General features: G+C 40.9%; 1 protein-coding gene across 9 annotated transcripts; it reads left to right on the top strand.

Moving 5' to 3' along the window:
* The first annotated feature begins 27,453 nt into the window (after positions 1 to 27,453).
* Positions 27,454 to 142,017, top strand: DRC8 (dynein regulatory complex subunit 8). 9 transcript variants are annotated; one of them, XM_078077897.1, is made up of 8 exons: positions 27,454 to 27,679; positions 83,882 to 83,961; positions 119,738 to 119,810; positions 137,267 to 137,346; positions 137,945 to 137,987; positions 138,095 to 138,161; positions 138,559 to 138,758; positions 141,201 to 142,017. In XM_078077897.1, exons 2-7 carry the CDS (start codon positions 83,939 to 83,941, stop codon positions 138,753 to 138,755), a joined length of 483 nt encoding a protein of 160 aa, XP_077934023.1. In that variant the 5' UTR covers positions 27,454 to 27,679; positions 83,882 to 83,938; the 3' UTR covers positions 138,756 to 138,758; positions 141,201 to 142,017. The 9 variants fall into 9 exon arrangements, with proteins under 9 accessions (XP_077934023.1, XP_077934018.1, XP_077934022.1 ...); XM_078077892.1 differs by having other exon boundaries at positions 83,882 to 83,966; XM_078077891.1 differs by lacking the exons at positions 27,454 to 27,679; positions 141,201 to 142,017 and adding exons at positions 27,925 to 28,497; positions 138,856 to 141,194 and having other exon boundaries at positions 83,882 to 83,966.
* The last annotated feature ends 2,162 nt before the right edge of the window (positions 142,018 to 144,179 follow it).

Here is a 144,179-nt window from a genome sequence, read left to right as displayed (position 1 = left end):
GTGTGTCTGGCAACATTCTAAGGGTTTTAAATAATTTATTTAGTCCTCAAAACAAGCCTGGGAGATAAGATACTACTATTATCTCATTTTTAAAAATGAGGAATCAGGGTCACCTGGGTGGCTCAGTCGGTTGAGCATTGACTCTTGGTTTTGGCTCAGGTCATGATCTCAGGGTCTTGAGATCGAGTCCTGTGTTGGGCTCCATGCTCATTGCAGATTCTGCTTGTCCCTCTCCCTCTGCTCCCCGCTGACCCCACTCTTGCGTGAGCTCTTTCTCAAATAAATAAATAAAATATTTTAAAAAAGTAAAAATGAGGAAGCTGTAGTTAAGTAAATGGCCAGGATTACACAGCAAAGAAGTGGTGAATTAAAACCCAGGAGTCTGGCTACAGCTCTCCATCACTGACATGAAGCTCTCAAAGGAGTGTTTGCCAGAATGTTACACAAATGTTAGTCATTATTTAATGCAAGAAAGAGGGCTTTTCAGGTTAAGGGGACAATAGGAGCAAAAGCCACAAGATTTTAAAACATTTAGGAATTCCTTTTGGCTGAAGGTTTTGTGGGGAGGAAGAGTTGAGGCAGGCAGGCTGGGGGCTGGACTATCACTAGACAGGAAGCTAGAAAGTTCTACTGGTGTCAGATTATAGCATGCTTCACGGGGCACTTTGGCTTTGGGACTTAATCTATAGACTACAGAGCACTGTTACACATATTTTTTAAAGATTTTCTCTTTTAAAGATTTTATTTATTTGAGAAACAGAGATGAGAGAGAGAGATAGAACATAAGCAGGGGGAGCATCAGAGGGAGAGGGAGAAGCAGGCTCCCTGCTGAGCAGGGAGCCCAATGTGGGGCTCGATCCCAGGACCCCGAGATCATGACCTGAGCCGAAGGCAGACGTTTAACCAACTGAGCCACCCAGAGACCCCATCACTGTTAAATATTTTTGAGCTGGGAGTGACTCAATCATATCTGTGATTTAGAAAACACAGGCAGCCCTGGGGAAGATGGGCTCACACGGAACAGGACGAAGAGCAGTGCCATGTTAGGAGGCTGAGCGTTGGGTGCAGGCCAGTCCACAGACAATGGCACGCGGGCTGCAGTCGTGGGCAGGCCGAGCAGGGGCTGGCTGAGACACAGTTCACATGGAGGTCTGAGCCAACTCTGACAAAGATGCAAGTAGCTATCCGCAACCAGCTCATGGGAGGCAGGCCAACCAGCCAACATCGGGGCGCAGGGGAAGGGTTTGGAATCCGCGTCCTGGTGGGTAAACCTGGCTCCTTCATCATGATGTCCCACAGAGATTGTTTAAAGTTTGGCTTTGCTTTGATTTGGTTCTTAATCTGAGACACAGAGCAATGCTTTCATCATGACCATTCGTTGCCTTGTGTCTTTCTCAAGCCAGCTGGTGTGCTCATGGGGAGTTCATGGCTATCGGGGACCTGGAAGTGATGGAGGGGACTGGCCTGTGTTGGTGGCAAAGACCTCGATTTCCAGAGGAGTCTGATGAGAAGAGATCCTGCTGATAGTCAATGGTAATTGAACATCCGCCGTGCCCAGGACACTAGGGAACAGACTGAAGTCCTGAGGAATAAGGTAAGCTTCTTGATCAGCAGGGAGGTCGGAAAGGGAACACGTGGAAAAGCACTTTAAGTAGCGGATCAAATAATAGGAGGAAAAAATGATCAGTGTAGTGCAAGCCAAGTGTGTCGTGCGAGACCACAGAATATACTCTGGCCAGGTTAAGCAGTGTGGAGGCTGAGTTACCACAGGAGTGGGTTGGGGCCAAAGCCCATTCCTGACAGCTGCCTCAAGGTTTGGCTCAATTCTCATACTCCAAAAAGAAAGAAAAAGACAATGTCACTCAAAAGCTCTGAATTTGGGAGTGTCTATCTCCAGCCCTGTGATTCTATTCATTAAGTTCTATTCCACCTGCCAGGAGCCACGGCTCTTCTCCCATAGAGAGCCCTTCCTCCACCCTATGACCTCATGGGGCAGTGAGGTGATGTGATTCTGTGTCAACATGAACATGCTCATGCCCTGGGATTGCCCCCATAAGCCTAACAGAAGCTCTAGAGATGCCCCATCAGTGATGAGTCATGAGCCACCAGGGGAAGGGTACCAGTCAGTCAGAGCGGGACCGGGACTCCAGGTAGTGCTGGGCAACCTCCCAGGAAGGGGACTGACCTGCCAATGCCTCAGGGAGCTGGGGCAGGCAGGTTCCCTCCCCCTACCCCACACCTCAATTTTCCAAGTAGTTCTTTTTATTAATTTTTTTTAAGATTTTTATTTACTTTAGAGAGAGAACATGAGTGGGGAGAGGGGCAGAGGGGGAGAGAGAGAGAGAGAGAGAGGGTGAGAGAATCTGAAGCAGACTCCCTGCTGAGCGTGGAGCCCGATGCGGGGCTTGATCCCAGGACCCTGAGATCATGACCTGAGCTGAAATCAAGAGTCTGACACTCAACCGACTGAACCACCCAGGTGCCCCAATTTTCCAAGTAGTTCTAGGAGCTTCCTGAAGCTATCAGAGCAGAGGGCAGGGAGGGCATGGCATTTTCCAGGGATGTTGGTTTGCCTCAACCAGAGCGATCTCATGGAAATATCATATCAGACGCAGAGGTCATTAAACAAAAGTTAGCAGCCACATTATAAAAAGTTAGAAGAAACAGGTGAAAGTATTATCATTTCAACATGTAATCACTGCAAAATCTTATTAATGAGGTATTTTACTGAGTTCTTTTGTACGAGTCCTCCAATTCCAGCGTGTATTTCACTCTTCTATCTCAGCTTGGAATAGCTACGTTTGAAATGTTCAACAGCCACGTGTGGACACACACAGGTCTACACACCTCCACTCCGGCCAGCCCAACTAAAGCACCAGAACGTTTTGTCTGGTTCCCCAGGGCAGGGGCTGGAATCTTCCTTCCCCATGTCTCCCTCAGCTTAGGGGGGCTCCTGTACTGAGGATGGCACTGCACCTCCCTCCTGGGGTTTCCCTCCGCTCGACGTTTACCAAATTCTGAAAACATTCTTGGAAGACTGAGTGGGATTTTATTTTATATTATTATTATTATTATTATTTTCATTTTCCCAGCTTTGGGATAGCCAGGCCCTTCACTGCAGGGTACAGGGCAGGGGTCCCTCTGGCTCTGGTCTAAGGCCGGCACTGGAGCTTGGTAACATTATTTCAACTCCTGGATCAAGCCAAGCCAAAATCCAGTTCTACCTATAGACACTTGAGTTTTGTGTGTCCTCTCTTCTCGTTGAGGCAGTTTAAGAAGTGTTCTCTGTCAAGTATGATGGAAAGAGTCCTAACTGATACAAGGTCCAGTGTTTCCCTTCAAAGGCCTGGGGTGAGATAATCATAAAGGGCCGTCAAAACCCCTCTGCCGTTGGGGCTGTGCAAACAAGTTACTTTCCAAATGTCAATGAGCCTATGGGTTTCTCTAATTGTAGGTAAATAGACAAATCGGACCACATCCAATTGGAACTCCCAAGTTTGCTCAGCTTTTTAGGCAAATGCATATGTTACTAACATTCTGATTTTCACAGCATTCTTCACTTATTCCAGATGCACGTCAAGCCCATAAAACAATTCTTCTGAAGCATTGGTAAAAAACCAAAATCTCAGGAATATGAAATCCTGAACAGAAAGAGTACATTACTGTTTTTTTTAAAATGGAATGTTTCTATACACTAACAGTGAACAATTAAAAAAGGAAATTAAGGGGCGCCTGGGTGGCTCAGTCGGTTAAGCGTCTGCCTTCGGCTCAGGTCATGGTCCTGGGGTCCTGGGATCGAGGCCCACGTCGGGCTCCCTGCTCAGCGGAGAGCCTGCTTTTCCCTCTCCCTCTGCCTGCCACTCTGCCTACTTGTGCTCTCTCTATCTCTCGGTCAAATAAGTAAATAAAATCTAAAAAATTAAAAAATTAAATAAAATTAAAAAGGAAATTAAAAAATTTCTATTTATAGTAGCATCAAAAAGATTAAAACATTTAGGAGTAAACCTAACCAAGGAGGTGAAAGACTTATACAATGGAAACGATAAAACATTGCTGAAAGAATTTAAAGAAGACACAAATAAATGGAAAGAAACCCTGTGTTCATGGATTAAAGACTTAATCATGTTAAGATGTCCATATTACCCAAAGCAATCTAGAGATTCAATGAAATGCCAATCAAAATCTCAATGACATTTTTTCCAGAAATAGGAAAAATCCTAAAATTCATATGGAATTGCAAGGGACTCTGAATAGCCAAAACAATTTTGAAAAAGAATAAAGTTGGAGGATTCGACTTCCTTATATCAAAACATATTACAGAGCTACATATTACACATCAAAACAGTGTGGTACTGGCATAAGGACAAATATAGACCAATGGAATGGAACAGAGAGCCCAGAAATAAACGCTCACATATATGGTCAAATGATCTGCAACAGGGTGTCCAGTCCACTCAATGGGAAAAGAACAGTCTTCAACACTTGGTGTTGGGAAAACTGGCCATCCATCCAGGAAAGAATGAACTTGGAATCTTATCTCATTCCACATGCAATAATTAAACCAAAATGGATTAAAGACTTCAAGCTAAACTCCTCAAAGAAAACATTTGGGGAAACTTGATGACACTAGCTTTTGCAATGATCTCTTGGATGACAAACACATAGGTGACAATAGTGCAAATTGACAAGTTGGACGACAGCAGACTTAAAATTTTCTGTGCATCAAAAGACACAATCAGTGGAGTGAAAAGGCAACCTACGGAATGGGAGAAACAATTTGCAAGTCAGATAAGAGGTTAATATTCAGAATATATATGGGTGCCTGGGTGATGCACTCAGTTAAGCGTCTGACTCTTGGTTTTGGCTCAGGTCATGATTTCAGGGTTGTGAGATCGATCCCTGCATTGGGCTCTGCACTCAGCATGGAGTCTGCTTGAGACTCTCTCTCCCTCTGCCCCACCCCACCCCACACTCTCTCTCTCCAAAATAAATAAATAAATAAATAAATCCTTAAAAAATATTTAGAATATATAAAGAACTCCTACAACTCAACAACGAAAAATCAAATAACTCAATTTAAAAATGGGCAACGGGCTTGAATAGACATTTCTCCAAAGGTGATATACAATTTGCCAATAAGTGCATGAGAAGATGGTCAACATCAATAATCATTAGAGAAATGCAGATCAAAACCACAGTGAGATACCACCTACACCCACTATGATGGCTACTATCAAGAAATCAGAAAATTATAAGTGTTGGGTGATGTGGAGAAATTGGATTCCTGTACAGTGTTGGTGGGATTGTAAACCAGTGTAGCCACATGAAAAACAGTACAACAGTTCTTCGAAAAATCACAAATAAAACTACCGTATCCAGCCATCCCACTTCTGGGTACATACCCAAAAGATTTGAAAGCAGAGTCTCGAAGAAATGCTTCCACACTCCTGTTCATAGCCGCATTATTCGCAATAGCCAAAAGGTGGAAGCAACCCAAATGTCCATTAATAGATAGATGAATAAACAAAATGGAGCATATACATACAATGGGATATTATTTAGCCTTAAAAAGGAGGGAAATCCTGAACTTTGAGAACGTTCTGCTAAGTGAAATAAGCTATGCACAGAATGACACATGCTATATGACTCCACTTGTTTGAGATATCTACGGTAGTCAAATTCGTAGAAACAGAAAGTAGAACAGTGGTTACCAGGGGCTGGAGGGAGATGGGGTGAGGGGAGGGGGAGACGACAGTTGTTTAATGGATACAGAGTTTCACTTCTACAAGATGCAAAGTTCTGGAGATCTGTTGCACAACAATGGGAACATATTTAATACTACTGAAGTATATACTTAAAAATGGTTAAGATGGTAATTTTTTTTTTTTTTTAAAGAGATGTACTTCTGGCCCTCTTTCTTTCTTGATGCACCTATGGTTCATTCAGATACATATTCTTCCATGAACGTTACCTTCTATTCCAGCAGCAGAGATATACAGAATCATCAATTCATGGTCATGATCTGAGATTGTTTTTAGGTAAAATCTGTCCCTAGGTAGGAAGACAGGCTGATGCCCCCCTCCCCCTTCATTATGCATTTGTTGTCTTTTTTAATAACCGAAATCTCTGAAGGGACATCACACTGAAAGGGAGGGGGATTACCAGGATGTGACTAAGAGGCGGAGGAGATCATCGAGGACCATCTCAGAGGCTGTGTAAGGCACCCCTGGACCATTCCTCTAACGTCACAGCTCCATAGCACTCATGATCATCATGCTCTTTACCAGAGCTTTTATGAGGGACTTCAAATAGCCATTTCATAAGGTTCTTCCCATTTACAGCTCAGTGGTATTATGTAATTTGTTCAGGGTCACAGAACAATAACCATAATTAGATCTCACAAGCCTTAACCTCTAATGTGTTCTATCCCACTGGGTATTTTTTTATGATTACATGCAAATCATCTTCTTATTTCACATTTATGGAAAATCAACAATGTGCTTTATGGCACCATGTAGATAATGGGCTTGGGAGCAACTGTTTTCTTTTCATATTTTTACTGTAAGTGTACTCTTCTTCATATGTCACAATTGGTTTGTTGGAATCAAAATCCAAAGAAGATGTACATATTACATTTGGTAGTTGCATCTCTTTGGTTTCTTTGGGTGTAAGGTGATCTGTTCCCTCCTCCATACCTCTTTTCTCAATGCCATTGACTTAAGGAAGACACTGGTCTAGTTGTCTGGTACAATATCCCACAGTTTGGATTTTCCTTCTAGTGCCATTTAACTCACTGTTCCATTGTCTCTCCTGCTCCTTACTCCCATTTCCTATAAATGAAAGCTAGCTCTAGAAGCTTGATTAGAGTCAGGTTCAATTTCTTTGGTGAGAATATTTCATATCTGGGTGGTATAGCCACTGGTAATTTAATAAAATTTCCTATAAAATCAAGCAATGTTGGATTATTCCAGGAAACACTGGAGATCTCTACTGAAGACACAGTGTCATGGGGCATAAGAACCCCAAAGTCTAGCCACTGGCTTCAACCATTTTTTTCTGCTCCTTGCTAACGTTGGCCAGCAGTGATTACCTAGTTTTGTCATCGTCTAAAGCAGAGAAAACAGTCCAAGGGCCTCATGGAATATGGAATGGGCAGGGAATGAGCAGGTATATATCCTTCTTGTTCTTGGTTGGAAGCCACAGAAATGAACTCTGCCTAACTCATTAAAAGTACTGTATTCAAAGGATATAAGATGCACTATGGAATCCATACTAGAGAACCAGGTTCAGAAAAAGGACAGAAATCTCAGGAAGTGAGGCAAAAGCACTCGCAACCAAGGTCATCCCATAGGAACCTCTTGGATGGGCATCAGGCATTCCTGCCGCCTACTGTCCCTAGACCTTGCTCAATGAAGGTTCATAAGAGTCTCTTTACCTTTGTGTCACATGCTTAAGATCCAGAGTTCTGGGCAGGGGGGCAATTAATTTGTCGTCCTGGCTCACACGTCCACTCCCTACTTCCAGAGGGTTGGAAGAGGGAGCATCTGGACACTGGCATACATAGTGGAACACTTGGTCTCCCCCTACTACTCATAAAATGGAAGATCAATCCTCATTGGAAACTGTGTAGCCAAAAAACTGACAAATATCTATTACACAGAATGGATTGGATGAATGGCTGGATCTGTTCAAAGGATAGGTGAATAGGAATCACTGAGGAGAAAGAAGGTTTTCAAACCTAACAGCATTCTAGATTTTAGGCCAAACACCTACATCTGATGATCTGTAATGGTCGTCATGTTTGAGCACGCATCAGAATCACCTGGATGACTTATTGTACCACGGAATGCTGGGCCACACCTCCACAGTTTCTGATTCTGTAGATCTGGGAAGGGGTCCAAAGGCTTTATATTTCTGACAGGATCCCAGGTAATGTTGGTGCCAGTGGTCTTGAGTCCGCACCCTGAAAACCACGAGTTTGTGTTCCAGATCAATAACTCTGTGTTTTGTTCTCGTTCAGATATGTGTATAAGAGATCATATGTGATTCAAGCTGCAGAAGGACGGGTGGAGGTGGATTCTTCCAACTGTGACTCTCTGGTCCAGGAATAGGCTGCAAATATGATTTCTTTCCCATACACCATTCAAATTCTCGAAGCTAGCCATCATGCTTCCCCAAATTATTGGTCTCTGGACTAAAATCCCTGGTTCCATCACTATTCTTCATGTGTCACAGACTTAATTCTGCTCAGCACCCTTGTCGCTTTCCTATGGATTCTTTTTAGGTCCCTATTGTTCCTGTTAACATGAGGGACCCAGAGTTTGAAACATATTCCTGATAGAGTCTATTTTAGAGCAAACCCAAGAGATACCCTCCCTTATGTTGTTCCCTAATTGTCCATTAATTTCATTCAGTAGCTGAATCATATTATTAGCCTCATTTTGAGGGTTTTTAAAAAAGATTTTATTTGTTTATTTTACTTTAGAGAGAGAGAGCACACAAGCAGACAGGGGTAGGGGCAGAGGGAGAGGGAGAGAAAATCTCAAGCAGACTCCACGTGAGCCCGATGTGGGGCTCAATCTCACGACCCTGAGATCCTGAGCTGAGTCGGATGCTTAACCGACTGAGCCACCCAGGTGCCCTCATTTTGAGGTTTTTATCCATGAAAGTACAAACCAATCTTCCTTCCTTCCTTCCTTCCTTCCTTCCTTCCTTCCTTCCTTCCTTCCCTCCACATTTCAAGGCTCAATGTCCATGTCTTCTCATGCAAAATTCTTCTCATTGTGAAACTGATTATGGAAGTTTAAGTTTAGGATTTAACATTTATCCCTATTAAATTTTATTGTTTTAGCCTTGACCTATCACATTTGCCTATTACGATATTTTAATCTTAAATTACCTGTTTGATACGATTCTTGTGACTTGAAACTTCGTGACAGCTAAAGAGATGTTTAGCACAGTACAAATATTCATTCATTCGTTTATTCAATAGGTTTACGTATCCTACCATATTACAATCCCTGCTCTGGTCCCAACTGTTAGTGAAATGTTGATCAGAACAAGGCCAAGGATAGAACCCCATTGTACCTACTCCCAGGAATAATACATTGGCTGCTAATCCACTCTTTGAAGGTTTCGGCCATTTTATCCATTCGCACTTTACCTAAATCTATTTTCACTGAATCTTCCTGACCATAATTTGTTTACAAATGTGTCTCAGGTTTCTGGCACATACCTTGATGAAATGAGATCCACACTGCCAAGCAATGCGCCCTTTTCCAGACTAGGAGATTCTGTGTTTCAGACGACATTGTGGGCAGTGACTTGGGTCATAGAACAAGGTGCATGCCCCAGCTCTGCACTCAATACCATGAACTGGTGGCAAGTCTTAGAACCTTGGCTTCCCCATCTCCACAAAGGGCAACAAAGCCAGCCTCACAAAGTTGTTATGAGGATTAGGCATAACGTATTTATTTATTTATTTTTAAAAGATTTTATTTATTTGAGAGAGAGAAAGAGAGCACGCGCATTAGTGGGGGGAGGGGCAAAGGGAGAGAAAGAAGCAGACTCCCCGCTGAGCAGGGAGCCTGATGCAGGACTCAATCGCAGGATCCCAGGACCCCAGGATCACGATCTGAGCCAAAGGCAGATGCTTAGCTGACTGAGCCAGCCAGCTGCCCCAGACATAATGTATTTAAACATAATGTATTTTTTTGAATGTGGCATCTAAAAAAAAAAATCATAGGAAGAGAAGGATTTCCAGTGAGGGGAAATTGGATTTTTTTCAAATCCTATATAAATTCATGGAAAGCTTTGGTTCAGGGATTTGTAAATCAGAGAATGAAGCAGTATATACAAAACTTAAATTATCAAATAATTTAAAAATATTTTATTGTGATCTTTAGCTTGAATGAACTCATTTTCTACTTAGTTAAAATATACAATATAATCATTTGGTTCTTTCTCTCATCGTCTGTGGCAGGGTTTACTTCACTATCATTATATTCCTCTGCAGTAGAAGACTTTCCCCAGGCTCAGAGAGAATAAGCAAATTTTATTTTCTCTGGGCTTCACATGTAAAATAAAGACTTTGTGTAGAATTTTGGAAGGATTATATGCTATGACATTTTCCTGGTTTCCTGGTTATTCTAAAAGGAAGGTAACAAGACATTAATTAAATAATATAAATATTTGTGTGTAGTTTTTAAAAAGTAGACAAACACAAAAAACCTGGTAGCTATATCTAGAGAGAGATTTTAGGCGGGTGGAAGACAGGCAGGGAGACTTTCTTTTCACTATACAGCTTTTGTACCTTTTGAATTTTGTGCCCCATGCATATATTACTGATTCAAAAAATAGTTAATCCTTTCTAAGGAGTGGAAAAAGAATTTTAAATAACACTATCCTTTTCACTGAAAGCTTCTTTTTATAAAATCTCAAAGCTTCGATAACAAAGAAACCAAAGTCTCTGAAAAGTCCCATTAAAGTCTGATAATATATATGAGTTAAACCAGTTACATGAACCACATTAAAACAGATTTACTTTATAACAACTTCTAAACACTGCCTCCCAGCCATTCCAATTCACAATAAATTGTTTCTGAAAAGATGCCTGGCCCATTGCAAAAACTTTACTGAGAACATCGAATTTTAAAACATGGACACCTAAAAAATATAATGAACAGGATAGTAAACTCAATTTAGATGTTGAGGTATCAAAATCTAGTTTTTCAAGATATTTTGGGCAACCGTATAACTTTTATATAGAAGACATTTTTGTGGTTTTATATTTGATTTTTGTTGACAAGATTGTATTCTATGAACAATCAACAATTTACATGAATCCTGACTGCCTGTTTCAGGCAAATAAAACAAGAGTGTTCCAAAGAAAATTGTGCACAAGAAGGAGATGTTAAAAATATCAACCATCCTCAGGGCACTGGGCTGGCTCAGTTGGTGGAGGGAGCAACTCTCCATCTCAGGGTTGTGAGTTTGGGCCCCACGCTGGGTGTAGAGATTACTTAAAAATACAATCCTAAAAAAACCCCAAAATCCACCATCTCCAAGGATGACTCACAAAGTTTTATAACACAAAATGAAATCCCTTCAGTCTGTGAAATTTTATGCAAAAATACTTGCTTAGAAAATGTTTCTGTCTTGGGACGCCTGGGTGGCTCACTCGTTAAGCATCTGCCTTCGGCTCAGGTCATGATCTCTGGGTTCTGAGATTGAGCCCTGTATCGGGCTCCCTGCTCAGCGGGGAGCCTACTTCTCCCTCTGCCTGTGCCCCTCCCCCTGCTCGTGTTCTCACTCGCACTCTCTCTCTCTGAAAAATAAATAAAATCTTAAAAAAGAAAGAAAGAAAATGTTTCTGTCTTTAGGTATGAGCCAGCATCATGGAAATGTCCCTTGTCACAGCAACTGTTGTGAAGCAGACATTATGACAGAGCCCTGTATTAGGTGATTTGGCAAATGCCAGAAAAATGAAAACTGAAATCCTTGCGCTGGAGGAGTGGATAAGCACCTGAGGATAGAACTGCTTTAGAAAGTCCATTAAGACCTGCAAAGCACTAGAACCAGGCAATCAAAATTACATTCCACAAATATTTCTTTTAAGTATATTGCGCAGTAGAAGACGTTGATCATCAGTGGATATTTAGTGCGAGAGGACTCATAATTCTTTCCAGTTGGTTCAGATAGCCCGAAGAAAATGAATTGTCTCTTGAAATAGTCATATAAAAGAGTTTGTTTTTCCTTTTCTTTTCTTTTTTTAAGACTTCATTTTTAAGTAATCCCTACACCCAGCATGGGGCTTGAACTCACCACCCCGAGATCAAGAGTCACACAATCCACTGACTGAGCCTGCCGGGCGCCCCCAAAGAGTCTGCTTTCGAACCACAAGAGATTTCATGCTCAGCAAACACGGAGAGGGGGGGCGGATCTTCCCCTTAATTTACCTGGTGCAACGGTACTATCGCCCTTGCGAAATTCCTGGCAGAACGGTAGGGCCTACAAGCGCCTCCTTCCTCACCAAACTCAGCAGCCCGTGACTCCTAACGCCTACCCCAAACTGGGGGAGCTGTATCAGGGCCTCCCAACAGGACAGTCCACTCGCAGACAGTAGAGGAGGCTCTCATAAGGAGTTCCTGGAGCAGGACTAGGCAAAACAAGGCTGTTTCAAAGTCACGGGGTGTGACCTCAGACCACTTAGCAAAACTCCACTGGCCCTTGACCCCGAAAGCATCCAGTCGGTCTCCCAGAGGCCATGACGGGGATTCTGAAAACCGAGTGGTTTTAACCCAGACCCAGGGGGTTGTAGACACAGGAGGCCAGGATCTCCCCTGTCGGTGTATGTGTACGTTGCTGCTTCTTTCTGAGCTGTATTGAGACCAAGCAGGCCGAGACACACCCGCTCAAAGCTAATATTCTGTTAAACAATTACCAGGACCCACTTGTGAGGTTCCAGCAGCCGTGTGAGGACTCCCAGGGGCAAAAGGCCCCAACCGAAAGGTCTGGCGGTTGTTCCAAAGCTGAATGGGGTGATCGCAGCACATTCCAGCCCCTCAGATGGAGACTGCCTAGCCGAAGGGCTCCAGAGGCCGCGTAGTGAGCATTTAACTGATGTGTCTCCCCAGCTCTTTGACCTTTTCTCTTCTAGGACGAGAAGGAACTCAGAATAATAAAAAGTAACAATGCCCACCTTTCACGGGGTTGCTGTTTGGTGCCAGACGCTGTCGAAGTGGCTGATGTACTACACCAGCCCAGGGTTTCTTCACAACCACTGGGCTATTTTCCCGTTTGGCAAATGAAAAGGCTGAGACTCAGGCTGGGGAATTTGCTCAAGTTCACAGAGCTAACAAGCGACAGAGACAGGATTTGAACTCAGGACCGCCTAGCATCAGTGCCCGTGCTCATTCCACTCATGCACCGCTTCACAATTACCTGTCGAGTTACAACGTGCTTGGGAAGGCAAGAAGGCTTTAGCAACACAGGATTTTTTTTTTTTTTTCGAGCACCAAATAAGAAAACATTTGAAAGCAGGCAGCCTGTTGCCTCTCATTCAGCAGGAACTCAGTAAAAAAAAATTTTTTTTAATCATTATCTTACATCCTAGAACATGTATGGTGCAGTGGGGTAGGCATACAATGGTCTTCTCTGGGGCTTTAAATGGGTTGCAGGGACAACTATTATATATTTAAAAATAGCAACACTCACATGGCTCCATAGTAAATCAGTTGGCCAAGTTAAAAATAGATTCTAAACATAGCAGGAGTAGAAATTCAATCTACTACCAAGTCACCGAAAGCAGTGACACTGGTTGCAACAGAAAAAGAATAGCAGGCAAAAACTGATTATGCATTTGTATGCAATTATCCACCTCCATTTCAAATTCGGTCTAGCCCTTCTCTGCAGCAGAAAATACATACATGCGCACACATTCATGTATATATATACATATGCAAATAAATAAATGAAGAGGACCTATCCCTCCTTATTTATCTGCAATGGTATCATTTGCAAACCCGTTCATTTTGAGGCTTTGGTACTGATTAACACATCCCAGATACACTACAACCGTATGCCTTTCCTTAAGATCTTCAAGTGGAGGAGAGAGGATATTTCCTGTCTTGCATGGCGAGGCTGGTAGGTAACTAGAAAGGATGGGGCACAGAAGCCACGTTCAGAACTATTCCCTCTGCGTCCAGCAAATTCACAGTGGCAGACTTAGAAAGTTGGGTTCCTGCTCTGTCGCTATCATTTGAAACCCTGGGAGCTGGTAAATCAGATAAAAACTCCAATTTCTGTGCCAAGGACTCCTTCCCCAGAAGCACAGTGGCTTTCAGAAGGCCGGAGCTATGGTTCTGCTTCGGTCCCCTACTTTAAAGATGTTTCAAGTACACCATTTGCTTTCTTGCGGTTGCCAGGGTGTCCCAGCTGTGTGCGTGATTCTTTAGGGAGGAAGCCATGAAACGCGTGTCCCTAATTCACAAAACTCCATGAACAGCAAGAAGAGAATGACAGATGGGTGTGTATTATAACTTGAAATAGAACATCACATCAAGCAAACCTTCCCATAAAAATACAGATATAAAGATACATTTGAGAACTGAAATCTTGGGGTACCATATAAAGGATTAAAAAAAACTTACAGAAGAACTCACCATTGTATTGCTTTATCAATTAAGGAACAATAACCCTTTGCCTTAAAAAAAAGTTTGAGAGAGGTTTATTTGTAAAACATGAAACAAAATAGGATTACTAAGGAACAAAAATAGGAGAGGGGTGAATAGTGCGGGTTTTGGACTCAGACTAGCTGGGTTCATAACTCACTTTGGTCAATACAAACTCTCACTTTGGGTCTTTGGATAAGAAATCTCACTTCTCCAGGCCACTGTTTCTTAGAATGTCAAGAGGGAATAATCATAGCATATACCTTGTAGGGTTGGTGTGAGGGTTAAAAGTTCTATATGTAGTTTTGGACCTAGCACATAGGATTCTAAATATTAGTTATTATTTTATAAAAGTAACAGAGGGGCTAGATATCATTAAGTACCTGGGATAAGCTGATTACTACAATCAAGGACTGATTTTTCCCAAGAGCTAAAGGAAAAAAAAGATTTTGCTTTTTTGGCAAAGAAACAATAGGCATTCATCAAGGAAGGCAACCCAAACTTAAAGAGATTATTGTTATTTTTAAAAATTCTTTATTTGAGAGAGAGAGAGAGAGAGAGAGAACAGGGGGAGGGGCAGAGGGAGAGGGAGAATCTCAAGGAGGCTCCACAATGAGCAGGGAGCCCGACCAAGAGATCAGGACCTGAGCTGAAATTGAGAGGCGGATTCTCAATGGACTGAGCCACTCAGGCGCCCCTTAAAAAGCAGATCATTAACTGAAACTTGGAATACAGGACATTGCGTGGAATGGCAGATATCTTCAATGGCAAGTTTGCACATGACAGAAACAGTTGTTCGAGGGAGGTGCCTCCTGTCGCCTCTCTGAAAGAGCTGAGGTCTACAGCACTAGCCTGGGACTCCTAGCGGAGAAAGCAGACATGCTCTAAATTCTTCGCCTTGTGACACATAGGCATAGGACAGGGAAAATCTAAAAAAAAGGGAAACATGACAACATTTCAAATGACTGGTACCTTAAGTGTGCCTTTAGCAGAAGTGGATCACAGTTCATTCATAACTTACCCTACATTTTTGGTCCAGCAAGTATTTGTTTCAGGCATTGGGCAAAAAGGTATTCGGGTCATGAAGACGAATAAGATGCATTACTCTTTTTGGACTTAGATGCTCAGCATGTGGATTAAAGAAAGAGCCACGGGCTTTGGATACTTGAAAACTTCATGTAAAAATGAGTCAAATGTCTTCTCTCCTCCCAAAGAGAAGTCCAGTGGGGTTGGTGCCATGGGGATGGGGCTGCCTCCAGATAGAGCCATGACAGCATTTGATTTGGGAAAGTTATGAATGAACTAAAACCCTAGGATAGCTTCACAGTGAGTACATCAAGTTACATGCCCTATAAGACGAGGAAATGATTATGGCCTGAAAAACTTTAGGATAGGTTTAATCAGTCCTTTTCTCTATTCACAAGTTGGCCCTATAGACTTTGTCTAATTTCCAGAAATATTGAAGGTGTTTTGGATTTAGATTTAATTGCTCTGCTCTGTGCTCCCTCACCCTTGGGCATTTCTCTATTCTAGTACCTTTCTTATTGTACTGTTTTCCCCCCTGTCAGTTCTGAGGTACCTGTTCATTAATTGAGCCAGATTATATAGATAATGCAGATTAAAAAGAAGAGCTCAGGGACAAGGCCGAGTTCGACACAGTTTCTTGAATGGATTAGTTCATTGATTAATCCAGTGTTCCCAAACTTTATTCAGTTATTCTTCACTTCTGGTTTTTGTCATATCCATGTTACTTGTACAATTAGGTAATATTTTCTCTAATTTGACATCAGTTGAATAATTTTTATTGAAATCATGGGTTTGAGGTACTAGATTTTTAAGTACATTATTTAAAAAACCCAGCTATGTAAATTTAAAAAAATTATGAGCCACCTGACATAGTCTGCCACTCATTTGGGCAACAGGGGATTAATAAACTAATGAAATTTTGAACTTGAGAGGCCTCTTTTGGCTTTTCTAATCCAACCCAGAGTTCCGTGGAGGTTAGGAAATTTGGCCAAAGCCACTGGTCAAGGGGACAGTTAAGAGCAGAACCTTGGTCTATAGTTTAATATTGCAAGTTTAGTGCTTTCTTTGTCATGTTTGGTTGCAAACTGTGCCCCCAGCTAGCTGATTAGCTATTTAAATATGGGAATTTCCACCCAATAAAATAATCTTAGTCTGGGTATAAATGGTGCGAAAGTACTTCTTCTGACAGCTGATATGTCCAACTGCTTACGATCACGAATACTTTTTGCCAAAGCAATAACTGTCTCCAATTTTTAAAATATAATAAAATAAAAAGAATAGGATTACATTAATAGAAAATTTTAATGATGGGGAAATGGTGGGGGAACCGAAAAGAGGTCAATGGGAACTTTGCTTAATTTTTTTGCTTTTAAAAATAAAGTCTATTAATAAAAACAAACAAACAAAGAATGCTATTGAGGCTTAATCCTTTTTATTTATTTTTTTATTGTTATGTTAATCCCCATACAGTACATCATTAGTTTTAGATGTCGTGTTCCATGATTCATTGTTTGTGCATAACACCCAGTGCTCCATGCAGAACGTGCCCTCTTTAATACCCATCACCAGGCTAACCCATCCTCCCCTCCCCAGAACCCTCAGTTTGTTTTTCAGAGCCCATCGTCTCTCATGATTCGTCTACCCCTCTGATTTCCCCCGCTTCATTCTTCCCCTCCTGCTATCTTCTTTTTTTTTTCCTTAACATATATTGCATTATTTGTTTCATAGGTACAGATCTGAGATTCAACAGTCTTGCACAATTCACAGCGCTTACCAGAGCACATACCCTCCCCAGTGTCTATCACCCAGTCAGCCCATCCCTCCCACCCCACCCCCCACTCCAGCAACCCCCAGTTTGTTTCCTGAGATTAAGAATTCCTCATATCAGTGAGGTCATATGATACATGTCTTTCTCTGATTGACTTATTTCGCTCAGCATAATACCCTCCAGTTCCATCCATGTCGTTGCAAATGGCAAGATCTCATTCCTTTTGACGGCTGCATAATATTCCATTGTATATATATATACCACTTCTTCTTTATCCATTCATCTGTTGATGGACATCTTGGCTCTTTCCACAGTTTGGCTATTGTGGACATTGCTGCTATAAACATCGGGGCGCACGTACCCTTTCCAATCCCTACTTTTGTATCTTTGGGGTAAATACCCAGTAGTGCAATTGCTGGATCGTAGGGTAGCTCTATTTTCAACTTTTTGAGGAACCTCCATACTGTTTTCCAGATTGGCTGCACCAGCTTGCATTCCCACCAACAGTGTAGGAGGGTTCCCCTTTCTCCTCATCCCTGCCAACATCTGTCATTTCCTGACTTGTTAATTTTAGCCATTCTGACTGGTGTGAGGTGGTATCTCATTGAGGTTTTGATTTGGATTTCCCTGATGCCGAGCGATGTTGAGCACTTTTTCATGTGTCTGTTGGCCATCTGGATGTCTTCTTTGGGAAAATGTCTGTTCATGTCTTCTGCCCATTTCTTGATTGTTAATCCTCTTTTTTTAAAAAAGATTTTATTTAGGGGCAACTGGGTGGCTTAGTCAGTTAAGCGTCTGCCTTCGGGTCAGGTCATGATCTCAGGATCCTGGGGTTGAGCCCCACATTGGACTCCTTGCTCAGCGGGGAGTCTGCTTCTCCCTCTGCCTGCCGTTCCCCCTGCTTGTGCTTACTCTCTCTCTCTGACAAATAAAATCTTTAAAAAAATAAAAAATAAAAAAGATTTTATTTATTTATTTGAGAGACAGAGAGCACAAGCAGGGGGAGGAGCAGAGGGAGAGGGACAAGCAGATTCCCTGCTGAGTGGGGAGCCCATCATGACTTGGGGCTCCATCCCAGGACCCTGGGATCATGACCTGAGCCGAAGGCAGATACTTAACTGACTGAGCCACCCAGGTGTCCCAAGGCTTAGTCCTATTTAAAACTGGGATTATGGGATGCCTGGGTGGCTCAGTCGTTAAGTGTCTGCCTTCGGCTCAGGTCATGATCCCAGGGTCCTGGGATTGAGTCCCATATCGGGCTCCTTGCTCAGTGAGGAGCCTGCTTCTCCCTCTCCCTCTGCTGCTCCCCCTGCTTGTGCTCTCTCTCTCTCTCTCTGACAAATAAATAAATAAAAACCTTTAAAAATAAAATAAAATAAAACTGGGATTATATGGGACACCTGGGTGGCTCAGTCGGTTGCGACCGACTCTTGATTTCAGCTCATGTCATGATCTCAGGGTCGTGAGATCAAGCCCCACGTTGGGCTCACACTGGGTGTGGAGCCTGCTCAAGATTCTCTCTCTCCCTCTTCCTCTGCCCCTCCCACCCCCTCACTCTCTCTCTCTAAAAAAATAAAATAAAATAAATAATAATATAAATATAAAGATTCATTAAAAAATGAAACTGGAATTATATCTAACTGATATTATTCTTGTCCACTTCACTTTAATGTTGGGTATTGTTATGGACCATGAAGAAGCATTAATTGCCAGGATAGCTCAAGGCTGGACAGACAAGAGTGTAGCAGTGTGTAGACCCTGGATTGGATATGAAATTTGCTTTTAACATTATCAATATCCTGATCCCATTTAACATGTTTGGTCCTCAAACTCTATTTGCGTTGTTAGTACGTAAGTGATACTTCATGGAAAAGATAATAATTACCATCCTAAGATTTCAAAGCATACGTGGAATCAAGTGGTAAAGATGTAATACCCATTTTAAAGACACGGAGGCCCAGAGGTCTGATAAATATTCCACAGCAATTCCAGCAGTAGATATTCCTGAATAACATCAGAGAAAAAGAGAATGAAAATTCAGGGCCCTCTCATTATGCTGTTCATTGTTAAAGTGATCATTTTAAAAAATAATTAACATAAAGAAAGGGTCACAGTTTTTGAGCACTCACGAGAAGGGCATTAAAAAGAGATATACATAAGCCTTCATCCTGTGCAGACATAGTTATTTAAGATTCAGGGAGGGTTTTATGTTTGTGGGCATTAATTTTAAAAGTATTTATTATATTTTTGGTTTTGTTTTTTTTTGCACATTGTTGTATGATTAGAACAAATATAATACATAGCCCTCTCCTCTATGAGATAGCTATAATTAGTATTAAGTTTCTAGTTAATATTCTACTCAGCTAAAGGTCAATGAATTCAAAGGCCTTAAGACCCATTCGAGGCACTGAAATAAAACAATCTAGTGAATAGATTTTGTCAAATTAAATTCACAATCTCCTGTTCTTCACATGGAGGTTTAACTCACCTCTTACCTCCTGGAGAAGGACACCATTAGTCTAATCCAAAAAAATCCAAATTTTCCCCCTCCCCCCCAATGACATACTTCTTTGGTGTTCTGGGTAGCTGAGAATTGATCACACATTATAGATATAAACCACTATGGCCACGGCAAGGGTATAGTATGCACTATACATCATTTGAAGGAGAAAGTAGCTGTGGTGGGTGAATATTTCAGTTTTGGGGGTCAATAACTTAATAAATTTGGGACCAAAAAAAAAAAAAACCCACCCTAAACCATGGGGCACCTGGGTGGCTCAGTCGGTTAAGTGTCTGACTTTGGCTCAGGTCATGATCTCAGGGTCCTGGGATGGAGTCCTGCGTCGGGCTCCCCACTCAGTGGGGAGTCTGCTTTCCCTCTCCCTCTGCCCCTTCCCCCTGCTCATGTCTTTCAAATAAATAAATCTTAAAAAAAAAACCCAAACTCAAACAAAAAACCGCTAGCTTAAAACTACCAGCTCAAAAGGTATCTCAGCAAATAGAGAGCAGGTATCAGCTATCACGTTAGTGAAATCCATGTTGTACCTAACAGACTGTTCTGCACACACAGTAGGCACTTCATGTTTTCTCTAGTGAGTGAATCTTCCTCCTGAAGAATGGAGAGGGATGGTAACTTGAACAAGATGGCGCCCTCTGGCTATATCCCGCCGCCCCCCCAGGCATTTGAGCTGACTTCCTTTTATGGCTTGGTGGAGAAGGATTAGGAGTATGTGAGAAGAAGTAAGTGGAACTAGAGAAGTAGTCAACCCTTTCCCAGGTAGCCAGCCCTCCCCTGGTGCAGGCTGCACCTGCCCCCCTCTCTCGTGTGAGATAGACCTTCCCTTCCCACCCAAGCCTTCCTAAAAATAACTCCCTTTCTAACCTCTCTCCAGCTGCCACCATTCACTCTCAATCTCACACCTTCCCTTACCTTCTTGAAAATATAGCTGACCTGAAAAAAGAAAAGAGTATGAAGAAAAACCCAGCAAAACCCAAGAAGAGGGGCGCCTGGGTGGCTCAGTCGTTAAGTGTCTGCCTTTGGCTCAGGTCATGATCCCAGGGTCCTGGGATTGAGCCCCACATCGGGCTCCCTGGTCAGCGGGGAGTCTGCTTCTCCCTCTGCTGCTCCCACTGCTTGTGTTCTCTCTTCCGCTGTGTCTCTGTCAAATAAATACATAAAATCTTAAAAAAAAAGCGAGAAGCTTTTTAATCTTTGTAGGTTTGTATTGTTTGCTTAGTGATAATGTCTGTTGGGGGTGGGGTTGCAGATCCCTGTTCTGGGGGAGTTACTAGAGAAGGTGGAAACGTAGAAGCAGTTAGCTTTCAATTCACAAGAATGTTTAGTCTCAACTGAGTGTTATTTGCAGGCATTTTAGTAAGTGGTCCTAATCATAGGCCAGGCCTATGCAGGCAAGGTGAAGCATAGCATGGAGCCAATTTCTTCTCAATTCTAAGGCTACAAATGGCACTGGAATTGTCTATAATACAAAATAATAGTACTATATACAGCAATTAAGAAATCCATATAGGGGCGCCTGGGGGCTCAGTTGGTTAAGCGGCTGCCTTCGGCTCAGGTCATGATCCCAGGGTCCTGGGATCGAGCCCCGCATCGGGCTCCTTGCTCCGTGGGAAGCCTGCTTCTCCCTCTCCCACTCCCTCTGCTTGTGTTCCCTCTCTTGCTGTGTCTCTCTCTGTCAAATAAATAAAATCTTTAAAAAAAAAAAAGAAATCCATATATACCTACATCTAGAACTATTTATTTATCCCTTAGGCTATTTTTCTTTTGTCCTGTAAGAGCCACGTGGACTGGCATTAATCTGCGTAAACTCTGGGAAGGAAAATTAATCATGGTAGTGGTAGCATTGAAACAGTAGGGTGAAGGAAAAGAGCCACATGGGCCAGGCACACCCTTTTACCATCTTAGAGACTCAGAGTAGAGAGCTTTACGAATCAGGAACCATGTCTTTAAAAAATTGCTAGGATGGGCGCCTGGGTGGCTCAGTTGTTTAAGCGACTGCCTTCGGCTCAGGTCATGATCCTGGAGTCCCAGGATCGAGTCCCGCATCGGGCTCCTGCTCAGCGGGGAGTCTGCTTCTCCGACTCTCCCCCTCTCATGCTCTCTCTCTATTACTATCTCTCTCAATAAATAAATAAAAATCTTTAAAAAAAAAATTGCTAGGATTCCAGGATGCATATAATATCCCTCTCTTTCCTCATAGGTCAGCAGTGAAACCCTTAAAATTAAAAAAAAAAAAAAGTTTACACGATTGTATTTAAGGGTAGCAAGGATGGCAGTGCCAGAGAGATAGGAATGCTTCAGCCCCCTTCCCCTCGCCGCATTGGCAGACAACGCCTCCTTCAAGAGGGGGGAGAGCAGGCCAGTCCCTGGGACCTGACAGAGGGAGGAAATGAAAAATCCAGGAAAATCAGGAGAGACTTTGGGGCACAACAGTAGAAAAGTGACTTTTCCTCTTAGAGAAGCAATTTGGGGATCTGCACTCTGGGTTTCCTCATCTTTAATATGGGAATCATACTAGTCGCCTTCTTACAGGGGTATTGTGATGAGTAAGCAGGATAGTCCGTGTAAACTGTGCAGCGAAGTTTCTAGAACACTGTAAGTGCACCAAATAGTATCTCTATTGGCCCGGGAGCCATTGAAGACTCAGCCGGCCATAGTCCAAAGAAATAAAATCAGGCCAGAAGTCGAGGGAGCTGTAGAAATGGCTTCATGTCCCAACTGGTCAATCGTCTCTATATGTCCCTCTAACCTCCACATAACCACAGGTGGGGAAACAGTTTCCAGAGGAGAAATAACATGTCCAAAGTCAAATAGCTAATGGGTAGAGAGATTCAATCCTGGGTCTGTTTAATCTCCTATTAGCTTGATTCTTCTACACCGCATTATCTCCTTATGTAAATGTTGACATCAGTGAAACTTAATTTTCAAAGATTTATTTTTTGGAGCTGGAACTATAAAATCATTCCGAAGTCAATTACCAACATCATTCTACACTATTTCTCTATGTTTCACACTTTCGGCGGGGGAAGAGGTTATGTGAGCAGTCATAAACATTTACTGACTCTCTGGGTCAGCTCCACCACCCTTCACCTCTCCGGTCTTATTTTTCAATGAAGAAAAAAACAGAGACTCACCAAAATTTGCTTAGCGCTGAGGGTCCCTGAAAAGTGCCGCTTAGGACAGGAAATGTTTAAGTAATGAATTAAACAGTGACTTGCCGTGTCAATGTGTGTTTTGAAGTGAAACAGAAAGAAACATGTGCTTTTGGGAAACATAGGGCCAGGAGTGTGATTTTTCTAAATGCTTTAAGAGCTGTGGTTTCACATAACATTTATTTTCAAGATGCCCGCAAGTGCTGCAGTCCCGGCTTCCTGCTCTGGGTCTCCCTGAAAAGCCCAGAGGAACTCTGGCTCTGTAAATGCTCTTGTCCGGGGCCAAGAATGTAACACAATTCTCCCTCCTTCTCCAGAGGCCTGAAATCTCAGTGTGCAGGGAGGTGGGGAGGGACGAGAAGATGAACAAACCACTGGGTCATGGGGGTCACTTTCAGAAAGAGTGAGTTTTGCCTCCTCTTCTGCCATCAGAAAGCTAGGACCTCAAGTCTTTGTCCAGATGGGGACAATGTGTATGGCATTATCTGGTTCCCTCAAGTGTCCCTAAGAGTCTGTCCGTTGCTTTGGTTGATGTTTTGCAATGCTAAAAAAAAAAAAAAGTGGGGGAGGAAGGTGACTAATTCTGCCCAGGACTGTTGCCCTTCTCTAAACATTCAGGTTACTAAACAGGATATAACAATGATATATTAAGAAGCAGTATAGCACAGGGGCTCTGGAATCAGAACTAGATTCCTAGGCAGCTCTCTTGTTGACTGAGACCTTTCAGCAGGCCATTAATGGGAAGATGTAGCTTTTTCATCTGTAAAACAGGGATACCAGTATCAGCCTCATAAGGATTAAGAGATAATGTATACAAAGTAATTAGAAGAGTTATTTTTATTGCTATCACTGTAATGAAACCAAACCGTTATTCTGTTGTGTTCTGATGAGGTTTTCATTTTGAGATCCCAGGGTAAGGCTACTCACCTATAGGTAGGGATAGTATCTTGAAGGGCTGGTCTTTTTTTTTTTTCATGATTCTATTAAGTAATCTCTACAACCAATGCGGGGCTCAAACTCACCACCCCAAGATCAAGAGTCGCGTGCTCTACCAACTGAGCCAGCCAGGTGCCCCAGGGCTGGACCTTCTTGATGTTAATCATCTAGGGAAGTGTTGTAACTTTCTTTAGGAAACAGGAATTAGACAAACCAGGGAAGCAACTGCCTCTCTATCATTTCCTGGGTCTAGAGCTCAAGGAGTCGAGATATGCTGAAAGCCACTTCTGCTTGAGGTTTTTTTTTTTAATTTTTTTTTTTTAAAGATTTTATTTATTTATTTGAGAGAGAGAATAAGATAGAGAGAGAGAGCATGAGACAGGGGAGGGTCAGAGGGAGAAGCAGACTCCCTGCCGAGCAGGGAGCCCAATGCAGGACTCGATCTTGGGACTCCAGGATCATGACCTGAGCTGAAGGCAGTCGCTTAACCAACTGAGCCACCCAGGCGCCCTCTGCTTGAGGTTTAAAAATGGGAAGGTGGAAACCAGGAAGGGGCAGCACACTGAAGATGCCAAGCTCTATCACGTAAACCACGTATGTCACGCAGGGAGCAGATTCTCGTAGTGAAGGGTGTGAGGCCTGCAATCAGACCACCTCCTGTTGCGGCACTGGAAAAGCAAACTCTCCCAGGAGAAGCTGAATCTCAGGAAAGAAGTTGGAGTTTGACTTCTGAGGGCTCCTTCCTACATGGAAGTGGGGGTTTATCTCAAAGAATGTGGATTTCCTTACAAGTGCTTAAGCTTTGAAAGGCTTTCAGTTACATCTATTGGGTCTCATGGAAACTCCAAGACAGGGAGTTTGGACATTGCCATTTCTATTTTTCTGAGTTAACAGAGTTTTTGTTTTGTTTTGTTTTAAAGATTTTATTTACCTGACAGAAAGAGAGAGACCAGGAGTGAGGGGGGCGGGCAGAGGGAAAGGGAGACGCAGACTCCCTGCTAAGCAGGGCGCCCAGGACCCTGAGATCCTGACCTGGGCCAAAGGCAGACCACTTAACTGACTGAGCCACCCAGGCGCCCCATGAGTTAACAGAGTTTTATTTATTTATTTTACTTTTTATTTATTTGAGAGAGAGAGAGAGAGATCAGAGAGAGGGACAAGCAGACTTGTGCTGAGCACAGAGCCCCACTGGGGGCTCGATCCCAGGACACTAAGCTCATGACCTGAGCCAAAAGTAAGAGTCATCTGCTTAACTGACTGAGCCACCCAGGAGCCACGAGTTAACAGAGTTTTAAAGAGATGAAATAAATGACTTGCCTAGGATCATGTCAGTCCATGGCAATGCCCAAGGAAAATCCAGTTTTTGTTTTTTTAATTATTCCTAATCCAAGGAGGTTTCAATTATCCCCAGAATAGGAAAGTAGACGTGGTATAAAGATTTTTTTGACTTATTTTACCTTATACCACTTATCCTTCCCATTTCAGCCACATCTTAGGTAAGTGAGTCAATTGTATTCAGAAGAAACATCTGTGTCCCCTCACCGGCAAGGAACTGGCACCTGTGTGAAAAGATTTAACTCACTATAAATTCAAACACGCAAAAGGACATAACTTGTACATATCCATCTGGCCGCACTGAATAATTAATCAAGCATGTCATTGTCTAAAACTATGCCTTTGTTTTTTTTTTTTTTAATAGGCTAGTAGTTTGATTTAGCCCTAAGATTGTATAATGTCTGAGCGGGACCAAAAATAATTTTCCAGTTTGGAATTTCAGAAAAACTCATGAAAAATGACTCTGAGAATCGTAAGTGAAAGACCGCTTGAGTGGCATACAGTATTACATAATTACTCAAAGCCATAGTTAAAAAACAAAATATATCCTAAAGGGAAAAAATGGTTGTGGTTAGTCTGCTGTTGTCCAAAACAAGCTAATATTTTAAAAGAATTAAAATTGTAACATAATTAGAAGTCAGTTTTCCACAACCAAAGAAAAGTGGAAAGTTAAGTCAGGTAGCATAACGCAGATAATTACTCATTGGCATTGTGGGCCTCTATTTTGTCATTTGGATACCCACTTTTTTTTCACTTTGTGGAGTTTTCCAGAATAATGATACACTTTTATGTGTAATCAGCTTGTTAATTGAAAAATATGTATTCATCTCCTAATACGTGTCCCAAATTAGGCGAGGTACTGCGGGTACACATAAAAGATTTATATGATCAGGCTTCTGTCTTCAAACATAACTGGAGGGGAGGGGTTAATTAATATACACTGCTTTTTCACTCATCCCAATTTAGAGAAACAGTATTGTCTTAAATCTGCTGTAGGAGAAGTAGAGATTAATATGGTTTGGAATAATTTAAATAATCAATTCTTAAGTCATTGAAAAGACTAAATCCAGTTTAATTTTTCAAACATATATTATTTCAGACACAAGAACTGAAAAATTGTTGTAGGCACTGGGGATATGGGGACAAAGTGTTTTCTGTCCTCAAGAGCTTACAGTACAAATATACAAAGTCATTGCAAATCAATGGAAGAGGCTCTAGAATAGGAGTTCTGGACCACAGAGGAGGAGGTTGATCCGGAAAGCTTAAGCTTCAAGGAGTAGGTGACCTTCAAGGAGGTCACTGACAACTGGGAGGGAGCAGACGCGTGTCCGTGGGAGGGTGAATGTTGGGGCCGGGAGAGGGGTGGGGGAAGGCATTCCAGAAAAAGGAAACTGCAAACAGCCTCAAGGCACAGTGAGTGAGAAGTCAACCTGAGCCCACAGCTGAGGTTTTCCTACGTTTATTTCAAAGCCCTTCATTATCTGTATGCAAAGAGGGCGTCTTTAAAAACAAACTACTAGACTATAATGACTACGAAATTTAAATATTATGTGAATGCTAATGATTACTTTCCCGTATTCTGGGCAGTCCAGAATTTACTGTAAACAACCGTATTCATTTTATGTAAGTACCTATCTTCCAACAGAAGCCATTTTGCGATGATTCAATAGTTTCTCATCAATTTCAAAGAGAATGCGGGTTATAGCACCAAATGAGTATCTTCTATAGAAAAAATAGTTATTTTAATTAAGAACAGTTTGCTTTCGGGTTTACTGAGCGATTACAGGAACAGAATAAAAGGAGCATAACAAGTATGTTAAGAAAATCATCACATACTAGTACCTTGTACTCTGAAGGCTTCAACATTTACAGCTAACAGTTCATACATTTTCACATAACGTCCTTTAAGCTAGTACGCGAATGCACTTAAAAATCATCCAAGATTAGCTTTAAAATCTCATATTCGTTTGAACCACATAATTCAAAAAATCATTTCAGAAAGAAAACGTTCTAGTAGAACGAGCTTATCCTTAAGCCGAGACAAAAATCTAACATCCTGCGACAGCTGCCAAGTTGCAGAAACGCGGGGGGTACAACTTCTCCGTAGTAACCTTAGCTGGAGGTCACGTCAAACCTCACGAGCTAGGACATTTAACGTCGGTGTCGAGGCGGCCGGGCGGGCACGTCTCCGTTGCCATGAGAACCTTCCAGTTTGTGTCAGCAACTGCCGCCTTGACGACGCCGTGTTTGCTCGGCGGCCCCGGGCGCGCGCCGCCGCCGCCCGCCCCGGGGGTGCCGGCTGGGGTGCCCCCCGCGCCCGCCCGGCGTCCCGGCCTCCGGGGCAGCCGCGAGGTCCGACCCCGGCTCTCCGGCCGCGTTTTCAAGTCCGTAGTGAAAAACCCGCGCGGCGCCACGTCGTACCCACGGGCGGGGAGGGCGCCGGGCCTGCGAGTCCCCGCGGGTCAGGAGGGAAGGCAGGGCCCGGGGCTCTCCCACTCCCTCGTCCGCCAAGGCCGGAGTAGGCCGGGAGGGGGAGGGGACGGGGACGGGGACGCGTGCGGGGGGAGGGGCGGGCGCGCGCTCGGAGCCTCCCCCTCCCCAGCCCCCGCCGCGGGCGCTCCCGCCGTCGGGGTTCGGAGCCGCCGGTGCCCCAGGCCAGACTCGCGCGGGGGCTGGAGGGGGCAAGGACGCCGCGTCCTAGGGTGACGCCAGGCATCTCCCGGGCGACGGCTCCGCAACAAGATGGCGGACGATAAAGAAAGGGAAGGCACAGGTAAGAGCCGCCTGCCACGAACCGGGCCCGCACTCGGACGCTCCGGGCGGGGTGGGCCGCCCTCCAGCGGAGTCTGCCCCGCGGGGAGAGGGCCCACAGGGCAGGGGGCCACAGACGCGCCCTGCAGCGGAGGCCGCCCTCCCCGGCGCCCGCGGCCTCCCAGCCGACGCCTGAGCCCCGCCCCATCCTCCTCCCTCCTCTTGTCCCCACCCTCCTCCCCCTCCCCCATCGCCTCCCTCCCCGTGGCTCCGCCGGGCGAGGCCGATAATGGCGTCCTTGTTCGCGGCCGCCGGCACCCCACCTCCATGGCTTCGCCCCGGCCTCTGTGCCGCAGGCGCCACGCCGGCGGCTGCTGGGCTGCTGGCACCCGGGGCGGCTCGGGGGAGGGACCGGCTCTTCCCGCCCGTGTCCGGCGGACCTTGGGGCCGCGCCGAAGCCCCGCCCGGCGGGAACGCGCCCGCTGCCTCCATTTTGCCTGCTCGGTGGGGACGCGAGGGGACGTGCGGGGACGTGGGGGGACGGCCTCCGGCTCGCAGGCGCCCCCTCCACGCCAGCAGCCTCGGAAACGCGCGTCCGTGGGGGGCTGGTCGGAGCACCCGCGCTCGGCAGCGTGAGGAGGTCCGGAGAGCAGCCCGGAGGCGGCGGCTGGGTTGCGGGCGCGCCGGCGGAGCCCTGGCCGTCCACGTTGAGCGGCGACCCTGGACGTTGTGCCAGTGCCAACCCGAGCCTCGGGCCCCTTCCTCGGTCGCTCAAAAGTAACAGTCTGTGTATGTGTGCTCACTGGCACACTCGTGGCAAAAACCGGTCAAACCGTCGAGGTAAACATCTTAGAAATGAAAGTATATTCCGTCCCTGTTTCCTTTCTGGGGTGCTGCAACTCCGTCACGTGTCACTTTTCTCAGCCTGCAGCCAAGTGTACTCGACTTAACCATTTACGAGTGCAAAAACCAGCCCCGAGGTAGTCAGTCACTTGTTTGGCTAAAATCACAGAAAATCGGCGGAGAAACAGTGGAAACTGCGCCAAAGATCTACCTATGGATAAGAGTAATACTATTTATTTATAGGACTGTTAGTTCGAAGGGTCGGAAGTGTGTTCTAGATGTTACCTTTACTAAGATGGCCTAATTTTTTTATTGTGCTGCCTTAAAAGTAAAAAGTACACCCGAAGGAAGTGATTACTTTTTTTTTTAAAGACTAATTTTAAAGGGTTTTATTTTTAGTTTTTTGAGTTTATTTTTGTTTCTTTAGTAGTCTCTACACCCAGTGTGGGGCTGAACTCTGGGACGGGAGATCAAGAGTCACATGCTCTTCGGACTGAGCCAGCCAGGCGCCGCTTTAAGACAAATTTTAAAACTTCTCCAGAAAACCAGATGATTATTTACAAAAAAAAAAGGAAAAATCATTAGCAGATAAGTTAACATGTTAATTATGGATATATATATATATATATATATATTTTAAACATTTTATTTATTTGACAGAGAGAGAGAGAGAGAGAACAAGTAGGCAGAGAGGCAGGCAGAGGGAGAGGGAGAAGCAGGCTCAATCGAGCCCGATGTGGAGCTCGATCCCAGGACCCTGGGATCATGACCTGAGCCGAAGGCAGACGCTTAACCGACTGATTCACCCAGGCGCCTGGATATATATATTTTTAAGATTGATTAGGTCAGCATAAGAATGCACTGGATCATGTTGCAAATACAATTTTTCTTTACTTAAAAAATAGCTTTTCTGATTTTTCAGTTTTCAAAAATACTTTTCTACTTAGAATAAATTCAGAGGAAGAAACAGTTCTGTTCATAAGTATAGAAGTAATGACAAAAGCTGGATGTCATTCATTCCGTTGGCATGTATTTAATGCCTATGGAAGGTGTTCTGATTAGGTGAGAATTTTGAAGGATGCAAAGGTGAAAAGAACTATCTTCTTTCAAGAAAGGTGAGATCAGTAAAGGAGATGAGACATCCATGGAGGGGAGAGAACAGTTAGCTGGGCTGGGCAGCCTTTTTGCCAGACCTGTTTCCAGGTGTGTTATATCCCCTCCTGGTCTGTGGACAGCAGCCTGAGCATCCCTGGGAGCTTATCAGAAATGAAGAATCTCAGTCCCTGCCCCTGACCTGCTGAATCAGTCTGCATTTTAGCAGATCTGTAGGTGATCCAGATGCATATTAAAGTTTGAGAAGCAGTGTTATATGGTATATTTTATTTATTAACAGTTTTTTTTTTAAGATTTTATTAATCTATTTGACAGAGACGTAGTGAGAGAGGGAACACAAGCAGAGGGAACACAAGCAGGGGGAATGGGAGAGGGAGAAGCAGGCTTCCCACGGAGCAGGGAGCCGGATGCGGGGCTCAATCCCAGGACCCTGGAATCATGACCTGAGCTGAAGGCAGATGCTTAACGACTGAGCCACCCAGGCGCCCCTATTCTTAACAGTTTTATGAGTTGATTATATTGCAGTTGGTAGGACATGATGAAATGACACCATGTTGCCTGAGGGTAAACTAGCAACTCCTTTGGCAGTTATCATCTTCGTATGGACATAACTGCACTCCTGTATTTGATTCTCAGCTCTGAAGTTTGAGAAATTACACCTAACCAGTTAATCAGAATTGATCAAGGCTTTGGGGTTTCACGCAAGCTAACTAATTAATTACGAATTCCATAGGGGTTTGTTGATACTTTAACCAGAAAGCTGATCTCAGCAATGTAGTATTTTGTTTCATGAGTATTAAGCTTTTGGGGAGGGTGAATTTATATTTCAAAAAGGTCCTTGATGAGCATGGAATCACACAAAAGAAAGGATAGTTTTGGAGGATATATCCAGTACCCTGTTAGCTTTAAGAGGAAAGGGACCATTTTCTTTTTTCTTTTTTTAAATTTTTTATTTACATTTAATTTGGTTAACATACAGTGTATTATTAGTTTCAGGGGTAGAGTTTAGTAATTCATCAGTTTCATATAACACCCAGTACTCATTAGATATAATGAGCCCTCCTTAATGCCCATCATGCAGTTACCCCATCCTCCCACCCACCTCCCCTCCAGCAACCCTTAGTTTGTGCCCTACAGTTAAGAGTCTCTTATGGCTTGCCTCTGTTTTTTATTTTTTCTCCCCTTCCCCTATGTTCCTCTGTTTTATTTCTTAAATTCCACATGAGTGAAATCATAGGATATTTGTCTTTCTCTGACTTATTTTGCTTAGCATGATACCCTCTAGTTCCATCCATATTGTTGCAAATGGCAAGATTTCATTCTTTTTGATGGCTGAGTAATAATCGATTGTGTGTGTGTGTGTGTGTGCATACCACATCTTTATCCATTCATCTGTTTATGGACATCTGGGCTCTTCCCATATTTTGGCTATTGTGGACATTGCTGCTATAAGGAAAGGGGCCATTTTCTGATCTGTTACACTCAATGTCTTGAGGAGGTGCTCGGTACATGGTAGGAACTCAGTATTTATTGAATTCAGAATGTTTGAATTAATTAAAGATGTTTATGTTTTAGCTAAAACATTACTTGCTATTTCCTAAAAATCTATTCTATACCCAAAAGTACATACACTATTTTTAGTGTTGGTTTTTTTTTTTCTCATTCTTACAGGTAAGCAATACGCTTCTATTACTTCTGGCTCAACAAACATCTTTTTTAAAAGATTTGTTTATTTCAGAGAGAGAGAGAGAGAAAGAGAGAGGGGAGGGGCAGAGAGAATCTTAAGCAGACTACCTATGCTGGGCTCGATCTCACGACCCAGACCCATGCGATCATGACCTGAGCTGATACCAGGAGTCGATCACTCAACTGACTGAGCCATCCAGGTACCCCTCAACAAGCATTTTTTGAGAGCCAAAGTATTCACTGGCCTGTCTTTAAAAAACAACAATTACAAAAATCCCCTTTATAGAAATGTACATATATTTTATTTTATTTTTAAAGATTTTATTTATTTGAGACAGCACAAGTGGGCAGGAGAGTCAGAGGGAGAGGGAGAAGCAGACTCCCTGCTGAGCAGGGAGCCCAATGTGGGACTCGATCCCAGGACACTGAGATCATAACCTGAGCTGAAGGTAGATGCTTAAAGGACTGAGCCACCCAGGTGTCACACCCCCCCCCCACCTTTTTTAAAAAAGATTTTCATATATTTTGAATAGTTCATCTTTAATCTTGAGATTTTTTAAAGTTATAAAGGAAGATTAAGCTTCTGGATTTATATCTAGCTCTTCAACATTTAGGGATTAATCTTGGTAAAAGTACTGAGAACATTGGTAACAAAAATTAACTATGACAGGCTATTATGTTCTATTTATAATAGTTTCCTATAAGAGTATATACACTGAATTTGTTCTCTTCCTTTGTAGCATTTTTGTGCTTTAACATAATTTATTTTTTCTTAGGGATGTGTGGGTGTCTCAGTCCGTTAAACATCTTCCTTTGGCTCAGGATCCCAGGGTCCTGGGATTGAGTCTGCTTCAGGCTCCTTGCGCATCAGGCTCCTTGCTCAGCGGGGAGCCTGCTTTTCCCTCTGCCTTTGCCTGCCACTCCCCCTGTTTGTGCTTGCTCTGTGTCTCTGACAAATAAATAAATAAAATCTTAAAAAAAAATTTTTTTTCCTAGATTAAAAAATGCATATAGTTATGTTAGCTAACAAAGAAAGGAATTTAAATTTTATTTTTTATTTTTATTTTTAAAGATTTTATTTATTTATTTGACAGAGAGAGACACAGAGAGAGAGAGGGAACACAAGCAGGGGGAGTGGAAGAGGGAGAAGCAGGCTTCCCGTGGAGCAGGGAGCCAGATGTGGGGCTTGATCCCAGGACCCTGGGACCATGACCTGAGCCGAAGGCAGACGCTTAACGACTGAGCCACCCAGGTGCCCCAGGAATTTAAATTTTAGAATCAAGTTAATTTTAAAGAGTTAATTTTGTTTTACTGAAAGAATGTTTGAAATGGGATAGCAAAAATTGTTTTTGAAGTTATATTATTTCTCTCAAGTTTGCTCAGCCAGAACATTTTTTTCCTTTTCCTTCTGTTTAGTTTTGTTTAAATAGAGAATCAACGCAGTTGTTGATTCTTTGAATCTTTTAATCTTATTGTTTCTGTCTCCTCGAGAATTTTACATAGGACTGCAAGGAACTTCTGTTTGTAATTAGAATCATGTCTAGGAAACAAACTGCTTAGGAATAAAATCCTCTAACTTTTGGCAGGCCAAAGGAACTTTGTCAGTTTTTTTTAGTAAGCCTCAGATACTTAAAGCTTGCTTAGGATTTACTATTTTTGTATAAAAATATCGTTCGTTTCTTTGCATTGCTTGGTAAAGTGCCTCCAATTCAACTATCAACTCCTAAATGGTAGAGGTTTTACAAGTTTTTGTTTGTTTATTTCTTTGTATTGTGCTGCCAGTCCTCTGAAAACCCAACATTTGAAAATCTAAGGTAAAAAACAAACTACAGGTGGATATTACTTTTTAAAAAGGGAACTGTTGATAGTACAGGGTATACAATGGAGTAGTAGAAAAGTGGAGCAAGACCTCAATTTCCCCAAGCTCTGTCTGATCTTAGCCAAGATGCTAGACTGTAGGAGCCTCCAGTTCCTCAGATGTAAAGTGGGAAAGATTTTACCTACTTCATAATGTTGTTATAATGGAGATGGTGTCGTCTTACTCATCTTTATATCTCCCAGCACCCACCATGATGCCTGGCAGTAAAGAAATGCTGAATAAATAGAAAGGAAAGTGCTTGGCACATTCTAGGAAATAAGTAGCTCTTAGTATATGTGTGGCATGGAATCCAGGAGTTAAGAAAAACTTTGTCTTACCAATTGTCGATCACACATAATGCATTCATGCCTATTTTGGGGGCCATTTAATAGTTTTCTCCCTGTTTTAGATGGATAACAATCTAGGTAGAGACTAACTGAAGAAGAAAACTAACTTACCGACAATTTATTTCCTCGAATTCAGAATAAAACTTGGAGAAAAATTGGACTGAAATTTATCTTTGTACTTACCTATAAAAATTGGTCAAGAAAATTCATACTTTAAAAAGTCAAATGGACAATGAGATAGCACTTCACACCCATTAGGATGGCTATGATAAAAAATTAGTGTTGGCGAGGTGTGGAGAAATTGGAGCCCTTGTGTGCTGTTGATGGGCATGTAAAATGGTACAGCTGCTGTGGAAAATAGTGTGGCAGTTCCTCAAAAATTCAGATATTGAATTACCATATGATCCAGCAAATCTACATCTGGCTTTATACCCAAAATAATTGAAAGCAGGAACTTGAATAACTATTTGTACACCCATGTTCATAGCAGTATTAGCCACAGTAGTCAAAAGGTAGAAGCAACTCAAGTGTCCATCAATGGATGGTTAAACAAAATGCAGTATAATCATACACTGCAATATCATTCGTCTTTAAAAAGGAAAGAAATTCTGACTTAATGCTACCACAAGGCTGAATCTTGAAGATACTATTCTAAGTGAAATTAGCCAGTCACAGAAAGACAAGTACTGTATAATTCTACTTACATGAGATACCTAGTGTAGTCAAATTCATAGAACAGAGAGTAGAATCATGGCTGCCAGGGGGAAGGGGGGAAGGGAAGTTGTTATTTAAAGGGAATAGAGTCAGTTTTTGCAAGAAGAGTTCTAGAGATGGGTTGCACAACAATGTGAATGTACCTAACACTATTGAACTGTACAGTGGTTAGGACGGTTAATTTTTTAGTCTGTTTTACCACAATTTAAAACAGATCAAATGGAAATGTTGAGTACATCCAAAATGAAAAGAAAAAAAAATTGATACTTTTTTTTGGAAGGCAATTTGGAAATTCATGTTAAAGGAAAGATGATATCCACATGCTTTGATTTTAATATACTCCTGGGTATTTATCCTTAGAAATATATTCTGAAAAAAAAGTGAGAGGTAAAAAATAATTATTTTAAGGTTATTTATAAATTTGAAAATATGGATAAAATCTACTTGTCCAACAAATGGGGGATGCAAAATAAGTTGTTATGTATTGACTTATTGAACTGTAGCCTTTTAAAACAATATGTAAAAATTACACATGTAAATGGGTAAAGATTATAGGAGAACACAGGAGATGATATCAGGGTGGTTAGATTTTCAGGGGCATTCATTTTTAAGTCTCACTATTTTATTTATTTATATGTTTAAAAAGATTTTATTAATTTAATTTACTTATTTGAGAGAGAGAGAGCGAGAGAGCACGAGCAGGGGGGAGAGGGAGAAGCAGGCTCCCCACTGAGCAGGGTGCCCGATGTGGGGCTAGATCCCAGGACCCTGTGATCATGACCTGAGCCAAAGGCAGATGCTGAACCGACTGAGCCACCCAGGCACCCCGATTTATTTATTTTAGATAGAGCAATAGTGAGTTAGGCTTGGAAGGGGAAAGGGAAGGGACAGAGGGGGAGGAAGAGGGACAAGCAGACTCCGCAATGAGCGCAGAGCCGAGGCAGGGCTGGATTGGACTACCAGATAACAACGTGGGTCGAAATCAAGAGTCCAACACTCAACCAAAAAGTCTCACAATTTTAATGTCCTTTCTCCAAAAGCTTTAAAATCCTAAATATCCTAAATATAAAAACTATTTTTATATTTTAAAATCCGTACGCTAACTATAAATTATTCTTACCCATTTGTGAACACGTGTTTACTACATCCTGTACCTGACAGTGCTTTGTAAACCTCTAGTATGGGTTTTATAGATATTAAGAGTATAATAAAATAATTTATTTTTAAAATGTGGCAATAAATTTGGACTCTAAAACCTGGGCTTGAATTTGCATACTGCTTTTTTTCAGATTTTACTTGGGTGTGTCACTTAATTTCTCTGAACTTCAGTTCAAAGAGTTCCCAGTCTAATAAGCACTAAATTCTGAAGTGGGCACTGGACAAAATGTTTTTACATGAATTAGGTCATTTAATCCTTCCAACAAACCTATGTGATAGATGCCTCTGTTAATATCCTTTCTACAAATGAAGAAACAGGGGCTCAGTTTCAGCCACAACAGGTTAAGAGTTTGGGAAGTCATCACTTCTGTCACTATAAACTGGAAGAAACATTTGGTAATTTTGGCAAATTGCTGGAGGCTACGTGAAATACCGAGTGTGAGAAACTCCCTGGGAGCCTGTAGTCCTAGGAGATGCCTCACATATTCTTGGGTTTTGCTTCCAGGAAACCTACGGGGTCACCTGGTAAAGAGCCAAGAAAGACCCCATGTTGCTCTAGCAGGGGGAGGGGAAGGTAAACATTTTGAAATCTCCTCAGAGCATTCCGCATAAGGAAGACCTACTCTCCAGGTGGAAAAGACTTTACCAGAGCTTTGTCCTCCCTGCCTGCATTTAACCAACTCCAGTCCCCTGTAGCATTCCTATCTCATCTGAGGGGACCGGGAGAAGCTAAAAAACACTTGTGAAGGTCACAGCCCAGAGACAAGTCCAGTAAAAGACTAAAGTTTAAATATGAGGTAGAATGCTTCCCTTTACTTACACTTTACCACCACATCACAGAGTTGTAGTACAATAATAGTGGATTACAGATGAAATGTGTGTGGTACACACTATTTAAGGAGGAGTCCTTAGAGGAATCTGGCACCTACAGCTATAGCAAACATTAAACACAGCCCTATTCTTAGCCAAATTGTTATGAAGCCTCTTGACTGACTGTCTTAGTTTCTATTACTTGAGCGCTATGTCTGGCTTTCAACAAAAAATTAGAAGGCATGAAAAAAGCAAAAACGCCATCTGAGATCAAATAAGCATAAGAGCTAAACTCAGATCTGTGATACATATCTTGGAGTTATCAGATTGAGATTTAAAAGAACTATGATTAATATGTTTAGGGCTTTAATGGAAAAAGACAACATTCAAGAAAAAATGGGTAGTATAAGCAGAGACATGGAAACTCTGAAGGAATCAAAGGGAAATGTTAGAAATCCAATGCAGTGGAACAGAAGAACCTTTGATGGGTCCATCAGTAGACTCAACATTTCTGAGGAAAGAATGATAGAACTTGAAGATTTCAATAGAAACTTCGAAGCTGAAATGCAAAGAGAAAAAAGAATGAAAAAAAAAAAAAAAACAGCATCCGAGAGCTGTGGGACAATTTCAAAAGGTGTAAAACACACACAATTGGAATACCAGAAGGAAAAGAATAAAAGAATGGGGCAGAAGAAATGTTTGTAGTGGTAATGGACAGTTTTTTTCCCCAAATGTCCCGAGACACACCAAAGCAGATCCAGGAAGTTAAGAGAACACCAAACAGGGTAAATACCAAAATATCTATGCCTGGGCGTATCCTAGTCAAACTGCAGAAAACCAAAGACGACAAAATCTGGAAAGAAGCCAGAGGAAAACAATCACCTTGCCTGGACTTTGTCAGAAACCATGGAAGCCAGGTGAGAGTGGAGTGAAACAGTTGAAGTGTTGAAAGATGAGACCAAGTTATTTTTTAAATAATCAATATTGAGTAAGATACCGTCCAAGGTCACTAGCTACGTGGTGAAGCAAGGGCTCCATTCAAGTCTGACTCCAAAGCCAATGTCTTTAGCCTCTGTGCCTCACATAGAGAAGTCAAGTGGAAATTTATATAAGGTAGAAAATAAAAAAATAAAAATAAAAATAAAATTCACCCATCATCTCATTATCTAGAGCAGTACTCAAACTTAAGTGAGCATCAGAATCACCCAGAGGTTTGTTAAAACATAGATTGCTAAGCCCCCAGGCCAGAATTTCTAAACCAGAGGTCTGGGATGGGAGTGTGAGAATTTGTGTTTCTAACAAGTTACCATAGGATGGGGATGCTGTTAAAAACCATTGATCCACAATCTAGAATAAAGTTTGCCATTTTAACGTTTCTTTCCAGATTATTTTTCTTGGCAGATTTGTTTTTCATTTGTTTCATATAGTTGATATTGTATATAGTTTTATATCTAAGTTTTTCACTTACTATTATAAGTACTTTCCCATGTCATAAGTGTCTCTCAAACATATCATTTATAATAGCTGCATTCATCATTATTTATGGAACATATTTAGTTAAGCTTTCCCTGACTGTTGGCTGTTTAGATTGTTTCCAAATTTTCTGTGCTATAAATAATGCTGCAGTTAGTGTTGGTCTACAAAGATCTTTTGATCTTTGATCAGCTTTGATCCCCATCCTCTATCCCCTTTGGGAAAATAATTTCACTTAATCTCACCTCTGTTGGTTCTAACTAGGTACTAACAGAGGGTAATCTAATTTCTAAATTCTATGAGTACCTTGTGATCCTTTTATACTAATTAATTCTTTTTCAACTTTTTGTAATCAAAGGCACATAATTGCCAGAGTTTATGATCAGTGTAAGATACATATTTGTTTGTCTATCCTATTGTAGTAGAAACTCCATGAAGTCAAGAGACTATTTCATTTACTGCTGAATCCCTGGAATTTAGGACAGTGTGGAGGATGTAGTAGTCACTTTAAATATTGGTTGAATGAATGAATGAACCAGGAGTAACACATTGAGTAAAGAAATTTAATGTCACCCTTCATGGTCTCACTATGGGTAAATGTATTTTTCAGTTAACCTTTAAAAAATATTGAAAATAGCTCAGAGCTACCTCCATTACATTTGGAGAGCCACTCAGACTGAAACATATTTAATCTAACCTCATAAAAAGCTAGAATGACACTTCCACTTCACCATGGTGATTGAGCACACATGTTTATTTTTACCCTTCTTGAAACCCCACTAGAATGACGGTAAAGGAATTAAAAAAGGCATAGACCTACAAGGGTAGGAGAGTGGGAGAGGAGATAATAGCAGTTTGTAAAGACATTAGGAGAAGAGAATAAAAAGAGATTAGGAGAGGGCATAATAAATTTTTTTTAAAGATTTTATTTATTTATTCATAAGAGACAGAGAGAGAGAGAGAGGGGCAGAGGGAGAAGCGGGCTCCCCCCTGAGCAGGGAGCCTGATGTGGGACTCGATCCCAGGACCCTGGGATCATGATCTGACCGAAGGCAGACGCTTAACCATCTGAGCCACCCAGGCGCCCCAGGCATAATAAATTATTAAATGGATGGACGAGTGGCCACTAGCCTAGCAGAACCAAAGGAAAGAAAAGTAAGTCTGTAGAGGAAGGAGCCAAAGAGGAACAAACCAAGTGGAGCTTTAGGACCCTGGGGAGGCTCAGGATTGGCAGCAGCAACCATCACTGAAGGCATGTGTGAGGCTAATTATGGGAGGTTTGGATTGAAGCCCTAGGCAAGTGGTTGGATCTCCCATCCCTTGGAATAACCAGGTGATCACTTCCCTTCCACCCATGCAGGAGACACTCTGATTATTTTTTTTAGAGAGGTGGGGGTGGGGCAAAAGGAGAAGGAGAGAGAAAATCTTAAACAGGCTCTCTGCTCAGCACGGAGCTGGGCACGGGGCCCAGTCTCATGACCCTGAGATCATGACCTGAGCAGAAATCAAGATCAGATACTCAACCAACTGAGCCAGCCAGGTGCCCCTCTCTGATGACTTCAAATCAGAGAGACAGGATTTAGGGATGCCAGCACTGTGGATGGTAGGGGGTGATGTGCCATCATTATTATTATTACCATGTTTGATATAGTAGCTGAAATATTATTAAAGTTTGTATGAAACTCAATTATCGTCACATAGATTAAATCTGAATAGGACCCAAGATAATAAACCTGAAAAGTGGTAGTATGTCGAATAGGTTGTCAAAGAGATGGGGATTTGAAATTCTCAGATTTGCACTGATGATTACATTATAAAGTAGTTCAAATACTAAAAACTTCAAAAGAAAAGTGAAAGGGAATCCAGAGATTAAAAAACTTCAAGAGAAATCAGTAAATAAGATGAAATTTCATATGAAACTGGGATATAATCAAATGAGAGGGAAGGTGTCTCAAATATGGCCTCAGTTTCAGTGACTTTGATCTGTTATACTTTGGCTGCACACCTCCATAGCTAAACCGGAGACTGCCACAATCTAGAACTGTGACACCTCTGACATCTTAAATTCAGATAGTTCATTCTTGGATGGTATCTTATTCAATATTGATTATTTAAAAAATAACTTTCTAATTTTTTGAAATAATTCAAACTTTGTGAAAAATTGCAAAAATAGCACAGAGATTACCACATTCCCTTTACCCAAATTCACAAATTTCGACATTTTGCCACATTTTTATCAGTCTCTCTCTCATATATACTATAATAATGTATTTTGTAATATACATTGTAGTATTATCTATATGATGTTATATATATGTGTATTTTTTACTTGAAACTTTTGAGAATATGTTACATACCATTGTGAAACTTTATCCCTTAATACTTTGGTGTGTATTTTCTAGGCATAAAGGTAGTCTGTTCTGTAAAATCTCTACAAAGTTTAACATAGACACCATATTTTCATCGAATTCTACAGTCCACATCCCGATTTTGTCCGTTGCCCCAGCAGTCAAGAGTGCCTGCACTAACATTGCCCCTCCACTAGAGGTTTCGGTCCGGATCACATGCTGCACTGACTCCCAGGCCTCTAGTCTCTCATCTAGAGCAGTCCATCAGTCTCTCTCTGTCTATCCTGGCCCTGATTGCTTCAGAAAGGGTTTGGGCTATCTGCATGACTTCATGATCTCATCTCTGTAATCCCCTCAGCTCCCTCTATTCACTCTGCAAACCTTTTCACTTCATATATGGCAGAGAAGATAAAAGCCATAGGATAGAAATTCTCTCAATTTCCTGACACATACACATTTATCTGTATCTACCGGATTGTGAAAGCCTCCGAAATGGTTTACTTGTTTTCATTTCCCATACTGAAACCTGGTTATCTGGTTATGAATCCTCTACCTAAAACCCTGTAATGTTTTCCCATTGCCTAAGACAGACTAAACTCTAACAGAGCAGACTAGGATATTTTGTTTCTCCAGGTCCTTTTCTGATCACATGTCTGGCACCACCCTCCATGCGTTCTACACTTCTTCATAATGAACAGTTTGTTGTTCCCATCATGGCAGTGGTAGGCCTGTGCACATAATGTTTCCTCATTGTGGGCTTCATTTAATAAATTGTGTTGCTTCGTGGTTAAAAATATAAAGTCTAGGAGCATCTAGGTGGCTCAGTTGCTTGATTTTGGGTCATGGGATTGAGCCTCGAGTCGGGCTCTGTGGGGAGTCTGCTTGAGATTCTCTCTCTCTCTCCTCCTCTCCCTGCCCAGCTTGCTCTCTCTCTCTCTCTCAGAATGAATGGATAAATCTTTAAAAACAAACAAACGAAACCATGAAGTCTATAGTAAATCTGATTCAAATCCTAACTCTGTCACTTAAGAGCCGGGTAACTTCTGGGTAGGTACTGATGTATTCTAATTTCTTCACAAGTCAACTGAGTAAAGTGGAACCTACCTCATATGGTGGCAAAGCATGTAGCAGAGAGCTTCACGTGTAGTAAGAGCTCTATACATGTTTTATCAATCATTACTTTCCATGTCAGGCTCTGTGCTCTACATTGGGAGAAGAATTAGATGTGGGCCTTGCTCTCTTAGAGACGATATTATAATAACATAATTATTTAACTGCATTTGGGATAAGTACTTTGAAAAAGTTCAGGGTTCCAGAAGAGGGACACTTAATTTTTTCTTCAGGGGCTTTGAGTGTGGCTGTCCCTCTTACTAGTTTTCAGCAAAAGGAATGCAAATTCAAGAGACCGAAGCAATAAAGGAGCCTGGCTTATTAGAGGCATTGAATGAGGGCCAGGGTAGCTGGAATGGAGTCACGTGGTGAGGAGTGATGGGAACTGAGGTTTGCAGAGTAGGCAGAGGCCAGGCCTATTTGATGATCAGGTTGGAGGGGAGTGGGTGCTAACCTCTATTAAAGAGGAAAAGGAAGCCATCAAAGCATTTTAAACAGGGAGATTATACATTTGGTTTATGTTTTTAAAAGGCCACTTGCCAGGGCGCCTGGGTGGCTCAGCCCATTCAACGTCTGCCTTCGGCTCAGGTCATGATTTCAGAGTCCTGGGATCATACCCTGTGTCAGGGTCCCTGCTCAGCGGGGAGTCTGCTTCTCCCTCTCCCTCTGCCCCTCCCCCCTGCTCGTGCTCTCTCTCTCAAATAAATAAATAAAACTGTAATAAATAAATAAATAAAAGGTCCCTTGCCTGTACTCTGGTAGATGGGAGCAGAGGACAGTGGTGGTGCCTTGGACTAGGTGACAGCAGAGGCAATGACGAAGGTTTTAGAGTCTAGAGATTTTTAATTTCTTTGTATTGGTTGTTGAGATTTGGAGGACAGAGTTATGGGTGAATTAGCGCCTCCTCATTTCAACTTCTGACTCCTCCTGGTCTCTACCTTAGACTGGATGCCCCCTTGTGCTTACCTAGTACTGTGCTGAGCGCTTGCCCCCAGTGTTAGCACATCTACTACTACAGTTTGCTGTAGCTGGTTTGTTTTCCTTTTAAATTGGAACATATTTGTAGTAGACAGTCAATAAACATTTCCTAAGGGCTCCTGGGTGGCTCAGTCGTTTAAGCGTCTGCCTTCAGCTCAGGTCATGATCCCAGGGTCCTGGGATCGAGTCCCGCATGGGGCTCCCTGCTCAGCGGGGAGTCTGCTTCTCCCTCTGCCCCTCACCCTGCTCATGCTCTCTCTCTCTCAAATACATAAATAAAATCTTAAAAAAAAATAAGGTAAAAAAACATTTGCTAAGTGAAAGCTAGATGAGTAAATACAGTATGACAGTTTTAAGCCAGGTGTTTTAGTGGTATAGTGTCTTTGGATCAAGTTGATTATAAAATAAGAATTCAGTAAGAACTACTCCCTCCCCTCCTCAAAAAAAAAAAAAGACAAATTGGGTTCTTGGCTTTTTAAAAACAGAGTATCTCTGGAATAGGGTATGGCAGTACCTGAGACAAACAGAACAATAATGTTATTTGTGCTTCTCGTTAATTAACCTTAGGGGCATTTCTTTACCTACTTTGCTGTATGTTTTATACAGTTCTCATGGTAAGGATTCCTCTTGGGACTTATTATTTCATGTTAATTTCTGTAGGTGGGCTTTGAGCACCTGGTTAAATATTTAAATATGTATAAGACATCTTAGGTTTAGGAAAGAACTGAGCTGTACTATTTGTTTATAACTCCACTTTATAGAGACACCTGACTGGCTCAGTCATTCGAGTGTGTGACTCTTGATCTTGGAGTCATGAGTTTAAGTCCCACTTAACAAACAAAATACTCCGCTCTATAACCTTAAGTGATATGACTTTTATTTTGGTTATGACAGCTCCTTCTGTATTTATTATCATTAGTTTCTTTTTTTGAAATTAAATGTAACTTTTTTTGTTTTTTTCTTTCTATGGTTTGATTTTAATTTGGTATGATAGCTAATTTTTAGCCTTTGCATTCCCATTGCTGAAAAGCAAATACAGTGTCAAATCGTTGGCTTTGGTAGTGTCTAATATGGAATTTTTAAAATTAATTTTTTAATTTTAATTCCAGTATAGTTAATATACAGTGTTATCTTAGCTTCAGGTGTACAATATAGTGATTCAGCACTTCCATACATCACTCTGTGCTCATCATAAGTGCACTCCTTAATCCCCAAGACCTATTTCCCCCACCCCCCCACCCACCTCCTCTCTGGTAACCATCAGTGTGTTCTCTATAGTTAAGGTCTGTTTCTTGATTTCTCTCTCTGTCTCGTTTTTCCTTTGCTCATTTGTTTTGTTTCTTATATTCCACATATGAGTGAAATCATATGGTATTTGTCTTTCTCTGACTTATTTCGCTTAGCATCATACTCTCTATCTCCATCTATGTTGTTGCAAATAGCAAGATTTCATGCTTTTTAATGGCTGAATAATATTCCATTGTATATATTCCACATATATATACATATATACATATACATACATCTTTATTCATTTATTGATGGACACTTGAGCTACTTCTGTAATTTGGCTATTATAAATAATGCTGCAGTAAACATAGGGGTGCATGTCTCCCTTTGAATTAGTGTTTCTGTATTTTTTGGGTAAATACCCAGTAGCTTAATTACTGCGTTGTAGGGTAGTTCTATTTACTTACTTTTTTAAAGAACCTCCATACTGTTTTCCAGAGTGGCTGCACCAGTTTGCATTCCCATGAACTGAGTATGAGAGTTCCTTTTGCTCCACATCCTTGCCAACACCTGTTGTTTCTTGTGTTGTTGATTTTATTTTATTTATTTATTTTTAAAAGATTTTCTTTATTTATTCATTTGACACAGAGAGAGAGAGCACAAGCAGGGGGAGCAGTGGAGGGAGAGGGAGAAGCAGACTCCCCTCCGAGCAGGGAGCCCAATGCGGGACTCAATCCCAGGACCCTGAGATCAGGACCTGAGCCGAAGGCAGTCACTTAACCGACTGAGCCACCCAGGCGTCCCTGTGTTGTTGATTTTAGGCATTCTGACAGATGTGAGGTGATACCTCATTGTAGTTTTGATTTGCTTTTCTCTGATGGTGTGTGATGTAGAGCATCTTTTCATGTGTCTGTTGTCCATCTGGATGTCTTCTTTGGAGAGATGTTTGTTCATGTCTTCTGCCCATATTTAATTGGATTCTATTTTTTGGGTGTTGAGTGGTATCAGTTCTTTATATATTTTGGATACTAACCCTTTATCAGATATGTCATTTGCAAATATCTTCTCCCATTTACTAGGTTGTCTTTTAGTTTTGTTGATTGCTTCCTTCACAGTGCAGAAGCTTTTTATTTTGATGAAGTCCCAATAGTTTATTTTTGCCTTTATTTTCCTTGCCTCAGGAGGCATATCTAGAAAAATGTTGCTACAGCCAATGCCGGAGAGATTATTGCCTATGTTCTCTTCTAGGATTTTTATGGTTTCTAGGTTTTATGGTTTACATTTAGGTCCTTAATCCATTCTGAGTTTATTTTTGTGTACAGTGTAAGAAGGTGGTCCAGTTTCATTCTTTTGCAAGTTGCTGTCCAGTTTTCCCAACACCATTTATTGAAGAGACTGTCTTTTTCCCATTGAATATTCTTTCCTCCTTTGTTGAAGATTAATTGACCATATAATTGTGGGTTTATTTCTGGGCTCTCTATTCTGTTCCATTGATCTGTGTATCTGTTTTTGTGCCAGTTCCATACTATTTTGATAACTACAGCTTTGTAATATAACTTCAAACTTCAGATTGTGATACCTCCAGTTTTGTTTTTCTTTTTCAAGATTGCTTTTGCTATTTGGGGTCTTCTGTGGTTCCATACAAATTTTAGGACTGTTTGTTCTAGTTCTGTGAAAAATGCTGTTGGTATTTTGATAGGGATTGCATTAAATATGTAGATTGTTTTGGGTAGTATAGACATTTTAACAATATTTGTTCTTCCAATCCATGGGCATGGAATGTCTTTCCATTTTTTGTGTCCTCTTCAATTTCTTTCACCATTTTTTAAAAAATTTTATTTATGGGGTGCCTGGGTGGCTCAGTCATTAAGCGTCTGCCTTCGGCTCAGGTCATAATCTCAGGGTCCTGGGATCGAGCCCCACGTTGGGCTCCCTGCTCAGCAGGAAGCCTGCTTCCCCCACTCCCAGCTATTCCCCCTGCTTGTGTTTCCTCTCTCGCTGTGTCTCTCAAATTTGTTTATTTGTCAGAGAGAGAGAGAGAGCACACAAGCAGGAGGAATAGCAGGCAGAGAGAGAAGCAGCCTCCCCACTGAGCAAGGAGCCCAACACGGGACTCAATCCCAGGATGCTGGTATCATGACCTGAGCCGAAGGCAAATGCTTAACTGACTGAGCCACCCAAGTGTCCTTCTTTCGTCAATGTTTTATAGTTTTCTGAGTACAGGTCTTTCACCTCTTTGGTTAGGTTTATTCCTAGGTATCTTACTGGTTTGGGTGCATTGTAAATGGGATTGTTTTCTTAATTTCTCTTTCTACTGCTTCTTTGGTAGTGTATAGAAATGCAGCAGATTTCTGCACATTGATTTTGTAGCCCACAACTTAACTGAATTCATTTATCAGTTCTAGTAGTTTTTTGGTGGAATCTTTAGGGTTTTCTTTATATAGTATCATGTCATCTGCAAATAGTGAAAGTTTTACTTCTTCCTTACCAATTTGGATGCCTTTTATTTCTTTTTGTTGGTAACACCTAATATGGGATTAAATAGAAAAAGGAATTACTATCTAATGATGTAACTTGCCTCTAACTGAAATTTCACCAGATAAAATGCATTTTATATTATATTGATAATTTAGTTATATTTCTTTTATAATAAACAAGTCTTTTGTATGTTTATGTAACCTAATGGAGTAGAGACAACTAAAAAATATAAAGAATATATTTTTAAAGGAGTATAAAACATACACTTTTATTTAATATTTTAAGAAAGAGGATTTATTTAACCCAATACAAGAATTATAGTATTAAAATATATATAGTATTATATAGTAATCACTATAATATATAGTATTTAGTGAAATATCAACAGATTCTAATATGGTTTATGACTTCATGGAAACTAATGCTAATAATTCTGTGTGAAGTTACATTTTTGCCAATTTTCTCTTTCTATATATATTTCATGTGAATGAGTAATAGAAAACTTAGTTTCTCTCAGTTAAGGAATCAATCCCATTTAAATTGCACCAAAAACCATAAGATACCTAGGAATAAACCTAACCAAAGAGGTAAAGGATCTGTACTCTAAAAACTACAAAACACTTATGAAAGAAACTGAGGAAGACGCAGAGAGATGGAAGAACATTCCATGCTCATGGATTGAAAGAATAAACGTTTTTTTTTTAAGATTTTATTTATTTATTTGAGATAGAGAGTGAGAGTGAGCGAGCACGAGTGGGGTGGGGGCAAAGGGAGGGAGAAGCAGACTCTCCAATGATCAGGGAGCTCAATGTGGGGCTCCATTCCAGGACCCTAGGATCATGACCTGAGCTGAAGGCAGATGCTTAACCGACTAAGCCACCCAGACACCCCAAGAATAAACATTGTTAAAATGTGTATGCTACCCAGAGCAATCTACACATTCAGTGCACTCCCTATCAAAATACCATCGACATTTTTCACAGAGCTGGAACAAACAATCCTAAAATTTGTGTGGAAACAGAAAAGACCCTGAATAGCGAGGGGAATGTTGAAAAAGAAAACCAAAGCTGGGGGTACCACAATGCCTGACTTCAAGCTATATTACAAAACTGTAATCATCAAGACAGCATGGTACTGGCACAAAAACAGACACATAGATCAGTGGAACAGAATAGAGAGCCCAGAAATGGACCCTCAACTCTATGGTCAACTAATCTTCAACAAAGCAGGGAAGAATATTCAATGGAAAAAAGACAGTCCCTTCAATAAATGGTGCTGGGAAAATTGGACAGCCAAATGCAGAAGAATGAAACTGGTCCATTCTCTTACACCATACACAAAGATAAACTAAAAATGGATTAAAGACCTAAATGTCAGACAGTAATCCATCAAAATCCTGGAGGAGAACACAGGCAGTAACCTCTTCGACCTTGGCAGCAGCAGCTTCTTTCAAGACATGTCTCCAAAGACAAGGGAAACAAAAGAAAAAACAAACTAGTGGGACTTCATCAAGATAAAAAGCTTCTGCACAGCAAAGGAAATAGTCAACAAAACTAAAAGGCAACCTACGGAATGGGAGAAGATATTTGCAAATGACAGATAAAGGGCTGTTATCCAAGATCTATAAGGACCTTAACAAACTCAACACCCAAAAAACAAATAATCCAGTCAAGAAATGGTCAGAAGACACTAACAGACATTTCTCCAAAGAAGACACACAAATGGCCAGCAGACATATGAAAAAGTGCTCCACATCCCTTGGCATCAGGGAAATCCAAATCAAAACCACAATGAGATACCACTTTACACCAGTCAGAATGGCTAAAATTAACAAGACAGGAAACAACAAATGTTGGCAAGGATGTAGAGAAAGGGGAACCCTCTTACACTGTTTGTAGGAATGCAAGCTGGTGTAGCCACTCTGGAAAACAGTATGGAGGTTCCTCAAAAAGTTAAAAATAGAGCTACCCTATGACCCAACAATTGCACTACTGGGTATTTACTCCAAAGATACAGATGTATGAAAAGAAGGGGCACCTGCACTCCAATGTTCATAGCAGCAGTGTCCACAATAGCCAAACTGTGGAAGGAGCCGAGATGTCCTTCAACAGATGGATAGATAAAGAAGATGTAGTTCATATATACAATGGAATATTACTTAGCCATCAGAAAGGATGAATACCTACCATTTACATCGACGTGGATGGAACTGGAGGGTATTATGCTAAGTGAAATAAGTCAATCAGAGAAAGACAATTATATAGTTTCACTCATATGTGGAATATAAGAAATAGCACAGAGGATTATAGGGGAAGGGAGGGAAAACTGATTGGGACGAAATCAGGGAGACAAACCACAAGAGACTCTTGACTCTGGGAAACAAAATGAGGGTTGCAGAAGGGGAGGTGGTGAGGGGATGGGATAACTGGGTGATGGGCATTAAGGAGGGCACGTGATGTGATGACCACTGGATGTTATATGCAACTGATGAATTATTGAACACTACATCTGAACCTAATGATGTACTATATGTGGGCTAATTGAATTTAAATTAAAAAAACTTAGTTTCTCTCAATCAAATCTATAAACCTTACTTTCCTGAGATACTAAGCAACTTCCCCAAATTAGAAAAACTTAGAAATGATAATGGGTAACTTTGATTGAATATTACTAGAGTTCCGATAGTACATTTCAAAATAACCTTGTGAGATAAATATTCTTGATATTCTCCTTTTTACAGGTGAGAAAAACGGAATATCTGAGCAGTTAGGTAACTTTCAAAAGGTTACAGTGCTAATAAGTGGTGGATTTGTTCTTTAAACCCAGTCTGGCTCTAGAGTGTATGATCTTAACCACACTGTGCTGCAATTTAGAAGTGGTGGCAAAATTTGTTCAAAAGTAAGGTGTTAACAAGTTTTTTTTTTTTTTTTTTTAACTAACTAAAGCCTATTCTATAGGGCCCGTGGGTGGCTCAGTCAGTTAAGCGTCTGCCTTTGGCTCAGGTCATGATCCCAGGGTCCTGGGATCAAGTCCCACATCAGGCTCCTTGCTCAGTGAGGAGCCTGCTTCTCCCTCTGTTTGCCACTCCCCCTGCTTGTGCTCGCTCTCCTCTCTCTCTCTGACAAATAAATAAAATCTTAAAAAAAAAGCCTATACTTTATTCAAATTTCCTTAATTTTTACCTAATGTCCTTTTTCTGTTCCAGGATACCGTTTGGGATACTACATTACATTTAGTTGTCTCCTTAGGCTCCATTTGGCTGTGGCAGTTTCTCAGACTCTTCTTGTTTTTGACAGTTTTGAGGATTAGTGGTCCACTGTTTTGTAGAATGCCCCTCTATTGGAATTTGTATAATGTTTTTCTCATGATTAAATCAGGGTTACGGGATTTGGGGAGGAAGACCACAGAGGTAAAGTGCCATTTCCCTAACATTACATCAAGGGTACAGACTCTCAGTTTGTGTCACTGTTGATATTTACCTGGATCATTTGGCTGAGGTAAGTGTTTGTCAGGTTTTTCCACTGTAAAGATACTCTTTTTTCCTCCTTCCCATACTGTAGTCTTTGGAAGGAAGTCACTATGCAAAGCTCATACTTAAGGAGTGGGGAGTTATGCTCTGCCTCCTTGAGGGTAGAGAATTTACATAAATTATTTGGAATCGTTCTGCACAAGAGATTTTTCTCTTTTATTTATTTGTTTACTCAATCATTTATATATGTCAGTATAGACTCATGGATATTTATTTTATACTCTGGGTTATAATCCAGTACTACTTTATTTTGTTGCTCAAATTGTCCCAGTTTTGGCTATTGGGAGCTCTTTCAGTTGGCTTCTGTATCCCTTTGATATAGTACCATCAGTGTAATTTTTTTTTAAGATTTATTTATTTGAGAGAGAGAACCAGCAGAAGAAGGGGCAGAGGGAGAGGAAGAGAGAGTATCTCAAGTAGACTCCCCACTGAGCACAGAGCCCAACGTGGGGCTTGATCCCAGGACCCTGAGATCATGATCTGAGCTGAAATTAAGAGTCAGACGCTGAACCGACTGAGCCACCCAAGCACCCCTGTAATTTGTTTTTTTAAAGTATTTCCTTATTTTCTGGCAATAAGATACTTTGGGCTCACCCTTTAGATTTCTTGCCCTAGTCCTAGGACCAGCCATTTCTCAAAGAGCACTAGTTCCTTTTTTTGGAGAATGGTACTAGAAACCAAGATCTGGGGGCTAGGCTTGCTCATTGCTACTGGAATGTTATTGCTTCTAGGTGCTCCCTGCTGACAGATCAATAAAATATGTGTTTCTACTAACCTGTGTATATACACATATCTATAAAGATTTATCTTTGTAGCCATCAGTATCAACATTTAGCTGAACATGAATTCATAACGATATCTCCAGCTCCAATCCATGATTACATGGATCATTCCAGCCTACCATTGCTTATCAGTAAATTTTCACTCTGGCAGTGAGAAACCTAGCTCCCACCACACACCTAACATTTACTTTATTGTTCAGTTCCAGTATACATGTATAGCAGGGTCAGAATTGTTAACGCATGCCCCTGTGGGAAGCAGCATTATCAACTAGAGCACAGTGCTTATGTGCAGTTCCTTTTGCCTTTAGTCTTACATATCCCACTCATTTCCAAAGTTACTTAGGTCAGCATTTTCCTCCCCCCTTTCCTTCAGTGAGATTGTCTCATACATTTGTCATACAGGTAGTTTCTTGGGACTTGGGACTGCCTTGACCTCCTAAATGATTTTCATTTTAATTGGCATACCTTAAGGTTCACTCTTTGTTCTATGGGTTTTGACAAATGCAATGTCATGTATCTATTGGGGTAGTATTATACAGAATAGTTTCATCACTCTAAAAAATTCCATCTCATATTCCGTCTTCTTCTGCTTCACACCCTTGACAGCTACTCATCTTTTTCCTGCCTCTATAGTGTTGATTTTCCAGAATGTCATATTACTGGAATTATACAGTACATAGCCTTTTCAGACTGGTTGTTAGAAATATGTAGTGTTTCAACATGTCTTTTCTGGGCTTGATAGCTCTTTTTTATCCCTGAATAATATTATAATGCATGGATGGGTCACGGTTTATCCATTCACCTATTGAAGGACATCTTAGTTGCTTCCAGTTTTTGGCAATTATAAGTAAAGCTTCTATAAACATCCAAGAGGAGGTTTTTGTGAGGACAAAAGGTTTCAACTCATGTGGGTAAATATCAAGGAGTATGACTGATGGGTCATGTATGTTCAGACTGTGTTAACCATTGTAAGAAACTGCCAAACTGTCTTCCAAAGTGGCTACACCATTTTGCATTCTCACAGGCAATGATGAGATAGGATGTTGCTTCACACCTTTGCCAGCATTTGGTTTTACCAGTTTTTGTGGATTTTAGCTATTCTAGTAGGTGAGTAGTGGTATCGCATTGTTGTTTCAATTTTCAGTTCCTTAATGACATACGATGTTGAGCCTCTTTTCATATGTTTATTTACCATCTGTATATCTTCTTCAGTGAGGTATCTGTTCAGAACTTTTGCCCATTCCCCACCCCAGCTTTAGTGAGGTATAATTGACAAATAAAATGATAAGATATTTAAACTATGCATTGAGATGATTTGATATATATATACATTGTGAAAGGATATTTCTCATCTAGTCAGTGAACACCATCACCCCCTTACATAAGTGTGTGTGCATCTGTCTCATGTGTGTACGTGTAGTGAGAATGCCTATGTTTTTCCCCCAAAGATTTATTTATTCATTAGAGAGCAAGAGAGAGAGAGAGCAGGCTGAGGGACAGAGGGAGAGGGAGAGAAATCAAGTGGACCCCCAGCTGTACATGGAGCCCCACACGGGGCTCATCCCCAGGACTCCAAGATCATGACCTGAGCCAAAATCAAGAGTCAGATGCCTAGCTGACTGAGCCACCCAGGCACCCCGAGAATGCCTATTTTTAACCTTGGGTTGTTAGTTTTCTTCTTGTGGAGTTAATATAGTAATTTTTAATGAACAATTTCTTTTTAGTATTAGTCTTCCTGATTATCATTCTAGTTGCATCTATTGAGAGCTTAATTACTATGAACCAACTTTATGAGTGGTTCCTTTTTTTAAATGGTAATCCTTTTATATACGTTATTACATTTATCTTCATAACAACTCTATGAGGTATTATTCTCATTTACAGATGAAAAAATAGATTAGTAGGAGGCAGGGCCTGTTTGGTCAACATTATTCTATTACCTGCTATTTAAACTTAATGTTCCAAATTTCTGCAAAATTATGTAAACGTTTTAACATTTATTTAAAATCCGTAAACAAGAATCCATAAGGAAACTGTTTTTTTCTTCACATTCGGTGCTTTTCAAATCATTTTCATGTAGTTTATAGAAAAAAAGGGAGATTTTTTTTATGGTTTTCATGGTGCAGAATGTAAAGAAAGTTAGGAAAATTGACTTTCTGGGCTGATTAATTCAAGAAGAAAACCGGTTGGTTTTCGTAGAAGGCCTTTCACATTTTGTGACTGTGTGTTTCAAACCACAGAAAAAACAGAGATAGGAAAAGCTGGTGGGGAGCTGAAAACTGCAATAAGCTTTCTTCTAAACCATAAAATGTAGTTGACAGACATCTTTTTATAGACATGTCTGTGATTGCACACTTTTTTTAGGCTTGAAAATTTTTTCATCGAGGAAAACCTTTCTGTAAAATTTATAAAAGCTGTTTACAGTAAAATAGCAAACTATAACAAGACAGAAACCTACCCAGCTCACTTTGGAGCTCTATTGGACCACATTTCCATAAAAGTGTAGACAACAGCCACAGTAGAACACAATGAAGCCTTTGTTTAGTGAGGAGAAGTTTTTAAATACTACTTCCAAAATAATTTTTCAAACCTTGAATTCTTTATAAAATTGAGAAAGTGGCAAATGCAGATGAGAGAGGGAAGGAAAAGGAAAACTAACCTGATTTAGCAAAATTTGTTAAACAACTACGGATACAGAAATCAAGGAATGAGTTTGACACAGTCCTTGTATTAGTTAAAGGTTGCCATGCAACCAATTACCCCCAAACCTAGAAGCTTAAGCCACCAAACACTTACCATTTCACACAGTTTCCAGATGTAGCTTTAGTGGGTGATTCTGGTTCAGATTTTCTTATAAGTCTGGGGCTCACTGACATGGCTGTTGGCAGGAGGCCTCAGTTCCTTAATGGTTGTTGGCCAGAGGCTTCAATTTCTTGATACATGGGACTCTCCATAGGCCATTTGAGTGTCCTTACAACCTGGCATCTGGCAGAGAGAATCATCTGAGAGACAGGGAGACAGATAGAGGTCAAGACAGAAGCCACAATATCTTTTTTTTTTTTTTAAAGATTTTATTTATTTATTTGACAGAGAGATAGCGAGAGCAGGAACACAAGCAGGGGGAGTGGGAGAGGGAGAAGCAGGCTTCCCGCAGAACAGGGAGCCCGATGTGGGACTCGATCCCAGGACCCTGGGATCATGACCTGAGCCGAAGGCAGACGCTTAACGACTGAGCCACCCAGGCGCCCAGAAGCCACAATATCTTGTATAACCTAATTTCAGAAGTGACATATTATTTTTGCCATATTTTATTGGTGACATAAACTAACAGTGAGGTAATATTGGAGGTGACTGCACAATAGTGTGAATACCAAGAGGTTGGAGTCATTGGGAACCATCTCAGAGGCTAGCTAGCACAGACTTCCCTCAGACTCCCAATGATCCACATTCCTCCCACATGTAGAGTACACTCACGCACTTCCAAGGCCCACCAAAGTCTCATCCCATTATAGCATGAGATACAAGTCCAGAATGTCCTGTCGAAATCTAGTCTTGGGTGTGGATGAGGTTCCTTGGCTGCGGCTACTTAAGTGTAGCCTCTTGAGTGGATTCTCTCGAGCTGTAGACCTGTGAACTAGAGAGACAAGTTATTTGCCACTTACCACCCAGCATGCAGTGGCAGCCTAGGTAAGGATAACCTCCCTAGACACGTCTACAAAAAAGGGGGGGAAATGGGAGGCACACAGGAGTTACTGGTGGATAAAAGCCAGCTGGGCAAATGTTGGAAGGTTCTTGACCAGGACTTGTTTACTACTGTTCACAAATTATTCTTAGGTGGCTTTTAGCTCTACTGTCTGGGCTCTGTCTACCCTCTCTCTCTTTTATGAGAAATATTACATGTTTTCAGTTGAGTAGTTTTCTAAACCTGTTTCCTGCTGATAGAATTTTTGGGAGCCCAAAGGCTTTTTGCATTTTGTACCGTTTATCCTCTGTCAGTCCAAGCTGAAGGTGTTTCTGGAAATATAATAATCTTAGAATCTTCATGGGTCTCCTATGAATCTTGTTTTCCTTTAGACAAAAGCCCATACCCAACTTTATTTGAGACAAGCCATTCTCTCCCTTGGGCCTTTGCTGACACAGCCAAGAAACATGAAACCCTACTGTTTGATTGAAACCATCTGTGGGACACGCCCTCGAACTCTTGAAATGTTTTTTTGCCATTTTGAATGGCGCCCCGAGACACTATGTTTGATCTTTCTGAGGTCTTAACAAAGGATTTTATAGCCACATACTCTGTTTCATGTTTAGACTGTGTTTTCCTGGCAGTGCCCCAAATTTGATTTTTGCCCAGAAGCCATTTCTTATCTTAGCATCTATTGCCATCTGGAGAGGCAGGGAATTTTCACAACTAGCAATTCCTGGCTCCTTTTTATTTAACAGGATTTCCTTGGGTTATCTTCCTCCTCTTGCATTTTATTACATGCAGCCAGAAAGAACCAGGGAGCACCTTCAATACTTTTCCTCGAGATCCTTTTATCTAGACCACTGGTTCATTAGGCATGTTTTCTACTTTCCATATTAATAGGAATTTTTCTGCAGTTCATAAAAAGGGTCCTCCTTTGTAGTTGCCAATGTGATTTTCCTCACTTTCCTTTAAGCTCTAACAGCCTACTCAAAGGCCAGCACTACCTGACTCCAAAACCTCTCCTGAATTTTTAGGATTTGTTTTGGTAGCATCTCACTTGCAGGTACCAAAATTCTGTATTATCTATTACTGTTATCTATTAATTATTAGAGATAGAGTTAGAAGGGAACAGAAAGAGAGAGAGACAGTAAGACAAAAGCCTAACATTAAAAGTGATGTATCATTACTTCTGCCATATTCTATTGTCACATGATGAGCCCCAGTATAATGGGAAAGGTTGTTTGCCCTGTTCCTCCTGCCTTTAGGAATTCCATAGTCCAGTGAGTATTTATCAGTGCCTACAGGTTCCAAGCATCGTGTGAGACTATCACATGCTGTTCATCTTGTTATATTAACCCCTGAAAGGAGCTGCTACCTCCAATCGAAGCTTAAAGAGATCAAATAGCTTGTTCCAGAACTCACCAGAGAACATAGATTTGAACCTAAGTTTGGAAAAAAAAAAAAAGACTTGGGAGCCTGGGCCTCGGGTAAGAGAGTGGATAACTATTCCATAGGATTATTGTTTTTGTTTTAAGCATGAATTTTCTTCAGTGTACTTACGTTTAGCCATGTGACCACTGTTTCATATGTGGACATCTTTGGCCAATTATCTTTTCTTCTTTTTTTTTTTGAAAGATTTAATTTATTTATTTGAGAGAGAGAATGAGATAGAGAGCATGAGGGGGGGGAGGGTCAGAGGGAGAAGCAGACTCCCTGCTGAGCAGGGAGCCCGATGCGGGCCTTGATCCCGGGACTCCAGGATCATGACCTGAGCCAAAGGCAGTCGCTTAACCAACTGAGCCACCCAGGCTCAGTTCCTTCTCCACATAGCTCTGACCTTTACCTGTCCTTTCTCATCCTCCTACTGATTTTCTTGTCACTTTCCATGGAGTCCTTTGGAACTTCAGACTTAGTCTAGTGTGAACAAACTTCTTTACATATCCTCTCTTCTAGAACATTCCCCTCATCTCTTTTTCTTAATTAACCCTGGCTTTCCTTCTGGAACACCACTACTTTTGGTGCCATCTTGAGTAAGGGCTATTCATTCTCTCATGTCTTTTTGTCTTCATGTAATGAGTTGAATCAGCCCACTTTTACTTCCAAATTACTACTCTTTCATACTTTTATTTGTATGTATTTTATTTATTTATTTATTTATTTGAGAGAGAGAGAGAGAGCACAAGTGGAGAGAGGGGCAGAAGAAGAGGGAGAGAGAAAATCTCAAGCAGGCTCCACGCCCAGTGTGGAGCCCAATGCGGAGCGTGAGATCATGACCTGAGCAGAAACCAAGGGTCTGACGCTTAACCAGCTGAGTCACCCAGGCGCCCCTGTTCTTTCATTCTTATATAAAAATTCTTTTCATTTGAAATTTATCCCATCTTACTCACCTCTCTTTGTCACTGACATTTATCATCTCCCTCTAACTTGCTCTTTGTTGATCAAAGCCTTTGGTACTGAACAGTTTTCTCTTCATCCCAAATTTCCACCATCATTCTGGGTGAGTTTAGTGACCAGCTAGACCACTCATCCAACACACTAGTTTCATAATTCCTTGTTCTTTTCAACCTCAATGACCTTAATTCCCACTCCTTTTCAACATCCTGTTCTCCTGGCTAAATCTTACGAGCCACTTTGAAATCTTTGCTCTTTCTTTCCATTGACTGACTACAATCTCCTAGATTTCCAGTGGTGCTCTGCTTCCTTACATATAAAATACTTGCTATTGGGGCACCTGGTTATGTATTTGACTCTTGATTTCGGCTCAAGTCATGATCTCAGGCTTATGAGATCAAACCCCATGTTGGGCTCTGTGCTGGGCATGGAGCCTGCTGAAGATTCTCTCTCTCCCTCTCCCTTTGCCCTTCCCCCCTCTAAAAAAATAAATAAAATACGTGCTATTGAATCTTACCAAGAGCTCTAGTTTCCTTGATCCCTCTCCTCTCTTTACCACTCCCAGTTTATCAAGCAAAACTGATTCTAGCTATGTAAGAAGAAAAGGAATTTATTAGACAATAGCAGGGAGCTCACAAAACAGGCAAGAACCAAGAAGGTTCAGCATCCTGTACTAGAGCTAAAGTGTAAATGATATAAGGACGGTCTAGTTACTATACCACTGCTGGTACCACTGCCCCTGGACCACTGCTACTAAGTTCTTGCTGTTATCGCTTCCATCAGCCCCACAGGTAATTTAAAAATTGTCCCTCATTTTTGTATTACCTCCTTAAGATTCAAAATCCTGCACAAGAACATCTGATTGGCTGAGCCTGGTTCACATGCCTGTTGCACCAGAAGACTGAGAGAGGGAAGATCTAGCCTCTTCAGCTTACTTAGTGAGAGGACATTGTATTCTACTAACATACCCAACATAGATTCCATCCAAATAGGAAGAGTATTTGGATCCTGAGTACCAAAAAAGTGAAGAAGGAAAAGGAGAGGAAGGAGAAGAAGAGGAGAGAAAAAAAAAAGAGGGGGGGGGGGGAAGAGGAGGTGGAAGAGGAGGAGGAAAAAGAGGAAGGAGAGGCATCCATGGATGTCTCCTTTAGCCCCCTCATGGCTTGGGGATGGGGGGCTGTCTGCTTAAAGCTGTCTGTTCCAGCGTCAGTCCCCTTATTCTCAGTAGATGATCTTGCTTTGTATTTCAAACATGGTAGCCATAAGGCCCGAACCCCTCAACTTGTTGCTTCTATCTTTAGACATATCTTCAACACTCTCCTTTCATGCTGTTCTTTTTATTTTAGTAAAAGAGCTAGCTGTTCCTGCTCTTGTTCAAGGCTGATTTTCTCATTTGTATTCATGGTCTTACCCACTCTTGTCTTCTCCAGGACTTTTCTTCATCAATTAAGCCTTCCTTCTCTCTCTCTCTCTTTTTTTTTTTAATTTTCTTTAAAATAATCTCTGTGCCCCAAATGGGGCTCAAACCCATGACCCCAAGATCAAGAGTCACACGCTCCACTGACTGAACCATCCAGATGCCCCTCTTCTCTTTGTTAAGATTACTTATTAATATTTCTTTTATGCTAGACCTTGTTGAATGCTAGAGATATAAAGATGAATTTGATACAGTTTTGAAGGAGTTAGTATTTAATAGGGAAAAATAGACACAAAGAATTGGTTGCAGTGCAACTATTTAATCATAATCAGAATTATTTATGTAATTTGTTTACTTTCTGGTTATCCATTAGAATGTCAACATACCTTTGTTCTCTGCTGGGTCTTCAGCATCTGGTACATAGTTGGTGCTCAATAAATATTATTGCATGAATGACGAGAAGTAAGCACAGGGTGCTAGGAATCACAGAGGATGAGTGGTTGGCCCAGCCTAGAGAATGAAAGAAGGAAGATTGGGGCTGGGAGGGGGAGGACTGAAGCTTGGTGTGGAGGAAACTGCAGGAGCAACATCTTCAAGGTTTAAGGTCAGCAGGGAGAAAATGAAGTGAAAGTACCAGGCAGAGATGGGAGCAGGAACAAAGGAGGAAATGAGGAGGAGGTTGGGTGGCTTGAGCAGTTATGTGTTAAATAGTTATTAACAGTTAACATTTATGGCGTGTTTACATACGTATTCTAAGTATTCTGTAAGGTATTATTTCCATTGTAGAGAAGAAAAATAACTTTGATTCTTAGGGAAACTATATCACTTGCACAAGGCCACTTAGCCTGTAAAGGTTAGAGCAGGGATTTATTTTGGGTTCTTTCTGGCTGCAAAGCCTGGTGTTCCTTAAAACTACCCTGTTATACTAATGTGATGGTTCTCAAACTTGGCCACTCATTAAATCCCCCGAGGAGCTTTGTAAAAATACAGATTCCTGGCTCTACCCAGGATACTGAATCCGAATTTCCAGGGGCAAAGCTTATAGATACGTATTATTATCAAGCTCTTGGATGCTTGCCATACAACTGGCCTGGTCCTGGTTCTCTCATCCTTGAGGATCATGGCATCTGGTGTCAAGAGCCAGGTCATTGTTTAGACCATGGAGATCTAGTATTCCTAAGGGTGTTTGACTTTATCCTGCAGGTAATGGGGGAGTTTCTAAAGGATTTTAGCTGGAAAGTGATGTGATCAGATACACATTTTTGCATGCCACTTTGGCAACAATGTGAAAGATGAAGTTGAAGGTACAAGATTGCAAGCAATAAGAACATTTATTTTTAGATTTCTGCCTTAACTGATTCCTTCCTTTTTGCCCACAAACATTCTCAAATCTCTATACATTTTTTTCTCGTAGTCTTGCCAGTCTTTCAATTATGTGAGTTTCCTCCTTTTCTTTGCTAAATTCTTAAAAGAAACAGCTGTACTCAATGCCAGGTTTCAGTCAAGTCAAGAAATACTACTTTGTGTGTTCTTCATTGCTGCCTCAACCTTAACAATCCAGCTTCTACTCCATTGTCCTGTGCTTTCTCCAAGGTCATCTTTCATTCAACAAATACTTACTGAATGTTTTTTTCAAGCATGGTCCTTTCTCAGATTTTGGGTCAAAATGATAATACCTGTGATCTAAGAAAGGGATCTAAAGGAGTAGAGAGAGTGGGCCAGCGGCAGAGTAATCAGTCAACAGAGGGTCATGTGCCAGCCTGTTCCAGAGCCAGTGGCACGAGCGGATGGCCCACATGCAACTATAAGTCAGAGGAACCTCCATCTGAAGATGCATGAAGGGTCTGATGGAAAATTACTTTGGTTCTGGATAGGCTGAGTTTGAGGAGGTGAGATTTGTAGTAGAAATATAGGACTGTCACTTGGGTGAGAAAGGGCTTAAAGCTAGACAAATGGATGTGGTAGGTCACAACATGAAGTGATAAGACTCAGTGTGTTCTGCATTAAATTCATGAAATGTTTTTATAATAATTTGTATCTTTGTAGTTGTTTATGTCTTGAGACAAATTCTTCTGCTAAAGGATGGCAAATATATCATGAGGGGTTTAGTTTATCTTGATGTACTAGAGTTTAAAATGACACAAGGATTCAATTTGACTTTTAGATTTGGATCATAATCGTATGAGAACCTCCCAAATGGTTGCATTTTAATAGAATAAAAAAGTACTGATGAACCATGAGAGACTATGGACTCTGAGAAACAAACAGGGTTTTTTGGTGGGGGGGATTGGTTAGCCCGGTGATGGGTATTAAGGAGGGCACGTACTGCATGGAGCACTGGGTGTTATATGAAAACAATGGATCGTGGATCACCACATCAAAACCAATGATGTATTGTATGGTGACTAACATAACATAATAAAATTAAAAAAAAAAAGTACTATTTTTTTTGTATATTTTATGTACTCCTTCCCCTCATTTTCTGTTTTCAATTCAAGCTGTATGTCCCTCATTTTATTCTTTCTGTTCACGCTATTTTTCTTTTTATTGCTTTATTCCCCACTAAGTTGTCTCAATAAAGAATGAAAATCAGGGGCGCCTGGGTGGCTCAGTCGTTAAGCGTCTGCCTTCGGCTCGGGTCGTGATCCCAGGTCCTGGGATCGAGCCCCGCATTGGGCTCCCTGCTCCGCGGGAGGCCTGCTTCTCCCTCTCCCACTCCTCTGCTTGTGTTCCTGCTCTCGTTATCTCTCTCTCTGTTAAGTAAATAAATAAAATCTTAAAAAAAATAATAATAAATACAGTTAAAAAAAAAAAAAAGAATGAAAATCAACCTATTTTGTTTGTTAAAGTTTTGCATCAAATTTTTACTGCTTTTGGTTTGTTTGTTATCATTATTGTTATGAAATGTTTCCTGAAGCTGGGTAAGTGTAAATATAATCAGACTTATTTGCAAACCTTCATGTCTGGGTAGAACTCTTCAGTATCATTGCATGACCTATAATTTTTAAGACTCTATGAGGGGAACATATTGAAAATAGGCCATAAAACTGGCCATAGTTGGGGCAATTATCTTCAGTAGAAAACAAAAATTTAGGATACCCAAGTCCTATTTTATTATGTGCCGTTATTTAATGTAAAGTTAAACAATTCTTTGTGCCTTTTTTTTTTTTACAACTATATACAAGTATTAGGAAACTTATAAACATTTCAAAGATTCAAAGCTTTTTATGAAGAATTACATATATATCAATCTTAAATGTCAACTCTATTATATGATATTTATAATCCAAGCAATTTTTTCAAAGCATTGAGAAGCAGCATAATGTAGTTAAAAGAATAGAATCTTTGAAGCCATACAGACTTGTGCTTGAATCTTCAATTTCCCCCTTACTAGATATTTGTCAAGTCACTCATCTGACTTTCTAAGCCTCAGTAACCTCATCTGTGAGGTAAGGATATTAAAGGGTAGTCTAGATGATTTCTGTGAGAAATAATAACAGCAGCTCCCATCTAATGAGCATTTCTTTGTGCCAGGGTCACTGCACACATTGTTTCTCTTAATCCTCACAGCAGCCTTGCAAGGTAGCTGCTAGTATTACTATCATTGTTATTATTATCCCAACATTATAGATGAGGCAACTAAGACTTAGGGAGATTTGGTAATTTGCTAAAACTAATAAGAGTTTGAGTATTCAAGGTGCCTGGGTGGCCCAGTCAGTTATGCATCTGACTCTTGATCTCAGCTCAGGTCTTGATCTCAGGGTCGTGAGTTCAAGCCCCGAGTTGCGTTCCATGCTGGGTGTGGAGCCTACTTAAAAAAAAAAAAAAAGAGTTCGAGGATTCAATCAGTTTTGGGTTTTTTTTTGTTTTTTTTTTTGGTGGAGGGGGGATTCAATCAGTTTTGTCTGACTTCAGATCTTTAGCTTTTAAATGAAATCCTCCCAGATGTCACACTTAACCTTGTGTCTGGCATACAGTGCAAGTATTGAATTGGTTTGTTCAGACGTGTTCCCCACACCCATCCTGGAAACGAAACCGATATGCCCATCTTTCACATCTTAGGATACAAAATAAAGGCGATCTCCAAGTTACAAATTCCCAAATTAACATAATAAAAATAGCTTCTTTTTTTAAGTTATTGCCAAGCACTATGCGCCAAGCACTTTACATATAATATTTAATGCTTGCAACAAGGGCCCTATAGTATAGGTAACTATCATTAGCGTAATTTGACAGATTGGAGACTCAGGCACAGAGAGATTGAGTAACTTACACAGATCACACAGCACCTGGGAAAGCTGGGATCTGAGCAGTGAGTCCAGAGCATATGGGCCACATTTTTTCTATATATTTTGTAGAGCACAGTGCCTAGTGACTACTCAACAAATATTTGTTAATTGAGTAAAGGAACGAATGAACTAATGAATGAAGCAAGCATGACCTCTCCTTTAGCCTTCTCACACCAGGCCTTCCGTTAGTAACTAACTTACTGGTACCACCATCTGAAATGCTCCGAGCTACTGTTTCTTCCCCATGATCCTCTTCCTTCTTTCCACTCAAGAATTATGTAATTGCTGTATCCAAGTTCTCACATATGGCTAAATACAGTGGTGTGGGTCTGTTGTTGTGGGGCTTGGGAGAACGACGCTGGAAACTTGCCCTGGGCTGTTGTGGGCAGTGCTTCGTGGGTATTCACACTGTTGAGCGTCCCTGTGGGTTTTTCACTTATTTTCTTATCATTTGATCATACAACAAATTTTATTGAGCACTAAGTACTCGCTTTGTGTCTGCTTTGATGCTTAGGAAGCTATGTATCCTAGTGACCTAAGAATGTTGAGAACAGATGAGGCCTCTGACTTTATTGAATTTACTGTCTAATAAGGGGGTGGGGAAGGAAACAGTCAAGCAATTAAGACACTTTGGGAAGCAGAAGGTGCAGTGGGGAGGCATTCATCCTCTCCTCAGGATCACTACAGGAATCCCCTAATGATCTCTGCCTCCAGCTGAGTTACCTTCATAGCAGCAAGAATGATCTTCCTTGATTATAAATCTGGCTAGATACTCCCTGCTTTATAAATCTTCAGTTGATACCTATTGCCCTTAGGATAAAATCCAAATTCCTTTAATGTGTCTCACACAAAAAAAGACCCTGTCCCTACCTTGCATTCTGTCTTATAGCTGTCTCAATATAAGGATGTTTAGGAGCTCAAACTTGAACTTTTCCTCATGTTTTTTAGTTTCTTTTTTGAACCTGCATTGTAGTACAATTTTGCTTTTTATAATTTTGAATTATTTTTTAAGGAAGAGAAAAAATGATCAAGTTAATGTAAAGGACATAATTTTTTAAAAGATTTATTTGAGAGAGAGAGAGAGCACGTAAGCGGGGTGGGGGGCAGAGGGAGAGGAAGAGGAATCCTCAAGTAGATTCCCCACTAAGCACGGAGCCCCATGTGGGGCTCAATCCCAGGACCTTGAGATCACAGCCTGAGCCAGAATCAAGAGCTGGCTGCTTAACCGACTGAGCCACTCAGGCTCCTGTGAAAGATACAATTTTTAAAAGCACACTTAAGAAGAAGTAGTACCTTGAAAGCACCCCACCCCAAGAATGCAGAGGGAAAGGGGGTAAACTATAATCAAAAAGTGTTCCTGTTTATTAACACTCTCAAAAAATACTTTTAAGATTCTTATTTTATCAAAATAGAGAAACCTTCAATCAGTATGCATTATACTTAAAAATTTATAATATAGTCTGAAATGAGGCCTATATCGTGGTGGTTCTTTCATAAACATGTGCTTGTTAACTGGTATTTCTGGTAAAATTTCACCATCTGACCATCTTGTAAAAGTGCTTATTTCCACATATGGTCATTCCATTTTTTGCTAAATGGGCATTCTATAAAAGGTAACATTTTCTAGAACACCTGCTGAACATGACATTTCTGTGAAATTTAATATGTTATTGCTAATATTTTCCCCCAAGCTGGGCAAAATTGCATATACCTTACTGAAAACTTACATATTCATTTCAGCTGTATTTAATTTTTGAGATAACACTTCTGATACTGAATTAGATGTAACCATGAATTAAATAGAATTACTTCGGTTATCAACCAGTCATTTTCTCATATATGTGAAGGTTGTAGTTTAAACACGTTCTGTGGCAAGAAATTTATTATTTCCAGAGCACATTTATTAATTATGGCTTTATTTCTTCTTCTTCTTCTTTTTTTTTTTTTTAAATTTATTTATTTGACAGACATCTTTTTTTTTTTTTTTTAAAGATTTTATTTGTTTATTTGACAGAGAGAGACACAGCGAGAGAGGGAACACAAGCAGGGGGAGTGGGAGAGGGAGAAGCAGGCTTCCCGCAGAGCAGGGAGCCCGATGCGGGGCTCGATCCCAGGACCCTGGGATCATGACCTGAGCCGAAGGCAGACGCTTAACGACTGAGCCACCCAGGCGCCCCAATTATGGCTTTATTTCTATTAACATGTTATAACTTAACAAGAGTTAAGTATAAATAAGACTGTGCTTTGTGAAGAGGGACTGAGTGTGGAGTTTTAAAAATTTGTTAAGACTTCAGTAAACACATTTTTCATTAATGGTGGTTATGTCAATACAGTGCTTCCTAAGAACAAAAACAAGTGATCAGTCTTTAAAGTAGAGAACAATAAACCAAACCCCAATCCATGACCACATAAGCATGTTTCAGAGGGGATCCCTTCATTGGCTTGAAAGGGCTAACTGACTCTAAATTCTCTTTCAACTTAGATTCTATTGTTTTTAATCTTTTCTCTACTCACCTATGTCATCAGCCAAACACTTCATGGTAATTTCTCAAAATGTGTATAAAATCTTAATCTGTTGTGTGTTAATTAATAACTAATGAAGATATAATGGACCACAGTTAGTACCAATTTATATTAATTTACATATGTACAAATAGAGAAAAGCACTTTGATTACCAAAATATTTTTAAAAATTAGTGGTAACACATTTGATCACTCTAATAAACTTATAGATAAAAAATATATTTCTTAGAATTATTTCTTCAAGTACCTCATTTGTTATATTCCAATAATCCTCAAGATTTTTTCTAGATAAAAGCTATTTTTTCATGAAATATTTAAAAATCAGATGCATTTTTGATTGTTATTTTGAAATGTTGCTTTGAGCAGTATAAGTTGCCAAATACATTTTGCAAACATTCACATCCATTATTGGAAAGACATATTGTTATACTTTATTTGAATAGTTTATATTTTTACTGACAACAATGGAATTTTCTAAAGCTTTCATTAGGTTAACATGAAAATATTAATAGGTTAATATAGCTTTCTGACATGTTATCATGGTATTTTAGCCAAATATGAGGAGATAGGTCTTATATTTTGGCAAGAATGTACACAATCAGGGTGCCTGGGTGGCTCAGTCATTTAAACGTCTGTCTTCAGCTCAGGTCATGATCCATGGTCCTGGGATGGAGTCCTGCATCATGCTCCCTGCTCAGTGGGGAGTCTGCTTCTCTCTCTCCCTCTGCCCCTCCCCCTGCTTGGGCTCTCTCTCTCTCTGTCAAATAAAGAAATAAAATCTTAAAAAAAAAAAGAATATACACAATCAGGCTTTTTTCTTTTTATGATGAAAAATGTAGTTAAAGAAGTCAGGGATACTGAAAAAACAAAAACAAACACTAGCCAGAAAAGGGCAAAAAGGGGAAAGCAATGCTTTAGTTTGCTTTTGGCTTGCTGGTTGGCTTAACTACCTGGAACTTTCTCAGGTATTGAACCGATCTTGCGTTCCTGGGGTTAATCCCATTTGGTCATAGTGTACAGTCCCTTTTATATGTGGCTGGATTTAGTACACCAGTATTGTGTTGAAGATTTTTGTGTTTATACTTATAAGGGATATTGGTTTGTAGTTTTCTTCTGATGTCTGTGTTTGCTTGGATCAGGGTGATAATGACCTCATAATAAATGATTTGGAAGTGTTTCCTCATCTTCATTTTTGGAAGAGTTTGTAAAGGATTCAGGTTAATTCTTCCTTAATCTATGTACTTTAGATGTGGCACCATATATATGTTTGCAGCTTAAACTTACGATTTGCAGCATATGGCACAAAAATGTATTCTACATGATAAGTAGCACGATAGAGACAGGGCCTACAATATGGTATGTAACTTTCTCTTTCAGTGTTGGAAAGGTAGAGTAGAATGCATATAAAGAATTCTGATGAGATATTTCTCTCAATTTACTGGTTCATGGCAGGGTAGCTAAGAACCTCTTGTTAAGCTGTCGTACAGCAATTTTTATTCAGAGCTAATATCTTTTGGCTGCACGTATATTAACAGATGATGGAAGGGTGTGAAATAACGGCACCATATTTATCAGATAGTATTTTAGAAAATTCTTCTCTATCTCTCCTATACTAAGGCTTTTGAGAATATTTCTACCACTGAATTACTGCAATTCACACAGGTTTTCTGGTCAATAGTTAAGCAATCTGGTTTGGGAAAGTTAAGATTGGGAAAGGGAATTATCATAGACAGGGGTGAGAAACTTCGGGCTATTAACGCTTTAAAACAAGCTATCGCTACAATTTTTTTAAATATCACTACAAAATTTTAAGCAAACATTTTCATGTTGGGATTACTTGCCAGAGAAGTAAATGTCTGGAAATCTACCATTGAGCAGCTAAGATGCTGCCAAATAAAATGTTTATTTTACAGGGATGTGTTCGATTTAATGCCAGTGTATATATTGCCATAATAAAATGGATTGCTTGGCCACTCTGCCCTAACAATAGGTAAAAAGCTGAACACATTGAAAGATTAACAACTCTTCTTGCATCCATGAGAAAGGAGAAGACACTTGGCAAACTGCTGCCACCAAGATTGGAAAGACAGACAGATGAATACAGAGAGTCATGGCTTAAGACTCCAGGGCAGAGACTCCTAAGTAGAAACTGCTGTGGGAACAAGTCCCGGGGTAGGACAACCTGAACTGTAATTGATGAACTACTGGAGGTGCAATGTGGACAAGTCATAGGGAGACCTCACACTTTGTGAGTTTTACCTCCAGGAGCTTGACAGGTTCCTATAGTAAATATCAGGGAAAAATCCCCTTGTGCTTTCAGTAAGAGGAGGGAAAAAGGAACCATTTTGAAATACTCCAGAGCACTCCGTTCTTAACAAGAAGAAGCCAGTTAACTAGAACCTAACCTGCTGGGATGTTAACAGAGCTTAAACTGACCTGGGGGAAGGGAAATACCCAACTCCAGCTCACTCTAGCCATCTCGTCCCACTGTCCCACCCAATGGGAGAAGAAACAACAGGGAAGCACTTGTGAAGCTCATAGTCCAAAGGCATAGGCTCACTAAAAGACTGAGCCCTAATCTCAGGACTTCTAGAACACTCCCCCTACTCCCCCACCTTACCACTACATCACTAAAGGCCTACTTATTGTAGTTCCTTTTACATGGTACATCATGTCCTGCTATAAAGAAAAAACTGCAAGGCATCCTAAAAGGCAAAAAACACCACTGGAAGAGGCAGAGCAAACATCAGAATTAGACGTGGGCAGGGATGTTGGAATTATCATACAGGGAATTTTTTGAAAAACCGATTAATATATTAAGGGCTCTAATGGATGAACTAGACAGCATGCAAGAACAGACAGGCCACATAAGCAGAGAGAAGGAAATCCTAAGAAAGAATAAAAAAGAAGTGCTAGAGATCAAAAATACTATAGCAGAAATGAATGACTTCAGTGGGCTTATTAGTAGACACGAGGAAGGAAGAATCTCTAAGCTTGAGACTGTATCAAAAAAATTTAAAGAAGTAAAACGAGAAAAGAGAACAGTGACTAAAAAAAAACAGAACAGAATATCTAAGGACAGTGGGGCAACTACAAAAGGTGTAACAAACACATAATGGGAATATCGGAGAAAAAAGGAACAGAAAAAATATTTGAAACAATAATGACTGAGAATTTCCCCTAAATAATGTCAGACACCAAACCACAGATCCAGGAAAGTTAGGGAATACCAAGTGGGATAAGTGCCAAAAAGACTACACCTACGCATGTAATTTTCAAACTACAGAAAATCAAAAATAAGGAAAAAATCCTGGAAGAGACCAGAGGTTAAAAAAAAAACAACAAAACACCACCTCACCCATAGAGGAACAAATATAAGAATTACATACAACTTCTCAGAAACCATGCAAGTAAGAAGAGAGTTGAGGGAATATTTTGAGTGTTCAGAGAAAACCCCCACTAACCTAGAATTGATTATCCTAAGAAATTATGCTTCAAATAAATGAAAGAGAAATAAAGACTTTCTCAGACAAAAATTGAAGGAATTTGTTTTTAGTAGATCTGCATTGCAGGAAATGTTAAAACAAGCTCTTTAAAGAGAAGGAAAATGATATACGTCAGAAACTGGGAACTATATAAAAGGAAGAGCATTGAAGAAGAAATAATGAAGGTAAAGTAAAACTTTTATTTTTCTTATTCTTAATAAACAGATACAATTTGTTCAAAATTATCATAGCAACAATATATTTGATTATGTATGCTTATGTATATGTCTTATGTATATGTGTATGCTCATGTTTGCTTATATAAAGGTAAAATGAATGACAGCAATGATATAAGTAAGGAATAGGAGGGAGGAATTAGGATTATTTTGTTGTAAGGTACATTACCTGTGAAATGGTAGTATTATTTGAAAGTGGACTTGGATTAGTTGTAAATGCATGTTGCATACTGTGGGGCAACTACTAAGAAGAATTTAAAAAAAGTATAATATGCTATCAAAGGACAGACTATGGAATCGTATAAAATGCTCACTAAAAACCACAAAAGGCAGAAAAAGAGTGGAAGACAAAAATAGGAACAAAGAATAAAAACAACAAATAGAAAATAGCAAATATGGTAGCTATTAACACAACTATATCAATAATCACTTTGAATGTCAGTGGTCTAAATGTACCAATTAAAAGACAGAGATCGTCAAAGTGGATCAAAAAACAAGAACCAACTATATGTTGTCCTCAAGAAACCCACTTTAAATATAAAGACATACAGATTAGAAGTAAATAGATGGAAAAAATATATCATGCTAACATGAATCAAAAGAAATTGGGAGTGGCTATGTTAATTTCAGACAGAGGAGACTTGAAAACAAATTATCTGGGATAAAGAAGCACATTACATTAATGATAAAGGGGTCAATTCTCCAAGAAAACAATAATCCTTAACATGTATGTGCCTAAAAACAGAGTTTTTAATAGGAAAAATAGATGAATAATAGGAAAAATTTAATAGGAAAAATAGATGAATTGGGGCACCTGGGTGGCTCAGTCAGTTAAGCGTCTGCCTTCATCTCAGGTCATGATCTCAGGGTCCTAGGATCAATCCATGAGTCGGACTCCCTGCTTAGCGGGGACTTTGCTTCTCCCTCTCCTTCTGCCTCTCCCTCCCACTCATGCTCTCTCACTCTCTCTCTCTCTCACTCTCAAATAAATAAAGAAAATCTTAAAAAAAAAAGAAATAGGTGAATCTACTATTCATCACCCCTTAGCACCCTTCTGTCAGAAATGGACAGATCCAGCAGGTAGAAAATCAGTAAGGAGGTTAGTTGAACTCAAAAACATCATCCATCAACTGGATATAATTGACATCCATAGACTACTTCATCCAACAACAGCAGAATACACTTTCTTCATGAGTTCCCTTTGAACATACATTAAGATAGACCACTGGGGCACCTGGGTGGCACCTGGGTGGCTCAGTTGGTTGAGCAGCCAAGTCTTGGCTTCAACTCAAATCATGATCTCAGGGTCCTGGGATCGAGCCCTGCTCTGTGCTCAGCGGGGGTCTGTTTGGGGATTTTCTTTCTCTCTGGAATGAATGAAAAAAGAAAAACAGAGACCACATTCTGGGCCATAAAACATACCTTAACAAATTTAAAAGAATAGAAATCATACTATGTCTGCTCTCATACAACAATGGAATTAAGCTGGAAATTAATAACAATGATAACTGGAAGATCTCCCAAATATGTGGAGATTAAACATAACTTCTAAATAATGCATGGCTCAAAGAAGAAATATGAAGAGAAATTTTAAAGTATTTTGAACTACATGAAAATAAATCCACAGTTTATCAGAATACACACTTACCAGAGATGCAATGAAAGCAGTGCTGAGAGAGAAATATGTAGCATTGAATGTATATATTAGAAAAGAAGAAAGATCTAAAGTCAATCGTCTAAGTTTCTGAGGAAACTAGAAAAAGAACAGCATATTAAATCCAAAGTAAGAAGAAGAAAAGAAATAATAATTAAAGCAGAAATCAATGAAATAAAAAACAGGATATCGGTAGAGAAAATCAACAAAACCAAAACCTTGTTCTTTGAAAAGATCAATAAAATCAGTAAATCTTCAGCAGGGCTAATTAAAAAGGAGAGAAAAATACAAATTACTAAGATCGGAGGTGAAAGGGGGGACATTACAACAGATCCCATGGAAGTTAAAAAGATAATAAAAGGATAATATAAACAGTTCCATGCCCACAAATTTAATAATTTAGATGACATGGATCAGTTCCCTGAAAGACACAAGGTGCCAAAACTCACCCAAGAAGAAATAGATAATCTAAAAGGGCCTATATCTGAATCAATAACAACTTTCCAAAACAAAAAGTACCAGGCCTAGATTGTGTTCACTCGTTTGTTCTACCAAACATTTAAGGAAGAATTTATATCAATTCTTACAATCTCTTTCAGAGACTAGAAGCAGAGGAAATACTTCCTACCTCTTTCTATGAGGCCAGCATTACCTTAATATCAAAACCAGGCCAAGACATTATAAGAGAAAAAACTACAGACCTCTGATGAACATATATGCAAAAACCTCAACAAAATATTAGCAAATTAAATTCAACAGTGTGCAAAGAGAATTATACACCATTACCCAGGTATGCAAGGCCAGTTTAGTATTCGAAAATCAATTAATGTAATTCATCACATCAACAGGCCAAGAAAGAAAAATCACATGATCATGTTAATAGGTGTAGAAATAGTGTTTGAAAAAAATCTGACACCTATTTATGATAAAAAAAACTCTCGGGGCGCCTGGGTGACTCAGTCGGTTAAGCGTTCCACTCTTGGTTTTGGCTCAGGTCATGATCTCATGGGTCGTGGGATCAAGCCCCAAGTCGGACTCTGTGCTCAGCGGGGAGTCTGCTTGAAGAGCCTCTCCCTCTGCCCCTCCCCCCATTCGCTCTCTCTTGTGCTCTCTAAAATAAACAAATAAATCTTTAAAAAAAACCTCTCAGTATACTAGGAATAGAGGGAAATTTCTTCCACTTGATAAAGAATATCTACAAAAACATACAACTAACATACTTAATAGTGAGAAACTCAAGGCTTTCCCACGAAGATCAGGAACAGGGCGAGTGTCCCCTCTCACCACTTCTTTTCAACATGGCACTGTATGTGCTAGTGCTATGCTCTGAATGTTTGCCCCCCGCATTCATATGTTGAAATCCCACCCCCCAAAGGTGATGGTATTAGTAGGTGGGGGCCTTTGGGAATGACTAGGTCATGAGGGTGGAGCCCTCATGAATGGGATTAGTGCTCTTATACAAGATACCCTAGGAGCCCTCTAGCCCCTTCCACCACATGAGGATACAATGAGAAGTGTGTAACCTGGAGGAGAGCATTCGTCACCAGACTGTGTGGGCCAACTGATCTCAGACTTCCTGCTCCTGGAACTGTGAGAAATACATTTCTGTTGTTTATAAGCCACCCTGTCTGTGGTATTTTGTTCTGCAGCCCAGATTAAGACAACTAGAAAAGAAAAATAAAAGGTATACAGATTGGGAAGGAAAAAATAAAATAGATTGCCTTCATACATAAAATGTATTATTGGGATTCTTCTGAAGCAATTGACATATTTTTATTTTTCATTTTTCAATAACTTTTTGTTGTTTTTTTAAAGACATACACACTACTCATTAGAATAAGGGATATGTTTCCTTCCATAATTATCTTCTCTAAGAATTATAATATCCCTCTCTTCTTTTTTATAACAGCTTTATTGATATACAATTCACATGCATACAGTTCATTTTTTTTGAAGTGTGCATCCAGTGGTTTTTAGTCTTCATAGGTGTATGTAGCTATCCCGACTATTTTATTTTATTTTATTTTATTTTATTTTATTTTATTTTATTTTATTTTTTGAGAGAGAGAGAGAAAGCACACATATGCGCGAGCACACACACACACACACACACACACGCACAAGCAGGGGGAGGGGCAGAAGGAGAGGGAGAGAAAATCTTAAGCAGCCTCCACATCCAGTGTGGAGCCGACTTGGGGCTCAACCTCGACCCTGAGATCATGACCTGAGCTGAAACCAAGAGTTGGATGCTTAACTGACTGAGCCACCCAGGTGCCCCACCACTGTCAATTTTAGAACAATTTCATTAGAGAGGTTAATAACTTTCATTCTTATAACTTTTTTTTAAGCCGTTTTAACCATTTTCAGGTGCATAGTTCAGTGGCATTAAGTGCATGCACAGTGCTTTGCAACCATCACTACCATCTATTCCCAGAACTTTTCATCGTCCCAAACAGAAACTCCCCATTAGATAATAACTTCCAATTCTTCCCAGCTCCTGGTAACCACCACTCTACTTTATGTCTCTATGAGTTTGACCATTCTGAGTACTTCATGGAAGTGGAATCATATTTGTCCTTCTGGATCTGGCTTATTTCACTTGGTTTAATGCCTTTTAAGATTCATCCATGTCATAGCATGTCAGAATTTCCTTCCTTTTTAAGGCTGAGTAATATTCCACTGTGTGTGTGTGTGTGTGTGTGCGTGTGTGTGTGTGTGTGTAAACACATTTTGTTTATACATCCATCTGTCAGTGGACATTCAGGTTGTTTCTACCTTTGAGCGATTGTGAATAATGCCACTATGAATATTGGGATACAAGGTTCTGCTCGAGTCACTGCTTTCAATTCTTTTGGGTGTATACCTGGAAGTAGAATTGCTGGGTCATATGGTAATTTGATTTTCAATTTTTTGAGGAACTTCCATACTGTTTTCCACAGTGGCTGTACCATTTTACATTCCCAGCAGTAATACACAAGGGTTCCAATTTTTCCACATCCTCACCAATACTTGTTATTTTTCATTTTTATGATAATAGCCTTTCTCATGGGTATAAAATGGTATCTCATTGTGGTTTTGATTTGCATTTATCTAATGACTGGTGATATTGAGCATCCTTTCATGCACTTATGAGCCATTTGTATAACTTCTTTTGAGAAATATCTATTCAACTTTTTTGCATATTTTTAAATTGGGTTGTTTGTTTTAGTTGTTTATTTATAAGGGTACTTTATACAGTCTGAATGTTAATCCCTTATCAGATATATGCTTTCCAAACATTTTCTCCCGTTCTGTGGGTTGTCTTTTTCACTCTCTTGATAGCAACTTTGATTCACAAAAGTTTTAACTTTGATGATATCCAGTTTATGAATTTTTTTTGGTTGTTGCCTATGACTTTGGGATCATATCTATTGCCAAATCTGATATGATGAAGATTTTCCCCTGTTTTCTTCTAAAGGTTTCATAGTTTGAGCTCTTATATTCAGGTCTTTGATTCCTTTTGAGTTAATTTTTGTGTATGGTGCAAGATAAGGATCCAACTTCACTCTCTCGTATATGGATAGCCAGGTTTCCCAGTACTATTTATTGAAAAGACTGTCCTTCTGCATTCAGTTTTCTTGGCACCCTTGTCAAAAATCAGTTTACCATACGTGAGGGTTTATTTCTGTGCTTTCCATTTTATTCCATTGGTCTATATATCTGTCTTTATGCCAGTACCACAGTGTTTTGATTACTATAACTTTGTAGTAAGTTTTGAAATCAGGAAGTGTGAGTCCTTTAACTTTGTTCTTCTTTTTCAAGATTGTTGGGTCCTTTGAGATTCCATATGAATTTTAGGATGGGTTTTGTTTCTGCAAAAAAACACCACTGGAATATATATATATATTTTAAGATTTTATTTATTATTTGATGGAGAGAGACACAGCGAGAGAGGGAACACAAGCAGGGGGAGTGGGAGAGGGAGAAGCGGTCTTCCCGCTGAGCAGGGAGCCCAATGCGGGGCTCAATCCCAGGACCCTGGGACCATGACCTGAGCAGAAGGCAGACGCTTAATGACTGAGCCACCCAGGTGCCCCTAGAATCTTGATAAAGATTAGATTGAATGTGTACATCACTTTGGTAGTATATTAATTTGCTAGAGTTGTTGTAACAAAATGCCATAAACAGCATGGCTTAAACAGAAATTTATTGTCTAACAGTTCTGGAGGCTAGAAGTCTGACATCAAGATGTTGGCAGGATTGGTTCCCTTCTGAAGGTTGTGATGAGGAGTCTTTTCCATGCTTCTCTCTTATCTTATGGTGGGTTGCTGGCCAGGTGTTCCTAGGCTTTTGCTGCATCACTCTGATATCTGTTCATACAGAGAATCAGAGGGTGTTGATGATAAAATAGGACTGTAAGGATGGGTTGTTGGAAAATGAATTAGTTGGGGTGTGAAATTTGAAGGACAGTGATCAGAGAATCAGTAGAAGACAGCAATGAGAAGGAGTTAGTAGTAGGTGACATGTCCTGAAGGAATGAAACTTAATGAAGTAGTAGTTTTTAACAGGATAAAGCAAGGAGGCTCTTACGTAAGTCCAGGATGTAGGGCATTTTGTAAGACATTGCATTGCCTGGTCTCTTTACCAAGCTAATTTCATGGTGGGAAGGAGAGGAGGTTAGGGAAGAATGGGGGACTGTTTCACTTTAAAAGAGACCAAAAAAAAAAACCCCAAAACCAAAACAAAAACCAAATGCAGTACACAAACTTTGATTAGAGTTTAGGTTGAAAAAACTCTAAGTGACAATTATGGTACAGTGGAGAAATTTGAAAATGGAATAGTTATTTGAGGATCTTAGTGAATTTTTGTTAATTTTAAAGAATGTCACAGTTATATTGGGGTTATGTAGGAGAATGTCCTTATTTTTAGGAGATGCATGCTGAAGCATGTAGAGACGAAGTATTGTAATGTTTACTATTTATTCAGGGACAGACAGAAAGAGGACAAACAAATGGCAAAATATTAGCAATAGTTCAATGCAGGTGGTAGATACAGAGTTGTTTACAGTACTAAGCTTTCAACTTTTGTGTTTTTTTTTAAGTTTTTATTTTAATTCCAGTTAGTTAACATATAGTGTTATATTAGTTTCAGGTGTACAATATAGTGATTCTCCACTTCCATACATCACCTGGTGCTCATCATGTCAGGTACATTCCTGAATCCCCATCACCTATTTCACCCATCCCCCTACCTCAAGTCTTCAATTTTTCTGAATGTTTGAAATTTTTCTTAATTAAAGGACCTGGAAAAAATATGATGGGCTAGGAATAAGGGACTGTGAACAGCAATGGGGAGCAACATATTGCTAATATTCCTTAAATCCCTGAGATAGTTGATGGGGAGAATGAGCAGTGCATTCTCAAAGGACTTAGAAAGGTGATTACCTTAGGGTAGCGATTCTCAACCTTTGTCACTTCCAAATAATATTTGTATGGCATACTGGGGTAACAACTGGAAAATAGTTGAGGCATCCACATGGGGCTTAATGAAAAAAAATCATTGCATTTCCTGTATGATTTTTAAAAGAAAATAAAACAGTATTAGGAAATTTGTAAGTGATGAATTTATATATAGAAAAGTTCCAAATATATTTAAAATTTTTTAATGAAGAACTTTATCCTGCTTCCCAGAATACTTTTTATTTCTTTATTTTTATTTTTTTAAAGTAAGCTCTACGCCCAAAGTGGGACTTGAACTCAGGACCCTGAGATCAAGAGTTGCCTGCTCTACCAACTGAACCAGCCAGGTGTCTCGCCCCAGAATACTTTTTAATATCAGATTTTATGCTTCAGTTTTTGGTAGCTTACCCCCAATGAGAAGCTTTGTTCATACAAAAGTGTAAAAGCACTTTTCTCAACCATTAAAAAATAATAGTTGAAATTATATTTATGTAATCTAAAAATGTATCCTTTATTGACAAATATAATGTAGAAAAATTTGTAATAATGCAAATTGTTTTTTAATTCATTTGAACTTTCTCATATCAATTTATTTCAAAATAATGAAGATTTAATTTATATAACACACATGTGTTGTTAGAGCCATATAGCAAGCTACTAAAAGGGCACATCAGCTGCAGAGGGCCAGAAGTAGACTATTTATGTGAAGATAAAGATTTGGGGCTGCTACCTAGAGTCATGAGTCCTTTCAATCCCTGATCACACTTTGGGTTACACACTATGCTTCTTGGACATCTGGAACATGAACTTCTCCAGCAGCATCCTGGTCCTTTGTCCTTGGTGGACAGTGGTGCATTTGGTATATGGCTCCAATGGGAGCCCATGTGGTAGATCACCTTCTTGGCAATGTGGGGCGGTGGGTGTCTGGTGGCATTTGTGGTGCTTGCCACCTATGCAGACCAAGGGGTATGCCATCAGATCCTGTACTCCTCTAAGCCTCCTTCTGGGAAGCCCCGGAATAGATACTTTCAGCTGCATGATCTCATCCAGCCACAGTGAAAGATGAGAGGATCAGTATTTTTGGTGCCCCTGTCATCCATTCACATCTTGCTAATGTCCAGTAGCTGAGGATTCCTGAGTTAGAAGTTCCAGATTTCAATTAAGGCATTAATTATTCCTGACAGATGATAATTGGAAAAAGGAGATTCCATGATTGAGTACATTTGGGAAATGCTCTGTTAAAGTGAACAGGTGTCTTTACTGTAGAGCATCCTGAAGACTTTAATGTAGGAGCACACATTGCAAGTCTCCAAGAGGAGACTTACATTGTCCAGAAATGTTAATCATTGGAGTCTTTTATTGAGAAGCTTCTTGAGGAATGGGTGTGAAACAGAGCACACTGTAGAAAATGTAGAAAATATCGAAAAGAGGGATTTAAAAGTTAGTGCCCGTTCTTAATATGCAAAGTTAGATGGAGAAATAGAAGGATGCTGCCTTCAGTTGTAAGTGATACCTGTTTTGGGACACAAGTCAGCACAAGGTTTGCTGGTCAAAGACTGGCTCTTGAATCTATTAAAAGTAATAATGTTTTTAAAAACCAAAAATTATCATTACCATTTTATGCATTCAAGTTGCTTTGGTAGTTGGTCAGTGCCGTAAGTCATGAAGAGGAAATAAAAAGTATAAATTTTGGAAGGAAGAGACAAAATGTATTATCAGAAAATATAAATTAATCACCTGAAAAAGGATTATAATAAAAAGTATCAGGAAATAGGTACATATGACATAAATAGCAGCAACAAAACACTCAACATTGACCTCAAATGCCAGAAATTACAGAGTTAAAAAAGATTCCCTCACCATATCTTCAAAACCCATAAAATACTCAGGCATAGTCTTCTCGGAGAATTGTATATGACTTATATGAGGAAAACCTTAACATGCAATATTTAATTTTTTATTTAATTTATAAAAAGGGGTATATATCTAATATATATCTCCTAGATGGAAGATGACATATATAAAAATGTAAATTCTTTTTTAACATACAGCTTTGTTGCAATAGTAATACAACTCCCAATGATATTTATTTGGAATTTCTAAATTTTATTTGAATTTCTAAATTTCTTTCGGAAGAATAAACTAGTGAGAATATTAATGAACATTCCTAAAAAGAAGACGAATGCAGTGGCAACAAATAAAATAGTATGGTAATTGCATAAGACTAGAAATGCAGATAAGAATGGAATCAGAATAGTCAATAGAAATAGTCTCCATCAAATAGGACACCAGATCACATTATAAAGTAGGAGGAAATAAATCAAGTGCTTAGTAAATTAGCAATTACTAAACTACGATTAGAAGTTGGTCTGTCACTTTGAATCAAGTCAAAATAAATTTCATACGTATGAAAGAGTAAGATATATTTTTAAATTGTAGAAAAAAATAGAATTGAGTATTCACCAAATCACCAGAAAAAGGATGATTTTCTCCTTCCTTCTTGGTCCTTTCGTAGTATAAACTCCTTTCCTTTTCCTTTCTTTCTAAATGTAATTGTAATGTTTTCTTCACACCTGTAGAGTTGTCTTGCATACACACTGGGGTGCATGTATCCTTTATTTAGACACAGATTAAATGTTAGAATAATTCCCCTCCAAAGAATTTTAGATAGTATGAAAATCACTTGCACTTGACTTAGGGATGTGACACCAGTATAATATAGAGCAGATTTTACACTAGAACTGTTTGTCTGGCTTTGAGGTTGGCTGCCCCTGGTGGGGCTCTCTGTCTTGCAGAACTCATCAGGTGAGAGCTAGAGAACCACACATTGCACATGTTGTAGGAAATATTTAACTCCAGTCAAGAGTTAGACTGACCTCCAGTATTCCTCTTGAGTTTCTAACCCAGGAACAGCCAGATGGAAGAGATACATAGGGCGAGGTATGAGGGCAAGGGTGTACAACTTCTGTACCCTGTCTGGGTGGGCCACTGTCCCAGGACCTCCACATGGAAGGTCCTCAAAGGGTAAGTTTCAAAAATTTAAAAGATAAGAAGAAAACTCATCTGATGTGACTACCTAAAAATAAAAGATAATATACTTTTTAAATGACCTTAAAATTAAACATCATGATAAAAACCCTCAACAAAGTAAGTTTAGAAGGAACATACCTCTACATAATAAAGGCCATCTATGAAAAACCCACAGCTAATAGCCTAAATGGGGAAAAACTGAGTGCTTTTCTTCTATGGTCAGGAACAAGACACGGATGACCACTCTCACAACTATTATTTAACATAATACTGGAAGTCCTAGCCACAGCAATCAGACAACAAAAAGAAATAAAGAGCATCCCAATCGGCAAGGAAGAAGCAAAACTTTCACTGTTTGCAGATGACATAATACTCTATATAGAAAGCCTGAAAAACTGCACCAGAAAACTGCTAGAACCGATACACGAATTCAGTAAAGTCACAGAATACAAAATCAATGTACAGAAATCTGTTGCATTTCTATACACTAGTAATGAAGCAGCAGAAAGAGAAATTAAGGAATCAATCCCATTTACAATTGCACCAAAACCAGTAAGATACCTGGGACTAAACCTAACCAAAGAAGTGAAAGACCTGTACTCTGAAAACTATAAAACACTGATGAAACAAATTGAAGAGGACACAAAGAATGGAAAGACATTCTATACTCATGGATTGGAAGAACAAATACTGTGAAAATGTCTACACTACCCAAAGCAATCTACACATTTAATGCAATCCCTATAAAAATAGCAGCAGCATTTTTTTCACAGAGCTAGAACAAACCTAAAATTTGTATGGAACCACAAAAGACCCTGAATAGCCAAAGCAATCTTGAAAAGGAAAACCAAGGTGGAGGCATCACAATTCTGGACTTCAAGTTATATTACAAAGCTGTAGTGATCAAAACAGTATGGTACTGGCACAAAAACAGACACATAGATCAATGGAACAGAATAGAAAACCCAGAAATGAACTCATAATTATACGGTCAATTAATCTTTGGCAAAGAAGGAAAGAATATCCAATGGGAAAAAGACAAATGGTGTTGGGAAAACTGGACAGCAACATGTAGAGGAATGAAACTGGACCACTTTCTTATACCAGAAAAAAAAGAAATTTGAAATGTATGAAAGACCTAAATGTGAGACCTGAATCCATAAAGATCCTAGAGGAAAACACAGGTAAGTTACCTCTTTGACATTGGCTGTAGCAACTTCGTTCTAGATATGTCTCCAGAGGCAAGGAAAACAAAAGCAAAAATAAACTATTGGGACTTCGTCAAAATAAAAAGCTTCTGCACATCGAGGGAAACAATCAACAAAACTAAAAGGCAACCTTTGCAGTGGGAGAAGATATTTGCAAATGACATATCTGATAAAAGGTTAGTATCCAAAATATATAAAGAACTTGTAAAAGTCAACACTCAGAAGACATAATCCAATTTAAAAATGGGCAGAAGACATGAATAGGCATTTTTCCAAAGAAGACATGCAAATGGCCAACAGACACATGAAAAGATGCTCAACATCACTGATCAGAGAAATACAAATCAAAACCACAATGAGTTACCACCTCACACCTGTCAAAATGGCTAAACTCAACAACACAAGAAACAACACAACAAACACAAGGTGTTTGCAAGGATGTGGAGAAAGGGAAACCCTTTTGCACTGTTGGTGGGAATACAAACTGGTACAGCCACTCTGGAAAACAGTATGGAGATTCCTGAAAAGGTTAAAAATAGAACTACCCTCCAATCCAGCTGTTGCACTACTAGATATTTACCTAAAGAATACAAAAATACTAATTTAAAGGGATACATGCACGCTGATGTTTATAGCAGCATAATTTACAAGAGCCAAATCTTGGAAACAACCCAAGTGTCCATTGACTGATGAATGGATAAAGAAGATGTGGTATATATATACAATGTAATACTACTCAGCCATCAAAAAATGATTAACATAACATAATAAAAAATTTTTTTTTAAATGAAATCTTGACATTTGCAATGACGGAACTAGAGGGTATTATGCTAAGTGAAATAAGTCAGAGAAAGACAAATACTATATGATTTCAGCCTTATGCGGACTTTAAGAAACAAACAAGCAAAGGGAAAATTAAAAAAAGAAAGAGACAAACCAAGAAACAGACTGTAGAGAACAAACTGATGGTTACCAGAGGGGAGTGTGGGGTGGGGGGAGGGGCGCAGGGCAGTAGGATGGGTGAAATAAGTGATGGGCATTAAGGAGAGCACTTGTGGTAAGCACTGGGTGTTGTATGGAAGTGTTGAATCACTATATTGTATTCCTGAAACTAATATTACACTGCATGTTAACTAACTGGAATTTGAATAAAAACTTAAAAAATAAATGAAATGACCTTAAATTTAAAAAGCAGACATCAGCTTTGTGCATTGGCAGTGTTATAACCAGTGAGACTTTCCCAAGACAATTTTTTTTTTTTTAAGATTTTATTTATTTATTTGACAGAGACACACAGCGAGAGAGGGAACACAAGCAGGGGGAGTGTGGGAGAGGGAGAAGCAGGCTTCCCGCGGAGCAGGGAGCCCGATGCGGGGCTCGATCCCAGGACCCTGGGATCATGACCTGAGCCAAAGGCAGATGCTTAACGACTGAGCCACCCAGGCGCCCCTCCCAAGACAATATGATGACTAGTTAGAACCTTCCCAATACCCCACACAAGTCCAACTGTATTCAACTCATTGTATTTCAGTGAGATAATAAGACAAACTCGCAAAGATGAGTTGGGCAAGATTGTTCACTAAAGAATAATTATAACAATTGGAGGCAATTGAAATGTCTACAATTAGAGGGTTGGCTAAATTATGATAATGCTCTATAATGGAATACCGAACAGTCACTAAAAATGATAATGTAATCAATATTCTTTTGAGAGTACAAGATGCTCCCAATTTATTGTTGAGTGAAAATTAGATTAGGAGAAAACAATAAAAGTAGCTAACCCTGCATGGTAGGATTTGAAGTGATTTTTACTTAATCTAAACTCTTTCTTACACATCCTTTTTTTTTTCCTCCGGTAGTCATGTATGGTATTGATGATCAGCTAGGATATGAAACTGGTTTTATTTTAGAAAAACAAATGCAAACAACTGACCTGAAAGATTGTTTGCAGTAATTATGACACGGGGTTAAGTCTTCATTATTTAAAGAGCACATACAAATTGCTAAGAAAAAAATGGAAGATCCTAGTAGAAGTGAGCAGAGAACAAGAACAGATAGCTCACAGCATAGAAAGCAGAAGTCACATACAAGCATATGGATCATCATTCAGAGTCACTTGTAATCAAGGAAGTATAAATTTAAATAATGAGATTACAGTTTTTTTTTTGCTTATTAAATTAGCAAACATGGTTCATTGTCATGTTTTTTATGATAAAGAAAAACTAATATCAATAAATTGTGGTACATTCCTTTGATACTGTTAAAAATGGAAGGTTATATAGGTTATGTTGAGCCTGGAAAGGTATAGTATTTGAATGAAGTGATTAGGAGTTACGGTTTTTAAACTAATGAGTACTAGCAGTTAGTGAAGTGGGGGTAGAGTGTGGGAGAGAGCAGGATCTCTCAAGTGAGATAGATCCAGTTCAGTCCAGCTCTGCCACTTGGCAACTCTGTGATCTTGCACCAGTTGCTTAACCTCTCTGAGCTTTATTTTATTTTATTTGTTTTTGTGTGTGTGTGTTATTTTTTTAGAGAGAGAGAGAGAGAGCCCAAGTGAGGGGAGGGGCAGAGGGAGAGGGAAAGAAAGAATCCTAAGCAGGCTCCATGCCCAGCGCGAGGAGCTCGAGGCAGGGCTTAATCCCACGACCCCAAAATCATGACCCAAGCCAAGATCAAGAGTCTGATGCTCAACTGACTGAGCCACCCAGGCACCCCAGACCTCTCTGAGCTTTGATCGATACTTACCTCTGGTTATAAATGTAGGTACAGCACCTGGCACAGAATCTGGTACATAGTGTTTCATTCAGTAAGTTTTTGTTGAGTGAATGAATGGTAGTTCTTAAACGATACATATAAAAAGTTGTGTATGAAGAAAGATTGGAGGAAAATATAGCAAAGTGATGAGTGGTTATGTTAGGGTAATGTTACTCGTAGGGAATATGAGTAAATTTTTTCCCATTTTCTGCAATTTGATGGTATTATATTTATAATTTAAATGAGTATATGAACTCAATCTCTCCCTTTCTGGGTGTCCTATGTTACTATTTGAAAAATAAATTTTGAAACTTGATTGCATTGTTTTTCCCTTTATTCTTCCACTCAGCCAAACACCTTGGAGTCAGCTTCAACCCCTTTCTTTTCCTCTGCATCTAACATCAAACCTATCAGCAAGTCTTGTCGACTCTGCCCTTTAGAATATATCCAGAATCCTATCATTTCTCACCATCTCCAACTGTTTCCATCCTTGTCCTGTCACCATTAGACTCTCTCTAGAATACTGCAATAACCTCCTAACTGGTCTCTCCTTCCACCCTTGTCCCTTTCTGGTATATTCTTAACATTATAACTGAAGTGAATATAAGCCAGGCCATGTCATGTCACTGTTTAGAACCTTCCAGTGGTTCATCATCTCATTTAAAGTAAAAGACAAAACCTTTAAAGCAGTATACAGAGACCATATAGAACTTGTCCTCCCCCCCTAAAATCACACCTTTCTGACCTTATTTCTACCATTCTGCCTCTGCGGTTCTATTTGCCTAAAAACTCCTCCTGTAGATATTCATAAAGCTGGCTTTTCCCCCTGTGCAGAAGACACCTTATCACTAAGGAGGCCTTCCGAAATCACCACCCCACTCCTTTCTCAAGACCCAGCCCCGCCAGCACTCTGTGTCCCTTACCTGCTTTATTTTTTCCAGCACCATTTGACTTAACAGTGTATTTTTACCAAATATGTATAAGCTTATATATCTCCCTCAATAAAAACAGCTCTGTGGAGGTAGGCATTTTTGTCTGTTTTGTTCCTTGTTATAACGTTAGCACTTAGAATAGTGTCTAGCACCTAGCAGAGACTCAATAAATGTTTATTGAATAAATGACTTTTTAATCGTTTCTTGTAAGTAAGTCTTAGTCTCAAAACTAGTTTGAAAGCCCTTTGAGAGAGTGTCTTGTGTTGCTTTTGCATGCCTCCCACTCCCCAACTTCAGCCCTCCTCAAGTGCACAGGCAGGCACACCAGTGAGCCACACTCTATCCGTAGAGCTGGACTCCTTCTGCCTCTTGGGCTGGGACTCTGCCCAGACTACTTGGGACAAAAGATAGGCTGTGTTGGAAGCATTCTATACCTTGATCTGCATGGTGGCCTCATGACTACAAACACACGAAACCCATGGCACTGTGTACTCAAGAGTAGTGCACCTCTGGTACTGTGTTGTGTGTGTCTCGTGCCTCAGGAAACGAGAGTCTGTCCATTCCTTGCTATCTCTAGACGAAGATGAACATGCTACATGACGCTAAGATTAGGAAAGAGTTCTTCACGCTCTTCCTCATTGAGAATTTCTAGCTTAGTGGTTGAAATTTTTGTTTTGAATTCAAAGGTAAAGTAAAACACTTTTTATTTACTTTGTCTTTTGCAGAGATAGCCGTAGCAGAATATCACAAAAAAATCAAGGAGGCTTTTGAAGTGTTTGACCATGAGGCGAATAATACAGTGGATGTGAGGTTTGGCAATGTTTTCTTTGTTTTAATTCTAAATTACTGATACAACTCTTTTTTTTTTTTTTTAATTTTATTTATTTATTTGAGAGAGAGAGAATGAGAGAGAGCACATGAGAGGGGGGAGGGTCAGAGGGAGAAGCAGGCTCCCTGCCGAGCACGGAGCCCGATGCGGGACTCGATCCAGGGACTCCAGGATCATGACCTGAGCCGAAGGCAGTCGCTTAACCAACTGAGCCACCCAGGCGCCCCTGATACAACTCTTACAATAGAAGAGGGCTCTTGTCTTTTTTTCAGTCCTTGGATTTATTATGCTATATATCTATTTATTTGAGAGAGAGAGTGTGTGGGGGCATGTGAATGGGGGGAGGGGCAGAGGGAGAGAATCTTCAAGCAGACTCCCTGCTGAATGTGGTGCCCAACGTGGGGCTTGATCCCTCAACCCATGAGATCATGACCTGAACTGAAACCAAGAGTTGGACTCTTAACCGACTGAGCCACCCAGGCGCCCCTTATTATGCTATTTAAATTTTTTATTTTCCTATGATTGCTTCAGATCAATACTGTTTCTTACTCTTTATAGTCTGGTGAAAAGAATATGCACATTGCCCATTTCAACCTGTAGACTGTAAGTTCTGTGGGGGAGGTGAACTCTGGTGGAGCATTAGTGCTAGAGACTTAATTGGTGCTCAGTAAATAATTGTTGAGTGAATGAACAGAATTTCTTTTTAAAATAAGTATAGGGCACCTGGATGGTACAGTTGGTTAAGCCTCAGACTCTTGGTTTTGGCTCAGGCTGTGATCTCACGGTTGTGAGATTGAGCTCCGTGCTGGGCTCTGCGCTTAGTGTGGAGTCTGCTTGAGATTCTCTCCTTCTCCCTCTGCCCCTCCCACTTGTGCTCTCTTTCTCTCAAATAAATAAATAAGTCTTTAAAAATTAAGATAAAATAAATATGTATTATCAAGCCATGAATTAGAAAGATTAATTATGCTTAAATGATGATGCACTCCCCAAGTAAAATAACAGAAAGAACCCAAACAAAAGAACATAAAGGATGAGAGACATGAATACTGGTAGATCAGGAATGGAGTAAAGGGGATGGAATAGTTCGAGACCAGAAAGAAAAAAAAGGCAGAGGGAAACTATCCAGGAGAAGAACAGAAGTTGTAGGATCCATGCCACGTACATCACGGAGCGGTCATGAAACCGTTCTTCCAGAAGAGCGGCGAGCTGAATGAGGAACATTTGGTGGGATCACAGTCTCAAAACTCAGAGCCTAGTACACAGAGGCCAGCAGGGCTGTGGGAAGAAACAGAAGTGGAACTGGAGAGGAACAGTTTGAGGCTTATACGCGGCTGCCATCACTTCCAGGACTGGTCAGGAGCCTAAGTGCTTTCAACTGGAGGAACAGTGTACAGTTTTCTTTTATTTGCGACATATTGTTACTATACGTATTGTTTAGTTTCTTACACCTGGAGGCACAAGGTATGATTGCAGGAGAGGAGACTGAGAGGTGCAGTCCAGTTGATTACTTTATAGTAGCACCTTATAAAGCTCAGTTTTATACCTCGTCTGTGTTTATGCACCTTACAGCAGGGGATGAGGTTGAGAATTACATTCCAGAACCATCACTGTAGTCGGCCCTTTGTGAGCCCTGGCTCAGCTATTGCCAAGGAAGTGTGCAGGTCACGTGCCGGGCTCTAGGTGCTCGGGCACTGGTGCGGGCTGCCTGAGCGACCGTGGAGTGCGAGTATCCTAGGAGGAAAATGACCGGGTGGGGCGGTGGTGGCTGTGATAGGGTTTGGGATGGTGTGGGGAGCATTTGACATGTGTGACCAAATCCCTGGATGGCCTTTGCCTCAGACCCCTCGCTGAAGCTGCAGGGCTCTCCTGGGGGCAGGGGAGAGAGGGACTGTGAGAGAGGCCAGGGAAAGTGGGAGGAGGACCAGGAGAGCTTTATGAGAGAGAAGGGCAGCAGAGAAGAGAAGCCAGCATTTACTCAAGGCTTGCTGGCTGACAAAAGACCTGTAATTGGGTGCAGGGCGCTCATGTGTATGACCTCATCTTAGTCTTAATTGTGTGGTAAGAGTTGGCATCTCCAGTTTCTGGAAACAAAGAAAAGGTAAATAGCTTGCTCAAGGTCATTTCAGGGTTTTAAAATTCTAAATCTTCTGCCGTGCCCCGCTCCCCCCTTCCCCCTCCCCTCCTCACCCTTCGTGGACCTCCTGGACCTGTCTCCTGCCTTTGGGCCCCATGAAAGAAGCAGTGAAAAGAAAACCTCCCAGCTCTCTTAGAGCACTGATGCCAGATCTTTTTTGGGTAAAAGTGCTAATTCAGGAAAAATAGACATGCTTATGGGATGCATCTTTTTCCCATTCAAAATTTAAAAATTTTCCTGAGGCCCCAAGGGAAAGTGTATATTTTTACAACCTAAATTGTCTACTTTATTAAGTAGATTACAAAGAAAATTGGCATTATTTTTCTCACTAAAATATTAATGTTACACATATTCGAATCATAGCAACAGGGATGGATGTAGCTTCCTAGTCTTCATTCCTTTTGTTAATTTGTATAGTACTCTGAAGCTCATAATGGGTGTTCTTGTGCAGCTGGGGTCATTACCATGCACACTTTATGGGACGGAGAAGCAAAGTGACTTGCCCAAGAGGGCACAAGGGGCTAGCAGCAGAGTCGGAGCTCAAGGTAGTTCCCTGTGTTTGGGCAGCTGCCCAGCAGCCCCGGACGAGCCCCTGGGAGCACAGTGATGAATGAGATCTGGTCCTGCCTTTCCCAGCCTCTGCCCACTCTTTATTGTAAAAACAGTTAATCTAGCTAGAATTTATTTTGGCATGTGATTAAAAGTGAAGGTCTAAATATAGACTTTTTTCCCCTCCAAATTGCTAAACAGTTTATTTTATTTACATCATGAATTATTACACCTACTTTATAATATATTGCCTTTTCTATAGTTGAATCTAATTTGGGCTATGTATTCTGATCTATTGCTTTACCTTTCAGTCTTCTGCTAGGTCAACCCAATACTAATTGCTGTAAATTTATTTTTTTAAAGATTTTATTTATTTCTTTATTTGAGAGAGAGAGAGCACAAGCAGGGGGAGCAGCAGGGAGAGGGAGAGGGAGAAGCAGATGCCCTCCCTGAGCAGGGAGCCCGATGTGGGGCTCGATCCCAGGACCTTGAGATCATGACCTGAGCTGAAGGCAGACATTCAACCGACTGAGCTACCCAGGTGCCCCTAATTGCTGTAAATTTTTTTTTAAGATTTTATTTATTTATTCATAAGAGACAGAGAGAGAGAGAGAGAGGCAGAGGGAGAAGCAGGCTCCCCGCTGAGCAGGGAGCCCGACACGGGACTCGATCCCAGGATCCTGGGATCATGACCTGAGCCAAAGGCAGACGCTTAACCATCTGAGCCATCCAGGCACCCCTAATTGCTGTAAATTTAAAATGTGCTTTAATATCTGATAGAACTAGGCTCTTTATTACTCTTCTTTTTAAACATTTTAATTAATTGAAAAACATTTAATTGAAAAAAAAAAAGACATAGAAACAACCCAATTGTTCATTGACAGACGAATGGATAAGGAAGTTGTGTATACACACACACACATATATATATATTATTCAGCCATAAAAATGAGGAAATCCTGCCGTTTGTGACAACATGGTTGAATCCTGAGTGATATGCTAAGTGAAGTAAGTCAGAGAAAGACAAACACCCTATGATTTCACATATATGTGGAATCTAAATACGAACAATCTAAAAAACAAACTCAGAAGAAGAGATCAGACTTGTGGTTACTGGCCATGGAGGATGGGGAGGGGGAATTGGAGGGAGCTGGTTAAAAGGTGCAAACGTCTAGTTACAAGGTGAGTACTAGGGATGTAATGTACAACAGGGTGAGTACACCTAACACTGCTGTATGGTTTATAGGGAAGCTGCGAGGAAAGTAAATCCTAAGAATTCTCATCACAAGGAGACCCTTTTTTTTTCTTATTTATTTTTTAATTGTGTCTGTATAAGAAGATGAATGTTAGTTGAACCTCTTGTGGTCATCATGTCCCAACCTACATAAATCAGACCATCATGCTGTATGCCTTAAACTTACACAGCAATCGATATATGTTGATTTTTTTCTCAAGAAAACTGGAAAAAAAAAAAAGAATTGAAGGCAGAATTCAAGTGGTGTAGAGAAGCATTGGATGGAGTGAGAGTCCAGAGACATAGATAATGGCTTGGTTTTGGCAGGAGAGAGCTGTTCCTAGAGGGGCTTCCAGCACATTTGGCTGTGTCTCCCCTACCCTGTAGGTAAGATGCCATTTTCCTTGTAGGACAGACCTGGGCCCCTTTACAGATGAATTTTGTGGCTGTTACTCTCCCTTCTCCCAACCTCTGCTTTGCACGAATTGAAAGATTGAATTTTTTTTTTTTTTTTTTTTAAAGATTTTATTTATTTATTTGAGAGAGAGAGAATGAGAGAGAACACATGAGAGGGGGGAGGGTCAGAGGGAGAAGCAGACTCCCTGCCGAGCAGGGAGCCCGATGTGGGACTCGATCCAGGGACTCCAGGATCATGACCTGAGCCGAAGGCAGTCGCTTAACCAACTGAGCCACCCAGGCACCCGAAAGATTGAATTTGAAACTGTACCACTACATAAAACATCATGAAAGGGTTCCCTGCTGCTCTCCTCCTGGCTCCGAGGGGCAACCCTGGGGTCCAGAATCAGAACCCCCGGGCTCCACTCCTGGCTCTCTGACTAAGTAACTTACTTTTCGCCTTCACCTCATAGGAAGGACCCTTTCAGGGGTCTGGGAAGTCAAAACTATTTTTATAATAAATCTAAGACAGTATTTGCTATTTTCATTCTCATTTTTTCACAAGTATATCTTGGAGTTTTTGAAAAGCTACATGATGTGTGATATTGCAACAGATTGGATGCCAAACCAGATAAGAGAATCCAGCTGTCTTCTGTTAAGCCAGACATTACAGAGATTTGCAAACATGTAAAATGGTGCCATTCTTCTAATTAAATTTGTTCTTGTGGAAAATATAGTTATTTTTCATAAAATTATGTTATTGACCTACACTTGTAATGGATTTATTTATTATTTCTGAATGAAAAATTTAAAGTATTTTAAAAAGATTTCTAAGTGAATATTTAAAAATTTTTTTAAAAAATATTTTAAAAATATTTTTAAAAATACAACTCACATAAGGAAAGGCTTTCTGAGGATTTCTTATCATTTTTAAGAACGCAAAAGGAGTTCTAAAACCCAAAAATATGAGAACCACTGTTGTCAGTGGACATTTTTAAAGCTCTTAGAACAATATTAGCTCAGAACAAATTAGCTTGGGATTTAAAACTTAGAACAAATTAGGTATTATTAGTAGTAGTACACTTTATATTCTTAAAGTAAACAATTTAGAGTTGTTTTTCTTCTATTTACTCTGGATTAGTAATTATACATAACAAACCTCTCATAAGAATTTTTTACGTATTTCTGTGCATTCTGTTTTGATCTTTTAAGTTTTGAAGTAGTTCATTTTCCTTGTTAAATAGTTTTTGAAAGTTGGCACCTTGAAAAACATCGAGGCAGGTTTTTAAAAAATAACACTAATTGGGGGCATTTTAATTTGCCTCATATAAAACCTAGAACATAATACCTTTTGACTTACGTACATTTTCCTGCTCTGTGTTGAGATTTCAATCAAAAGACTGATTGAAAATCAAGTTTTTGAATAGATAATATATAGACATGGGGTAAGATTCTAAAGGTACAAAAAGTAGTGATGGATACATCTTTTCACCTCTAACTCCTGGCTATCCAGTCCTCTTTTTTTTTTTTTTTAAGATTTTATTTATTTATTTGAGAAAGAGTAAAGAGAGAGAGAGCATGAGCACAAGCAGGGAGAAGGGCAGAGGGATAGGGACAAACAGACTCCATGCTGAGCGTGGAGCCTGACATGGGGCTCCATTTCAGGACCTTGAGATCATGACCTGAGCTGAAACCAAGAGCCGGACACTTAACTGACTTGGCACCCAAGTGCCCTATCCAGTTCCTATTTTTAAAGGCAAGAGTTGTTACAGGTTTTTTCCAGAGAAAGTCCATGCAAATACAAGTGTGTGTATGTGTGTGTGTTTTATTGTGTTAAGTATATATGATATAAAATTTAACATTTTAACCATTTTTAAGTGTATAGTTTAGTGACTTTAGTACATTTACATTACTGCTATCCATCTCAGTTGTTAGGCGTCTGCCTTTGGCTCAGGCCATGGTCCTAGAAATTTTTCATCTTCCCAAACCAAAACTCTGTACCTTTTAACTTTTTTTCTGAAGATTTTATTTATTTATTTGAGAGAGAGTGTGAGTGGTGGGGAGGAACAGAGGGAGAGGGACAAGCAGGCTCTGTGCTGAGCATGGAGCCCTATGCAGGGCTTGATCCCACGACCCCAAGACCATGACCTGAGCTGAAACCAAGAGCCAGGCACCCAACCAACTGAGCCACCCAGGTGCCCCAACTCTGTACCTTTTAAACAATAACTCCCCATTCCTCCTCTCCCTCATTCCTGGTAACCACTATTTTACTTCCTGTTTCTATGAGTTTAACTATTCTAGGTACCTCATATAAGTGAAGTCATACAACATTTGCCCTTTTGTGTCTGGCTTATTTCTTTTAGCGTAATGTCTTTAAGGTTCATCCATGTTGTGACATGTGTCAGAATTTCACTCCTTCTTAAGGTTGCATAGTACTCTACTGTACATATATACCATATTGTTTATCCATCCCTCTGTTCATGGACATTTGGGTTGTTACCGCCTTTTGGCTTTTTGAACAATATTGCTATATGAACATTGGTGAACAAATATTTGTTCAGGTTTCTGCTTTCAGTTCTTTTGGATGTCTACCCAGCAGCAGAATTGGTAGATCATATAGTCATTCTATGTTTAATTTTTGAAGAGACCACCATACTGTTTTCCCCAGGAACTGCATCACTTTACATTTCTACCAGCAAAGCACAAGGATTCCAATTTCTCCATGTCCTTACCAACACTTGTTATTTTCTGTTTTTCATCTTTATCGTAATGGGTGTAAAGTGGTATCCTGTTGCGGTTTTGATTTGCATTTGCCTAATGAGTAATGATGTTGAGCATTTTGCATGTGTACATCTTCTGTGGAGAAATGTCTGTTTAAGCCCTTTGCCCATTTTTAAATTGTATTGTTTTTTTTTTTTTTTGATGTTGAGTTATAGGATGTGTGTGTATGTTTTTACATAAGTGGTGAGAAACTATTCTGTACTTTGCTTTTTTTTACTTACCATAACTTTGTGATTATTCTTTATTAGTACATAAGAGTTTCCTCATTTCATTGTATGGATGAAACATAATATACTTAATTAATCTCCTCTCCATGGGTATTTAGGTTGTTTCCAGGCTCTTGTTATGCTAGTCCATGTTGCTGAGAATATCTTACTCTGCATGTTATTTTGCAAAAGTGAGAATTTTTCTTTCGGTTAAATTCTTGGACGTATATCAAAGTGCATGAATATTTTTGCTAGAGGTCGCTATATTGACAATGTATTCTCTCACTTCATTTTATGAGTGTGCCTATTTCCCTACTCTCTCTCAAACAAAGTTAATTATCAAACTTTAGAATTTTTGCTAATGTGATACCTGAAAAATAGAAACTCAGTGTTAATTTCATTTCTCTAATATGGACATCTTTCTGTATGTCTAAAAATGATTTATAAGGATGCCTGGATGGCTCAGTCGTTAAGTGTCTGCCTTCTCCTCAGGTCATGATCCCAGGGTCCTGGGATTGAGCCCCGTATCAGGCTCCCTGCTTGGCGGGAAGTCTGCTTCTCCCTCTCCCACTCCCCCTGCTTGTGTTCCCTCTCTCACTGTGTCTCTCTCTGTCAAATAAATAAAATCTTAAAAAAAATAAAAATAAAAAAATAAAAGTGATTTATATTTCCTTTTGTTTGAACTGGCAGTTCATGGCCTTTCCCATTTTTTATTGAATTATTTATCTTTTTATATATTAAAGATCTTAGCCATAGTGTGTGAAATGTATGCCATCTGTCTTTTGACTACTTTTACTTTCTGGTGTTCAGAAACTTTAAAAAAATGGTTAAATTACACACCATTTGAATATGGATTTGACTTTTGAGGGCGCCTGGGTGACTCAGTTGTTAGGCGTCTGCCTTTGGCTCAGGCCATGGTCCTAGGGTCCTGGGATCGGGTCCCACATTGGGCTCCTTGCTCAGCAGGAAGCCTACTTCTCCCTCTACCACTCCTCCCTGCTTGTGTTTCCTCTCTCGCTGTGTGTCTCTCTGTCAAATAAATAAATAAAATCTTAAAAAAAAATGAATATGGATTTGACTTTTGGAAATAAACAAAAGTCATCAGAGTAGTTTTAATAGAATAAATTTAAGTTGGCCTGAATAAAGCTAGTATGGTAAAAAAGAAAAAAACAACATTCCACAAGGAATGTCTCTAAAGTAAAGAAGTGAATTAATTTTTCCATGTAGCTGATAAATTTAATTTGAACGTCACTCAAATCTGAATCACAAACCAGTCTAGTTTTTTGTAATGTATGTTCTTTCATCTTTGACTCTAACAGAATAAAAGTATACTAGAAGTTGGTGGAGTCAGTTGCTGGCTCTATCTTTGATTTTTTTTACTTTATTACAATATTATTGACTAATTCCCTATACTGTTCTTTTCATTTGTTATTTATTTTATAACTGGAAGTTTGTACCCCTTAATCTCCTTCACCTGTTGTATCCACCCTCCCCCCCACCTCCTTTCTGGCAACCACCAGTTTGTTCTCTGTATTTAAGAGTCTGTTTGGTTTTTGTTTGTTTGTTCATTTGCTTTGCTTTTTAGATTCCATATATAAGTGAAATCATATGGTATTTATCTTTCTCTGTCTGACTCATCTCACTTAGATAATACCTTCTAGGTCTATCCATGTTGTTGCAAATGGCAAGATTTCATTTTTTGTATGGCTAAGAAATGTTCCTGTGTGTGTGTGTGTGTGTATCCCATCTTCTCTAACCATTCATCTATTGATGGACACTTGGGTTGCTTCCATATCTTGGCTCTTGTAAAAAATGCTGCAGTAAACATGGGGGTGCAGATATCTTTTTGATTTAGTATTTTGATTTCTTTGGATAAATACCCAGTAGTGAAACTGCTGGAACATATGGTATTTCTATTTTTTATTTTTTGAGGGTCTCTTACTGTTTTCTACAGTGGTTGCACCAATTTACATTCCTACCAACACTGCATGAGGGTTCCCTTTTCTCTCCTTTTTTGCCAACACTTGTCCTTTTTTGTCAACACTTGTCCTTTTTTGTCTTTTTGAGATTAGCCATTCTGATTGGTGTGAGGTGGTATTTCATTGTGATTTTGATTTGCATTTCCCTGAGCAACTTTTCATGTGCCTGTTGGCCATCTGTATGTCTTCAGGAAAAAATGTCTAGTTAGGTCCTCTGCCCATTTTAATCAGATTATCTGGGGTTTTTTTGGTGTTCCAGTGTATAAATTCTTTATATATTTTGGATATTAACCCCTTATTAGATATGTCAGTTGCAAATATCTTCTGTCATTCGCTAGGCTGCCCTTCTGTTTTTGTTGATGGTTTTCTTCACTGTGGAAAAGATTTTTATTTTGGCACAGTTCCAATAGTTTATTTTTGCTTTTGTTTCCCTTGCCAGAGGAGATATATCTATAAAAATGTTGCTAAGGGCAATGTCCAAGAGATTACTGCCTCTGTTTTCTTCTGGGAGTTTTATGATTTCAGATTTTACATTTAGGTTTAATCCATTTTTAGGGGGTTTTCTTAAATGTGGTGTAAGAAAGTGGTCCAGTTTCATCTTTTTTGCATGTAGGTGTCTAGTTTTCCCAATGCAATTTATTGAAAAGACTGTCTTTTCTCCATCACATATTCTTGCCTCTCTATCCTGTTCTACTGATGTATGTGTTTGTTTTTGTGCCAGTACCATACTGTTTTGATTACTATGATTGGATTTTTATGTGTCACTCTCTTTTTATTCATTTTCCTTATACTTGCATCACTTAAACCACAGGAGTGTTAAGAGTAGCAAATGGAAAAATATGAAAGAGTTTTTGAAAAGTATATAAGGTCAGATCAAGTTATATATGTTTTTAACACTCCATTCTAATCAATTCCAGAATGGATTGATCCTCAAGAATTTGGTGTGCCAAGATGATGTAGGGTCCAATCCTGGAATAAAAGTGCTGGTCATCCCCCTTACCCCAACTACACCTATCTGTGCCCTTGCTATGTTTCAGTGCCTTTGCATGGTATTCTAGACTATTCTGTGTTTACTTTATTCTTGCCTCCACTATGGGAGATTTTTCCTAATATTTTCTTGTTGTTTTCTTAGTCTTTGAGCAAACTTTTTGTAGCCCAGCAGCCCCAGGTGTCCTCCTGCTAATGCAGTGAGTCTCTTTTTCAGTGCTTCCATCTCAACTCAGCATGAGTGTCTGAGGCACACAACACCCACTGTTCATCTTTTACACTGATAAGGAGACTTGAGTTTCTTAAGCAGTTGGCAGGAACTTTGAGTGTATTAGGTCTTGTCTAAAATTCAATAAGAAGTAGGTAATAAGAACCTCTTTGTGATGGATTAGGGATCACTCTTCCAAAGAAGACTGGACGTACCATAAATATTATTTCTACCTCTTCAGATTTAATACTATGTTTGAAGATAAGTTAATAACAACATTTCACAATACATTTAATCAGGTAGTAAAAAGGGTGAGCAATATGGAGAGATTGCACGGGCAGTTTCCCTAAACAATTATTACCTGAGAAAGCTTGAGACTCAAAAGAGCTTTTGAAAAACTGTGCAGGTTAATGGGTCTGTATTTATGTGATGGAAAAACAGTGTAAAAGAGGAATGGAATTGTTGGACCTATAGACCCCTTGATAGGGAATTAATTGTAAAAACTGGGGTCCATTTATACATAGTTCATACATATGAGTGAAAGGTATGATGAACTAGACTAGAGTATAACTTGGATAAATTTTAAGAACAATATCGAGTTAAAAAAATTACAGAAGGAGGCAAACATTCTGATACAATATATGTAAATTTTAAACCTATAAAATAATAGTGTCTCTTGTTTATGAATACAATGACATGCATGGGAATGATAAATATTATCCTCAGAATAGTGGTGGCATCTGAAGACACAGGGGGAAGGGATGGAGAGTGGGACTTTAGCTGTTTTCTGCCATGTTTTATTCTTAGGGAAAAAGTCTGAAGCAAATGTGGCAAAAGGTTAGCATTGGTTAAATCTCAGTATTGGATATATGGCCGTTATATTTTTTCTGTACTTTTTCTGTAATATTTCACAATTACTCATAATAACAAATATTTTTTCAAGAGTGGTTTATACCTTGTCTTTTCGCTATCTCACTTTCCAGTTGCTTTGTAAAAAATTGGTTTGCTTATGGGGACCTGGGTGGCTCAGTTGGTTAAGTGTGTTGAGTGTCCGACTCTTGATATCGGCTCGGGTTGTTATCTCAGGGTCCTGGGATTAAGCCCTGAGTGTGTGTGTGTTTGGGGGGGTGTCCCTGCTCAGTGGGATGTCTGCTTGTCTCCCTCTCCCCCTGCCCCTCCCCCAGCTCACCAGCACACGTGGTCTCTCTTTCTCTCTTATTCAATCTTTAAAAAAATTGGTTTGCTTATAATGGCCCTTTTGACGAATTGTGATTAAATAATCACTTAAAGTTTAAAAAATCATCCCAAATCCTACCTCCTGAAAGAACAGTTGTTAATGTTAGACAAGTGCAGTTCTAGATGTCTTTTTACCCATGTGTAATAAGATACATGGTTAGAAGGGTGGGGAGTTGATAAGAAAGGAAGGAGAAGGAATGGGAAGAAAGGAAAAAGAAAACATATAGAAGAAAAAAATCTAGAATATAATCTCCTTGAGGGCAGACCTTCTGTCTGTTTTGCTCACTGCTATATTTCAGCACCTAAGACTGTGTTTGGTGCATAGTAGGTGCCCAGTATACATACATTTATTAAATGCACAAAGGAAGAGACTAGCCTATAAAAGTAAGATCATACTTTAAAAAAAAAGTATTAATTTAATTTTCCTTGAATTAACAAAAGAAAAAAATAAATTTAAATTAAAGAAATTATGGAATCTCAAGTGCTTCCTGGTCATGAGAGATATTATTTTAAATTCAGAGAAGATAATGAGGAAAACATTAAGAGGTTGTAGTCACTGTGTGTGTTCTTTCTTTAAATTTATTTTTTATTTTTTAATTTAGAGAGAGAAAGAGAGAGGGGGGTAGGAGCAGAGGGAGAGGGACAAGTAGACTCCTCACTGATGGCAGAGCCCGACTCCAGGCTGGACCTCATGACCCTGAGATCATGACCTGAGCCAAAATCAAGAGGCAGACATTCACCTGACTGTGCCACCCAGGCGTCCCATACTGTGTGTAAAAAGTGTCAGTTGACTCCCTCCTGTGGAGGATGCCGACGTTAGCACTTTAAAATTTCCTTCCATTTTTTCCCTCTCTCAGTCCGCTGATGTATCTGAGTTATATTATTATTTTTACACTGACAAGGTAGAATACTCATACTTTGTTTAGTATTAACAAAATTTTAAAGTATATTTTGTCTATATTTGAATGAAATTACTGCTGACCACCATTTCCCCTCCATTCTGGTACTTTGATTTGTACCTGCCATCTGGATTCTCATCTTGTCAGTTTTTGTTGTTTTTTTTTTTTTCAGAGAGGGCTCTTGGGTATTTTTGCAAGTTCTTTAGTGTTTAAGATGTTTGCTTTAGGGCGCCTGGGTGGCTCAGTTGGTTAAGCGACTGCCTTCGGCTCAGGTCATGATCCTGGAGTCCCGGGATTGAGTCCCGCATCGGGCTCCCTGCTCAATGGGGAGTCTGCTTCACTCTCTGACCGTCTCCCCTCTCATGCTCTTTCTCACTCTCTCTCTCTAAAATAAATAAAATCTTAAAAAAAAAAAGAATGTCCTGGCTTTAAAAAAAAAAAAAGATGTTTGCTTTATATTCAGATATTTTGTACTTGAATGACATAAGTTTATGTATTCATTGTTAATGGCTGCAAGGTGAACACCTTGCGATGTATCACTATACCATAATTTAACATATCTCCTACTTTTGGCCATTTGGGTTGCTTATAATATGATGCTACTGTTATGTCAGGGCTAAAGTTATTAATGTGGAATTGGACAAAGACTGTAGCCCTTTCTCAGAATGCCAGCAAATAAATCCTGTAAGCCCAAATTCTTTTCTCTTACCTTTTCCTGAAGAAGAAGATTTTTTTTCTTGTTGGGAGATAGGGTGTCTCAATCTACATAATTAGGTTCTGATAGTAGAATGGTGGGGTGTGGTGGGATGAATAAGAAACTGCTATGGTCTGAATCCTTGTATCCACCCCCCCGCCAATTTCATGTGTTGAAATCCTAACTCCCACTGTGATAGTATTAGGAGGTGGAGCCTTTGAGAGATGTTTAGGTCATAAAAGCAGAGCCTTCGTGGGTGGGATTAACACCCTAACAAAAGAGGCCTGGGAGCTAGCCTGTTCCTCTGCCAAGTGAGGTTCCGGCAAAAAGACACTATCTAGGGAGCGCATTCTCACCACACTGAATCTGCCTGCACCAGGACCTTGGACTTCCCAGCCTCCAGAACTAAAAGAAATAAATCTTAGTCATTTATAAGCACTCAGTTTATGGTATTTTGTTAGAGCAGCCTGAACAGACTCAGAAACCCACTCTCACTGTCACAGGAAGGGGAGCTGGTCAAAGATGGTAAGGGGGAAGAAAGATGCAAGGGAGAATAGTGGATCTTGGTGACAGGATATGAAGGGAGTAATCAGTAAAGGGGATTAAAATTAAAAGTACATTTTTTAGGGGTGTTTGGGTGACTCAGTCGATTGAGTGGCTGACTCTTAATTTTGGCTCAGGTCATGATCTCAGGGTCCTGGGATTGAGCCCAACCTGGGGCTCTGTGCTCAGCAGGAAGTTCTCCCTCTGCTCCCGCCCCCAGCCCCCCTTGCTCATTCTCTCTCTCTCTCAAAATAAATAAATCTTTAAAAAAACATTTTTTACATAGATAATATATTTATATGGTTAAAAATTCGAAGAGAACAAAGTGCAGATAAAAGTCTGTCTAACTCCCTTCCACCAGCCATCCAGGACCCCTCCGAAGTATTGGCAACTAAAGTACTAATTTCTAGGAATCACTCCAGAAATATTCTATGCATACATATATATTATTTTCTTACCCCCCCTTTTATACTCAAATGGTTGCATACTTTCATTGTATGGTACTGTTCCCTTGGGTTGGGATCAAGCCCGTGATGAAGTTCATTTTAATGACTTCTCAGTAGCATTCAGGAGTCCAGAATGGATGTAGCTTTCCAGTTTATTCTTAGTCTAAGTGCATAAATGCACTAAGCTTTAGTGTATTGGAGGGCATCAGAAAGCTCAGTAAACCATACCCCAGGCTTTGTAAGTGGGAGCGATTAATAGGATAGCACGTGACAGAAAAATAACTCTTGGATTCGGACTACCCTGTTAAGGCACTTCATTTGCTGTGTGATAAAGAGGACCTTTTCTTCATTTAATAGCTTTGGAGGCCGACTTGCTTGACTCTGGATTATAGATATCTGTCTGTTGTGTTTATTGTATTGTCTAGATCAAGTACGAATTTTGGTGTATGGCCATAAACATCAGGAGCCAGAGGCTGAGGATTGGTGGTCTCAGGGGGTGTACTTCCTGGGGCCTCTGGGTGTGTACCCTCTGTGGCTTCCAGGTTCATATTCCTGCAGCCTCAACCTGTTCTCGTTAACATAGGAAATAAAATATGGTAAAATAAAATAATGATGGAGCAGAGTGCTAATGATAGTGTCATACGGCTTTCTGTTGTAGGCCTATGGAGAGAGATCATATTTGGTTAAGTCACCATCTCTGGTTAAAACAGCTGTGCCTAGGGAAGCAGGTCAAATGGTACAAAGCACCACAACCTGCATGTTAAGGAACTCTCACAAGGACTGCGGATTGCTCCCCATCTGGTACAGTTACCCCTAAATCCTGATGAGGTTGTATAAGCCTCATATTAGGCCATTTCAACCCAATATCTAGGCCAATAGTGCTACTAATTCTCCTCGTCCCTGGTAGTGCTAGTGATTCATGCCACGGTGGTTGACTGTGGTAGAGATTGGGTAGTCTAATTTTATTACCTCTCTTCCTGAGCACATAGCTAAACTATAATTCCCACACTCCCTTGAAGATAGAGGGAGGCTGGGAAGTATGGTTTAGGTAGAGTTTTGGCCAGTGGAATGGAGGTGGCAGTGATGTGTGCCACTTTTAGAGCTGATCCTTAAAAACCTCCCATGTGGTCCTCCATGTTTTCTCCCCTTCTGGCTGGACACATACAAGCCGAGTGATGTTGGAAACCATGTGTTGAAATTGATGGAACCACAAGATGGAAGGAGCTGTGTCCCTGAATGATTCTTTGGAGCAAAGCCATTCTTCGATCAGGAAAACCCATTTTGGATCTAACAGAAGCCACCTCCGTAGGTGTAGTAAGCCACGGGATGCTGGCGTTTGTTGTAGTGGTGGCCATTATTCTCACAGAGTAGCATTATTGAGTTTTCTCCACAGGAATCCAAGGAAGGGTTTGGGGCCCCTAGATATCTTAGCAAGCTCTGTCCTAGGTTGTAGCTGGCTGAAGAGGGCTGATGGTGACTACAGGAAGAGCCATCATTGTTTGCTACTCCTGTCAAGCATGACGTGAAAAATGTCTCCCTTTATGGCTGACCCCACGAGTCACAAGCTATGGAGATCAGATATATTTGTGGTTGCATAAAAAAGTCTGGGAGTTGTTTGAAATTGCCCCAGATCTCCTTGGGGGAAGTGAGGAGGGCAGTAGGGGTTAGTAACCAGTGGTTCTGTGTCATACACAGCGCAAGTGACTCCGTCCTGACCACTGTCCATTGTGGCCATGGAATTCAGTGTTCTACAAATTCTATACAGAGGGAGCGGCAGAAACGTCATCCATTTCATCTGTAGAGATAGTACGGCCAGATGTCTAAATCTGTTCTTTCCCTGGGGGAGGTGAGAAAGACGGGACTGTTCTGGATGCTAGTAGAGTGGCTATGAAAGGGAGATTTGGTTACGTTAGCAGGGTCCCAAGGAGCATGGGAATTCGTTATTTGTGTCTTTGAGGGACTCCGAAACAAGTGTTTGGAAGTGTCACTGCATAATGCAGTGATGAAACCAGGCCAGAAGCCAGGCTGCAAGTGCTGTAATTCAAGTCGGCTTCTGGTTAATTTAAAGGCATGGTAGCTACACCAGCTCCTAACCCGTAGCCTTCTTCTGTTTCATTTTCTGAATTACTGAGAAGTGATACTCAAATGTCTATTTTTTTTTTCTGAAAACTACTGGTGCATTTTGTAATAGTTTCCAGCCTTTCACTGAGAGCTTATTTTGGCCATCTTTCCTTTGCTCACCCAACTCTAAAATTATTTTTGTTTTTCACTAAGAGCTTATTTTTCTTGCCTCTCCTAAGTTAAAAACATGTTGAAGACAAAATGTATTTAATGTTTGGACTCTTTAATGTGTACAGCATTGTCTTTTGTCTATAGTCAGTGCCAGTAATGTTAGCAGAGTGTATATTACTCATTTGTGGAGTTATTAGAAATGAATGTGTAAAGGTGGGTTGGGGCCATTCAGTGAATGGTCTTGTGTGTGCCCTACAGAGCCTGAATTTTGTTATGTGGGTGGTAGAAATCCTTAAGTGCAGAGAAGTAACAGATTTGGGCTTTTAGAAAGAAAACTGTAGCTATAGGATGGTAGATAGATTGGCACATAGACTAGAGCAGTAGTTTCCAGTTCTGAGGGCACACTAGAATCACCTGGGACCTTCTAAAAAAAACCCCACACAGAGAGAAATGAGCAAAGACTTGAACAGGGACTTCCAACAAGCTTCGGTGACACAAATTCTTTTTTTTTTTTTTAAGATTTTATTTATTTATTTGACAGAGACATAGCGAGAGAGGGAACACAAGCAGGGGGAGTGGGAGAGGGAGAAGCAGCCTTCCCACTGAGCAGGGAGCCCGATGCAGGACTCGATCCCAGGACCCTGGGATCATTACCTGAGCTGAAGGCAGACGCTTAATGACTGAGCTACCCAGGCACCACTCGGTGACACAAATTCTTTCAGCAGCAGGTACAAACAAGGATATGGGGCAAGAGGAATTCCCATGCTCTGCTCAAAGGAATCTTAATTAGAGGTTGGGGAAAAATTGGCTGACAGTGTGTGTGTGTGTGTGGTGGCCTCACAGAGCTGCCGCATCACCCAGCTAGTCCCAGACTGCATGCAGAAGAGCAGCAGGACTGTGGCTCTTAGAGCACCGAAAGCTCTCCGACCTAAGGAGACCCAGTGGCTCTCCTGAACCCACGGCCTAATGCAAAGCAGAAACAGGGAAGTCTGCAGAGGGGCAGGCATGGATAGTATGAGCGCCGAGCCACGCACTCACGAATAAGTCAGCTTTCCTTGGCATTCACCCTGATCTCTGTATTGTGCTGAGTTCTCCTCTCCCTGAGGCAGTGAACATGGAATGCGCTAGCCACCTTGGTTGGGGGGAAAGGGTACCATGAATTGGATGGAAAGGCTTTCATTGTCATTGCAAAATATCCCACTACATACATGTCTTTCATATAAAACAAAAAAACTTCTACCCAGTAAACCCCCCCAGCTAATGCCCTATCATTGTCTTTCTCTTCATAGTTAAGAATCTTGATAAGAAAAAGAGTTTGCGGGGTGCCTGGGTGGCTCAGCTGTTAAGAGTCTGCCTTCAGCTCAGGTCATGATCCTGGGATCCTGGGATCGAGCCCCGCATTGGGCTCCCTGCTCCACGGGAAGCCTGCTTCTCCCTCTCCCACTCCCCCTGCTTGTGTTCCCTCTCTTGCTGTGTCTCTCTCTGTCAAATAAATAAATAAAATCTTTAAAAAAAAAAAAGAAAAAGAGTTTGCTTTTATTGAGAACCTTCACTCTGTTCATTCTTCATGTGCAATTTGTAATTTGACTTCTACCTCCATCCCCATTCCCATTCACACTGTGTCTCCTGAGGTCACCAGTTGTCTCTTCCCTTGTCTTCCCTGAGTTCACCTTCTGTTTTCATCCAACATCTCCAGTTCTTCCTTCTCAGCTCCTTTTGGGGACAACTACGCCTCTGGATGACTTATTAATGTCCCAGGAGGTTCATCCCCATCTCTCTTTTCACTTTATACCCTTTCCTGGGAAATCTCATCCACATCCAAATCTGTAGCTCAATCTGGAAAAAAAATTTTAAAGTCTATAACAACTCTTAGGTCAAAGGGGAAGTTTTAGGACAATGAAATTGAAAACTTCTGGAAAGTAACTATAATGGAAATGAGATATGAAAATGGAAATGGCATTAGAATCCATGAGATACAACCAAATCAAAACTCATGAATGCCTATATCAAGCAAAATAACAGCATAAGAAAATGAATAGAATATTCAATTCAAAAAGCTAGGGAAAAAGAGTAAGGTGAGAGAAAGCAGAAGGGAAGGATTGGTGAAGATAAAAGCATAACGGCGCCGGGAAACAGGGAAACAGTAGGAACTAATAAATAAAATGAAAAGCTTGTTCTTTGTGAAAGGTTAAAAAAAGAAAAGTCACTGGCATTTTTTTTTTTTTTTTGAGAAAACACAAAAAGGCACCAATGACTGGGGTGAAATGACAATCAAAACAGAGGAAATCTAAACATATTATGAGAGTAGTTTGTACAAGTCTATACAAGCACATTTAAAAATCTAGCTGTAAAGGGCAATTTTCTAGTAGAATATAATTTGTCAAAACTTGTACACCTGGATTGGAACACTTACTATCGTTAAGCGGGCAATACTCCCCAAATCGACCAACTGATTCAACATAATCCCTATCAAAATCCCAGCTGCCTTTTAATTTTTTTTTCAATAATCGATAAGCTGATCCTAAAATTTATATGGAATTGCAAGGCACCTAGAACAGCCACAAACGATCTCAAAAAGGAAGAACAAAGTCGAATTCACACTTCCCAATTTCAATATTTAAACAAAGCTATAGCTGGGGTGCCTGGGTGGCTCAGTCGGTTAAGTGTCTGCTTTCAGCTCAGGTCATGATCTTGGGGTCCTGGGATCAAGCCCCACGTCGGGCTCCCTGCTCAGCGGGGAGCCTGCTTCTCCCTCTCCAGCTCCCGCCTGCTTGTGTTCCCTCTCTCGCTATCTCTCTCTCTCAAATAAATAAATAAAATCTTTTTTAAAAAACTTAAAAAAAATAAACAAAACTTTAGTAATCAAGACTCTGTGATATGAGGTTTACCCATGTACTTCAATGGAACAAAGTTGAGAGTTTGGAAATAAACCTTTACATTTATGGTCAATTGATCTTCAACAAAGTTGGCAAGTCAATTCAATGGAGAAAGAATAATATTTTCACCAAATGGTGCTAGAACAACAGGATATTCCCATGTAAATAAATGAAATTGGTCACCTGCCACATACCATATACAAAAATTATCTCAAAGTAAATAAGAGACCTACACTAGGACCTAAAACTATAAAACTCTAGAAGAAAACATAGGTGTAAGTCTTTGTGACCAAAGATTAGTCAGTGGTTTCTTAGATATGACACCTAAAGCATAAGTAACCGAAGGAAAAAAAAAATAGATACATTGGACTAAATCAAAATTAAAAACTTGTTTTTTACCATAAAGAAAATAGAAAGTCAGTCACAGGAAAATATTTGCAAATCATATGTCAGCATCCAGAATATACAAAGAGCTCTTACAACTCAATAATAAAAATACAAATAACTCAATTAAAAAGTGGATAAAGTATTTGAATAGACCTTTCTCCAAAGAACATATTTAGTGGCCAATATGCACATGAAAATATGCCAAACATCATTAGTTGTTAGAGGAATATAAATCAAAACCATAAAGAAATGCTAGGGTGGCTATAATTTTTCAGATCCACTAGGGTGGCTATAATTTTTTTTAATGTAAAATAATGAATGTTAGTGAAGATGTGGAGAAATTAGAGCCCTCATATGCTGCTGGTGGGAATGTGAAATGGTGCAGCCACTTTCAGAAACAGTTTTGTAGTTCCTCAAGAAAGTTAAAACACAGAGTTACCATATGACCCAGAAATTTCATTCCTAGGCATATACCCAAGAGAAATGAAAAATTATATTCACACAAAAACTTGCACATGAATGTTCATAGCAGCATTATTCCTAATAGCCAAAAAGGAGAAACTCAAGTGTCCATCCACTGATGAATGGATAAACAAAATGTGGTGTATCCATACACTGGAATATTCTTCAGCCACAAAGGGGAATGAAGAACTGACATGTGCTACAAGGTGGGTGAGTCTGGGAGATACTATGCCAAGTGGAAGATGCCAGACACAGGAGGCCATGTGTGGTATGACACTTCTAGGAACTGTCCATAGTAGGCAAATCCATAGAGAGGGGCAGTAGTTAGTGATTCTGAGGAGGTGAGGGGAGGGGAACGAGAAGGGACTAACAGGTCTGGGATCCTTTCTGGGGTGACGGAACTCTTCTAGGATTAGGTAGGGGTAGTGGCTGCTTGCTATTGTGAATTTACTAAAAACCACTGAGTTATACACTTTAAAAATTGACAAAAAATAAAGCAAAACAAATCAACAATAACTGGATCCCAGTAAAGATAGAAAATTGATAACGTTACATAAAAAACTAATGATGTACTGTATGGTGACTAACATAACATAATAAAATAAAATAAAATTTAAAAAAAGATAGAAAATCGAAACATACTAAATTCCACAGAATGGATAGGGAAGTTTTCAAAGAGCTCTCTCACCGAAAGGCTTCCATCCAGATGCTCTCATAGGAGTATTCTATCAAACCTGGAAAAAACTTTTGTACCAAGTTCTTCTAGAAAATAAGAAAAGAATGAAAACTTCCAAATTCTTTTTCAGAGATAAGTATAATACAGATAACAACAACTTAACTAAAAATATCCTCCAGAACAATCTTACTTATGAATATCTATATAAAGATTATAAGTGAAATGCCAGCAACAAAATGCAAGATCAGATTAAAGCAAAATGGGATTTATTCCAGGAGTGGAAGAATAGTACTATGTTGGGAAGTGTATTAATATATTTAATTATGTTAATAAATCCGAGAGGAAATATCATAGGATCATCTTTATAGACACTTAAGAGGCATTCAACAGAATTCAACACACATTCATAATTTTATTTTTTTATTTTTTAATTTTTTTTTAAAGATTTTATTTATTTAATCAACAGAGAGAGACACAGCGAGAGCAGGAACACAAGCAGGGGGAGTGGGAGAGGGAGAAGCAGGCTTCCTGCTGAGCAGGGAGCCCGATGTGGGACTCGATCCCAGGATCCCGGGATCATGACCTGAGCCGAAGGCAGACACTCAACGACTGAGCCCCCAGGCGCCCCCACATTCATAATTTTAAAGACTCAATATGTTGGAGTTCTGCAGAGAAACAGAAGCAATTGGTTATGTCTGTATCATCTATACCTACATCTGTATCTATATATTTATATGTAGAGAGAGGGGGAAAGGTGATTTATTACAGGGATTGGCTCACATAATTATGGAGACCAAGAAGTCCCATGACTACTGTGTGTAAGCTGGAGAACCAGGAGAGCCAATGATGTAATTCAGTCTGAGTCAAAGCCTGAGAACCAGGGGCGCTGATGGGGTAAGTCTGAGTCCAAAAGCCCGAGAAGCAGGAGCACCGATGTCCAAGGGCAGGAGAAGATGGAGATTGTTCAAGCAAAGACAGCAAATCTGCCCTTCTTCTGCCTTTTTTTTCCTACTCAGGCCCCCATCAGATTAGATGATGCCCACCTGCATTGGTGAGGGCAATCTTCTTTACTCAGTCTACCATTCAAATGCTAATCTCTTCTGGAGACAGCCTCACAGACACACCCTGAAATGTTATTTTACCAGCTATATGGGCATCCCTGAAGCCCAATCAAACTGACACATAAAATTAACCATCACACTCAGTAAAGTAGATCTGGAAATATGTATATCTTCACATGAAATATGTGTATCTCAGCCTAAAATCCAGTTTCTTTCTTAATGAGGAAGGAAAATCAACATTTCTGTTAAAGTCAGGAACAAAATGAGAATATCCATATTTGCCATTATTATTTAGTTTTTGTTTTTGTTTTTAAAGTAGACTCCATGCCCAGCATGGAGCCCAACGTGAGGTTTGAACTCAAAACCCTGAGGTCAAGACCTGAGCTGAGATCAAGAGTGGGACGTTTGACCGACTGAGCCACCCAGGAACCCCCAATTTAGTATTAGAGGTTTTAGCTAACACGATTAGACAAGTCTTAATGGAGGCATAAATATTGGACATGACGTGGTAGAAGGCAGAAAAGATAGACAGACGAGGGGCGCCTGGGTTTTTCAGTCATTAAGTGTCTGCCTTCGGCTCAGGTCATGATCCCAGAGTGCTGGGATCAAGCCCCGCATCAGGCTCCCTGCTCAGCGGGAAGGCTGCTTCTCAACCTCTCCCACTGCCCCTGCTTGTGTTCCCTCTCTCGCTGTGTCTCTCTCTGTCAAATAAATAAATAAAATCTTTAAAAAAATAAAAAAAGACGAGAGAAGGAAAACTATACCTATTTGCAGATATGAAATCATGAAATCTCTAGAAAACCCAAGAGACCCAAATTATCTCAGGAAAAAAAAAGTCCGATAAAGTAGTAGGAAATAAAACTAATAGACAGAAATCAAGAGCCTACAATTATACAATAACCAGTCAGGTGATATATAATGGAAGATAAGACCCTAGATCTACAAGCTAAAATTTATGGACATAAATATAACAAAAAAATTACAAATGCTAGCTTAGGAAAACCTGAAAGATATAGAAAAAGACTTGAACAAATGGAAAGACATACCACGTTTTTTGGACAGGAAGACTTGAACTCATAAAGATGTCAAATAATCCTAAATCAACTTAAAAATTCAACACAGCCACAGTTAAAATACCAGATCTTTTCTGGAGCTACACAAGTGAATGTCATGCTCATATGAAAAATAAATAAGCAAGAATAGCCAGGAAATTGCTGATAAAGAAGAGAAAGGAGATGAGTTTAGCTTTATTTGATAGTAAAACATTACAGATCCTTTACACTGAAAAGAATGTGGCATAAAAGACAATGAAATAGAACAGAAAACCCAGAAATATTCCCAAGTGCATATGGAGAGTTCACTTATGAAACAGGGAAGAAGTCAGTTAAGCACGAGACTCTTGGTTTCATCTCAGGTCGTGATCTCAGGGTCGTGAGATCGAGCCTGACGTTGGGTTTTGCACTCGGTGCTCACCGCAGAGTCTGCTTGAGATTCTATTTTCCTCTGCTCCTCCCGCTTGTGCTCTCTCTCTCTTAAATAAACAAACAAATCTTTAAAAATATATATAGGTGAATTTCTTTATGAACTTGGAATGGGGAAAATGACTCACAACAAAATCCTAAAGTTAAAAGACTGACATACTCAGCCACATCACAAAAATTTCAAGCAAAAATACCTTTAAAAAAAAAAATCAAGTGATGAACGACTATCTGAGAAAACGTTATATTGCAAACGGCTAATATCTCTGAGGTGTAAAACTGGTAAGTCTTTAAAAATATCTGATTAACCAGAACTCTCCATTCTTTGACCATAGAGAAAAAGTTATAAATTATTATTTTAAAATAAACTTTTGATTTCAAAAATTTTAAATCAAAGTTATTTTATTTTATTTTATTTTATTTTTTTATTTTTAAAGATTTTATTTATTTATTTGAGAGAGAATGAGAGACAGCATGAGAGGGAGGAGGGTCAGAGGGAGAAGCAGACTCCCTGCCGAGCAGGGAGCCCAATGCGGGACTCGATCCCGGGACTCCAGGATCATGACCTGAGCCGAAGGCAGTTGCTTAACCAACTGAGCCACCCAGGCGCCCAAATCAAAGTTATTTTAAAACTCAGTGTTTCTAAAAGCATTTTATTTTGAAATTAATTTTAGAGTTACAGAAACACAAAAAATAGTGCCGAGCGTTCCTGTGTATCCTTTGCCCACCTTCTCCTAATGTTCACGTCCTATCTAGACGTCCCACAATTACCGAAGAGAAGATCTGGGACTTTCACTGGCTTTCCCACGACTCTCCGTTCTCTCTCCAGGAGCCAACCCAGAATCCTGGTTGCATTTAGTTGTCAAGGGTCTTCAGGCCTCCAACCTGTGCCAGTTCCCCAGTGTTTCTCTTTTGTGACCTTGATACTTTTGAAAAGCACTGCTCAGTGATTTTGTAGAACGCCCTTGAGGTTGGGCTCGTCTGATGTGTTCTCACGCACACATTGAGGTAAGGCATTTTGGGCAGGAATACCAGAGGAGTGTTCTCAGAGCATCGTGTTGGGGTACTTGATGTGCTTAGGTTTCATTACCACCACTGGTGATGTTAACCTTGTTCACTTGTTTAAGTTTTCCCACTACCAAGGGTTCCCCACTATAAAGTTATTATTTTTCCCTTCGTAGCTAGTAAATATCTTGGGGGAGATACTGCAAGACGATGCAAAATACCCTTTCTCCTCAAACTTTGCCCACTGATTTTAGCATTCATTGATTGATCTTACTCATAACAAGGATTACTGTCGTGTTTGCCAAATGGTGTTTCAGTGTTATTTTTTTAAAAAGAAAACTCCAGGACAGTGAGCTTTTTGTTGGTTTTGTTTGGACAGTGAGCAGCCATTTGGCAATGTAGAATTTGGAGTTATTTAGACCTTTCACAACAATGGAAAATGTTTTAGTTAATGAATCTAGTAAACATTTATTAAACCCTTGTTATAACCAAAACATCCATGAGAAATATGCAAAAGCCATGTTTGTTCTGTTCCGCATCCAGGTCTTTTTCTCTGTCACTATTTTTCACCTCAAATCACATTAACCACCATGATTTGTCCTAAGAAGATGTTATTGCAAAGAGTCCTGAGTGACAGAATCTCAGGAGTCAGAGAGTGGAACCAGCTTCCAGTTTTGCTCCATATACTAGTTATGTTCCTGGAGGGTGAGTCCAATGCCTTCTCCAAGTCCTAGTTTCCTTATTTTTAAAATAGGGACTATAAAATGGATTGATGTGAGAATTAAATGAGTGAATACATATGAAAGTTCTTTTTTTTTTTTTTTAATTTTTATTTATTTATTTGACAGAGAGAGACACAGCGAGAGAGGGAACACAAGCAGTGGGAGTGGGAGAGGGAGAAGCAGGCTTCCCGTGGAGCAGGGAGCCCGATGTGGGGCTCGATCCCAGGACCCTGGGATCATGACCTGAGCCGAAGGCAGCCGCTTAACGACTGAGCCACCCAGGCGCCCTGAAAGTTCTTTTTAATTGAAAGGCGTTTCTCAAACTGTAAAGTGTTCTACAGATTCATGTATTATTCAACAGATGTGTACTGAGCCCCTATTATGTGTGAGTTCCTTTTAAGTGTTGGAATGTAGCAGTGAAGGGCCTCGGTCCGCATGGAGCTTACATTTTATATTATTTTATTTTATTTTTTTAGAGAGAGAGTGGGGGAGAGGGAAGGGAGCTCAATCCCACAACCCTGAGATCATGACCTGAACCGAAATCAAGAGTTGGCCTCTTCACTGAATGAGCCCCCTGGGGCTTACATTTTAGAGGGAAGAAACAGACAATATACAAGTAAACAGATTTCAGATAGTAATAAGTGCTATCAAGTAAATAAAACAGGACAATGTTATAAAATGCTAATTGGAAGATAGAAGAGGATGATGTATTAGCAAATGAGGGCGTGGTGAGGTGGGATAAAACTGTGTAGACCTCTGGTCGGGGAAAGTTTCTCTGGAGGTCATTTTTGAGTTAAGATCTTTAAGATTCGAAGGAGCCAACCATGTGAAGAACTGGGGAGTAAATATAAAGGTCCTCTGAAGGGGCAAGGGTTTAGTGTGTGGGAGAGCAGCACAGGAGGGTGGAGCGGCAAGGTGGGTGGCTGGAGACCAGGGTGTGAGACCAAGTCAGAGAGGTTGGCAGGTCCAGATCAGGTAGAACCTCACAGACATTATAAGTGCAGTGGGAAGCTTCTAGGCAGGGAAATTATGTACTGTGGTTTTCATTTTTTAAAAGATTGTTCTGGGGGCACCTGGGTGGCTCAGCCGTTATATGTCTGCCTTCAGTTCAGGTTATGATCTCAGGGTCCTGGGATCGAGTCCCACATTAGGCTCCCTGCTCAGCGGGGAGCTTGCTTCTCCCCTCTGCCTGCCACTCCCCCTGCTTGGGTTCCTGCTCTCCCCCTCTCTCTGTCAAAATAAATAAAAAAAAAAAAATTTTTTTTTAAAGATTGTTCTGGCTGTTGTGAGAGTGGATGCAGGTGGCTGGTGAGAGCCAAAGCAGAGACTACATGAGGGTGACTTCTGTGGTCCAGGTGAGAAGTGGTGGCCAGGAAAGGTGGTGGTGGTAGGTGTATAGTAGTCATTACAGTTATTGTGATGGGCGCAGATGTGTCCCCCGGAAGTCATGTCCCTGATGCCTGGCACCTCCCCATATAGCCTGATTTGCTGATAAGGTCTTTAGAGAGGGGATTAAGGTAAAATGAGTGCATTGGGGCGGGCCCAAACCCAGTCTGACTGGAGTCTTGTAAGAAGGAATTTGGACACACTGAGACACCAGGGACGCACTCACACAGAGGACAGTGTGAGGACACAGGGAGAAGGTGGCCGCCTGCGAGCCGAGGGGAGAGGCCTCAGAAGAAACCCGCCCTGCTGCCATCTGCATCCTGGACTTCCTGCCTCCAGAGCTGTGAGCAGATAAATCCCTGTTGTTTCAGCTCCCCCCCCCCCCCCAGCTGTGGCGGTTTGTTGCGGCTGCCCCAGCAGACCAGTGCAGTTATGGTAATAATGACAGTGGAGGTGATTTCTTCGTAGAGTTTACCACTGCCTGAAGCCCGTGCACAGACGTGTGTGTGCATGCTTTCTCCCCCACTTGGTTGCCTAGGGTGAAAGTAGTGTCTGATATTTTATGGAGCTTTTTTCTGAGGTACACAGGAGACCGAGTTCTTCACTTGGGCTGCAAACTCTAGCACATAGGACAGTATGAGAAATAATGCCGTAACAAGTTAGAACCCAAAGCTTTTTGGAAAGCATCTTTTAGCAGTGGAAAAATGGTCCTCACTTGATTAGAGGGACCTTCAGGAAAATAAGCCTTTTTTTTTTTTTTGAGTAGAGCCCTTGTCTGAATAAGGAGGTTTAGCCATTATTTCGGTTTCATTTCATGGCTTTGCAAAAGGAGATCAATCTGTGAAAACGCCCTCTGCGAGAACAAGGTCTTCTTTTTGTTGTCTGCCGTGCTGTAAATGGTACCTGGTGCACGGTAGTGTTTGGCAAATATTTATGAAATAAATGAAAGTCATTTTCAAATCCTGCTTTTGTTCCTTCTCAGACATTTTTGACTTGTTTTCAACATTCTCTTATACTTAGATGAATATCAGCTAATATCATAGGGGAGGTAAAGTATTTTGCCTGCTCTTTTCTCCCTTAGAATTGCGTCCATTGTCCTGAGTCAGGTCTTGGAATGGTTTTGACCTTAGACCGCCCTTAAACGGAGGACTCACCACCTAGCCCCGTGGCACTGGCGCCACCTCGTGTCAGGAACGTGATACTGCACCCGCCGAAGGCCTGGGGGGAGCCAGCCTGGGCCCGACACACAAGCTGTGCGCGAATTAAAGCAAGATGCCTCTATTGGGCAACCGTATCGTGACTCATGTGTTCTGAAGCGATGTCGTCCCCATGTTTACTACGTCATATATAGTGCAAGTGCAGAAACAGATTCTTAGTATTGAACCATAAAGATTTCTGGAGTTCGTTTGTAGTTCTTTGTTTAAGATTTTATTTATTTGAGAGCGACCGCGAGAGAGGGAACACAAACAGGGGGAGAGGCAGAGGGAGAAGCAGGCTTCCCGCGGAGCAGGGAGCCCGATGCGGGGCTCGATCCCAGGACCCTGAGATCATGACCTGAGCTGAAGGCAGACGCTCAACCAACTGAGCCACCCAGGCGCCCCTCGTTTGTAGTTCTTATCGATATAAGACCACATCCGCTCCGACAGAGGGAACGGCTCTGCAGATGTTAAAGACTTTATAAGAAGTAGCTGATTTAATTGAAGTGTCATCAATTAAAAAAAGAAAATCCCATGAAATTGATTTAAAAGAAAAAAAATTTTCCCAAGGAAAAATGTGGGTTTTTTGCTTTGTTTTGTTTTGTTTTGTTTTTTACAAGGAATGTATTTAATTTCCGTTCTGTAGGCACAGCAGAACACCGAGCAGATTGTTCAGAAGATGAACCTGTCTAGGGACTGCAGGGCCGGGAGCTGACTGAACAAAGTGGTCGGGACTTGGAGAATCAGGGTTGGAGCCAAATCATGCTGACTGGCACAAGAGCGGACTGTTACATTTTCAGGAATTCTGCAAGCCACTGTTACCAACTAATTTCTATAAAAAGTAAATTGCATAAACTTACAAGCAAATTATACTAAAAAGCCAAGGCGCTCACTTGGGCAGCACTTACAGTGACATTGGACCGGCGCACAGATTCGCCTGACCCCTGAGCTAGGGCGACCGGCAAACTCATGCAGTGATCTATACTTTTTTAGGCTGTTCTGTGTAAAATGAAACATGAATGTGTTTATGAATGATGAAAAATACTGAATACTCAAAGTTGACCTCCGCCTGATTGCAGTACCATGGTTTACTCTGACTTATGCTTGGGAGGCAGTTAGTACACGTGGGGGCCTCCCGGAGGTGGTGAGCTGGGGACCCCGGGGGCATCTCTTCCCACCTGCTTCCCCAGCAACTTGGGCAGCTTGAAGTTGGCGCCCGGTGGTTGTGGTTGTGTTGACTCGGTGGAAATGCAAATGCTGCTAATCAGGGCTTTTCTCTCCTGAGGAGCCAGTTGGTAACAGCACACCCACCACTGTACACAAATGAGTTTGTTTCTGCCTTTTCTCTGCGCTCTCTTCCAAAAGCCTGACAAAAAGACTTCGGAAGGAATTATTAAAATTCAGAAACTATTTTAGTTTTATTTCACTACATTGACTTCGGGAAGTTTCTAACTGGTTGCTTTAAAAGGTTACTTTAATAATTGTAAATACTTTAATGATTTAAAAATGTTACAATCATTGTAAAAGTTACTTTATTATTTTTTTAAGATTTTATTTATTTGAGAGAGAGAGAGAGCATGAGCAGGGGGAGGGGCAGAAGGAGAGAGAGTCTCAAGCCAACTCTGCGCTGAGTGCGGAGCCTGATGTGGGGCTCAGTCCCACGACCCTGAGATCATGACCTGAGCTGAAATCCAGTCAGATGCTTAATTGACTGAGACACCCAGGCGCCCCTTAAAAGTTACTTTAAAATAACTTTCAATCATTTCACTTGATTCAAAATCCCGTTTAGTAGAATGAAATAGGTTAATCAGCCCTAATGTTGTGTGTAATTGTGTCGCTTTATTTCATAGTTTTGTTTAATGTTCCAGTTGTCTAGTATCTTTGTTATTTCTTATTTCTGAACTTCTGTCTTTTATTTTCATCGTGAAGTTTTGGAATTTCTATTCCTTGTCTCTGAAAGCTACAGTTTTGCCTCCTTCTTCCCATTTCCTTTTCAGTTCTCCTCCTTTCTAGACCCCTGTCCCTTTCTCAGGAACTCATGGCCTCACGGTTTTCTGGCCTCTGTTCTTCCTTGCCCTCTCTTCCTCTCTGTTTTTCTTAGCTCACCTTTAGGAGCCTCACTACTCCTGAGGCTGACAGGTTAGCTACGTGGTTTCCTCCTTTACGGCCAGGACCCCAGCCCCATCCTGGCACCATCTGGGGTTCTGGAGGCCCACGTGCCCCCCCTCCCCCCGCTTGCATTGCTGTGTGCTTGGCACCAGAATCCTAACGCCACAGGAACTCTTGGGATCGTCCGTCTTCTGTGCCTCCGGCCTTGTATTTTGGAACGAGTAAGAACAAGAGGAGTTCAGAGGCGTCTTTGCTTCTCCTATAATTTCCCTCCCCTCCCTCCTCTTGTCCTGTGCCTGCCCGGAGCAGTTCACCGTACAGGGCTTCATCTTCTCCAGATACTTTTACCTGTTCTGAAGCCAAAATGATAGATGGTATATGCTTAATTGTTTTAAATAGTTTATATGAGGCAGGATTTCTGTTATTCTTACTACTTTGGTTTTTATTCCAAATGTGCTTATCTTGTTTTTTTAAAGTTCATTTATTTTTTAGTAATCTCTACACCCAGTGTGGGGCTCGAACTCATGACCCCAAGATCAAGAGTCGTGCGGTCTTCCGACTAAGCCAGCCAGGTGCCCACTTCTTGTTTGTTTTGTTTTGTTTTGTTTTTAATGAAAACTTTTTATTTAAAAAATTATACACTTATAGACAAATAGTAAGAGTGGCCCACGGAACTGTTGTGTGTGGTCACAGGGATGTACCAATTATGAACATTTTGCCACATTTGCTTTTGCCTGTGTTCTCTCTTTTATAATATATATACACACATATTTACACTGTATACACATTTACACATTTTATTATTATTTTAATTTTGCTGGGCTATTTGAAAGTAAGCTTTGGACATTATGACTTTTCCCCAAAATACTCCAGTGTATATTTTCTAAGAACTAGAACATTCACTTACATAAAGCACAGGTGTGTGTGTGTGTTTAAATATAATAGAATCAGAGCAGCTGGGGAGAACTTGAAGAGGTCTTTTGGCTCCTTCCCAGGCTTCTTGCAAGTAAATTCCTACAGTAAATAGCTGTTTTCCAGGAGTGATAAACCCAGATTCCCCCAGGGGCCAGGCCTGTGACATGAATGTGAGAGGCACACAGGCTTGGACAGTTCTGAGGATGCGTACGAGTGGCCCCACCTAAATAAAGAGACCGATGCTATGCTGAACGTAACCTTATATGCTGGCCACATCTGTCCCTTGGGTCATCAGTTTTGAGCCCTGGATCTGTCTTCAAGGCTCCCATAGGGTGGAGCCTCCAGTTTTCTTTGGAAGCGTCTTGTTACAGTCAAGTTCTCCTGTAAGTCTCACGAAATCCTCGGCCAGGTTTCTGAGGGGCAGTGGCACTCAGGGGTGAAGAGGGTGGGGTCCAGCCTGCGTGTGGGAATCCCATGGCCATGACTTACTAGGATAACGGGGAAGTTACCTACCCTTTCTGTGCTCCCATTTTCTTCATCGGTAGAATAATAGAAGGCGCCGTCCTCCCAGGGCTGTTGTCAGGAGTAAGTGGGTGAGAATATTTGAAGCGTTGAGAGCAGAGCCAAACCCTTGCGTGGCTGTGTGCGGCCATTGCTCCCCTGCAGCCTGCAGGTGGTAGCAGGGTGTGAGTGAGCTGCGGGGACGACTCCTTCCCCAAGTCCCAGAGGAGCTGTTGGTTCCGCTGTCCCGCTGTCCTGCCCCCAGGTCTGACCCGCAGCCTCGGCCCTCGGCCCTCCGGGGGGTCACTGCTGGGATTGGCTGTATGTGGCCCCGGGCAAGTTATTGAATATCCCGGGGTTGTCTCCTTATCTGTGGAATGGAGAGAATGAGGCACCCCGCCTGCAAGGGGCCGTTGCGAGGAGTAAAGGCGTCCATGGGGGCAGAGTTTGAGTGCAGAGAGTGCTGGCCAGGAGTTGTGGGTGCCCCTCTAGAGCTGCCACCTTCCCCTGCTGTGTTCTCTGTGCCTGCTACTCAAGTCCCCCCGCCCCCTGCCGCCGGCACCCCGCGGGCTTTCTGTCCCTCCCTCCCTGCAGGTGCTGTTGCTGAGATCACCAGTGGCTTCTCTGTCCGGACCTGAGCTGCTGCTTCTTCTCTTAGGCTCTGGGAACGGTTTTAACAGTGAGGTCATCCTGTAAGCAGGGCCCGGGCCGGGGGCAGTTGAGGGGCAGAGAGGAGTGGAGAGGCTCACGGAGGCAGGACAGACTGAGTGAGTGGCAGAGAGCTAGGCGTGGCAGGTCTGCGGAGCATCTGGGCCTGGAGTGGACAGCAGGCAATGAGTAAGTTAGAGCAAGGAGTGGTGAAGGGAGCGGAGGGAGCGTGCTCGAAGGTGCTAAGGCACCTATCAGAATGTCTTCAACATAAGGAAGGAAGATATCTGAATATTTTAGGGCAAAAGAAGAAGCAACTAGTAGAGGAGAGGACGAAGGTGCTGAGTGGGATGCAAGTGTGTCCAGAACAAGAAGCAAGACCGAGGGGCTTAAGAGTACACTTATCGAGGAAGAAGAGGGAGACCCAGAGCGGGCTCGCTGTCTGCTATGTGAGGACACAGAGAAAGGTGGCCATCGCAAGCCAGGAAGAGGGTTCTCACCAGACACTGAACCTGACAACGTCCTGGTCTTGGACTTGGCAGCCTCTGGAACTGTGTGCAGTCATGCCATGTTTTCATCCGCCCAGGCTGTGGTGTGTAGCTCTGCAGCCCGAGCTGCCCCAGCAGGTGGTAGGGGGGTCAGCCGTGGTGCCCAAACAGTCGGCGTCTGTTCTGGGAAGTAGGGGACAGGTCTAGGGGCTCTTCTGCTGAGATTAGGTGTGTCCGCGGTGTGGAGCTTGAGGCAAGAGATGATAGATGGATAGAGCGAGCAGGATAGAAAGTTAAGGGGCCCAGAATCTAGGATGGGGCAAATGGCCATTTTGAAGCGTTAACTAAGAATATTGAGCAGCTGCGTGTAGATGAATTAACTGCTAAACACAGCTTGAGGGCTAGTTTGTAGGGGTACAGGTGCGTTCTTGAGTTATTGTATTGTTCTTTAGGCCACTGTGGACTCGTCAGCCGAAGAAGCTTTGCCTTTTCCTCTTACATCAGTCAGGCCTTCGTGTTTTAGGACTAGAGAGAAGGAAGCAGCTTGGTGCGTGAGGGACATCAAGCGAGCTTTGTTTTCTGTGGTCTCCCTCAGCAAAGTGAGACAGTCTAGCTGGCGTCACTCAGGAGAGGCGAGGAGGGTGATAGGTCCTTCAAAGGGGAGCTGAAGGGGAGAGAGGAGAACTTTCTGGCTGAAAGGAAGGACCTGCCACCCTCTGATGCAGAGCAGCCTGCCGGTGGTGGCAGGACCTGGGGCGTGGGGGGTGCTTGGGTGGCTGTGTGCACACTGAGTGCCTAACACCAGCCCTCCCATCTCCCCAGGAAGCCACCCCTCCTGAGCCACGCCCATCTGCATCCAAGTGCGCTCACCTCTCTCTGGTCCTACAAAATCTTCCTTGACCCCATGTCCCCTCCAGACATCCCTTCCTCCCCTTCACTTCACACATCCATCCTCCTAAACCCAGTGCAATCAGATTTCTCCACCATCTTCGACGGCAGCTTCCCTTGTCAAAAAATCACCACCGATCTCCTTTCCTAAATCCAATGGGCGTCTCTCAGAACTTACTTGACCTCTCAGCAGTATGTGACACCAAGATGACGCCCACTCTTCCCCCATGTCTTTCCTTAGCTCCCTTGACACGGTGCTCTGCGGATCTGTGGAGTTCTCGCCTAGCCCTCTGGCCCCTCTCCCTCGTGTCTAATGCAGGCCCTCTTCCTTGGACTGCTGGGTCAGGGCCGGTCTCTGTAGAGTTCTTGCTGGACCCCTGGCTGTTCTCTTCCTGTCAGCACACTCTTCTCAGACCTTCTTCCCGCCCACGCCGTCTGGGGGTGGATCGTGCCCCACCCTCCAGCTAGTGCCTTAGCCCTTCCCATGTCCTGGGTGTTGGCAGCGACAAAGGGCTCATTTCAATCTGGGTTACCGTTTCTTGGAGAGGCAAAGGGGATCGATTACCTTGCTGACACAGCACAAAGTCATTCTTCTTTTCTCTCTACGTACCTCTCTTCTCACAGGCTGACTCGTGATGGCAGCTATTCCTAGCCATTTCCAGAAATAGGGGGTATTGGGTTTATAATTTAAAATGTTCTAGTAACCATATTTAAAAAAAGGTAAAAGAGAAACAGGTAAAATTAATTTTAACACTATGTTTTATGCAACCCCGTATGTCTAAAATATTTCATTTCAACATGTGTCAATTGAAAAATTATCCACGAGATATTTGACATTTTTTTTTTTCGTACTTGGTTTTTTGAAATCCGTGTGTATTTTACATTTATAGCCTGTTTTCACTTGGGCTGCTCCCTTGCCCAGTGCTCAGTAGGACCATTGTCCCACATGCCTGCCTGCAAGGGCTTCTGGTCCCCCCACCTTGCCCTGTGCCCCCCCAGCCCTGTGCTCCCCCTCCCCACCCTCCCCATCGTGCAGGGTGACAGCCTTTCCTCGGGTCCCTCTGATTCTGGACTTCCTGTGGTTCTCTGATGCACATAGAGAGGCCTGGAAGGTTACGGAGGGGCTAAATCTGTGAACACTGACCAAATCATGTTTTGGTTCCTGCCTCATTAACTATCAGTTGTAACATACAGCAGGAGTCTGAAGTTACAATGATATATTTATTACAGTGGTGTTAGCCAGATTCATGGGACATCTTTAGGGACTTCTTGAAAGTATAGTCTTATAGAATGCTTCAGTGTCTAGTCCCACCATCATGTCCACGTCCTGCCTTCATGAGGGATGTGGGCGTTTAAAACAGTGCACAAGTGTTAGGACTGAGGTGCTCGGGCAGGTAGGAAACAGGAAGACGTTACGTGTTAAGTTGGTCCTCATTTATTGTGAAGGAAAACCAATAAATGAAAGTTAATCCCATCCTCTACAGTTACTGACTTTCGGTTTTCCTCTTGATATTCATCCTGCAACCTCTTTAAGTGAAGAACCTAGACATTCTTATTTAAAATGTTTTCTCAGTAAAATAGTGAGTAAATATAACACCACCGATATTATCCAGAATGGTAAAGAAATGAAATATTCTAGTTAAGTGAATATTTGTGAAATTAAGTACACATCCAAATACTACAACTTTAATTTTAATGATTTTAAGTGGAAATACTTAATAATCTATTACAAATCCTGTCTTAGCATCTAGAGAATACTGAATGTAATTCAGACTTTTCTTAGGTTATTTGCTGGATTAAATTACATTATTATGGGTGGGCAGGAGAGTAACTAATATCTATGGAGTGGCTACTCCGCCAAGAGTTATGCTTTTATTACGATAGTTCTTATATTTTACTCTGAGGGTGTTCCCAGCCCCATTCTAAGTATTTGAAGGAAGACGCTATATTTTGCCCACCAGGTAGGCTTATGCAGTCGGAGATTAGCCTGCCCCGCCTTGCGCGGTGCAGAGATGGGATCTGAACTCAAGCGAGCGGGCACTAGAGGCCACGTGAACTTCAGCACAAACCTCTGTCCCCCTTTTACAGACGCAGAAACTGAGGTGCAAAACAGTTAACTAACTTAAACTCGGCTAGTAAGTGGCTGACATTTCTTTTTCTTACTCCTCCGTCCTTTCCGTTTTCTAGAACTTTCTGGGTTTTGGCTCAGGCAGGGCTTGCGTTTGCTAATCAATGCATACACTTCTTTCTCCCTTTGGTTCGCTTGTCTGCCTTTTCCTTTTCCCGGGAAGTATCTTCTATCCTCACAAGGCAGTACTTACTGAGTGACTTTGTTTGCTGGGCTACAACCACCCTGAAGTCCTTTAGAGAGACACCGCGCTTGCTTTTCAAAGTTTAAATTCTGAAACTATTGACCATTTTTTCCCGCAGAGAGATCGGAACAATTATCAGGTCGCTAGGGTGCTGCCCAAGTGAAGGAGAGCTCCATGACCTGATCGCAGAGGTAAGCGGGCTGGCAGCAGGGCTGTGTGCGGTGGGCTCTCTGCTCCCCCTGCTCCTTGGATCTAAAAACCCTTAACTGCAACTGGGCATGTCCTAAAGTAATGAATGTGCTTGATGAAGACATTGGGGCAGCTTTGCGGATTGGCCAGGCAACAGTTCTGAAACAATATCAGATCTGGAAGAAATGGCTTTGACCAAGTAATGCAATGGCTCAAGTAAAGAGCCCACCTTAGATATTATTTACACTCTTTGAAATTAATTGAAGAGGGCCCCTGGGTGGCTCAGTCCAGTTAAGCATCAGACTCTTGGTTTCAGCTCAGGTCATGATCTCAGGGTCGTGGGATCGAGCCCCACATCGGGCTCTGCTCTCAGCGGGGAGTCTGCTTGTCCCTCTCCCTCTGTTCCTCCTCTGCTTGAGCTTTCTCTCTCTCTCTCTCAAATAAATAAATAAATAAATAAATAAATAAATAAATAAAATCTTTAAAAAAATAAAATTAGTTGGAGAAAGGCCATCAGATGCAGGGGACTGACTGTCTGCAGAGAGAACACTGACAGATGAAAGGAACGTAGTGAAGAATGTCAGTTCAGAGGGGATGGAAGGGGAAGTAGAGACTGTAAGAGATTTATATTTATTGAGGGGAAATAAAACTAACTTTCAGAAGAAATAGTACACATAATGAAATAATAAGAACTAACTTGATATTGACTGAATGGTCCAAGAATTTTAAAAATGATTATTTGTAATAGTGTAGATGAGTCTCTGGAGAGAATTGCCCCATAAAGCAGTGCTGAGTGGCCCGAGACCAGAGAGCTCCATGCCCTGTTTGGTTTTCCAGAAAAGCGTCTGGTCTAATGTCAAGTGCAGCTTTCAGTTCAACAAAGCAGAGGCCTGAAGGGAACAAAGCTACCTGGGCCCCCACCAGGAGAAGAATCTGTTCAGAACTGCTGATCTAGGTGTGTGGGTTTTGGTGGAGGCCAGGCTTCGAGCAGGAGGAGACGGGAGGCAGGCAAGGAAGTGGGGGTTTAGTTGATTTTTGTGCCCAGCATGGCATTGGGGTGAGTCACCTAACCTCTGCGCCAGTTTCTCCATGAGAATACCTACTTCAAAGGTAAATGAAGTAATGTATTAGGAGACGTGTTTTGAATCCTAAAGCACTATATACAGTTAAGAAGTGGAAGATTGAAAAGACGACTCTGTTGCCCGCGTATTAGCATCTTGTAACTAAAAAGCAGGACTGGTTTTTCATTAGCATTTAAAAATATTCAGTAAAGCACAAAATCTTTACATTGTTTTTCCGTTTTGGGATCCAATAAAACTATTTTTACTCAGAGGAGAAAAATCTTATTTTTCCTGAGTTGGTCCTCACATTTTTAAAAAAAGGTGTTGATCACTGCTTGACAGTATTTATCGACAAAGCTAGAATTTGTGCTCGTGAAAGAGGAGAGTTGGCACTGTGGAGCAGATAGGAACTGGAAGATGAACTTACAGTGAAATCATAATTACCGCATATACTTCAGTAGAGTAGGTGGAAGAGTAAGGAAAAATGCCTCCAGAGGATAAAAAAGCAGAACCTTTAGAACCTAATTCCTTTTGTCTGTTTTAATCAGCAAACCACAACCCATGGGCCAAACCCCGTCCACCACCTGTTTTTATAAATAAAGTTTTATTGGAACACAGCTAAACTCATTTATTTACATATTATCTCTGGCTGTGTTCTCACTGCAAGAGTGGAGTTGAGAGTCCTTGCAACAGAGAGCATATGGTTTGCAAAGCTTAAAATATTTACTGTCTGGTCCTTTGCAGAAAAAGTTTGCCAACTCTTCATCTGTAAGTTTCTGTGGCAAAGTAGAATAAATACTGCATCTTGGGTCAGGAGGTCTACATTCGAGGCCCGTAGCTACCACTTACAGTTATGTGGCCTTTCAAAGCCTGGTTCCACAGCCACAAAAGGAACGCAACAATAGTAAAGTGTACCTTTATGAGGATTAAATCTGATAACTGTGAGGATTCATGTGTTACTTGGTGGGCACTCAACACATATTTGGGTTTGCTTGCTCTGTAGATGGCTGTCTGCTGAAGCGACCCCACGGGTTTGCGCAGTTAATCACAGTAGATGCTTGGGTGCCAACGTTTTAATTTGTCTTTGCCCCTTTCTTAGATATACTGACACAACCTTTGAAAATTGTACACGTTTAGAGCAGTTGTACCAGTAGGGATCGCTGTGCTATCTAAGCCCTATACACATTTTTCTGTCCTTGTGCACAATTTATTCAAATTAAATTATAGCGATATGCATAAGAAGTTTTGGGCGTGACTCTCCTTTTTGTGGTTTCCCAAATAAGTGAGGGGAACAAAGCACATAGATAGTTGTAGGTATTGAATACATTTAGAAAATCAGAGCTCCAGTAGTAAAGCTCTAGGGGTGAATGTCCTATTGCTAAGTGCTCTGTAGTAGTTTCAGAAATGAAACTATTTCTGCTTTTTTTTTGCTTTAAAATGCAGTAATGTGATAATGCTCTAAAATTCTTCGATAGGGGCACCTGGGTGGCTCAGTTGTTAGGCGTCTGCCTTTGGCTCGGGTCGTGATCCCAGGGTCCTGGGATTGAGCCCTGCATCGGGCTCCCTGCTCAGCCAGGAGCCTGCTTCTCCCCCTCCCTCTCCCACTCCCCCTGCTTGTGTTCCCTCTCTCGCCGTCTCTCTGTCAAATAAATAAATAATAAAATAAAATTCTTCGATAAAACATCAAAACCTGTGTGCAGGTCTCTAGTTGCCATTTACTTGAGTTTTAGTCGAAGTACATACTGACTCTCAGCCCCTTGCTTCTGAAGAGAGATATGAGATCTGATGTTGCTCTTGAAATAGATCATTTAAAAATCGCTCGGCATTGATCCCTCTACTTCATATTCTACAATTACCAACTTGCCCCAAATAATCTCTGCACATTTGGAATATCACAAAACTCAACAACTGTGACAAAGGTTAATACCCAAATTTTATTGACATACAGGTTACCAAACAATTCTTCCTTTACTAAGAAGTTATATCCTTCCAGGATCTTCCATGTGGGAGCTGGGAGGACATGACAGCGTCTCAGTACCAGTGGGAAGGGTGTGGAGAGGTCGACAGCCTTTGAAGTTCAAACCTAAATGGAATTGTGGAGAATTTAAAATAATTAGAAAGGAGAGCTAAAAAAGCGTTTGGAAAATAAGACCTATGTTGGTGAGATTTTGACATTGTACAGTGATTTTTTTTAAAAAGGTCAATTTATCTCTTCCCCTAAGTGGCCTGAGGTGACCTCTGAAAATGGTTCGCTATTCGCTTGACCCAGAAAACCCTACGAAATCATGTAAATCAAGAGGTTCAAATCTTCGTGTTCACTTTAAGAACGCACGTGAAACTGCCCAGGCCATCAAGGGTATGCATATCCAAAAATCCACCAAGCATCTGAAAGACGTCACTTTACAGAAGCATTGTGTGCCATTCCGTCGCTACAGTGGTGGAGTTGGTAGGTGTGCCCAGGCCGAACAGTGGGGCTGGGCACAGGGTCGGTGGCCCAAGAAGAGTGCTGAATTTTTACTGCACATGCTTAAAAATGCAGAGAGTAATGCTGAACTTAAGGGTTTAGATGTTGATTCTCTAGTCATTGAGCACATCCAGGTGAACAAAATCCCCAAGATGCGGCATAGAACGTACAGGGCTCATGGTTGGATTAACCCACACATGAGCTCTCCCTGCCACATTGAGATGATCCTTACTGAAAAAGAGCAAATTGTTCCTAAACCAGAAGAGGAGATTGCACAGAAGTAAAAGATATCTCAGAAGAAACTGAAGAAACAAAAACTTATGGCCCAGGAGTAAATTCTGCACAGAATAAATGCAAATAAAAATAAAAAGAGGAAAAAAAAAAGGTCAGTTTATCAGAAAGGTATAAAAATTTTAAATATCTGTGTACCTAATAACAGAGCTGCAATAGACATGAAACAAAAATGGACAGATGAGAGGGAGAAACAGACAATTCCATCATCATAGAAGGAACTTATAACAACCCTCTCTAAATAATTGATAGAACAACTACATAAAATATCAGCAAAGACATAGATGATCAACCATTAGTCACTCTCATCTAACTGATATTTATAGGACATACACCCACAAATGCAAAATACATGTTCTTTCCAAGTGTACAGGGAATATTCAATAGGATAGATTAAGTGCTGGGCCATAAAACAAGTCTCAGTAAATTTTTAAAAATTAAAATCATATAGGATATGTTCTCTGATTTTAAAAATGGAATTAAGGGGCGCCTGGGTGACTCCATTAAGTGTCTGACTCTTGATCTTGGCTCAGGTCATGATCTCAAGTTCGTGAGATTAAGCTCCATGTTGGGCTCTGTGCTCAGTGTGGAGCCTGCTTAAGATTCTCTCTCCCTCTCCCTCTGTCTCTCCCCACTGCTCCTGCTCTCTCTCTCTCTTTCTCTAAAAAAAAGTAAATTAAAAAAATTAAAAAAGGAATTAAGTTAGTGATCAATTGAGAATAAGATAATTAGGAAATCCTCAAATACTTGAAATTAAGCAACCTCCTTCTAAATAATTCATGAATCAAAGAAGAAATCACAAGGGGAATTAGAAAATATTTTGCCCTGAATGTTAATGAAAATACAGCATGTCAAACTTTGTGGGATACAGGTAAGCAGTGCTTAGACGCCAATTTACAACTTTAAATGTTTACACTGGAAAATAAAAAAAGACCTAAAATTAATTATCTAAATTCTCATCTTAACAAGCTGGAAAAAGAAGAGCAACAAAAACCCAGTATAAATGGAAGAAAAAAAATTATGAAGAGCAAAAATCAGTGAAATAGAAAATAGAGAAAATCACTAAAAGCAAAAAACTAGTCTTTTCAAATAAAATTGGATTAACCTCTAGCTAAGGTGATCAAGACAAATTACCAACATCAAGATTAAAGGAGGGTTTATCATTATCCTTCAGACATTTTAAAAGGATAATAAAGAACGTTATGCTAATAAACCTGGCAACTTAGATGAAATGGACAAATTCCCTGAGACACACAAATTACCAAAACTGACCCAAGAAAATCTGGAGAATTTGAATAGCCCTGTATCAATTATGAAAATTAAATTTATAATTAAAAACTTTCCCATAAAGAAAACTAGAAGTTCAGATGGCTTTACTAGAGAATTCTCTCAAACATTATGGAAGAAATAATACCAATTCTACACAAAACTCTTTTTGGAAACGTCACAGGAGATAACACTTTCTAGGCCAGCATTACTCTGATATTCAAGCCAGACAATCCTATTACGAAAAAGAACAGAGCTTACTGACATAGATGTAAAAAGTCCTTAATAAGATTTTACCAAATCAATTTCAACAACATGTTTAAAGGATAATACATCATGAGCAAGTGGAGTTTATCTCAGGAATTTAAAGTTGGCTCAACATCAATCAATGTACTTTATTATTTATTACATCAACAGAACAAAGTAGATAGACCATATGATCATTTCAGTAAATATAGGAAGAACATTTGAAAAAATTCCATACCCATTGAAGAGAAAAATACTCAGCAAACGAAGAATAAAAGGAAACTTGTCAAGCCGGCCAAGGGCAGCTACTAAAATTCAAGGCTAAAATCATACTCATACTCAAATCATGAACGAGGCACAGATGCCTGCATTCATCACTCCTATTCACCATTTACTTGAAGCCCCAGCTAGTACAATAAGGTAAGAAAAAATAATAAAAGATACGCAGTTTGGAAAAGAAAAAGTGAAACTCTTTCTGTTTCAGACAACATGATTTTTCATGTAGAAAATCCTAAGAGACTTACCAAAAAGCCACAAGAACTAATATGTGAATTTAGCCAGATCACAGGCTACATGGTCAACATGAAAAATTAATTTTATTTCTATAATTAGAAATCAACAATAAGAAAAATGAAATTAAGTAAACAACCCCACTAAAAAAGCTTAAAAATAGAATAATGAATAAATTTAACAAAATAAAGGCAAGACCTATACACCAAAAACAGCAAACACTATAAAGAGAAATTAAGAGTTAAATGGATAGATATACATGTTCATGGATTGCAAAATAACATTGTTAAGGGGTAGTTCTTTGATTAATAGATTCAGTACATTTTCAATCAAAATTATAGCAGGATTTTTTGAAGAAATTTATGAGCTGATTCTGAAATTTGAATGGAAAAGCAAAGGAGCTAAAATAACCAAAATAATTTTGGAAAGGAAGGGCAAGGGTGGTCTTTTACTACCTGATTGCAAGATTTACCATGAAACCACAATAATCCTGACAAGTGTGATATTTGTGTACTGAGAGACCTATAGACCAATGGAACAAACTGGAGGATCCAGACATAGAACCATACTTATATCTTTGACAGAGGTGCCAAAGTAATTCAACGAAGAAAGGATCATCATTTCAATAAATCTTGTGGGAGCAAATGGGTATCTGAATAGAAAGAAAACAAACTTCAGCACTCTTTTCCTCCACACAAAAAGGTTAACTTGAAGTGGACCATAGACCTGAATAGATGAGCTAAAACTATAAACTTCTGGAAGAAGACAGAGAGAAAACCATGTGATGTTGGGTCAGCCAAACATTTCTTAGATAAGACACAAAAAGCATGAGCCATAAAAAAAAAAAAAAAAAAAGCACAACAAATAACGATTACCTTCATCAATATTAAAAAATTTTGCCCAATCAAATGACACAGTTAAAAACAAACCAAACAAATGCAGATCAGACTGAGGGAAAATATTTGCAAATAATTTATTTGACATTGTATCCAGAATATATTAACATCTGTTTTAACTAATATTAGGAAGGCCATCAACCCAGTTTTTAAACTGGCCAAAGATTTGAATAGACATTTCATAAAGGAAAATGTATTAATGGCCAACAAGCACATAAAAAATGATGAACATCTGTACCCGTTGGGGAGCACGATGTGTCACTACACATCCATGAGAATGGCTAAAATTTGAAATTCTGAAAATATTAAACACTGGCAAGGATTTAGAACAGCTATAATTCACACATTGCTGGTAGGAATATCACTTTGGAAAACTGTGCCAGTGTCTTATAAAGATAAACATACACTCATTATATGACCCGGCAATCCTATTGGTAACTATTTATCCAAGAAAAATGAAAGTCCATGTCCACATGAGATTTGTAACCAAATGTTCTTGATAGCACTAATCATAACAGCCCAAAATTGAAAATAACCTAAATGTCCATCGACTGGGGAATGGATAAATACTATGGACCACTACTCTACTCAGTGATAAAAAGGAACAAAATATGATACACACATGACTTGGATGAATTTCAACAAGAACATGTTAAGCAAAAGAAGTCAAACATGGGACTTCCGAGGAAGATGGCAGAGTAGGAGGACCTTAAGCTTACCTAGTCTCACAGATACAACTAGATAACACACATATCCATGTAAAAAGCCCAGAAAATGACCCAAAGACTGGTAGAACAGACTCTCCCTAGCTAACCAGAGAGAAGAGGCAACATCCAAGAGGGTAGGAAGGAGGGAGACATGATCGAGAGCCAAGTGGAGCTGTGGGACTGACCCGGGGAAGGGAGGGATGTTTTGGGTGCAGAGAGGGAAGGGAGCAGACTCCCACCCTCGGGATCCTAGGCACAGGGGACCAGCACGGGGAAGATAAATCCACATAACGTGGTTTTGGAAACCAGAGATTGTAAAATTGGACTTTAAAAAGATCCATTGTATGTGTACTGACACTGAATCTTGCCTTCAGATGATAAACTGATCCCTTCTCACCACTTCCACACCCATCATCTTGGTCCAAGCCGCTGTCCCATCTCCCTGAACTACCATGGTGGCCTTTGAACTCTCTGCTCCTGCGCTTGGTCCTCTGCAGTCTACTTGTCACACGACGGGCAAAAAGGATGCTTTTAAAAAAGGTTAAGTCAGAGCCTGCCACTCCACTGCTCAGAACCCTACTTCTGAGGTGCCCAACTCACTCAGGAAAAGAGCCCAAAGTACTGTTACCACAGCTGACAAGGCTCTAGGTGGTCAGGCCTGTCACTTCCTGCCATTGTCCCTGATCACATATTGGCTTCCCTGCTGGTTCCGAATATGTCCTGCATACTTCTACACAAAGTCTTTGTTCTTGCCCTTACCCGTGCTCTGGGCTGCTCTTCTTCCAAGTACCCACAGCACTTAGAGACCTGACGTTTAAATCTGGGCCAGAGTGAGTCCTAATGTGGCAAGAAAGCATCTCGGAGATGATGTTGCCATCCCGAACTGCCCCATGCCTCCCCGGTGTCTTAGGACTCTGTATCTTTGGAGGTTTGATACTAGGTGAGATCTCTCATTCTGGCGAATCTGATTTGACAATACAACCTTTGTGTTTCGTCTGTGGTGTTCAACATAATCTGAAATTACTGATTTACTTTTGTCTTAAAACTCCCTTCTGTCATAAAAACACCTTGAAGGCAAGGTTTTATGCTTTGTACATCAGTGCATCCTTAGCACCGAGAACAAAGCCTGACATATTCTGGTTCAAGAAGCTGCTCTACCGTTTCCTGTGGGCTGAGCAATATTCTGGTTATAATTACGGTTCTTACACTGTCTCTTCTTGTTCTTGCAAGACCTAGTATCAGAATAGTGGAAAATTCAGGCTTGCAAAGCACTGCAGACATACTTGAGAGAAGAGTTTTACAATAGATCTGATTCATGGGCTCAAAAATTCCAAGTTTCCAGTAGTAAAAGTAATTAAAAACTATTGCAAGCTGGTAATCATTCATCTATCAAATAATTATCAAGCATTTACCACATGCCAGGTACCAGCCATTCAGAGACACAAGAACACTGAAAAAACTCCATCCTAATTTGGCTCAAGATAGTTTCAAACACTTTAAAATTGTGAACATCAAAAATTTAAATACATAGGCATTTAAATATTTGAGATTGTGTTCAGTCCCATTCATTTAACTAAATGAAGATACTCACCCACAAATGAATGTTCAGTTGCATTTTCTGTGGTCAATGATTTAATGTTAAATTAATAGTGGTGAGAAGCCTTTATGATTTCAACGTGTTCAATATTCCCTAGTAACCGGCTAAAACAATGTAATGATTCTACTGAGTCATTTCCTGCATTTTTCATCTTGGATGAAAAATATCATACCACACCAGACATACCACAAGCCCCAGAGGTCCCAAATCACAGTTTCTCATTATTTTTAATTGGTTAAGTATTCTCAGAAATTTTTGTCTTTGAAACTTCAGAAATGGCTGTCTAGTTAGTAGGGTAAAATCTATATAATCCACACACTTGTAAAGTGGTCGTGTCCATCTGTCTGAACCATAACTGCATCATCCTGGTTCCAGATGAGCCCTGAGATGTCACAGCATTCAGAATCCAACTGTGCCAAGCTTCTGAGATTGGGAAAGGGTGAGGTAATTATGTTCTAGTTTTGAAGTAGCAGGTGATGTGAAACATTGTTGTCTGTTATTTTTCCTGAGCACCCTGGCATTGGAGAAGGTGGGAGAAGGTAGTAGATCTGTTCTAATTTGTACTGATGTTAGATGCTGGAGTTAAAGAATTGTAGACTGATTGGGGCGCCTGGGTGGCTCAGTCGGTTAGGCAGCGGACTCTTGATTTCGGCTCAAGTCATGATCTCAGGGTCCTGGGATCAAGCCCCGCCTTGGGCTCTGCGCATTCAGTAGGGAGTCTGCTTGTCCCTCTCCCTCTGCTCCTCCTCCTGCTCTCTCTCAAATAAATAAAATCTTTAAAAATAAAAAAATTAAAAAGAACTGTAGACAAAGAGGTACTTTGGAGATTACCTGGTGATGGCTACCAGCCATGACTTCTGAATGGAAATAGGTAAATGGGGGGAGGGGTGTTGAGGGGATTGTGTTGTACAAGGAAAATATCTGTAGTTAGAAGAAAAACACTAAATGGTGCTAAAGCAGCGATCAGCAGCAGGAAACAAAACCCAGGGAAATCTATAAAAGTGGTTTTCCCTCTCACATAAATACATAGTATTTATGAATAAATGCATTTCATAATTTTATATAAAACAGCCATAACAGGAGATTAATACAAGTTTTTATTTCAAATTTTTATTGTATATAAGAAATATAGGAAATTTTTAAAGAGATAGAGAAAAATCCTTTCCAATAATACATCACCTTAGTATGACCATTGTAATATTTTAGTGCACTTCCTTCCATATTATTTTCCTGTGCATGTTTTCAACATGACTGTAATCTTATAGTATAGTTAGTTTAGCTGGAACCCCTTGACTTCTTCCCCCCACAAGAGGATAAAATAAGGAAATTAATGGCTTGACAGCCACCAATTCCCTCATAGCTTCAAGGTGTAGAAACTCACAGTTGGAAGGGACATTATCAATTATCTAGTTTAGCCACCTGTTGGTTCTTAGCATCTCTGATGGTCTAGCTGAGAGATGATTCAAACTTTTTTTTTGATACTTATATTAATAAGGGACTTCTAACCTGAAAGAATCACATATCCTAATTTTTGTACAACAGCCTCTGCAATGTTTGTAGTAAATAAATTTTCTAAAGTAGGTGACTTTTTAAATTTTCCATTTGGGGGCGCCTGGGCGGCTCAGTTGGTTAAGCGTTGTACTCTTGATTTAGGCTCAGGTTATGAGCTCAGGGTCCTGGGATTGAGCCCCTCGTCGAGCTCCGCACTGAGTGTGGAACCTGCTTAAGATTCTCTTTCCCTCTCCCTCTGCCCCTCCTTGCTCATGCTTGCTCTCTCTCAAAAAAAAAAAAAAAAAAAAAAAGATTTTTCATTTGTAAAGGTAATTTTTTTTTGGCAAATGCCAATGAATTTTTGTTATTATTTTATTCCATCCAAGGTAGAGAAGTATTTTCTAAATTGTCCTGTTTTCATTTTGAAACATGATTTATGTCAAAATTTGAATATGTTATTTAGAGTCTAACTTGAAATATCTCATAGCTTTTTTTTTTTTTTACTACAAATAGTTAAAAAATGGTATGTATATCTTATTTGGTGACCTGGAACTAGTTGAAATGTAGGTGCTTTATAAACCATCTTTTTTTTTTTTTTTAAGATTTATTTATTTATTTGAGAGAGCAAGAATGAGAGAGAGAGAGAGTACATGAGAGGGGGGAGGGCTAGAGGGAGAAGCAGGCTCCTCGCCGAGCAGGGAGCCCGATGCGGGACTCGATCCAGGGACTCCAGGATCATGACCTGAGCCGAAGGCAGTCGCTTAACCAACTGAGTCACCCAGGCGCCCCTTTATAAACCATCTTAACTACTGATATTATCTTGCGTTTGTGAAGCATGAAATGGTTCAATTTATTGACTGAGGGTTGTGTCACTGGGGAGAAATGAATTTTCACTGCGTGTTTTATTGCATCTACTCAGTGAGTTTGGCATTAAAATAAATAATGCTTTAATGAGAAAACGGTTGGCCTGATGATTTCACTGTGGGAATGGGGGTAAAGAACTCTGGGTCGTGGTCCCATCAAAACACCTGACCCAGTGACAGACAAGGTGGGCACTTCACCTCCAGTGCCCGATTCTGCAGAAGCAAAACAGATTGAGAAAATGGACTTTTGCCAAAGTGGAGTGAGAATCAGGCTTTGATTTTTAAAAATATTTTTTAAAAATCCCACACCGTATATATTTACTGAGCCTTCTTCATGCCGGGAAGAGGGGGCAGAGAGACTGGGGTGTCTGCGGGCGCTGCGGTGGCCTCCAGGACGGGCCCTTTGTGGGGCCGGGAAGCGGTGTGTTCTCTTCAGGCCGCCTGCTCCGCCCGGGTTCTCGGGAGGGAGCAGCCCGGCGGGTCAGGACCCTGGTAGCCAGGCGAACAGCTGCCGGGAAGATGAATTCACTGTAAGTCGGGTACCTGAAGGCGGAGCTGAGGGGTCTTCCTGCAAAGTGGCTTATTATTTCTGCATTCCTAAATGCTGCCGAGGCTACTTGCCAATTGTTACCTCCTTTTCAGCACCTCATCCGTCCTCGTGGCTGAAGCAAACCAGATTATAATGTACTTGCCTCGTTCCTGTTGGCGGTTACAAGATCTATTGGTTGGCTTGGTTTTGTCTTTTGAACAGGAGGGGTGTGTTTGGTGGCCGGCTGGTACTCCCCCCTGTCGGATCAGTCAGTCCAAAGGGGCACGGAGGGAGGTGGCAGAGGGAGAGGTAGGGGGAGGCGGTGGAGGGAGAGGCGGAGGGAGGCGGCGGAAGGGGAGGCAGAGGGAGGCGGCGGCGGAGGGAGAGGCGGCGGAGGGAGAGGTAGGGGGAGGCGGCGGAGGGAGAGGCGGAGGGAGGCTGCGGCGGAGGGGGAGGTGGCGGAGGGGGAGGTAGGGGGAGGCGGCGGAAGGGGAGGCAGAGGGAGGCGGCGGTGGAGGGGGAGGCGCACGCCCTGTCCTCCAGGCCGAGGGCGGGGCCAGGCATAGGGTTGTAGGGCGGCCCAGCCCTGGAGCACGTTCTCGCCACAGGCCGTGTGGCATTTACAGACACAAGTTAGGTCCGTTTGGTGGGTCCGGGAGGCTGTGTTGGAGATTTCAGCACCAGAGATTGATTCTTTCGGGAGGAGGTGTCATTGCACGATAGAGAACCAGGTGTGTGTGCACTGTTGATAGAAATCATCATAATCATAATGAGACTCACAGTTCACAGAGCCTTATGTCATGTCTCATGTGAACTTCACAGCAGCTGTGTCAGGTAGACCTGCTACAGAAGAGGACGCGAGGGGGGCAGATTAGTCAGAATCTTTTATAAACTGTTCTTGGTCTAACATGCTGAATATATTGTGATATTTTTCCATGAGAAAGGCAACATTCATTTTTTGTAAAGAAACTCCCTAATACAGGGGAGAAGTGGGTTTTCCCACTATGGCTTTGCTCAGAGTGAAGAAATGGCCTTGAATTCCTGGTGTTTTCCAACATGTCCGCTGTTACTTGGGGGTCTTTCTTGAGTTCATTTTGTTATAAGTCGGTTAATTGAGTTTTTTCTTGGAGAAAGTAGATCTGGGCTGCATTATTTTCTCTGTATCAATTCTGTAAAATCAGTTCTGAATTTCAAATATCTGCTTTGTTAATCTCCAATTGGTAATTACAGGGACTTAAGCTTGATAGTGATTCAAAGTCTTTGGGTTACAATGTGTCGTGCATGCTTAGAATATGTGTGTGTGTGTATAAATGTGTGTGTGTGTGTGTGTGTGTGTGTGTGTTTGGTAGGGCTGCTGTAACAGAGTATCACAAATAACTTAAACAGCAGGAATTTATTAACTGACAGTTTTGGAGGTTAGAAGTACAAAGTCAAGGCACAGGCAGGGTTGGTTCCTTCTGGTGTCTGTGAGGATCTGTTCCAGGCCTTTTGCTGTGGCTTGTAGATGGCTGTCTTCATGCTCACATGGCATTCTCCCTGTGTGCATGTCACTGTGTTCAAATTTCCCCTTTTTATGAAGACACCAGTCATATTGGATTAGGGCCCACCCTAATTACCTCATTTTAACTTGATTACCTCTGTAAATTACCTCTCTTCAAATAAATCACATTCTGAGGTACTGGGGGTTAGGACACCAATATACGAATTTGGGAAGGATACACTCAACCCCTAACTCACTCTCTCTATATATATCTATGTATATATCCCCCTTCGACACACACGGATATAGTTCAATATGTGATATATTTCTATAAAATCTTAAAGGCATTTTATTTTATTTTTTTTTAAGATTTTATTTATTTATTTGACAGAGCAAGAGAGCACAAGCAGGGGAGCAGGAGAAGGAGAGGGAGAAGCAGACTCCCTGCTGAGCAGGGAGCCCGATGTGGGGCTTGATACCAGAACCCTGTGATCATGACCTGAGCCAAAGGCAGATGCTTAACCATCTGAGCCACCCAGGCGCCCCTTAAAGGCATTTTAATATGTGAGTCTAAATAACCGTTGAGCCATTATTGCATAACATTTCTGGGAAGTAGTGTTTTTGTCCTGTCTTACTATGGCCTCATAAGGTTAACTAGCTTGTCTGCACCAGAAATAATAGAATCACATCTTATCCTTCCCTGTCCCCACTCTTGTTTCCAGATTCCCAGAATCTTGTTTCCTCATTATGATAGAGGAATTACCATATTTTAAAAAGGACTTTTTAAAAAAAGATTTTATTTATTTATTTGTCAGAGAGAGAGCGAGCACAAGCAGGGGGGAGCTGCACACAGAGGGAGAAGCAGGCTCCACGCTGAGCAAGGAGCCTGACACAGGACTCAATCCCAGGACTCTGAGATCATGACCTGAGCCAAAGGTAGATGCTTAGCCAACTGAGCCACCCAGGTGTCCCTAAAAATGACTTTTAGAAAAACAAATGGAATCCAAATAGAGCATGGAGTTTAGTAAATACTAATGTATTAATATCACTTCGTTAATTGTGACAACAAACCAAATAAAGTTGTACCATAGTGAACTAAGGGTTAACAACAGGGAAAACTGGGTAGGTGGTATAATGGGAACTCTTCACTATCTTTGCAACTTTTCTAAATCTAAATCTAGAACTATTCTAAAATAAAAAGGTTATTTTTTTAAAGATTTTATTTAATTGAGAGAGAGAGCACTCGAGCACAAGCAGGGGGGAGGGGCAGAGGCAGGGGAGAAGCAAGCTCCCCACTGAGCAGGGAGCCCCAATCCTGCGGATCCCAGGACCCTGGGATCATGACCTGAGCTGAAGGCAGACGCTTAACGGACTGAACCACCCAGGCACCCCAAAAGGTTAAATACTAAAAAACCTTTTATAATATAAAATATTTTCTGGTATATATTAAACAGGTTATTAACACTGTATTAAGAATGGTCATATAGTTGTATTGTTTTTATGCCATTGCATGTCTTTCTGTACAGAGGAAGGGATTAGATGTGGCCTCTAGAGGACAGTGTTGGGTCATAGAAAGATTTTCACAATCTGCCCAAGATGAGGATGGATTTACTTATTTTTCTTCTTCCTTTGTAACCACAAGCCCTCTGTTTATTCATTATTCCTCTTTGACTTTAAAAAAAAGTCAAAGAAAATGTATGCCTTCTCTGCTATCCCGATTAGCTGGAGATCTACTTTAACTTGCTGTTTTTGTGCAGTTTTGGCTCTTCACAGATAGATGGGGCAAGAATGATTGTCAGGGGCGCCTGCGTGGCTCAGTCGTTGAGCGTCTGCCTTCGGCTCGGGTCGTGATCCCAGGATCCTGGGATCGAGCCCCGCATCGGGCTCCCTGCTCCGCGGGAAGCCTGCTTCTCCCTCTCCCACTCCCCCTGCTTGTGTTCCCTCTCTCGCTGTGTCTCTCTCTGTCAAATAAATAAATAAAAAAATTAAAAAAAAAAAAAAAAAAAAGAATGATTGTCATTTTCACCCCGGTGTTCAGAGCCCTGGGGGCTCGTGGAAGTCCTGTGGGAGCCTGGGGAGCATCACGGGGCACATACTATGTGTTGTGAATTCTCGCGTGGTAGAGAGAGTGCTAGAGAGGTGGATTCCCTTTGGAAACACTACAAACCATTTGTAGATTGATGAGGATGCTCCTAAAATACAGAGGGGTTTTGATCTCTCAAGGTCGAGACTGTTTGCTCCACGGTGATTTGTGGGGGTCGGGGTGGGGGGAGAGGGAAACAGACCAGTGCTCTAGCTTCTGGAGCACATTTCTGGAATAATCAGCATAGAAACTCACCATTTTAATTTAAAAATTATCCCTCCGAAGGTCGTCTCATGGGATTGACATTTTATTTTTAAGAGGCTGCCGGGGTAGGTAGTTACAGAGTGCGACTCAAGCACATCGGAGCCAGGTGAACATGAATTTGCAAAATCTTGCCTGCCTCGAGGCAGCTGAAACAGTTGTTCATGTATTGATGGGCTCAGAGATTCTGGAGTATCATTCTGTCATTAGATGGATGACAATTTCTGTTGATAGTGGAATCCGAGGGCTCCACTCATTCTGGGTGAGAGCATCCAGTATAAATACTGGAAAACAGTCATTTGGACAACAGGGTATTCCACTTAGCAGCAGCTTACAGATTTCTTATTTTTTGCTCAAAGAATAAATCTGTTAAAAGGTCCTCTGTTGAATTGGGATAGATGAGCCTTTTAATGAGATTTTTGAAAGGGAGTGGAAAATTTACAGCTCCTTGTAAATAGCCTGACATGAAAGTTCAGATCAATAGTGTTTTATTCAACCACAACATCAAAGTGAACCTATGGGCAGGAGTCTCTCCTTCTCATCTAACAGTGCTAGATACCAAAATTTCTGTTTCTCAGGTGTAGTGTTCTCTTATTTAGTGGTGGTATAACAAAGTTCCATTAACTATATAGGCATTTAGTAATTATTACAGTGATTTGATATGTACTTTTGTCCTTGAGATATGATTGGTCCCCTAACCTGGTCCCTTATCCCATGTTCCTTATCACAGGGAAAAGCATTACTCCATCCCATTTGTGCAAGTCACAATCCTTGACTCCTCTCTTCTTTCTCATCCTTGCCCATAATAGATGCAGCACCAGGTTCTATTGCCCTTTTTTTTTTTTTAAGATTTACTTATTTTTAGAGAGAGAGAGCGAGAGCATTGGCACATGACTGGGTCAAGGGGCAGAGGGAGAGGGAGAGAGAAAACCTCCAACAGACTCCCTGTTGAGCGTGGAACACCACACGGGGCTCGATCTCACGACCCTGAGATCATGACCTGAGCCGAAACCAAGAGTCGGACACTTAACAGACTGAGCCATCCAGGTGCCCCTGGGTCCTATGGCTTTTACTACTTAAATATTTCTTGAAACCATTCACTTCTCCCCCATGGCCACCACTCTAATCCAAGCTCTATCACAGCTGCTGAGCCCACCACAGAAGCCGCCTTGCCCACAACCAGTGTGATCTTTCACACGCACATCTACCAGACCTTCAGGGATCTCCCGTTGGTCTTAGGATAACAACCAAAGCCACTTTCATGGACCATAAGGCGCTGCAAGGTCTGGTGTCTCTCTCTCCCTCTAGCCTCATCTGGAAACATTCTCCTCCTTGCTCCCTACGCCCCCTAGCCTCCTGGCCTCCAAGGCCTCCTCTGCCTGGAGTCTCGTCCCTGATGGCTTCTACTCACACTTTATACATCAGCTCTGGTGTGAGTCCCCATGAATGCCTTTCCTGATCTAGCCTAGAACTTTCCTTTGCTCTACACTCTAATAGACCCAAGCTCCTTCACTTCACTGTGTTTATAATTAGACACTCTGCTCTGTTGTTTTTTGGTTAATCTATGTCTCCACTACCAAATAGAAACTCTATGAGCAGAGACCATGCCCAAGAATGCTCATTATCAAATTCCTAGCCCTTGGCATAGTGAAAAGGAGTTGCTCAATACACTTGTTGAAGTAATATGTGGCTATTTTTTTACTGAATGTTTAGGTAGAGGAAGAAGAACCCACTGGATACATTCGATTTGAAAAATTTCTTCCAGTGATGACCGAAGTACTACTGGAGAGAAGGTAAGAAGGTACATGCAATTGTTAAGGTAAAGTAATGATTAGAATTACATTAATTTCAAAACACTTGGCTTTTTCACTTTATATATTATACTCAACCAAATATTTATCCTGGGATAGCTCCCTCTGACTTTTCATTATACCTCTGAACTGCCAGGTGAAATGTGCTTAGAAATATCAACCACTTTTGTATTAATCTTATAAGGAAAGTGCCACAAAAGTCATAAATCAACAACATGTTTATTATCTTCTATTGTGAGCTATCAGTGAGAATTCGCCCTACCTCTTTTTCTAAGGAACGTGTAATGTTACCTTACCACAGTTGGTTTATAGTAGAAATTTTGTTTCCAAATAAGTTGATTTTCACAATGATGAAAAAGGCTAATAGATATCATCACATAGGCCAGTGATTTTGAACTAAGTATTTTCTGTGGGTGTGGAGTGCTTTCAACTTTCAGATCTAGAAATCCAAACATGTTTCAGTGAGGGAAGTATTATTATCCTTGTATCTTAGCAGCTTTTATTTCATTTTATGTGATCATTTATTGTGTAGAGACTGAGCTAAATACTGTGGTATGTGCCCCTTTTACTGCATAATTAGATACAGACCAAGTCCAGAAGATACCCTTCTTCGAGCGTTTGAGGTACGTGAGCTCCAGATTTTATATATATGTATGTGTATGAAAAATTCATCCTGTAGAATTTATTCACCAAACAAAAACTATAATATCTACCCTTTCTTTTCTCTTAGGTGTTAGATCCATCTAAACGTGGATTTCTGACTAAGGAAGAACTGATCAAGTATATGACTGAAGAAGGTAAGAGTGATTTATTGCTTATTTTATAACTGTGACTTATTTAACTGATAAATAATTTAACAACAATTATGGAAAAATTCTAGGAGACACTTTTAAATCAATCATTCTGGTTCAAAGAGTTATTTACTATTCCTATTATTTTGGTATTGGTGTGGTTTCTGTTTTGTGGGGTTAAGTGGACAAAGGGTAGGTTAAGGGAAGATTGATTGTTGCCTTATAGGATTTTGTAACAAATAAAGATACTTCTGTAAATTGAAGTCACTCCATTCACTTAGAGTATTTTTCAGAATGAAAGCTATGCCGCTTGGAAAATGTGAACTGTCAATCATTATAAATCAATGCCTGTTACTAGATTGAAGATTTGAATTGGATTATATAAAAATTCTTTTTTAAACAGCTTTTCAGTTGATGAACTTACAGATAATACAGCCTCCATTGAATGGAATCCACACAAACTTACAGCTTTTTATGCTGGTGGAACTCTATATTTGCTTTGAGCTTGACTTATACACGCACACACACTCGGCCATCGTATCGGCACACCTATCTATGCCGCCATGTTTCCTGGAGGCGCTCTCTCTCTGCTTCGGCTGATGTGTAAGTTTGTTTTCCCTGAATGTCAGTGGCCTAATGGGCGTTCTCTTGAAACCATGCTTCCCTTGGTCACCTCCCCAATCTCCCATCCTTTGTTCAGTTCACTGGTTTGCAGATCGAGTCCAGTGTGATTCAGAGTTGTAATCACTTGAGACGGAATCAGAAGTGCAACTAATTGCGAGGAGGGGAGACCAACACTGCGTCCACCTGCACAGCTGACTGGACCGCGTCTGCCTGACGCACCACGATGTGGGGCCACAGGCAGCGAGGGCAAGAATGACATGGCTGTCACAGCTGCCACCAACGTCTTGTGACACTGTAACAGATGTCTTAGGAGTTCACATTTTAAGGGGAGTGAATCCTGGATTATATTAGGCAATATGAATTGGCCAGAAAGAGTTCATTGTCATTAATATGGTGACCTGCTGTGCGGAGGTGAGGGACACTAAGGGCAGTGAGAGGTACTAAAATCTCCATTTCTCCAGGATATTTTACTGGGGGAAAGAAAAGTGACATAAGACAATTCACAATATAAGATAGTGGATTCTCAGGATGGTAGACTTTGTATGGGTGAGTTACTGAGAGCAGGGGTAAAGTCTTGTGCGTTCCAGCCCCCACCCAGTCAGTCTCAACAAATGTGTGTTGAATGAATGAATGAATGAATGAGCAGATGAACGAAGAATGTGTGAAGGGGCCGATGGAGAGAGATGCATCTTGATCATACAGTGTGAACAATAGCGGGGAGGCAGGGGTGAGTGTGATATCGCGATATCACAGAGTCTATGAGGGGAGAGGGCCCAGAGGGTCTTGCTGGCAGACAGCAGGAGACAAATCTGGGGAGATCTGTGGGCTGGCCTGTTGAGGTCTGGGCTCGGGGGTTGGAAGTCACCGTGTGGGCACCGCAGAAGCCTTGGAGGGTGCTGAGCACATGGGCCTCGTGGTGCAGGAGAGATTGTTGGAAGGTCCGTCTGGTGCTGGCGGTTCATCAGAGGAGTGAGAGAGGTCAGCCTGGCAAGACCCGTCAGGAGGCTACTGGGGCTTTTGAGAGAGAGCAGGGGGAGGGGCAGAGGGAGAGGGAGAAGCAGACCCCCCACTGAGTAGGGAGCCTGATGTGGGGCTTGTGCGGGGCTTGATCCCATGACCCTGAGATCATGACCTGAGCTGAAATCAAGAGTCAGACACTTAACTGACTGAGCCTCCCAGGTGCCCCTGGTGTCTTCTGTAAGTGGGGTAGCAGTTCTTACCTCTAATGAGGTGCCTGGGAGGTTAACTTAGTTAATGTATCTGAAGCACACAGGTCAGTGTCTGGAACACAGTAGCTCTCAATAAATAGTTGTTATTAGTATTCTTTTAAGGACTTCCATGGTGCCCATCAGAATTCATTGGCAGTGGATTTAGCCCGGTATAAGAAAGATTCAGAATCTGTCTCCATAGGCTCTGTAGGCATTCTTTTCTTAGGATGTAAGTATGGTTTCAAGAACTCGACACACTCCCCTTGTTTGGTAATCTGTCATCATTGTCATCATGATCACCACTTGAATAATTTCTGTAGTATGAGCTGAATTCCTGAATTCCACCTGTTCATGGTGGCAGGTGACAAGCTCAGAAGGTAAGTGATCCTCAGGCCTTGGTACCTCATCTGCTCAGAGAAGACTCTTTAGGGGGGAAAGTGGCAATTTTGATGTTTCTGTATTTTTGCTTAATATCAGGACAAAGTTCTTTCTTAAGTAGTCGGCGATATTTCCAACATTCATCCTGAGTTTGCTTCTCATCTTAGTGAAACCAATGTCCAAGATGATCCTCAGCTACTGTCTGAATCCAGCGAAAGCCACAGATTTTCTATGCCACTTTTAGTTTCGTTTGACAGCAACACTGGGCCAAACTATAACAAAGAGGGCCGTTTAGACACAGTGGATGAATGGCATCTGTCCCTGGGCTCAGCTGGCATCATGAAGTTGGCCGGACCTGGTTAGGGAATATTCAGAGACACAGTTGTTGCAGTTCGAGCCTCTGCTCTTCAGCAATTTGCATCGAGACCGTGTGGTCCCATCCTCACACCCTTGCAAACGTAATGACTAGACTCCCTAGAAAACTGGGACTTCGGGTGAATCCTTAGGCAATCCCAATAGCCTTAATTTAAAGAAACAACCTTGTTCAGGATGTCTTAATATTCTCCTGCTGTGTTGGCTCAAGTGATCAATTTTATAGGTTGCTTGAGCTATGACGTCTGCAAGGTAAAGTAAGCCCCAAATCTGCCCGGGGCACAACAGCACGCTCTTGGAATCTCTGGACTGGCGTGATGTGCTGACCCCAGGGCCCCAGGAGGGGAGCCGGCGACCCAGCAGGGGCCTGTGCAGCTGCAGGGCAATGAAGCTGGCTGGTGGAAAGAGAAAGAAAACGATCAGAAGATTGTCAGTGATGAATCTCCCTTCTTATCTTTCCCAGGTGAGCCTTTTTCTCAGGAAGAAATGGAAGAAATGCTGTCTGCTGCCATTGACCCAGAATCGAATTCCATTCATTACAAGGACTACATAGCCATGATGGTGGTGGATGACAGCTAGGTTCTGGAGACGTAATTTCTCACCGAAAAGATGACCGTAGAGATGGCCTGTCCCTATTAATTTCACATCTTATAATTCCTACACATGCTAATTAATGCCCAGTGACAACTATTTCACAATACTTTGTTTTTTAAAGATGAACACAAATTTATTTGGTATGTCTGCCTTATGGAATGACCAATGGCTAATTATTTTAAAGCTTATTCTTAAAAACATTTTAACATTATCTGTGGATTGTTGTGGATTTTCTACAATAAAACCCCAGTGACCTTCAAATTCATTACGCTGACAAAATGAAGAATGACCAGAAATGATCCAAGGTTTGGCATAGAAAGATCTTGGGTGACCACAAAGTGAGGACCAGTATCAACGTGGTGAAAGCAACAAACAACAAACCTTCAGCATCTGGATGGGGAGGGGGAGTTGTTGAAAGGAATGTTAATAATTAATCCCTTATGAGTGTCGATTACAAATCTCATTTGAAATGTTAGTAACTTAGTGTAAAAATGTAAGTGTGCTGATCCAGTGTGTTACCACTGTGCGGAGTAGCGAATGGACTTGAGGTCACTGAATCTAGAGACAAGAAGACTGAATGGAAATTGACAACGTAAGGAGTGACCGTTCTCTTCCGGTCTTTAGAATTCTTAGCTATTCTAATCGAATTTAAATTAAAAAATAAACAAAAAAAGAATTCTTAGCTATTCAGAAGAGCTGCTGTGAGAATATTGCTCTGAATACTGAGTAAGAATATTGAGAAATTGTGTGGTATGGAGGAGCTACAGCTGTGGGAAAAGCAGAATAAAGTCTGAACACAAGGAATCATGATGGAGAAAGACCCAGGGACTTACAAGCAAAGGGCAAAATAAGGTGAAGGAAAATGAATAATCTTCCATAACCTATGTGTTCTGTCATGCACACACAGTGATTTCTATTTGAAGATGCTTCCTCCTCTATTTGAAGATGCTTCCCCCCAACATTTGATGTTGCTTACGATTCTTCCTCCTAGGCATGCAAGACAGGGGGCTGCTACCGGAGAGATGATTTGTCACTGTTTGTTCATTGGTTCATGAAACATTTATTGAGTATTATTAGGTACTCTGTTAGGAACTGGAGCCGCGACGTGGCTCCATCCCTAACCCATGAAGGTCACGGTTTAGTGAGGGAGATCGGCAAGTCAGTCAGCAACCACATTTCAGCCTGGGGCACATTCAGGGTGCTGTTGAAGTGCAAAAGAGGGCAGCTCACTCGGCCTGGTGGGTGAGTTTCTGGGTGAGGAAAAGGTCTAGTGAGCAGAAAGGGCCTCCCAGATCAGGTGACACCTAAGGTAGAGGCGAGTAGTTTACTAAGCTGGTGGCGGGACACAGGGGGTTTCCACAGGGGAGCAGCAAGTACAGACACCCTGGGGGTGTCCTAAAACATGGAGCACTCTGGGAATTGAAGGTAGTGTAGGAGATTTGGGGAACATGATGAGAGATGAAGTTGGGGTGGTAGAGAGGAGCTGTATCGTTAAGGATATCGGGTTGGTCATATAGTTAGGTTTTTCGTGGTAGAATTTGGACTTTTTCTGAAGATCACAGAGAAAGATCATTTGTAAATTGTATGGAAAATGATCTTGAAGAGTCGACACTAGAAGCAGGGAGACCAGGTGGTAAGGGACTTGGTTGGTGGAAGGGGATAGGTTGGGAAAAGCCAAGTGGGTGGACAGCGGGTGGATTATAGAGAGCCATTTATTTAGTGAGAAAGTCAAGAAGCAAGTCAGGGTTGGTGGGCAAAATGGGGAGTTTGGCGGTGGACATCCTGGGATCGGGGACCTAGTGAGACACCCAGGGGAGACATCCAATCAGTTGGGTCAGTAGGAGGAAGATCTAGCAAGAGAGATGGATTGTGGAGGTCTCAGCAATAGTTAAGGAAAAAAGTAGTAGAAGAGTAGTGGAAAGGAAAAAGAAGAGCGTCGACAGCGCAGGGGGGACATCAGCATTTAAGGGCGAGCAGAGGGGGAGGAGCCCACGAGAGGCAAGGGGGAGAGGAGCACAAGGAGAAGCCAAGTGCCACAGAGAGGGCAGGTAAATTGAAGACGGAAAATGTCCACCAGGTGTGGCAGAGTTCACTGGTGGCCTCTGAGGAGCAGATTTGGTGACTGACAGGGTGCAGGGTTCAGTGGCTGGAGGGCCAGAACACTGTGGGCAAGTGGGGCATGAGGACAGGGCTGGAGAGAGACCGCAAGGCGGAGGGACTGATTTTCAGCAGAGGGGAAGCACGCGGGTTTGTCCTCCGAGGGCTGAGGGCCAGCACAGAAGCTGAAGACCCTAAGGAAGCAGGAGGGGCTGGATCCCAGCGCAAGAAAAGGGTTGCTCTGGGGTGGTTTGGAGCAGCAAACCAGCGTGTACAGCTTCTACCCAATGGCCTCGGTTTCATTGTCGAACGAGGAAGAAGGGAGTGGGTTACGGAGCAGGAGATGAGCAAGAGCCCATGTAAGGATTTTCAGGGAATCCTGGAGGATTGTGTTCAGTAACCCAGGCTCAGGAACAAGCACAGAGGGTTGCTGTGTTGACTCAGGGTTCAGGTTTTGGCATCTGGGATGGAAGGAACCGAAGGTCCAGGCAGTTGGGGAGTCACGAGCACGCAGGTGTAGTGATGGTCCGTGGAGCCCTCGTATGAGGGACAGATGCGGGGAGGGGCAGCTACGAGACTGAAAGGGGGCAGGGCCTCAGGACGAGCCTCTACAGGCGGCGACTAGTGTGGCCGGGGGAGGGGGGCGGGGGGGGGCTGGCTCCCCTGCCATTCCCGAGTAATAACGCAGGCTGCTGGAGTAGCAAATACAAATGAGGGTGAGGAAGCATCACTTATGGAAGGTGCAGTGATG

The sequence above is a fragment of the Halichoerus grypus genome, chromosome 7 (genome assembly GCF_964656455.1).
Source record: "Halichoerus grypus chromosome 7, mHalGry1.hap1.1, whole genome shotgun sequence".
NCBI lineage: Eukaryota > Metazoa > Chordata > Mammalia > Carnivora > Phocidae > Halichoerus > Halichoerus grypus.
Note: the sequence above shows the minus strand (reverse complement) of the source record. Positions and strands in the feature narration are given on the sequence as shown.

What these genes read in the sequence shown, in the direction of transcription:
- DRC8 (XM_078077889.1), top strand. Translation starts at nt 28,449, where the DNA reads ATGTGTGCTCACTGGCACACTCGTGGCAAAAACCGGTCAAACCGTCGA. An exon ending in TCCATGACCTGATCGCAGAG is followed by an intron (nt 119,811 to 137,266) that starts GTAAGCGGGCTG and finishes CTGAATGTTTAG; the next exon opens with GTAGAGGAAGAAGAACCCAC. An exon ending in GAAGTACTACTGGAGAGAAG is followed by an intron (nt 137,347 to 137,944) that starts GTAAGAAGGTAC and finishes CTGCATAATTAG; the next exon opens with ATACAGACCAAGTCCAGAAG.